The sequence below is a fragment of the Citrus sinensis genome, chromosome 9, assembly GCF_022201045.2.
Source record: "Citrus sinensis cultivar Valencia sweet orange chromosome 9, DVS_A1.0, whole genome shotgun sequence".
Classification (NCBI taxonomy): domain Eukaryota; kingdom Viridiplantae; phylum Streptophyta; class Magnoliopsida; order Sapindales; family Rutaceae; genus Citrus; species Citrus sinensis.
This window is the reverse complement of record NC_068564.1, coordinates 26,853,762-26,968,913: the sequence shown is the minus strand read 5'-3', so window position 1 is coordinate 26,968,913 and position 115,152 is coordinate 26,853,762. Positions and strand designations below refer to the sequence as shown.

At 37.0% G+C, this 115,152-nt stretch overlaps 16 protein-coding genes, 2 long non-coding RNA genes, 3 other non-coding genes and 3 pseudogenes across 30 annotated transcripts; 12 read left to right on the top strand and 12 right to left on the bottom strand.

The window, feature by feature from the left end:
• Nucleotides 1-5,706: 5,706 nt before the first annotated feature.
• On the top strand, nucleotides 5,707-8,121 carry LOC127899958 (uncharacterized). The gene is made up of 2 exons (XM_052434128.1): nucleotides 5,707-5,973; nucleotides 7,435-8,121. Exons 1-2 carry the CDS (start codon nucleotides 5,707-5,709, stop codon nucleotides 8,119-8,121), a joined length of 954 nt encoding a protein of 317 aa, XP_052290088.1.
• Nucleotides 8,122-15,390: 7,269 nt separating this feature from the next.
• Nucleotides 15,391-15,497, bottom strand: LOC112498031 (small nucleolar RNA R71). Its single transcript, XR_003065116.1, has one exon. It is a non-coding gene; the product is annotated as a small nucleolar RNA R71 (small nucleolar RNA).
• Nucleotides 15,498-24,475: 8,978 nt separating this feature from the next.
• LOC127900031 (uncharacterized) lies at nucleotides 24,476-26,309 on the bottom strand. The gene is made up of 3 exons (XR_008051998.1): nucleotides 26,161-26,309; nucleotides 25,356-25,399; nucleotides 24,476-24,801 (listed from the first exon to the last, which is right to left on the bottom strand). It is a non-coding gene; the product is annotated as an uncharacterized LOC127900031 (long non-coding RNA).
• Nucleotides 26,310-31,224: 4,915 nt separating this feature from the next.
• LOC102612355 (disease resistance protein RPP13-like) lies at nucleotides 31,225-46,429 on the top strand. Of its 7 annotated transcripts, none has more exons than XR_008051967.1 (5): nucleotides 31,225-31,661; nucleotides 31,756-32,781; nucleotides 32,975-33,043; nucleotides 44,369-45,166; nucleotides 45,930-46,429. XR_008051967.1 is itself a non-coding variant. In XM_052434306.1 (4 exons), exons 2-4 carry the CDS (start codon nucleotides 31,794-31,796, stop codon nucleotides 44,500-44,502), a joined length of 1,212 nt encoding a protein of 403 aa, XP_052290266.1. In that variant the 5' UTR covers nucleotides 31,225-31,661; nucleotides 31,756-31,793; the 3' UTR covers nucleotides 44,503-46,429. The 7 variants fall into 7 exon arrangements, 1 of the variants encoding a protein (XP_052290266.1); XR_008051964.1 differs by having other exon boundaries at nucleotides 32,954-33,043; XR_008051965.1 differs by having other exon boundaries at nucleotides 32,954-33,043; nucleotides 45,850-46,429.
• LOC107174273 (disease resistance protein RPP8-like) lies at nucleotides 33,050-34,967 on the top strand. Its single transcript, XM_052434308.1, has 2 exons — nucleotides 33,050-34,255; nucleotides 34,620-34,967. The coding sequence occupies exon 1, from the start codon at nucleotides 33,193-33,195 to the stop codon at nucleotides 34,252-34,254; it is 1,062 nt and encodes a 353-aa protein (XP_052290268.1). The 5' UTR covers nucleotides 33,050-33,192; the 3' UTR covers nucleotide 34,255; nucleotides 34,620-34,967.
• A 390-nt stretch (nucleotides 46,430-46,819) lies between the features above and the next one.
• Nucleotides 46,820-51,001, bottom strand: LOC102612053 (putative disease resistance protein At5g05400). The gene is made up of 2 exons (XM_006475094.4): nucleotides 47,291-51,001; nucleotides 46,820-47,119 (listed from the first exon to the last, which is right to left on the bottom strand). The coding sequence occupies exons 1-2, from the start codon at nucleotides 50,485-50,487 to the stop codon at nucleotides 47,092-47,094; spliced, it is 3,225 nt and encodes a 1,074-aa protein (XP_006475157.1). The 5' UTR covers nucleotides 50,488-51,001; the 3' UTR covers nucleotides 46,820-47,091.
• A 4,151-nt stretch (nucleotides 51,002-55,152) lies between these two features.
• Nucleotides 55,153-58,097, top strand: LOC102610884 (purple acid phosphatase 18). 2 transcript variants are annotated; one of them, XM_025097959.2, is made up of 5 exons: nucleotides 55,153-55,368; nucleotides 55,852-56,520; nucleotides 57,007-57,195; nucleotides 57,285-57,373; nucleotides 57,537-57,676. In XM_025097959.2, the coding sequence occupies exons 1-5, from the start codon at nucleotides 55,234-55,236 to the stop codon at nucleotides 57,553-57,555; spliced, it is 1,101 nt and encodes a 366-aa protein (XP_024953727.1). In that variant the 5' UTR covers nucleotides 55,153-55,233; the 3' UTR covers nucleotides 57,556-57,676. The 2 variants fall into 2 exon arrangements, with proteins under 2 accessions (XP_024953727.1, XP_006475153.1); XM_006475090.4 differs by having other exon boundaries at nucleotides 55,164-55,368; nucleotides 57,563-58,097.
• A 60-nt stretch (nucleotides 58,098-58,157) lies between these two features.
• On the bottom strand, nucleotides 58,158-61,451 carry LOC102611191 (CRS2-associated factor 2, mitochondrial). Of its 2 annotated transcripts, none has more exons than XM_006475091.4 (5): nucleotides 60,080-61,451; nucleotides 59,433-59,560; nucleotides 59,112-59,337; nucleotides 58,845-58,972; nucleotides 58,158-58,747 (listed from the first exon to the last, which is right to left on the bottom strand). In XM_006475091.4, the coding sequence occupies exons 1-5, from the start codon at nucleotides 60,564-60,566 to the stop codon at nucleotides 58,637-58,639; spliced, it is 1,080 nt and encodes a 359-aa protein (XP_006475154.1). In that variant the 5' UTR covers nucleotides 60,567-61,451; the 3' UTR covers nucleotides 58,158-58,636. The 2 variants fall into 2 exon arrangements, with proteins under 2 accessions (XP_006475154.1, XP_006475155.1); XM_006475092.4 differs by having other exon boundaries at nucleotides 58,859-58,972; nucleotides 60,080-60,783.
• A 402-nt stretch (nucleotides 61,452-61,853) lies between these two features.
• Nucleotides 61,854-68,302, top strand: LOC102611766 (serine/threonine-protein kinase rio2). Of its 2 annotated transcripts, none has more exons than XM_025097957.2 (14): nucleotides 61,854-62,307; nucleotides 63,198-63,283; nucleotides 63,389-63,435; nucleotides 63,539-63,609; nucleotides 63,712-63,825; nucleotides 63,922-64,097; nucleotides 64,202-64,290; nucleotides 64,623-64,740; nucleotides 64,965-65,038; nucleotides 65,198-65,245; nucleotides 65,624-65,792; nucleotides 66,336-66,455; nucleotides 67,088-67,207; nucleotides 67,749-68,302. In XM_025097957.2, the coding sequence occupies exons 2-14, from the start codon at nucleotides 63,200-63,202 to the stop codon at nucleotides 67,935-67,937; spliced, it is 1,419 nt and encodes a 472-aa protein (XP_024953725.1). In that variant the 5' UTR covers nucleotides 61,854-62,307; nucleotides 63,198-63,199; the 3' UTR covers nucleotides 67,938-68,302. The 2 variants fall into 2 exon arrangements, with proteins under 2 accessions (XP_024953725.1, XP_024953726.1); XM_025097958.2 differs by lacking the exon at nucleotides 61,854-62,307 and adding an exon at nucleotides 63,057-63,084.
• Nucleotides 68,303-68,451: 149 nt separating this feature from the next.
• On the bottom strand, nucleotides 68,452-70,832 carry LOC127899957 (MLO-like protein 1; annotated as a pseudogene).
• A 3,688-nt stretch (nucleotides 70,833-74,520) lies between these two features.
• Nucleotides 74,521-76,192, bottom strand: LOC102610575 (uncharacterized). Its single transcript, XM_006475089.4, has one exon. The coding sequence runs from the start codon at nucleotides 76,066-76,068 to the stop codon at nucleotides 74,776-74,778; it is 1,293 nt and encodes a 430-aa protein (XP_006475152.1). The 5' UTR covers nucleotides 76,069-76,192; the 3' UTR covers nucleotides 74,521-74,775.
• A 1,445-nt stretch (nucleotides 76,193-77,637) lies between these two features.
• LOC102609961 (protein FATTY ACID EXPORT 6-like) lies at nucleotides 77,638-79,998 on the top strand. The gene is made up of 3 exons (XM_006475087.4): nucleotides 77,638-77,955; nucleotides 78,469-78,556; nucleotides 79,457-79,998. The coding sequence occupies exons 1-3, from the start codon at nucleotides 77,757-77,759 to the stop codon at nucleotides 79,527-79,529; spliced, it is 360 nt and encodes a 119-aa protein (XP_006475150.1). The 5' UTR covers nucleotides 77,638-77,756; the 3' UTR covers nucleotides 79,530-79,998.
• Nucleotides 79,999-80,024: 26 nt separating this feature from the next.
• Nucleotides 80,025-81,906, bottom strand: LOC102610271 (agamous-like MADS-box protein AGL19). The gene is made up of 2 exons (XM_006475088.4): nucleotides 81,560-81,906; nucleotides 80,025-81,019 (listed from the first exon to the last, which is right to left on the bottom strand). Exon 2 carries the CDS (start codon nucleotides 81,008-81,010, stop codon nucleotides 80,225-80,227), a length of 786 nt encoding a protein of 261 aa, XP_006475151.1. The 5' UTR covers nucleotides 81,011-81,019; nucleotides 81,560-81,906; the 3' UTR covers nucleotides 80,025-80,224.
• Nucleotides 81,907-82,947: 1,041 nt separating this feature from the next.
• On the top strand, nucleotides 82,948-85,170 carry LOC102609654 (protein FATTY ACID EXPORT 6). Its single transcript, XM_006475086.4, has 3 exons — nucleotides 82,948-83,245; nucleotides 84,106-84,193; nucleotides 84,891-85,170. Exons 1-3 carry the CDS (start codon nucleotides 83,047-83,049, stop codon nucleotides 84,961-84,963), a joined length of 360 nt encoding a protein of 119 aa, XP_006475149.1. The 5' UTR covers nucleotides 82,948-83,046; the 3' UTR covers nucleotides 84,964-85,170.
• Nucleotides 85,171-86,266: 1,096 nt separating this feature from the next.
• LOC102609387 (cytochrome P450 716B1-like) lies at nucleotides 86,267-88,526 on the top strand (annotated as a pseudogene).
• Nucleotides 88,527-88,584: 58 nt separating this feature from the next.
• On the bottom strand, nucleotides 88,585-93,341 carry LOC102609098 (hypothetical protein). Its single transcript, XM_006475085.4, has 7 exons — nucleotides 92,799-93,341; nucleotides 91,768-91,908; nucleotides 91,300-91,665; nucleotides 90,657-90,902; nucleotides 90,129-90,221; nucleotides 89,468-89,668; nucleotides 88,585-89,068 (listed from the first exon to the last, which is right to left on the bottom strand). Exons 1-7 carry the CDS (start codon nucleotides 93,129-93,131, stop codon nucleotides 88,853-88,855), a joined length of 1,596 nt encoding a protein of 531 aa, XP_006475148.1. The 5' UTR covers nucleotides 93,132-93,341; the 3' UTR covers nucleotides 88,585-88,852.
• Nucleotides 93,342-94,346: 1,005 nt separating this feature from the next.
• Nucleotides 94,347-95,551, top strand: LOC102608519 (fatty acid desaturase 4, chloroplastic). The gene has a single exon (XM_006475083.4). The coding sequence runs from the start codon at nucleotides 94,461-94,463 to the stop codon at nucleotides 95,379-95,381; it is 921 nt and encodes a 306-aa protein (XP_006475146.1). The 5' UTR covers nucleotides 94,347-94,460; the 3' UTR covers nucleotides 95,382-95,551.
• A 409-nt stretch (nucleotides 95,552-95,960) lies between these two features.
• LOC102608807 (vacuolar protein sorting-associated protein 22 homolog 1) lies at nucleotides 95,961-98,406 on the bottom strand. Its single transcript, XM_006475084.4, has 7 exons — nucleotides 98,241-98,406; nucleotides 98,036-98,146; nucleotides 97,631-97,766; nucleotides 96,717-96,871; nucleotides 96,502-96,609; nucleotides 96,266-96,355; nucleotides 95,961-96,176 (listed from the first exon to the last, which is right to left on the bottom strand). Exons 1-7 carry the CDS (start codon nucleotides 98,289-98,291, stop codon nucleotides 96,075-96,077), a joined length of 753 nt encoding a protein of 250 aa, XP_006475147.1. The 5' UTR covers nucleotides 98,292-98,406; the 3' UTR covers nucleotides 95,961-96,074.
• A 54-nt stretch (nucleotides 98,407-98,460) lies between these two features.
• On the top strand, nucleotides 98,461-98,532 carry TRNAM-CAU (transfer RNA methionine (anticodon CAU)). Its single transcript has one exon. It is a non-coding gene; the product is annotated as a tRNA-Met (tRNA).
• A 169-nt stretch (nucleotides 98,533-98,701) lies between these two features.
• Nucleotides 98,702-102,161, bottom strand: LOC102608231 (probable folate-biopterin transporter 4). The gene is made up of 7 exons (XM_006475082.4): nucleotides 101,749-102,161; nucleotides 101,267-101,394; nucleotides 100,631-100,852; nucleotides 99,973-100,437; nucleotides 99,611-99,808; nucleotides 99,376-99,513; nucleotides 98,702-99,185 (listed from the first exon to the last, which is right to left on the bottom strand). Exons 1-7 carry the CDS (start codon nucleotides 101,815-101,817, stop codon nucleotides 98,924-98,926), a joined length of 1,482 nt encoding a protein of 493 aa, XP_006475145.1. The 5' UTR covers nucleotides 101,818-102,161; the 3' UTR covers nucleotides 98,702-98,923.
• Nucleotides 102,162-103,212: 1,051 nt separating this feature from the next.
• On the bottom strand, nucleotides 103,213-105,658 carry LOC102607937 (uncharacterized). The gene is made up of 2 exons (XM_006475081.3): nucleotides 105,428-105,658; nucleotides 103,213-103,709 (listed from the first exon to the last, which is right to left on the bottom strand). Exons 1-2 carry the CDS (start codon nucleotides 105,636-105,638, stop codon nucleotides 103,426-103,428), a joined length of 495 nt encoding a protein of 164 aa, XP_006475144.1. The 5' UTR covers nucleotides 105,639-105,658; the 3' UTR covers nucleotides 103,213-103,425.
• Nucleotides 105,659-105,830: 172 nt separating this feature from the next.
• On the top strand, nucleotides 105,831-107,101 carry LOC127900072 (uncharacterized). Its single transcript, XR_008052099.1, has 2 exons — nucleotides 105,831-105,925; nucleotides 106,744-107,101. It is a non-coding gene; the product is annotated as an uncharacterized LOC127900072 (long non-coding RNA).
• Nucleotides 106,553-106,626, top strand: LOC112498014 (small nucleolar RNA R21). The gene has a single exon (XR_003065098.1). It is a non-coding gene; the product is annotated as a small nucleolar RNA R21 (small nucleolar RNA).
• Nucleotides 107,102-107,107: 6 nt separating the features above from the next.
• LOC102623429 (uncharacterized) lies at nucleotides 107,108-109,998 on the bottom strand (annotated as a pseudogene).
• Between the last annotated feature and the right edge of the window lie 5,154 nt (nucleotides 109,999-115,152).

Here is a 115,152-nt window from a genome sequence, read left to right as displayed (position 1 = left end):
ATGGTCTTTCCTATAAACACATAACAACCTTTGTGCTTTTTCTTAAATCATATATGAATTCAGAACTTTCATAACTTATGTCTCATTGTACATACTGACATTACATGTATATTTACTTATAAACATAAGTAACATAAACGTGCTCAAAATGCAAGACATGCAGCAATGCGTCTCGTGGCCCAACCATAATTAACTAGAATTGATCTGCATGAAATCCTGCGGAATCCTGGGAGGAAATGGGTAAATAAGAAAATAGTGAGCTTGCGGCTTAGTGAGTGGATGTAATATTATATTAAAAATATTAACAGTAATAATTATAATAAAGTATTTGTACTAATGCTTATACATAATCATGTAACATAACTCTACACTGAATACCACACAACAACAAACATGGAATTCATACATATATACGTCACAAACTGTACCAAATAGTACCCAGGAGAAATAACTCTCAATACTCGTCGGGATCATCATCGCACGAGTAGAGCGGGGGAAAAACCTCTCAATACCTGGCGAAATTTAGCTACATCGCTCGAATAGAGTAACCTAACTCTCAATACACATGCGCAGAGCCTACGGGGAAGGGTACATATATGGTGACTCACAATCACATCTCATGACTCAATCAAACATAAATATGCATACATGTAATCATAACATGATATTAAATTATAATATCAAACGTAAATGCTTCACGGAATACATAATAGTAATAATAGTATCCACTCACAGATCCTGTTTCACTCTGGGGTTCGCTGGGGCTCTTATAGGTTCTTGGATTCTAGAGTTCCTCTTAAAATACAGGGTTCAAAAATTAATTGTTAGAACTAATATAAAAACTTATACGTATCATGCAAACTATAACATAACTGCTCAAGTTTTATAAATATATTGCCCACTGATCCAATGGATGTAATTCTAACTATCTAATTCTATTTTTTGTAACTTTTCTTTGCAATTTCACTCTTCCCCACTCTCGACTTATTCTTTTTCCTTTTTTCTTTTCTTTTTCTTTTCCTTATCTTTTCTCTCGATTTCTCTTCTTTTCTTCTCTTGGTCTTGCTTTGTTTTTGCTCTCAATTCTGCTCTCAATTATTTAGATGCATAAAATGAAAGCACTCTCAACATTTGTGCTTTATATAGCCACCGAGTTGAGCAAGATGACAAGGTAATTGGTTAAGCCGATTGGTGACTAAATTAATGAAGAAAATAGGTAAAGCATTCAGCTGGCTTTTGCTTTTGAAGATTGCCATGTTTGGCTTCTTTTTTTTTCTTTTTCCTCCAAGCGGTGCATGACAATTCCTCCCAACTTATAAAAATTTTGTCCCCGAAATTTACATACCTGACTGAAATAAATACGGATGATGTGTTCTCATCTGTTCCTCGCGCTCCCAAGTGGCTTCTTCTGCAGTGTCACTGGCAATGCTTAAAATTACAGAATTTATCCATTTCATTACTCGTGATCGAGAAACTGATTCACAGAAAACTACTAATCCATACCTCCAATCTTTGCTGAACCTCACCTTACAAGACAATGTTGGTGGTTGAAATTGTGGGAAATGGCAAATGTAGAGAAATACAACAATAATGGTGGAACTTTATCATGTAAAGTAATGTGTTTACAACTAATTCTGTATGTAGGAAGAAAAATAATAGTAATAAGTAAACTGCAGAAAAATTTGTGTACTTCAAGGCACGTTAAAAATGTCACTTTCCTTAGGACGTCACTTGCCCCCACTAATTGAGTGATGCACATGAGTTAAGCAAATATGCCTCCAGGATACAATGAAGCACTTATTTGTTTGCTTGCGTTGTGCATCGACAAAAGCAAACCAGAATACTTTTGAATGTTGCAAGTCTGCTAAGAAACAATATATTGTTCCTGCAGAAAACAATATATTGGATTTTAATGCACAAAAGAAATGAATATTTTGTGATGAAACTTGTTTTAGAAAAGAGGGGTGAGAAAAGAGTAGTGTAGGATTATTATTTTCATGTCTAAATGGCTTAAACATGACCCCTATTTATAGATATACTTGTATCCCTTTATTCAGGTCGTCATCTTTCATGATACCCCTTCATTCATGGCCATTAGATCTAGATTTAATTTTAATCAATGGTCCAAATTGAACCATCACCATTTCAAATGAAATGTCACCATGAAATGTCACCATGAAATGATGCATCTCTAAGTGAAATGCTACCATGAAAAGTTATATCATTTAGTAAAAAGATACATTTTCTATAAGACACAATTAAATGGACATGTTCTTACAACAAGACATCATTCAAATAGACATGTCTTTAGTGAAAGGTATATTTTTTATAAGGCATAATTAATTGGACATGTCTTTACCATAAGACACCATTTATTTTTGAAAATTTTCCAACAATCCCCCACTATTTTCAAAATAAATAAATTTTGAAACTTATCTCACACAGACTTGGAAAACTTATGCATAGATGAATGTGTCTTTTGGACTTGAACCTTCACTTAGTGACAACACATCAAAGTTAATTAAGGTGGCATGGCAGACAAGCTTTGAACCAACGACCTTATTCGACTAACCGGATATGTCTCAGACATAAGTTTTTAAATTCTCAAGTATTCTTTAGCCGACACGTGGATTGGCCATGTGTCTATATCCTATTTTCATGAGCGCTTTAGTAACCAGCCAAGTTACATAGGAAGCAGCACCACCTCCTACACTCACATAGGTAGACTTATCTAGAATGTCCTTGTAATTAAAATATTTATAAGTCTATTAAAATTTAAATAGCATAACATTTACCATATGTTACAGGTACCAAGCACTGACCTTTGGGACGCATTTAAAAATATTATAGTGCTTGCTATCACAACATATGATGTACTTTTGCTCATTGAACTCAAGATCTTGATATTTCAAGTGTTGGGTTGAGTTTCCATCATTGGTAATAAGATGATGCTGGCTTCAGTCCCATCCCCTTAGAAGTTTTTAATACAATATCCCTTGCAAGGCCTTTAGTTAAGGGGTCCGTCAAATTTTGGCATGATTTCACAAAGTCAATTGTGATTACTCCATCTGTAAGTAGTTGTCTGACATAACTATGTCTTACACTAATGTGCTTAGAATTTCCATTATAAATTTGACTATATGCCTTTGACAAAGTTGCCTCACTATTACAGTGAATTGATATATGAGGCATTGGTTTAGGCCAAATAGGAATTTCTATAAGAAAATTCCTTAACCATTTAGTTTCCTTGCAACATGAAGCCAAAGCTACAAATTCTGCAGCCATGGTGAAGTCTGCTATACAAGTTTGCTTATTTGAGCCCCATGAAATAGCTCCTCCATCAAGATTAAAAATTCAACCACTTGTGGATGTATGATCATCTCGATCAGTAATCCAACTAGCTTCCGAAAATCCTTCCAAAACTAAAGGATATCTAGTGTAGTATATACCATAATCCATTGTATGTTTTAAATATTTTAGAATTCTGTACACTACTTGCCAGTGTGTTTGGCTTGGATTACTAGTATATCTACTCAGCTTTCCAACAGCAAAAGCAATATCAGGCTTAGTACAAGTCATCGCATATATAAGACACCCAATAACACGTGCATAGTCTAATTGGGATATTGATATGCCAGTGTTAAGAGTACAATCTTATGTTTTAATCAAAAGGTGTTGACACATGCTTACAATTATAATATTTAAATTTCTTTAAAATTTTCTCAATATAATGTGATTGAGTCAATACTAGGCCATGCTCGTTTTTAAAAATTTTAATCCCCAAAATCACATCCGCAAGCCCCATGTCTTTCATATCAAAATTATATGACAATAATGATTTAGTGAGTTTAATACTCTCATTATCAGTACCAAAAATTAACATGTCATATACATATAAACAAATAGTCACATCTTTATTTCCATTGAATTTATCATATTCATGAATATTAAATCTATTTGAGACAATCACTATGTCAAACTTTTCGTGCCACTGCTTTGGAGCTTGTTTAAGACCATATAAAGACTTGACTAGTTTACAAACTTTATGTTCCTGTCCTGGCATAACAAACCCTTCTCGTTGTTTCATGTAAATTTCCTCATCTAATTCTCCATTTAAGAAAGCTGTTTTTATATCCATTTGATGGATTTCAAAATGACAAATTGAAGCCAAAGTAATCAAGACTCTAATAGTAGCAATTCTTGCAACAGGTGCATAAGTATCAAAATAATTGTTAAGTAAATAAAAGCACCAGGTCGGCCATGCTACTAATCTCCACCCCGGCATGGATCACCTCGGCCAAATAGTACGAGCAGAACATGGGGACAAGCATGAACCGATCATAGGCGATTACCAACCAGAGGTATATACCGAGCCGGTACCCGTCCCCTAAAAAAGCGGGAACACGATCCCACAGAATCGCGGTAGTTGCGCTGTTCCCAGAACCGTTGCGGGAGATGCGAGATCTCACATTTGCCCATAATGCAGCGGTTAGAGTTCCGGGAGGGGCTGCCACTACCCGAAAAAGGTGGGGTGAAGGGCAAATGGGAACGTGGGGACAGCGGCTATAAAAGAGGAAGAAATCGACGGAGAAAGGGATAGAAAAAAAGAGAGAGGGAAAACGCTGCCAAATTGCAACTAGGTCATTTCCTTATAAATTTTTAATAAACTCCTGGAATCCAAATTACACTGTTTTCCCGTAAACACCTTGTGCTAACTTAGGCATCGGAGGGTTTATGCCGGCAAAACCACCGGCGTCTCTGATCCATTTTTAGTGAGTTCAGGTCTATTGAGAGAAAGGAGGACGATTCCAATCCCAGTGAACGAGTAACAGTAGATAACACAAACGTTGGTGAAAGAATCTGGTCGGTCAAGAGGCAAGCAGATTTCAGCATCAACATTTTGGCGCCGTCTGTGGGGAGCTGGATAAAAAGCTACCACCGAATTAGTAGTTACCGGAGAAACATCGAACGATTAGACACGGATTTGTCAAGGAAGGACGCTTTGAGGGAGGATAACGAATCGGGGGAGACAATCACCCTTCGGGAAATTGCAAATGAAGCCCGAGAGAGGGTGATGCAAGATCGATTGGAGCGGATGGAGAAACAAATGGAGACTCTCACAGCCATATTGTTTGAGCTGAGGGATGAGCGGAGAAGGGATTGTGAAACCCCCGTGGGAAGAGACGAAGTTGGAGCAGAACTCAGCATCCGGGGGTGTAGAGTCGAGGAAATCCCTCTGCCCCCAGATCAACCTAATGGGGTGCATCCCCATAGAAGTACTGGTCGGGTCCCAGGGGAACACGTGGATGAAGGGAGAGACCAACCTCGCCCTAGACGGATATTGGGAATTAATGGCCGAGGGGCCAGTGTTGATGAAGGAGAGCTCAGACAGCGGTTGCAGAACGTCGAGCAGGAGCGAGATCAGATAGCTGCACGTGATCCTGATCGTGCTATAGAATTGGAGGGGAAGGTGCGCAGATTGGCGCAGGTGATAGAGGAGATGCAGGGCAAGAGAAAGCCCCCGAGCTGGAGGATAATGCTAGATGAAGAATCTCCGTTATCAACTGAGATCATGAGTACCATAATCCCAAGAGATTTCCGCTTCCCCGACCTCAAATACTCCGGGCGAAGTGACCCGTTGGTGCACATTAAGCGTTTCAACGACATGACGGGTGTGCAGGGCTGACACCAGCTCAGAGGTGTAGGATGTTCCCGTTGACACTAGAGGGACGAGCTCGAGAATGGTACCGCAAGCTGCCCCGAGGAAGTATAAAGGGGTATGAGCAGATGTGCCAGGAGTTGGCCGAGCAGTTCCGAGGGGCAGTGGCCCCAGAGGACGACATGATGGAATTGATGGGGATGAAGCAGGAGGAGCATGAATCCCTTCGGGATTTTGTAAAACGATACCACCGAGCCGTGCTGGATTTGGGAGCTTTTAATCACCCGCAGGCGTTGAGGGGATTAAAAGAAGGTGTAAGAATCGGCTGATTGTGGTATAACTTAAGAAGCCCCCTCGTACAGAATTACTCGTCGGGGTATGAGTGTTGAGTGTTAGAAAATGCATATTTATAAAGGAGAAAACCGTCATTTTACATTTTAAGTCTTACTAACAACCCTTACTTTTATATATTTAACCTTCTTGTGATTTAATTACATGTGTTTTATTTTAATTAAGTATTTTATGTATTTTAGGGGCATTATAGTCATTTCACAATAAAGGAGAGATCAGACGGCAAAACGGACATCACTTTTGAACTCAGGACGGTCGAAAACATTAGGAGGAGCATAAAAGGAAAAATGGCACTATTCACATGTACGGTACTATTCACGTGTACGGTACTGTATACGTTACTGTTCACGACACTGTTCACATAGACGGATGATGACGTGGCATTGACCGATGATGTGGCATTGACTGATGAGGTGTCACGATCCTGTTGGACTAAAATTCTTATGTACTGTTGATGGTGACGTGGCAGCATATCAGTGGACGAAAAATCTCGCGTACGGTGCATGCATCACACAGGATTATTTTCAACCAAACCGCGTTACTGTTCATCCGGGTCAAACCGCGTTACTGTTCAAAGTCGGGTCAAACCGTGTTACTGTTCATCCGCGTGGTCAAACCGTGGACTGTTGACTGATGACGTGGCGCAATCCTGAGCGTCCAAACTGTTTTTAATCCGATGGCCATGATTTACTCCATGTATCTATAAAAAGGGGGCCTCCCCCCCCTAATTTGATATCTCTGAATCCATTTTTGGGATCCATTTTCTGTAATTCCCTCTCCATCTTGTATTTTCTTCGTATTTTAATAAATTCCTATTTTGCCCCTAGTTCAACTATGAGTGGCTAATTTTCTTTCAAGCTTGGGTTGAAGGTGAAGTCTCAACATGTGTCATGGGCTTAATTTGGTAAATTTATTTTCTCTTCCCCTCTAATTTTTGTGGATGTTTTGACTTCTCGTCGACAAATAATAATAGTCTTGTCTAGATACCGCCTTGGTTACACCGGCTCTCTAGTATAAGGTTATTATTATTTGGCACGATAAGCCCTTAGCACCATATTGATTAGAGCGTGGTTCATGAGGTGTGGATTCCCCCCTCATGATTTAATTGGCATTAATACGGATTATTTAGCCCATGATGCATGTTGATACGGATCCAGATACCCAAGTACGTCATTTCAATAGAATTATCTTCAATTTATTCTCACCATTGCAATTCCAATTTTAGAATTTATTCTCGCCATTTTAATTTAAGTTTTAGCATATACCAAATCATTTCCATCATAAATCCAACAACCCATTTACAAAATTAATTCTACACAATTAAAATCCACCTCCTCGTGGGATCGACACTCGTCACCATAGATCTATACTACAATAGATTCGTGCGCTTGCGAGTACATTAAAATTTGCACAATAATGAGCAGGCGAGACGAGATATAGAAATCGAAGAGGAGAAATCAGCAAGAATTAAAAGTGAACAGCTGGAAGAGCTGAGGCGAAAGGAGCGGAGAGCCCCGAAAGGGAGCGGGTTGGGAAAGCGAACTGGAGAATCTTCAGGGATGGGCGGAATATCAGCTCGGTCCCGCCCTTACCCCATAGCTCCAAGAGCACAACAGTTCCAACACAGCCGGGCTCAACCTCAGCGCCCCCCGATCCCAGAGCGGCAGCGAGAATTCCAGCAGATGGCTGCCCACCCCTACCACAACACTCCCAGAGCATTACATGCAACCAATTCCAGGGCTAGTCGACCAGATCAGTTAGCAACTGAGACAGCCCGAGGTGACATTCATGATAGCCGAGCAGTTCAGCTGGTAGACCAGAGCTCGACCTATAGACAGTACACTCCATTAAAGATCTCTATGGAGGAATTATATGAGAGGATCGAGGGACGAGGCCTGCTATACCCTCCAGCCCCAATAACAAAACCGGCTCATCGACGGGATAAGGGCAGATTCTGTAAATTCCACGACACTCACGGTCACACTATTAGCCAATGTCGTGACCTAAAGATTCAGGTGGAAGATTTAGTAAGGAACCGATACTTGGATGAGTATGTAGACGGAGTGTCCCCTGTCATTGAGTCAGAGTACACACAGGATGAAGGAGTTTAGAGGGGTCTGGAACGAGAACAGTCGGCCATCCGTGTGATAGCAGGAGGGCCAACATTGGCCGGGGATTCAAACAGAGCACGGAAGAACTATGGGAGATACGCCATGACTGGCAAAGAGGTGCTTCTAAATTTGCCGACAGCCAAAAGAGCAAAAGTGCGGCAAGTTCCCATTATGTGGACGGAGGATGACGAAGAGGGTATTCTGTATCCTCATGAGGATGCCTTGGTGATTAAGGCAAAGGTGGCCGGTACAGAATTGCAGCGAATACTGGTGGACACGGGCAATTCAGTCGATATTCTGTTTAAGTCGGCCCTAGATGATATGGGGATTTCAGACTTAAAGCTGGAGCGGACGAATACATCCTTGAAGGGATTTGGAGGGGGACGACTAACTCCCATGGGGGTCATTGAACTCTCGATTACTGTGGGGACAAAGCCATTTGAAAGAACGATGGTCTTTGTCGTGGTAGAGGAAAGAAGTCCTTACCAGATGATATTGGGGAGACCGTTCATAAGGATAAGCCAATGTGTAATGTCCACGCATTATCTGGCGCTGAAGTACAGAATAAATGGAGTTGTGGGTGTAGTAAAAGGCGACCAAAGAATGGCGAGGAGCTGCTATGCTACAGCGGCCAAAGAAACGCTGCAGGTGACCTCTCTAGATAGCCGAGGGGATTTAAAAAATGGTCGCTAGGAACCTGTTGAGAAGCTGGAGGAGGTTGTTGTAAGCAGGAATGACCCTAGCAGAGTGGTTAAGGTCGGATCAGAATTGAGCGAAGCAATAAAAGGCGAGCTAGTGAAGTGTCTACGGTCCCATGCAGATATATTTGCCTGGTCTCATAAGGCAGGAATTGACCGCGGGGTAGCTTGCCACAGGTTGGCCATAAAGAAGGGGGCAAGGCCAGTGAGACAGAAGAGTCGATGCTTTAACCAGGAAAGGTACAAGGCCATAAACACCGAGGTGGAGAAGCTGTTGAAAGCAGGATTTATAAGGGAAGCCAGGTACCCAGAATGGATTTCAAATGTAGTCCTGGTAAAAAAGGCCAACGGGAAGTGGAGAATATGTGTGGACTTCACGGACCTCAATAAGGCATGCCCAAAGGACAGCTTTCCCCTACCCAAAATAGATCAGCTGGTGGACTCAACAGCAGGTCACGGTCTGCTCAGTTTCATGGATGCCTTTTTTGGATACAACCAGATACCCATGGACGAACAGGATGAGGAAAGCACTGCCTTTATAACTAACATGGGTTTTTTTTGCTACAGGGTAATGCCTTTCGGCCTAAAAAATGCAGGAGCCACCTATCAAAGGTTGGTAAACAAGATCTTCAAACCGTTGATTGGACACACTATGGAGGTATACGTGGATGATATGATTACAAAGTCCAAAGAGCCGAGGGATCATGTGAAGCATCTAGAAGAGACCTTTGAATTACTGAGAAAGTATGAGATGAAACTAAACCCGGAGAAATGTGCATTTGGGGTCAGCTCGGACAAATTCCTGGGATTCCTGGTAAGCCACCGAGGGATTGAGGCCAACCCCGAAAAAATACGAGCGGTTACAGAAATGAGATCTCCGCGGACAGTTAAGGAGGTGCAGAGCCTTACAGGAAAATTGGCAGCATTGAACCGATTCATCTCGCGGGCCACAGATAAATGCCACCCTTTCTTCCAAATCATAAAGAAATGGAGAAAGATGGAGTGGACATCAGAGTGCGAGGAAGCATTTGGGCAGCTGAAGGAGTATCTGGCCCGTGCACCGTTACTGTCAACTCCGAGAGAGGGTGACCAGCTGTTTCTGTACCTGGCAATCTCTGAATGGGCTACCAGCTCGGTTTTGGTCAGAGAAGAGGAAGGAAAGCAACACCCGATATACTACACGAGCAAGGCCCTGGTAGACGCAGAAACCATATATCCATTGATGGAGAGGTGGGTGCTGGCTCTAATAACGGCAGCCCGAAAACTCAGACCGTATTTTCAGGCCCACCAGATTGTTGTGATGACTGACCAGCCTCTTCGGCAAACACTTCAAAAACCAGATGCATCTGGTCGGTTAGTAAAATGGTCTGTGGAGCTAAGTGAATTTGACCTCTCCTATAAACCCCGAGGAGCAATCAAAGCCCAAGCACTGGCAGAATTTATGGTTGACCGAGCGGAGCCAGGGGAAGAAGTTCGGGAGGAGCAACCAATAGAGCAGGAGAAAACAGAGGGGGTGTGGTTGATAATGGTTGACGGATCATGTAGTGAGCAAGGATCCGGAGCATGAGTTGTAATACGGAGCCCAGAAGGGACCGAAATAACATATGCAATGAAGTTTGAATTTCAGCTCACAAACAACCAAGCTGAATATGAAGCCTTTATCACCGGGCTCGGACTTGCACACGCTTTAAGAGTAGAGAGGATAGAAATTCGAGCAGATTCCCAATTGGTATGTAATCAGCTCAACGATCAGTTCCAAGCAAGGGGAGAGAAGATGGGTCTTTATTTGAAAAAGGCAAGGCAGATGGTCGAGCTTTTCCAAGAAGTGGAGGTAAAGCAGATATCCCGAAATGAGAATTACCGAGCAGATATGTTGGCTAGGATGGCCGCAATTGCAGATCCGAAATTACCTAAGTCGGTCTCACTAGAGGTAAGGACCTCGCCGAGTATAGGAGAGGAAGTGGAGGTGATGAGAGTAAGCACTGGAGAATCCTGGATGGACCCGATTCGCGCATATATCCGCGACAGAGTTTTACCAGAGGACAAAAGGCAAGCAAGAAAGTTAAAATGCCGAGCAGCGAGGTACACGCTACTAGATGAAGTGCTGTATCACCGAGGATTCACCTTGCCCCTTTTGAGATGTGTGGATGAGGAGGAGGCAGATTATGTACTGAGGGAGATTCATGAAGGAATATGCGGCAATCATTCGGGGGCAAGAACTTTAGCTTTCAAGGCACTTCGGCAAGGATACTTTTGGCCAACCATGCACCAGGATGCGAAAAGGATGACAAAGAATTGTAAAACCTGCCAAAGCTTCTCTGAGGTTCCTGCACAACCCCCAGAAAAGCTGACCACTATGACATCCCCGTGGCCTTTCGCTCAGTGGGGAATTGACTTGATTGGTCTGTTACCTAAGGGCCGGGGAGCGGCGACACATGCAATTGTGGCAATAGACTACTTCACCAAGTGGGTGGAAGTGGGGGCCCTCAGCCAAATCACGGAGAGAAAGACAACTGATTTCATTTGAAAGAACATCATCTGCAGATACGAGATTCCCTATACCATCATTACAGACAATGGGAAGCAATTTGACAACGGCAACTTCAGGGAATTTTGCCAAAATTTGGGGGTGGATCTGAAGTTCTGCACCCCCGCTCACCCCCGGGTAAACGGACAGGTGGAAGCGGCCAACAAAGTGATAAAGAAGCTCCTGAAAACTAGGTTGGGAGAGAAGAAGGGAGCCTAGGTTGACGAGCTACCAGGAGTGTTATGGGTATACCGAACAACTCACAAAACTGCCACGGGGGAAACCCTGTTCGCTTTAGCTTTCGATCATGAGGCGGTAGTCCCAGCAGAAATTGGAGTGGGGACACATCGAACGGAATATTTCACTGAGAAGCAAAATGACGAGCAGATCTGCTTAAGCCTGGACATACTTGAGGAGAAAAGGGAAGGGGGCTAGTTAATGGTGGAGAAACGGATGAACAAAGCAACGAGGATTTCAACCTAGGGATTTGAAGTGGAAAGGGGAAAAATAAAAGCATTTAAGTGATGAGGATGCCAGCTCACTCACCACATATCGAGGGTGGATAGCCCGTCGTTTCAAATTTCAAGTACAAAGAGTCTGGTGATGCCACGTCACTAACCGTTACAAGAGGCCAGGATAGATGTAAGCCCAGATATGCAATGGATCTGTTCACTTAAGCCCATGCTCAGGTCGGAGTCTCCCCAGAAGAAAAATGGTACCTCAGGTCCGTCCCAGTTAACAAGAGGACCAGATGGGAAGCCCCCGGGTTGGCAAGACTCAAATATCAGTTTCCACTCTTAACTCATTTCACTCGCAAGACTAGAAACTGGGGGACTGGTGTTAAGTAAATAAAAGCACCAGGTCGGCCATGCTACTAATCTCCACCCCGGCATGGATCACCTCGGCCAAATAGTACGAGCAGAACACGGGGACAAGCATGAACCGATCATAGGCGATTACCAACCAGAGGTATATACCGAGCTGGTACCCGTCTCCCAAAAAAGCGGGAACACGATCCCACAGAATCGCGGTAGTTGCGCTGTTCTCAGAACCGTTGCGGGAGATGCGAGATCCCACATTTGCCCATAATGCAGCGGTTCGAGTTCCGGGAGGGGCTGCCACTACCCGAAAAAGGTGGGGTGAAGGGCAAATGGGAACGTGGGGACAGTGGCTATAAAAGAGGAAGAAATCGATGGAGAAAGGGATAGAAAAAAAGAGAGGGATAGAAAAAAAGAGAGAGGGAAAACGCTGCCAAATTGCAACCAGGCCATTTCCTTACAAATTTTTAATAAACTCCTGGAATCCAAATTACACTATTTTCCTGTAAACACCTTGTGCTAACTTAGGCATCAGATGGTTTACGCCGGCAAAACCACCGGCGTCTCTGATCCATTTTTAGTGAGTGCGGGTCTATTGAGAGAAAGGAGGACGATTCCAATCCCAGTGAACGAGCAACAGTAGATAACACAAAGGTTGGTGAAAGAATCTGGTCTGTCAAGAGGTGAGTAGATTTCAGCATCAACAATAATCAAGACCTTTTTTTTGTTTAAAGCCTTTCACTACTAGTCTTGCTTTAAATATTTTAATTGTTCCATCAACTTTTCTCTTCTTTTTGAAGATCCATTTACAACCTATATGATTAGAGTCAGGTGGTAAATCAACTAATTTCCAAGTCTTATTACCCGTAATAGAGTCCATTTCATCATTAATGGCTTCTTTCCAAAACTCGGCATCTTGAGACTTCATTGCCTCTTCATAGGTAAGGGGGTTAGAATCTATAGTAGGTGTGATCATGGTCTTTTTTTTTTTATTGTGAGTCTCTTGTCCCTTCAACTAAATAGACTATTGATAACTCTATGAAATGAGAGTTATTACAGCAATTCTAGACTTAAAATAAGATCACTTAGAGAAGGAATGAGGTGTTTTATTATATTTTGGTTACATTTTGCATAAACATTCATTTTAGTGAGTCTTAATAAGTTTTGCTTGAATTAAAGTAATCTGTGCTCAAAACAGGTGAATAATTGTAGGTTTTCAGAAGTTTATAATTCATGAAGGGATGTTGAGATATTAGACCAGCAAAAGGAGGAAAGAATATTGCCACAAAAGAAGTTAAGCACAGCCGAGAACAATGCAGTGTTCCAGCATTTGTCAGAGCAACCATTGCTGTAGCAATCCTAGAGCACTGAGGGAGAAAACTTAGCACGGGTCAGCTGCAGAATTGCTATCTGCAGTTTCCTAATTTAACTTATGCACGCTCGATGCTTTTGTTTACCCTAGTTTTTAGTTATAACAAGAGGCACGCACCATATAAAAAGGCGGAAGAAATTATCATAAAACACTTTAGAGAGAAAAAGAAGAAGAAGATCAGAACTCAAGAAGACGGCTTCAGTAACATTGAAAAATCCTGCATAGTTATTTGGATTTACTTTTGGTCGTTCTCAACTTATATCTTTCTTCTTTCTTCTTTCTTCGTCTGATCTAATGTATCCCGTGAACAATATGTTGATGTTTGTTTTTATCTTTCAGAATATGAACTAAATTTGCTTATAGTTGAGTGACAAACAATCTAATGGGTTCTTGACTGTTCTTATGAGTTGTTATGTCATTGCTGTAGCATTTTACTCTAGTAGCCATTATTATAACTGTTATTTCGGTTCACCACCCATTTAATAGTACAAGTTAAGATAGAGCTGCAAAATGGTATGTCTTAGCAGATATTATTAGAGTAATACTTGATCTTAATTTAAGTTTTCTAAATTAAGTTTATCTTGAATCTCATAAGAGCTATACTTGATGTTAAGATTTGTGACACACTAGACATGGGTACTCACCTTGTAGGGCGGAGAGACTAAAGGGTCATAAGGTCATGCCATAGGTAGAATAGCAACTGGTCATTGCTAAAATACTTAAGTCTGTGAGAGTTCCAATACGCCACAGCTGAGGATGCAGATTAATTCTGCCCAGTGCTATAGCAATTGCTGTAACAACTGGTGTTAACTTGATGAAAAGCAGTCAACCCATAAAGAGAGTTTGATCATTCAACTACCATATTCCTAATTGAATCTTAGACACATTTAATTTAGTTTATTTCAATACTGCATTGTTTTATTTAATTCTTTCACAATTATCAATTTCGATAGGACCTACTTTACATTTGTTAATTTCGGACTTAAGTTAGATTGCACTATTGTGATTGCTGTAGCATTTCTAGTGGCATCAATCCCTGTGGAGACGATCTTGAATATTCATCACTTTATTACTTGTTGTGTACATTTGCACATTGGCATCAATAGTATTTGATTATAAAAATTTACCAACAAGATTTTGGCGCTGTTGCCGGAGATTGATTGTTTATTTTTGAAGTGTGAAGTAAATCTTGATAGTGCCAATTTAATTTGATTTATTCTATTTAATTGGAAAATCAACACTTGCATGCGCAAAGACAGATCTGTTGTATTCCAATTTGATCATGATATGGAAAAGACTGCTAGGAGATTGCGAAGAGAGCAAATGAATTAAAAAACTGTTTCAGGCATGAATAACTTACAGGATGTGGGAAATTTGGACCTTCACGGGCCCTTACAACCAGTCAACATTCAAGAAGAGCAGAATGAACATGCTACCTAGAGACAGCTAGATAACAACAACATTATTTACATGGCTGATGATAGGGACAGAGCCATTAGAGATTATACTGTGTTAACTCCTTAAGTTGTACACCCTGGGATAATCAGACTTGAAGTAGAAGCTGCAAACTTTGAATTGAAGCCAGTGATGTTTCAGATGTTGCAAACAGTAGGTCAATTCAATGGATTACCAAATGAAGATCCTCACCTCCATCTTAAGTTGTTCTTAGAAGTGAGTGATACTTTCAAGATTGCTGGAGCAACCCAAGATGCTTTAAGACTAAGGCTTTTTTCTTACTCCTTAAGAGATCGAGCAAGAGCATGGTTAAATTCGTTACCATTTGATTCCATCGTTACATGGAATGAGTTGGTTGATAAATTCTTAATGAAATATTTCCCACCAACAAAAAATACAAAATTGCGGAATGAGATTACTTCTTTCCATCAACTTGAAGATGAGAGTTTGTATGAAGCTTGAGAAAGATTTAAAGAACTACTCAGAAGGTGCCCTCATCATGACATTCCTTGCTGCATACAATTAGAAACTTTCTATAATGGGTTGAATCCTAGTACAAGAATGATGGTAGATGCTTCTGCAAATGGAGCTTCGTTATCTAAATCTTACATTGAAGCTTATGAAATTCTGGAGAGAATTACCAACAATAATTATCAGTGGCCATCAACCAGGCAACCAGTAGCAAGAGGAGCAACAGGGGTACATAACATAGATGCAATTATTGCTTTATCAGCATAAGTAACCTCATTGACTAACATGGTAAAAGCCATGACATCTGCTCCAGCAGCAGTAAAGCAAGTTGCTGAACTTTCTTGCATATACTGTGGCGAAGAACATGACTTTGATAAATGTCTTGGAAATCCAGCATCAGTAAACTATGTGGGTAATTTCAATCGACAGCTTCAAAACAACCCATATTCAAATACTTATAACCCTGAATGGAAGCAACACCCAAATTTTTCATGGAGCAGTCAGAATCGAAATACTCCAGCATTGAATGGAAAAAATAGGAACATTCAACCACTTGGTTTTCATTAGCATAGTCAAGGGCAAAAACATATCAGTCAGGATCCAATCACTTCACTGGAAGCATTGATTAAGGAATACATTGCAAAGAATGAAGCAATTGTGCAGAGTCAAGCTGTATCCTTGAGGAACCTAGAGAACCAAATGGGACAACTTGCCATAACAATGAGTAACAGAACTCAAGGAAGCTTACCAAGCAACACAAAAGATCCCAGAAGAGAGGGCAAAGAACACTGCAAAGTAATTAACTTAAGATATGGAAAGAATGTTGGTATCCCTGTTGCTGTGACTAAAAAGGGGCTGGAACTTAATTCTTCACAAAAACCACCTCAAGATGGAAGCAAGTTACAACCCAGCCATCAAAACACTGGTGACAGAGACCAAGCTGCAGCAACTATGGAAGGAACTCAACCAATACATGCTGAAAAAGAAGATGCAACACCAGTAGCCACAATCTACAACAAACTAAACAAGAAGAGTTTGGCACCTCCTGAAGCTACCCAACAGTTTAGGCATCCACTCTCTTTCCCACAGAGATTCCAGAAGCAAAGATAAGACAAACAGTTCAGTAAATTTCTGGAAGTGCTGAAACAATTATACATCAACATACCTTTTGTGGAAGCTTTGGAGCAAATGCCTAATTATGTGAAATTTATAAAAGACATCTTGGCACAAAAGAAAAGGTTGGAAGAATTTGAAACTGTTGCTCTAACACAGGAAAGCAGCCATACGCTCCAAAGTAAGATTCCTACAAAATTGAAGGATCCATGAAGTTTTACAATATCATGTTCCATTAGAACTAGATACACTGGCAGAGCACTTTGTGACTTGGGAGCTAGTATTAATCTGATGCCATCATCTGTATTTAAGCAGTTGGGAGTAGGGGAATGCAGGCCAACCACAGTCACCTTGCAATTAGCTGACAGATCTCATGCATATCTTGAAGGAAAAATTGAGGATGTACTGGTGAAGGTTGACAAATTCATCTTCCCAGTAGACTTCATTGTACTAGACTTTGAGGCTGATAAAGAGGTACATATTATACTTGGAAGACCTTTTTTAGGGAAGTATGTGTGACAAATGAATTCTTTATTGACAATTGAGGTTGTATTGTAACAGAGTACATAGGCAAGCCACGTGTCAGAGGCTATTGGAGTGGAGCATGTAACCGTTGCTAGAGCAAATAATTGGATGCTGTAGCAACCAATATTACCATTACAGTAACTTAAAAATTGAAGCCTATCACTTACCGTTAGAGATAAATCATTACAGATGGATGCATGGATTTGGATAGAAATTGAGGAAGAAAAAAATCTCTGAAATTAATGCATTAATTTCTCTTGCCTATTTTTTTAGGATATACTCATTATATTCAAAATATTTTCTTCCCTAATTTATATTTCTTTACCAGATTTATCTTCATTTAAATTCAACTATAAAAAGGAATTACTGTGCGTAGTGACTTACGGCACTATTTTCCCTCTCCTTCGCAAAGCACGACTCCAATAATTCTTACCACTATCTTCTCATTTTACTCTCAGGCATATTACCTTTGAATTGTTACTGCTATAACAATGTCAAGGTATAAGAGAACAGTCAGCCGACTCAAAGATCCTTCGCGCTTCCAGAGTTACCACGCGGGAAAAAAATATGAAGAATTCATTGAGCCACACAAGATTCTGGAAGAAAAAGGGTTTCAATTTCCAGAGTCATTCACTAGAATTGTGCAAACAGTACATAATAATGCAGCAAAGCGTGGGTGGCTAGAGTTTTGCAACCACCCTCGAGATCTTGTGCTACCAGTAGTCAAAGAATTTTACGCCAATTTAGTAAGCCCTGGTCAGCACAACATTTGGTATCAAGTGTTCGTCTTGATGCAAAGGATGAGCATGTCAAGAATGATGGTGCCCTTACTGCACGTACCATTGAAAGAATTGCTGGTGAAAGTGCTGGAGTAACAACTGAACCAGCTGTTGTAACAGGAGCGAGACGAGCTATTGGTTTAGAACAGACAATCTAGGCGCTGAGCACCAGTATCACTCAATGTGCTAAGGCTCAGTAGAGGGAAAACGATCGGTTTTGGAGCTATTTACAGTACCTGGACAGCCACCTATACTAATTTGCTCTTTACATGAAAAACACCCACCAAAATTTTCCTGATTTACTGCTCCAGCAGTACAATCTTGACACCAACACCATAGATGCTCCAGCATAAGTCAGTGAAGACACCACTGATACAGATGAACCAGAAGCAAAAGCTGCAGTAGACCCACAAACAGAGGCTGAATCAGAAGATGTTGAACCATCTGATCAACCTAAGGAAGAATGTGACAAGTCTGCCACTGACAGCTCACCCACAGAGGCAAAAGAAGATTCTAAGAAAGAACGTGAGGAACCCCCAGTCAGGACCTCTCCCAAAACCAGGAAAAGGCACATCATTCAAGAAGAGGAAGAGAATGAACCTGAATAGGAGCCCCCCATTCTAGTCCTTTCAAGAAAGAGCAAGGAAAAAATAGCAACTCATTCTGCCTCCGAAGATGCAGCTGAGCAAGTCAATGCAGAGCTGGAAGTTGCAGCAACCAGAGTCATGCGTACAACCACCGAAGCCCAGCAGGTACTTGACATCATTGCCGCAATCACAGCTAAGGGACAGGCAACTAATGCACCAACCCCAGCTCCCCCATAGGCCACTCCCAGCAAACTTGTTCGTGCTAGTGTGAGAGGAGCCAGCAAAAGAAAGGGCAGCACTTCTGGAGGCACTACTACAGCAGCCTCGACATAACCCAAAAGGACCAGATCGGTGGCAACCAAGCAAGTTACCCCAGCCGCAACACCTCCCACCAGCCCAGTGAAGAAAAAGACAAAGACGTTGTCAGCTACCTCCCCGCAAGCTTCCTCAAATGATAAGCTGCACAATGCATCCAAGAATACCTGATGTCCTCCCATCATGTTGCGGCAATACCCAAACCACAGAGGAGTATCCCTTTCTTGCTAGTCAATTTATTTAATTCTGCAAAACTTTTCTTTCATTATGTTTTCAATTTGTGTGGTCTTTTCTAAATGTCCTCCTCCTTGTCCTTGTCAAATTGTGTGACTTTTTTGTTGCGTGCTTGTGAGGACACAACACCTTTTCAGTTTGGGGGGGATATATATCTGGGTGTTTTGCATATGTGTTTATATATGTATTGTGTGAAGCTCTGATATCTAATATTTGTGTATGGATTTGAAATCCTAATGAAGATAAATTGAGTGTTAATGGGTGATTATAAGAATGCCAAGTAAAGACAGTAATCGATGGAGAGTGAAATTATGTCCTTACACTTAAACTTTGGTGGAGTTTTATGAGACTGTTGTAGCAGAGCCAAAAGAATAGAAAAGATCTTAAGTTTGGGGGGGAAAAAGTTCGATTGACTGTGTTGGCTATGAAATAAATTCTGCTCCAATGGCTCAAGTTGCTGAGTAACCCGAGCTGAGTATCTATCTCATATGCAGAGTTGCGTTCAAAGGCAACAAGAGTTATGAGCAGTGTTGTAGCAATTGTTCTTATGAAAAAAAAAGAGAGAAAAGTGAGACAATAATACAAGGAAGTCATCTATTTAAGATATTGAGTAGCCATGTCTGTTCATGAGCCCCATGTTCAGCCTTGAGTAAAAGATATGTCTAGATAAGATTATGTTACAGATATTGCTACAGCAACTCTGATCTGTGCATGGTTTGAGTAATTGGACGTCATCATTACAATTGATTGGCATTCACATGAAAAATAAATATTGCAGTGAGGAGGTTGAATACTCTCAAATTTTCATTCTTAAAATCAGTACAGTTTGAGTATGTGAGATTTATGTTACCCCATATATAAATAAAATTATGTTACTGCTGAATTACATGCAATCTCTTGGTAATGTTGTAGCACCTCTGGAATTCAATCAAAGTAACGCACACACACACACACACTGTGGAAAAAAGGAAGCTTAAGTCTAGAACTGATTTACTATGGTAATTTTGCATGATTAGGATTGTGATCTGAAGGTGGAAGAATCTTTGCAAATTTGATAAAAAAGCTAAAGTTGTGTTGCATGCTTGTTTGCGTGAATTGTTGGTATGTTGTCATTACTTGAGGACAAGTAAAGGTTTAAGTTTGGGGGTGTGATAACTCTATAAAATAGGAGTTATTACAGCAATTCTAGACTTAAAACAATATCACTTAAAGAGTAAATGAGGTGTTTTTATTATATTTTGGTTATATTTTGCATAAACATTCATTTTAGTGAATCTTAATAAGTTTTGCTTGAATTAGAGTAATTTGTGCTCAAAACATGTGTATAATTGTAGGTTTTCAGAAGTTTATAATTCATGAAGGGATGCTGAGATATTAGCCAGCAAGAGGAGGAAAGAATATTGCCACAAAAGAAGTTAAGCACAACCGAGAACAGTGCAGTGTTCCAGCCGTTGTTAGAGCAACCATTGTTGTAGTAATCCTGGAGCATTGAGGGAGAAAACATAACGTGGGTCAGTTGTAGAATTGCGATCTGCAGTTTCCTAATTTAACTCATGCACGCCCGAGACTTTTGTTTACCCTAGTTTTTAGTTATAAAAGGAGGCGCGCACTACATAAAAAGTCGGAAGAAATTATCATAAAACACTTTAGAGAGAAAAAGAAAAAGAAGATCAGAACTCAAGAAGACGGCTTCAGTAACATTGAAAAATCCTGCAGAGTTTTTTGGATTTACTTTTGGCCGTTCTCAACTTATATCTTTCTTCTTCTTCTTTCTTCGTCTGATCTAATGTATCTCGTGAACAATATATTGATGTTTGTTTTTCTCTTTCAGAATATGAACTAAATTTGCTTGTAGTTGAGTGACGAACAATCTAATGGGTTCTTGACTGTTCATATGAGTTGTTATGTCATTGCTGTAGCATTTTACTCTAGTAGCCATTATTATAACTGTTATTTCGGTTGACCACTCATTTAATAGTTCAAGTTAAGATAGAGCCGCAAAAGGGCATGTCTTAGCAGATATTATTAGAGTAATACTTGATCTTAATTTAAGTTTTCTAAATTAAGTTTATCTTGAATCTCATAAGAGCTATACTTGATGTTAAGATTTGTGACACACTAGACATGGGTACTCACCTTGTAGGGCGGAGAGACTAAAGGGTTATAAGGCCATGTCATAGGTGGAATAGCAACTGATCATTGCTAAAATACTTAAGGGTGTGAGAGTTCCAATACGCCACAGTTGAGGATGCAGATTAATTCTGCCCAGTGCTGTAACAATTGCTGTAACAACTGGTGTTAACTTGATGAAAAGCAGTCAGCCCATAAAAAGAGTTTGATCATTCAACTACCATATTTCCAATTGAATCTTAGACACATTTAATTTAGTTTATTTCAATACTGCATTGTTTTATTTAATTATTTCACAATTATCAATTTTGATAGGGCCTACTTTACATTTGTTAACTTCAGACTTAAGTTAGATTGCACTATTGTGATTGCTGTAGCATTTCCAGTGGCATCAATCCATGTGGAGACGATCTTGAACAGTCATCACTTTATTACTTGTTGTGTACACTTGCACATTGTTATCAATAGTATTTGATTATAAAAATTTACTAGCAACTATAAAATCTGGTCCAAAGGATTTTATAGTCTTTATTCTTTTACTTCTTCTCAAATGACATGCTTTTGACCAATTTCTATTTGTTTGTCATTTTCTTCAGAATCAATACTTTTTGGTGTAGTGAAAAATCTATTTTCATATAATATTGCATCTCTAGATTCCACTATAGTATTGATTTCAACAAAGCTATTGGGTTCTATTATAAGAAACTTATAAGCTTTACTATGCTTAGCATATCCCAAGAATATGCATTCAATGTCCCTTTCTCCTAATTTCTTTATCTTAGGTTCATGTAGTCTTACAATGGGTCGACAACCCTAAACTCTTATATAAGAAAGATTATGTTTTCTCTTTTTTCATAATTCATATGGGGTCACCTAGGGATGGCAATTGTACCCGCAAACCCGCTCAAACCCACCTGCTAAAACCCGCACGTTGCGGGTAATTTTACCCGTTGCGGGCGGGTTTAGTATTATAAATTTAAACCCGCACATGGATGCGGGTGGGTTTGGTATTAACCTTATATCCGGTGGATACCCGCATGGATATCCACCAAACCCGCAATATTTTTTTCAAATATTTTTAATTTAATTTTAATCTAAAAATGTATAAAGAAAATAAGGTCATTAATTAAATTACCAAATAGCCAAAGGCTCAAAGTTGTGTATGTGTGTATGTGGCCTATATCCTATTCTAAAGTCATAATCTAAAGAAAACTAAAGGCATTTTCCTTCGAATTAGTATTTGAAAATATTAATCTTAATTATTATTATAGGCATTGTGTTGGATGGGTGCTTATGGTGGTGAATGAAATGAATATCTTCTCTTGGAGCTTGTTTTAAATGATAATATGAAATGTAATTATTATTTTTAGATACTAGTTTGTGTTTTTTAAATGGATTTGTGTAATTTATACTTAAATTTGAGAATTTGTGTTAAATTGATGTGGAAATTTTAATTTTTCATTTACATTATTTAAATATAAAATTGAGTATGTTATATGGAATTTGAGGTTATTATTATAAATTTATATATTAAACATTTGTGATTTTAAATATGAAAACCCGCAAAAAATCCGCCGGATACCATTGCGGGTTTGGTAATTGTTAAAACCCGCTGCGGGTGGGTTTTTGTAAAAAAATTAAAACCCGCTGCGGGTTGCGGGTGGGTTTGGTAATTTAAATTTTGTGCGGGTTTGGGTTTGGTAATGGCAAACCCGCTGCGGGCGGTGCCCATTGCCATCCCTAGGGTCACCTTTGTTTTCTTATTAGGCACTTTATTTGAGATATGACATGCAATTAAAATAGTTTCACCCCAAAAACCTTTACCAAGCTCAGCATTAAAAAGCATAGCATTAACCATTTCTATTAATGTCTTATTTTTCCTTTCAGCTACGTCATTTTGTTGTGGAGTATATGCAGTGCTAGTTTCATGTACAATGCCAACAGATTCACAAAATTCAGAAAAAGCATATTCACCTCCTTTATCACTTCTAAGGCATTTAATTTTAGTGTCACAAAAATTCTCAACTTCATTTTTATAAGTTTTAAATTTCTCTAACACTTGATAGTTAGAATGTAATAAATACACATAGCAATATTTTGAAAAACCATCAATAAATATTACAAAATATTTTTTTACCACCTTTAGTAGGATTACTATGCATATCACACACATCACTATGAATTAAATGCAATAAAGAAGATGTTTTTTCAATTTTTGGAAAATGAAATCTTGTGATTTTAGTTTGTACACATACTTTACATTTTTCATGCATATCATTTTCATGCTTAGGAATTAACTCTAAATTAGTTATATCTTGCAATATTCTAATATTCAAATGTCCTATTATGCCACAAAGATAATGAATCAACCATATAAGCAGAAGAAACATTCATATTATTGATATTGAGTTTAAACATTCCTTCATACATGTATCATTTCCCAACAAAGGTACCACCCTTAGATAATATATATTTGTTTGACTCAAAAACAAGTTTAAAGCCAAACTTATTAAGAAGGCTACCAGATACAAGGTTTTTCCTAACTTCAGGAACATGATAAATATTAATAAGAGTTAAAGTTTTTCCAGAAGTAAACTCTAGTTATACATTGCCTTTTCCTTTAACTATTGCAGTGGAGGAATTTCTCATGTAAAGAACAATTCTATCATCCATTGCTTTATAAGATTTGAAAAGGCTATGATCTTTGCATACATGCTTGGTTGCACCAGGATCTATCCACCATGCATTATCATCTTCAAGAACATTAATCTCAGATATCATGGCCACAAAATTTATGTATGAAATTTCCTTTTGTTTCTTCATAAGTCGACAATCTCTTTTAAAGTGGCCAGGTTTTCCGCAGTGGTGGCATGTACCCTTCTTTTTCTTCTTATTGTTTTTATTCTCTTTAGAATCAAACTTTCTCTTTTGGTTATTCTTAGGTTGATTAGAATGCTTAAACTCATTCCTCTCCTCCACAACATTAATTTTAAAGGACATAGCAACCTGGTCCTCAAGACTATTAAGCTTGAGTTCCTCTTCAATACGAAGAATTTGGCCTAAGCCATCCAGACTAATTTCCTCTTTGCTATGTTTAAGACTTTTCTTATAGTCTTTCCAAGAGGGAGGAAGTTTATCAATAACTGAATAGACAATAATAGATTCATCCATTTTCATGTTGTGTTGGTTGAATTGATCAAGAATATGCAAAATCTCATTATATTGTTCAACCACAAGTCTATTATCAACCATTCTATAACAGCCAAAGGATTTAATCTCTCCTTTTCCTCAGTTAATTGCCTGTGCAGGTGAAATCACAATGGGGAAGAATCTTACTAGATTTAAAGGGAAAAGGCACATTGTTTCATAAGACATGGATGGAGATCAACATAAAACGAGTAAAGTTGTGGAAGGGAAGATTTGTATTGATTCTTCACTATAAGACACGGGTACTTTTGTAACACCCTAGCCCGAACTCCGCTGGCAAATCTGACCACAACTCACATATGAATTTAAATAACTCTTTACAACCGATAAAATTCAAGCCTCAAATACAAAAGCCAATGGAATAACTTAAAAATTTAGCCAAACTATCTACCATCCTCAATTCAAATCCATCTTCTCACTCATCACGAGTTAATCCTGACTTCTGAAAACTGAATCACAATAAACTATAATGAGTACAAAACACAGTAAGCAAACTAGTTTTTCTTATACCAAAATACATACATACTTATACATAATATAAATGGATGATATGCCATAATTTTTGGAAATACTGTAAACAGATTCATAAAAATCTCTTTCTGTCGCTTTCAAACTTTCTCATTTTTTTTCAATGAAATACATATTCTGCAATTGTAGCACTTTGCGTTGTGCGTGGCACTTTGCAGCGCTCTAGCCCTCAAGAGCTGGCCCCCACACAACTTCAAGAGGTGGCCCCCAATGCAAAATCTCATAAAACAGAAATCCCATTTGCTAAAATTCACTTTCTCATTCATAGAAAACTCAATGCATTTCCGTGCTCATGCTAATGAACCATCACACATACATATGCCCATGTACATAATCACACCCAATACATAACAACACATCACATAAACATATGAGACACATAAATCCATATTCGTACATATCAAAATAGACTTTTCGCACAAGTAAAACATATATATTGTTTATTGTGATTCATTTAAAAGCCTAGTTTACTTACCTCTTGGCATCCTCATGTAACGAATGCGTACTGATATCCTCAACCTAAAATCATCAATAAACTTCTCATAAGATATAATTGAGTCTCAATCATAAACTCTAATGTCCTCAAATATCTCAATTTAAACATCTCCTAAGCTCAACCTCAATGTTCTCAATAATTGGCCCTCAAAACAGAACAGTCTATATTCTCTGATTTGTTTTTTAATAAATTATTCCCTCATTGGAAAAATCTCAAATTTTACATACCATATGCTGACACATTGAAAGTTCATTGATAAAAATTTCAGAACATAATTCCTTCAAAAACTATTGAAAATAATTAATATTTCAGACATCATCAATACTGTCAAACAATTTTCTGTTTTGAACACACTTGCTTTAAAAATACGAAACAATTTATTGCTTCATCATAAAATCATGAAAATTTACAGAATTATACTGGACATATATAAAACTCATTGGTTCAAATTTAATAATTTTTTAAGAAGTCTAGCTATGGTAAAAATAATTTCGTAATACACGTTATTCACTGAAATCATAAATTTCCAAGTTTTCAGACTTGACTTTGAAAAATCATAATTAATTGAAATCTTATCCGATTAACTTGAAACAAGTTTTAAAACATTCTAGATGATGTCTAGTTTAACATACCCAAAAATAGAATCAAAATCAATTTGTACAAATTACTATGATTTTCATAATAATTCACTGTCAGCATATTTCTGCAAAATCTTAGGTTGCTACTTCTATTGCAATCATGTTTCTCTACAACAATTTAATAAAAACCAATAATTAAAACTTACCTCCAAAACTTCTCCCACCAATAACAACTTGATCTCATGTATTGACTATGGCAAAACTAAGAAGAAAAAAAAAACTCTTTTTTTTTCTGTCTTTTCTCTCCATCTCTCTCTCTTTTTCTTTTCATTTCTGTTGTTTTTTTTTTCAAAGATCTCTCTTTTCCTCTCTCTCTTAAATCGAAAAGACATCTTATTCTATTTATAATAGGGTAAAAAAGATCACTAAAAACTAAAAAGACTTAAATACTCTTGGAAGAATTGGGGTATTACAACTTTATTATCCGAATTGTCTACAAAGTATCTTCATTTTATTAAATTTTATCTCAAGAATGGTGCTTGATTCTGTAAAGTGTGGTTGCGAATCCAATCTGGGTTTCAGAAACGACAGCGTTTTGAAGCCTAATCTTGTTTAAGATTTCACGTGCTGCTCATGTGCTCCTATAACAGAAAACCGAATCAACCAAAACGGCACACCCTGGTGCGTTTTGGTTAAATCTTAAGTGACTCACGTGAGACACAAGCGCAGGGGTTAAAAGAAAGTTAAGTTTGTTAGCCACGCGTCGTGTATCTGTGCAATCTGGATTTAGAGTTTGTTGCAGGTGCTGTTATATAAGCAGAATTAGCAAAAGTACCTGCTAAATGGCAAGGGCAAATACTTGATGCATAGATATGATTCGGCCTCCCGGGGGATTCAAGTGGGGCAAGTGTAAAAAAAGAAATTTCCTCGTATTTGCTTTCCAAACCCTAATGGGTGCCCAAAAATGCTTATAAGAATCCGAAAGAAGTTAGATGATTATTGTTATGCCATAGCAAGTAACAATCATCTGTGTGAATGGGCGATGCAATAGAGGATCTTCTCATTCTTTCTTTTTGATTAACCTTTTGTTTTACCCATTGACTTGCTTGAACCCCAGTGGAAATGTCAACAGTCTATGCTGATGAGAAGCAAGCCATGGAAGCTAGCTTTGGTCCAAGACTTTTAATATTAAAAAAAAAAAAAATCTCTGTGACTAGCAGTAGGCCTTCATTAATTTAAGATTAAATATCACTATGATTAGCAGTAGGTCTTTGTTTAAGATTAATTTTGAAGAAAAAGTTGGTTAGTTCAGCATCATGGTACTATTACTAACAACTCCGACCTTGTCAGTTACTTTACTTCCCTTGGAAACTCTAGTGCTTCTTCCTTAGCATTCATCTCGAGGCAACACAGTCAACGATTCCATTCCTCGCGCTCTCGTGAACACTGCCTAATGCTACTTGATAGCTAGGTTAGCATTTTATTAACTGCAAGTGGTAGCATATTATTAATTTGCACCAACCGAAAGTTCATTAAAATTTACTTGAGAAGTGGATTAACATTTGTTTTTAATTTCTCCATGAAGTCAGCATACTCCATATTAAATAAGTACTAGCAATACATATCCACTGCTTAATTAAAAGAAGACAAACTGACAGAGTATATATTTACATACTCCAATTTGTTTTCTTTAATTGCAAGTGGTTTCATTACTTATGTTCTTTGTCAATCATACATCATTTTTTAATTCTTGATACTATATCAACCCTCCATTTTCTTCTCCAAATCTGCTTTCTTATTATTGTAAATCAACATCATCTAACCACCTTAATTTCTCAGTAAGTTCTCATATGTGTGTCTAAAGAATATTCAATATTAACATATTAAATATTGGGAAATCATCCGCCATCCACTAAAAAATAATTTTATTTTTAAGTTTATTTAAAGAATGTTCAAACGTCTTGTAGTCATCACTTATCTTCATCTTACTATTTCCATCTTGCAGTCGTTTTTCTTTTCTTGAACCAAGTTACTTGTCTTTACTTTTTTATTTTTTCATTTATAATTATTCGCCTTTACTTACAAGTAAAGTTTGAATGGCTTTTTCCCTTTTCTATTAAAATTGTTTTCTTTTACATGCATTCAGTTGTACGAAAATCTCCCATTTATCTATACCCAATTTGAAAAAAAAAAATTCAACATTATTTTTCTGTTCCCTCCAAGTAATAGTTTGATCGTGGTGCTCTCAATTACAATAAGCTATCGTCGGGATATTGAAGTTTAAGATTACTCAAAATAGGTACTTTATTATCAGAATTATCTACAAAATAACTTCATTCAATTGAATTTTTATTAACTGAATTTTGGATGCTGTTTATGATTCATTCTTATTTGTAAGTTATGTTCGCTCTCATTTTTCATACAATCACACCAGATAAAAAGGAAAAAAAAAATGGACTGCAAGTTAGCTTCGTGGTAGCAATTACATTAGCATCTATCCATGTTATTTTATGTACAATCTCAATCTAGCTCATTTCGTGGACCAACTTTCTTACATTCCATTAGATATACATTGACCAATGGCTTGTTGGTTTAAAAACCTCACGGCGTCAAGGTTGAATTATATAGCTTTAATCTTTTGCAATTTTCTTCTGATATGGAATAATGATTTTTAGAAAGTACTTTAATTGAGTTGGAAGTTAACTACTCATACTTAACAACCAGGTAGATTTTGCCATTTTGGAGCACACAATCCGTCATAATTTTGTTATTAAATTGTGCACCCCAGGATATGTAATACTTAGTTAAGAGAGTCTGTGATTTATATATCATTATAGAAACTCAGTTACTAGTGATGTGAGATATTATGCTCTTCTTCCTTAAAAAATATTGCGTCATCACGTGGATTATCAGAAACAAAAATTGAACAAAATCATATTATTAATTTAATATATCATTTCTCACATCAAGTCGTGAATTGGCTATGATATCAAAGTACTAATTGCAGCAGCTTGACCCACTAACAGAATAGATATGGTCTACTTTAGGCAAACAATCATCACAATTTTTTTTTAAGGTTTTTGCCTTTTGAATTCAAAATACATCTACTGAATTAGAAAAGCTTAGGAATAGCCGTGTAGCATCTAAAATTTAAGATTCAAGGATATATAAAGATAAAGACAAAGCACTTTAAACATCAAAACCGACAAGCTACGTTCTTAAACTCAAGCAAAGACACAGCCTTCATGCTTCATGCTTCATGCTTCATACATGCATCAGCACTACTTTGCACAATGTTTGGGCATACTTGGGTATGCAGGCTGTGTGTCTTCGTCGTGGCCCTTGGATTTTAAATAAACTAGAAATCTAAAAGTGATTTTAACAAACGACAAATAAAGGCGTTTGTTACATGTGTAGTAAGATTAGTAGTACCCTATAAACAAAGGTTATCCGGTGCGAACACCCGCAATTTTCGCAAAATGCAAGATGGGCATGTTTGAGTCGTTGGATGCAACGAAAGGCCAGATCAGTTTAAACTAGTCAAACCAGAAAGAAATTTGGGTAATTATCAGAAACCTCCCCTGTGGTTTGGCGTATTCTCAGTTTGGTAGATTGTATTTTATAACATTAGTATACCATTTAGTTGACCGTTTGTTACTTGACAAAATGACCAAAATACCCTTGTGTTGAAAAAAAATACTTCATTCACACAAATCAAAGAATTGTTGGCCAGTCATATCCGTTTTAGCGCCAAGAGCTGTGATTACATTGTAAATACCAAATAAAACATTGTAACCAAAATACCATCTTGAAATATCTCATCTCACATATTAGAGATATAATAATAAACTTTATCTCACCAACCAAATATTTCAAAATACAATGTCGAGAACATAATTTGAAACCAAACTAAATAATCACCAGCCCATTATCAAAATCTTCAGGGAAAGTAACAAGAGCAGTAGGAGCTATGTGCCTTGACTTGGAGAGCCTTTCACTCTCGATGGTAGTTAGAACCTCTTGGCTACAAAACAGAAAGACAAACTGAAATCAAAAGGAGACTATATTCCTTTATCATTTGATGCTGGACAAATAAAGACATCTAAATGCAGTGAAGTAGAGCCATAGTCAAAGAGAAGAAAAGAATTAAAACCACTAAACTCACTGCTCCAGTGTGAGAGAATGCAGCAAATCATGACATTTTTTCAACGAAGACATGTACATATCGTGATAAAAAGAAAAAAAAAACAAAATCAAGTATCCTCAAAATATTAATATTGCGGCACAAGGAATCTCCAACACTTAATTACATTTATAATTTAATAAAAACTAGCATGAATCCAAACAATCAGTGGCAATAGTTTAAACAATTAAAAAAATTTGCATACCCATCTTCAATCATTCACAAAACAGCATAATGTAGCTGAAGCCATCTTCAATCAAAATCAGGTGAACATGCATTTACAACAATCATTAACCTGCAACTAACCCAATCAATTAAAAACAATGGAAACAACAGAGATGCTCTCAAAAAATTGTCGAGACCCATTACTCATTTTTACCAAATTGATTAATTCCATCTAATAAAACTGACATACACAGTAATAAGCATTTTCATACCTCATTCGCGGCTCGAACAAACTGAGGTTGTCTGTGAGTCAACATGGAAACTCACTGGTCGGCATTCTTCCACCTGGCGGTCGTGATTCGGTCGTCCCTGCTATCGGCGTCTTTGAGTTCGTCGTCATGGTCTCCCGATCGTGGCACCTTTTTTCTATTAAAGTATAGTAGAGATGAAAGGGGAGTTGTTCTTGGTAGTTCTTGTCTGAACGGAGAAGAAGATGCCATTTTCCTTTCTCATTTTTTTGTTATAATATTGTCTGTTGATTAAAAGTATGTTTTTGTTTTTACCCATTGGAATATTAACAAAATTCAAATCAATTTCAGAATCCAATTTGATATTTTTAAGTTTGTTTGAATTTTTTATTATTAATGAGTTCTATTACTATCTTGCCCTCAGTCACTAAACTTATACTAAATGGTGTACTAACTTAAGGGGAGGTTGCTGAGAATACGCGAATACAATCTATAAAATTGATAATACGTCAAACCTCAGGGGAGGTTTGTGATAATTACCCAAAGAAATTTTGACACTCCAACTTATTTGTCAGGGGCCCGCGTCTTTTCTCTTTTTTTTTTAATTGGGTACAATAAAGAAAAACTGATATATTTTAAGAAATAATCTTTTCTTTCGCTTTCATCTTGTCAATATTTGCAAAAACCAAAAACGAAAAAGTAAAACGAATTGAAAGGCTTATTGCCTGTAACATCTCTTTCCTCTCTCGCTAACTTCAAACTCGTCCGAGTTAAAATCATCCGCCATTAAAACCTGGTTCAGACCCTTGAAAAATCTAATAGACAAAATTTAAGAAACTTCTTGACTTGCTGAGTCTCAACTCATTCCATTTTACGAGATGCTGGCTTGATCAAATGCGAAATCCTGGAGTGGGTTGAGTGGGAATCGAGAAACTTCCCAAAAGCTTTGAAAGATTCGGGTAACAACGCGGACAAGTTGATGAAGTTACTGACTCAGTTCAAGGACTATGATTCACAAGTGTTTCAATCGCAAATTACAAGATTTGGTGCTAAAATTAAAGCTCTTTTCTCTTTAGTCTATACTTGAAAACTCAAACTATTTGAAGAGAATGTAAGCTGCTCAATTTGATCTGACAAAGTTGTTTTCAATTCTTCCTTTTCTCTTATAATTCTCAGAACGATTTTAAATTTTCTTTGAGTGCTAGGATTACTGCGCACTGAGAGAAGAAAAAGTTAAAAGATAATGGACATCCAATTCAGGCTATTTTCCGAGAGGCTGAGAAGGCTGTTGTCGGGTGAAGAAGTAACGTTGCCCGATGCTGCAAAACAACTTGCTCAGAACCTTCACACTGAGATTGAAATTGTTACATCTCTGCTCAGGGACTATGAATGCGAAATAGCTGGCCATCTGGTGAACATCATTGTAGAAGAAGAAGAAAGTAATTCCCCAGATCTTCATGCCATCATGGAAGAAATCAATTCTTTTGCCTATGAATCTGAGAAGGTCGTCGACACATTCATCGTCAGCATCGCTCAGCAAAAGAGTCAGAGCAGTTCCAAGGAGATGTGTGATGCGCTGGTGGAATTCCGAAGCAAAATCATTGATATCCAACAACGGCTGCAACAAGTTCAACACATCGACACCGGTATCGTTGAGCAGATCAAATTCATTCAAGCTGATACTGGTAACTCTTCTGTATCTCCAATGTTTACGAAGAGGGACACGGTGGGTCTAGATGATAGAATGGAGGAGTTGTTAGATTTATTGATAGAGGGTCCACCTCGACTCTCGTTGGTTGCCGTACTTGATAGCATTGGGTTGGACAGGACTGCTTTCGTTGCAGAGGCTTACAACAGCAGCTTTGCGAAGCATTACTTTGATTGTCTTGTTTGGGTTCCACAGTCTTTTCCCTATAATTTTAACCACATATTGGATGACCTTATTAAGTTTGTGATGCCTTCATCTAGGCCGAGCGAAATTCTGGATAAAAATTCTGAAATGAAAAAAATTATTCTTCGCGAATATCTAATGAACAAGAGGTATTTTGTTGTGCTTGCTGATGTGTGGAGCATTGATGTGTGGGACAACATTCGAGAAATTCTTCCAGATAATCAGAATGGAAGCAGAGTAGTAATAACGGTGCTGGATAGTGAAATCCTCACCTATTTTCAATTGGAAAATGGTGAGGATATTCGGCTTGATTTAGTGCCTGATGGAAGACCATTGAGAGGTACGTACCAAGGTTGGCCTTTCCACATCTTATACCATGGAAGTTTGTCATTTGAAGAAAATGAAAAGGAAACAAAGGAAAAACCACTCAGGTTACAACTTATCAGATATTCCTCGTTACCTTTTTACTTGAAACTTTGTTGTATCTACTTGTATGTCTTTCCTCTTTATAGTGATATATCAGTTGTGGATAGCTGAAGGTTTCATTCCAGACAATAATGAGGGAACTGCTGAGAAGTACTTAGAACATCTAATCAATAGAGGCTTTGTTGAAGCAAAGAAGATAAAAGTTGGAAGCAGAATCAACACATGTTCTATTCCTAATCGTTGGTGGCCCGCGTTGATTCAAGTGGCTTTAGCAGGGGAATTTATCTATTCCTCGGTTATAGACCAGGAAAGTGATTCACGGAAAATGATAAAACGGCTCACTGCTAATGTAAATCTGAGTGAGCTGGATTCTTTAGAGGATTTTAACTTGTACCTCCATTCTTTGTTGTGCCTCTCTTCAGAAAGCCACCACCTCGACCCCCTAGATTGCGAGAAAATTTGTAAAATGTTCAAATTTCTCAGAGTCCTGGACCTGGGATCTCTTGTTCTCAGCCAACTTCCATCGGGGATTGAAAATTTATTTTTTCTGAGATATTTGAAGTTGAATATCCCTTCCCTCAAAAGCCTTCCTTCATCATTTTTAAGCAGTATTTCGAACCTGTACACACTAGACATGCCCTTTAGCTACATACATCATACAGCAGATGTTTTTTGGGAGATGAACAAACTCAGACATCTAAATTTTGGCTTATTCACACTTCCTGCATATCCAAGAAATGATTGCGGCTCTCTGGAAAATCTCAATTTCATTTCAGCCTTACATCCTCGTTGTTGTACTCCGGACATATTGGGTAGACTGCCTAATCTTCGAAAACTCCGCATACATGGAGATTTAAGTAACAACCAATCTTTGTTGTCCAAAAGTCTTTACAAACTGAGCAGCCTTGAATCCTTGAAGTTGGTGAATGAAAGCAAGATGCCACGACTCTCAAAAATTGTCCTTGACGAATACCAATTTCCTCCGAGTCTGACCCACTTGAGTTTTTCTAATACTGAACTAATGGAGGATCCCATGCCCACTCTAGAAAAGCTGCCACTTCTTCAAGTGCTCAAACTGAAGAAAAATTCATATTTAGGTAGAAAGCTGACTTGTGGCTCTCATGGCTTCCCAAAGCTCAAGGTATTGCACCTGAAATCAATGCTATGGCTAGAGGAGTGGACAATGGGAACTGGAGCCATGCCGAAGCTAGAATGCTTGATTATCGATCCATGTGCTTACTTGAAAAGGCTACCCAAACAGCTCTGGTCCGTGAAGAGATTCAAGAAATTGGAGTTGTGGCGGCCTCAGCCAGAGCTGAGACAAAAGCTACGGGACTTTAAGGATAAGGAGCAGTACAACATTCAACTATATCCTTATGGAATTTGATGTAAGCCTTTTTTTATTTTCCCGCTTAATCCAATATCTTCAATCTTTGATTATTTATCTAATTTCATATGCTTTATCTTCCTTCTCTTCAATAGATTTATTTTTCCTTTCCTCCCGTTCAATAGACTCGATAGTTAATAGCTGCCAAAAATATAATGGTTATATAAAGAGTTTTCTAGTCGTGGTTTCTTCTAATTTGTGTCTCCACATGCACTTAAGCCCTCCCTGCAGAAGGGTAAGGCCCTTGCTCCGTTGCTCATATTCAAATATGAGCCTGCTCGACATAGGCGCTCATTATTGAATAGTTGAGAAAGTTGTGAAATAGAATATTTGTGTTTTCACGATTACTTCAATTACTTGTGTAGGTGAAACAAAGTGGCAACTGGCAAGCATCATAAACTGCTGTACGAGTTTCAATTTCAACCAGAATCCAGCCTTAATCCGGTCGGTCTTTGCTTCTGCTGGGTACACTTTTATAAGTCCTAATGAGCCACGCTGGACATTGTTTGGTTTCTTTGCTTTCAAGGATTTTCTTAAGAGTAAAATTCTCATGTTTGCATTAATATTGTGTTCAGACTGGATTAATTATTTTACTTTCTTGTTTCGTATGGGCTTGTGTTTATTGTGTCTCGTGAAATTCCTGCTAAGTCTATGCTTGTATGGTTTGGTTGTACCAAATTAGATAGATATAACGTCAGAATTGCTTGACATTATATCTTTACTAGTCATTATCATCATCATCATCATCATCATCATCATCATCATCATCATCATCATCATCATCATTCTTATTATTACTATTGTAACAGATAATAATACTAAGGACAATTATTAACTCAAGATATTTTGGTAACTTGTAGCAGTTCATTCCAATGTTTAGACAAAGTAAACACACTCATGAGGATACATCTTATTCTAATTTTGATTCTTAGTTTCCTACAACTCAAGTAAACTCATTCTCCATTTTAATTTCAGTCTATTCTTATTATAGTCCATTTCAATTACTAATTGATAATCGCACTACTGAGTTGTGCAATGAAATAAATTAGTTAAAAGGCAATTCGGAAGTTGTAATTACAACGATTTCATTTAATCTAGCGCTAGTTTAAAAACAGTGGGAAAATGGGATGCAGACAGCAGACTTGTGGGGTTTTATGCCTAAAACTAAAACAAAAGCTGAACGAAATCATATTATTAGCATATTATTTCACATGTTGAGTTGTGAGTTGGTTATGATACCAAATTACTAATTGTAACATCTTGAACCCAATAATCGAGTAGAAATAGTCCACTTTAAACATACTACGATCACAATTTTATTTTTAGGCTTTTGAATCCAAAGTACGTCTACTTAGGGTCCGTTTGGGATTGAGGTGCTGTAGCTTTTAAGCTACAGCTGCTGTGAAAAAAAAGCTGTAATTATGAAACAAAAGTTAATAATATATAGTAAATATAAATTTTAAATAATAATTTTGATAAAATTATTAAAGATATAATAGATTTTGTATTATATAAGTGAAAAATCATATCAATATAGCTTAAAAGCTACAGCAGTTAGTGTTTACCAAACACTTTAGTGCTGTAGCTTTTAAGCTACAGCTGCCCAACCTCAATCCCAAACGCACCCTTAATTAGAAAAGCTTGCAAATAGCCGCGTAGCATCTAAAATTTAAGATTCAAGGATATATAAAGATAAAGAAAAAGCACTTCAAACATCAAGACCAACAAGCTACGTTCTTGAACTCAAGCAAACACACAGCCTTCATGCTTCATTTATGCATTACCAACACTAAGCGTCATGATTGGGCACACATGGGTTTGCAAGCTGTGTGTCTTCGTCGTGGCCCTTGGATTTTAATAAACTATAAATCTAAAGGTGATTAACAAACAACAAATAAAGGCGTTCGTTACCTGTGCAGTAAGACAGTCGTATACTCGTATTAGTACCCTATAAACGATAGGGTATATTTGGGAGATGAACAAACTCAGACATCTAAATTTTGGCTTAATCACACTTCCTACAGATCCAAGAAATTATCGTTGCTATCTGGAAAATCTCAATTTCATTTCGGCCTTGCATCCTTGCTGCTGTAGTCCGGGTATATTGGATAGACTGCCTAATCTTCGACAACTTCGAATATGTGGAAATTTAAGTTATTACCAATTTTCGTTGTCCAAAAGTCTTTACAAACTGATGTTGCAGACCACCCAAGTTGTTAGTCCAATTGTCCACCAAGAGCCCAAGACAAGGCCAAGAGTGCTAGTTTGGCTCAATTTCAGAAACTTCTAGGCAACTCTAGCACATTTGAACTTGTAAATACTCTAGAATATTCCATACATTTCCAGCACATGTAAATATTTAAAATTCTAGGCATGTGGTAGAATTCTTTAAAATCTCTAGAGCTTGGCAAGCTTCCCTTATAAATAGGGCATGACATTTAGCATTTGTGCAACAAGCTTAGAGCAAGCAACTCAAACATTCTTGTAAGCTCTCTTATAAACACTCTTTGAGTAATACAATTTCTCTTATTCGGCTCCATTGCTCTCTTCTCTCTAGCTCTTCGAAAACCTCTAAGCTTAGCTAGTCGAGAAGCTCAAGGCTTACTTAGCAACATTCGACAAAGTTGTCTAAGTACCGCACGGGTTTGCTGCGCAAAACACTCATCTCGTGACACTGAGCTGCCTTGAATCATTGAAGTTGGTAAACAAAAGCAAGATGCCACGACTCTCGAAAATTGTCCTCGGTGAACACCAATTTCCTCCTAGTGTGATCCACTTGAGTTTTTCTGATACTGAACTAATAGAGGATCCCATGCTCATATTCGAAAAGCTGCCGCATCTCCAAGTGCTCAAAATGAAACAAAACTCATATTCAGGTAGAAAGCTGACTTGTGGGTTTGATGGTTTCCCAAAGCTCAAGGTGTTGCACCTGAAATCAATGTTATGGCTGGAGGAATGGACTATGGGAATTGGAGCCATGCCGAAACTAGAATGCTTGATTGTCAACTCATGTGCTTACTTGAAAAGGCTTCCTGAACAGCTCTTGTTCAAGAAGGGATTCAGCAAATTAGAGTTGTGGTGGCCTCAGCCGAAGCTAAGACAAAAGCTACGGGACTTCGAGGACAAGGAGCAGAATGGCATGCAACTATATCCTTATGGAATTTGATTATGGATGCAAGTTTTTCTTTTGTACAATACCTCCAACCCTCAATTATTTTCCTTTCATGTTCAATAGACTCGGATAGTACATAGCCGCCTAAAAATATTAAGGATATATAAAGTATTTTCTAGTTGCAGTTTCTTTTAATTTGTGTCTCAACATAACTTAAGTCCTTCCTTGCAGCAGAGGAAGACTCTGTCACATTCAAATATAAGCCTGGTAGACGTTGGCGTTCTTTGTTTGGTAATTAATGAAGTTGTAAAATAAAATCAAATATATATTTTCCACAAGTACTGGTGTCGGTGAAATCAAAGTGGAAAGTATCCTAAGCTGTAGTCGAATTTTCAATTTCAACTAGAATCCACCCTTAAGCCTTTCGATCTTCACTTCTGTTGTGTACACATGGATTGGTCCTGACGATCCATGCAGGACATTGTTTGGTTTCTTTGTTTTCCAGGATTCTTCAAGGTAAAATTCTCATGCTCGGATCAATATTGTGTTCAGACCGAATTTTAATTATTTTACTTTCCAGTTTCAGATAGGGTGGTGCGTATTGTCACGAGATGAGTGTTTTGCGCAGCAAACCCATGCAGCACTTAGACAACTTTGTTGAATGTTGCTAAGTAAGCCTTGAGCTTCTCAACTAGTTAAGCCAAGAGGTTTTCGAAGAGCTAAAGAGAAGAGAGCTATAGAGCCGAATGGGGAAAATTGTATTACTCTAATGAAAGATTACAAGAGAGTTTACAAGTGTTTGAATTGCTTGCTCTAAGCTTGTTGCTCAAATGCTAAATGCCATACCCTATTTATAGGGGAGACTTGCCAAGCTCTAGAGATTCTAGAGAATTCTACATGTCTAGAATTCTAGATATTTACATGTGCTGGAAATGTGTGGAGTATTCTAGAATATTTACAAGCTCAAATGTGCTAGAGTTGCCTAGAAGTTTCCGGAATTGGGCCAAGCTAGCACTATTGGTCTTGTCTTGGGCTCTTGGTGGGCAAATTGGGCTAGCAACTTGGGCGGTCCGTAACATTCTCCCCCACCTAAGCTCACGGCGTCCTCGTCAAATTGCCACAAATCATCCTCACATTCCCATGTGGCTTCGCTCTCGAGGAGGTTTTTCCAGTTCACCAAGTACTCGTGGTATGATGGCACGCCTCTCCTCGAAACCACGCGATCCGCAATGATGTAGTCCACATCTTTGTCGAATGCGGTGACAACGGCGGTTGGCGGGCGTCTTAATTCTCTGCGACTTGGGTCTTCCACATCTTTGTGATATGGCTTGAGAAAGCTCACATGGAAGACCGGATGGATCTTGAGTCTTGGCGAAAGTTAGAGTTGATACGAGACATTGCCCACACGTTGTACAATTCGGAAGGGTCCCTCATAGCGTCTCACTAACCCCTTGTGAACTTTCCGCAAAGTCTTGAATTGTTGGGGTAGGAGCTTGATCATGACTTGATCACCTTCCTTGTACTCAACATGCCATCTCCTTATATCCGCCCACTTTTTCATCTTTCTCGCAGCTTTGTCGAGGTAGGCTTGCGTGATGTCCGCTTCCACATGCCATTCGCAGGTGAGCTTGTGTACCGATGGGCTTTTCCCTCCGTAAGTTAAGGCTATGGCGTTGGGGGTCATAGGCTGAAATCCCATGATAATCTCGAACAGACTTTTACCCGTAGCCTCACTTCGCTGCTAAATATAAGAAAATTAAGCGATGTCGAGTAGCTTCACCCAATCCCGCTTTTGAGCGCTCACATAGTGTCTCAAATACATCTTGAGGAGGCCATTGATGCGCTCGATCTGCCCATCCGTTTGGGGGTGAAAACTTGTCGAGAACTTGAGACCGGTCCTCAATATTTTGAAGAGCTCCGTCCAAAAACGCCTAGTGAACCGAGGGTTTTGGTCGCTCACAATGCTCTTCGAAACTCCTCAAAGCTTCACAATGTGTTTGACGAATAGGCGGGCTGCCTCATCTGCTTTGCAACCGGTTGGTGCGACAATGAAAGTGGCGTACTTGCTGTAACAGTCAACAACGACCACGATGCTACCGTACCCTTCGAACTTGGGCAGCGACGTGATGAAGTATATGGAGACACTTTCCCATGGCCTTGTTACGAGTGGTAGTGGCTCCAATAATCCCGCTGGGAGTTGGTGATCCACCTTGTCTTGTTGACACACAAGACAAGTTCGCACATATGTCTCAATGTCATCCCTCATATGCGGCCAAAAATACGAGCCTTGGACTAGTGCGGTGGTGCGCTCAATTCCTAGGTGACCAGCCCACTTAAAGTCGTGGCACTCCTTGATAACTTCCTTCCACAAATTTCCCCATCTAAGCACAAACAGTCGATCTCCTTTGGTAAGGAGGATGCCTTCCTCTTGCCAAAAGCGCCTTGTCTTTCCCTCGAGCATCTTCTCCAGCAAGTCCTTTACTAGCGGATCTTATTGGAGGCATTCCTTGATGCGTGAGACAAGGTCAGACTTCGATGGCTAATGCTAAGTGTTGCTAATTTCGCTTTGCGGCTTAGAGCGTTCACAACGACATTGGCTTTACTCAAGTTAATAGTCGTATTCCGCAAGGAAATCTTGCCACCATGCTTACTTCGGACTCAACTTCTTTTGTGTTTGAAAGTAGCTCATCGCCACGTTGTCCATCATAATCGTGAAGTGTAAGCCAAGCAAGTAGTGTCTCCACACCCGCAAGCAATGTATGATTGGGGTTATCTCTTTCTCTTGCACCGTGTAGAGGCGTTCCGTATCGTTTAGCTTTCGACTCTCGAACGTTATGGGGTGGCCTTCTTGCATAAGGACTCCACCTATGGCGAAGTTAGAGGCATCCGTTTGGACATCGAAAATCTTGGTGTGGTCCGGAAGGGCGAGGATGGGTTCCTCCGAAATTGCTCTTTTTAACTCCTCGAATGCGCGTTAGCACTCTTCAGACCAATGCCACATTCTGTTTTTCTTGAGCATATCTTTTAAGGGTGGCCCCTTGGCTAAGTAGCCCTTGATAAAGCGGCGGTAGTAATTCACCAGCCCAAGAAATGAGCGAAGCTCAGACACTTTCCTGGGAAGTTCCCACTCGAGAATGGCCTTCACCTTGGCATTCTCCATCATGAGTTTCCCGCCCGCAATCTTGTGGCCAAGGAACTCCACTTCTTGTTGGGCAAACGAGCACTTCTCCATCTTGATGAAGAGCTCGTTATCTCGAAGTATTTAGAGGACTTGTCACAAATGTTGGGCTTGCTCTTCAATCATGGTGCTATACACCACAATGTCGTCCAAGTACATGACCACAAAGCGGTCGAGGAATGGTTAGAGCACCTTATTCATAAGTGTGCAAAATGTGGCGGGTGCATTAGTAAGGCCAAAAGGCACCACAAGGAATTCGAAAGACCCGTACCTTGTTGTGCACGCCGTCTTCGGTTCGTCTCCCTTGGCGATGCGCACTTGATAGTACCCAGAGCGCAAGTTGAGTTTGGTGAAGTACCGCCCTTTGCCAAGCTGGTCAAACAAGTCCGCGATCAATGGAATCATATATTTGTTCTTGATTGTGATCTTGTTGAGCGCTCTATAGTCGATGCACATCCATAGCGATCCATACTTTTGCTTTTGGAAGAGCACGGGTGCACTGAATGGGGCCTTTGAGGGGCGAATATAGCCTGCGTCCATCAAGTCTTTGAGTTGTCTCTGCAACTCTTCAAGTTCGGGTGGCGCTATGCAGTAGGGCGCCAAGGCTGGTGGCTTCACGCCTTATTTCAGTTCGATCGCATGATCTACCTCTCGTTAAAGTGGGAGCTTCTTCGGAAGTTCAGGAGGCATCACATCCTTGAACTCATTGAGGACGGCTTGTATTCGCGGAGGGACTTGGCTTGGCGAGGTTCCGCTATTTCACTCCTCGTTTAGTTCCCGAATGGAGACCAAGAAGCTTGGGTCCTTCTCGAAAGCCCTTTAGAATTGCATGACCAAGAGTGTCTTCTCTTCGGACTTGCCACGCTCGGTGGGAACCATGCATGCCTTGCTCCCGTCGAGGATGCTTAGGGAGTTCGTAGCGAGCAGCGGGAAGGCATGGACTTGGTCGAAGAATTCCATGCCGAGGACCATCTTGAAGCCATCTGTGGGTATGATGGAGAAGTCAAACTTTCTGCTCCATGTACCGAGTGTCATGTGCATGCCTTGTGTAATACCCGCAATTGGCTTGGCGGGTGAGTTCACCGCCTTCATCGTGCCTCCTTCCTTGGTGGCCTTGAGGCCTAAGCGCTTGGCCTTATCTACGGACACAAAGTTGTGCGTCGCTCCCATGTCTAGCAGAGCGCGAACGGACTGGCCGTTTATCTTCACGCTCATGCATAAGCCCTTTCTTCGTGAGTGCTAGCTATTGGCGATTGAGTGCACCGAGGCGTTGGAGAGAACCCATGCTGAGTTGCCGCGCTTGCCTTGGGCACGATCTCCCTCATGACCGCGGCTTGGTTTTTGCGGAACATCCACAGCAACAACGCCCTCTTGTGCTGGATTCGAAGGGTTGGCAATTACTTGTGAGCTAACTTGCGTGGGTGCAAACCTTAGCTCTGATACCAATTGTCACGGGATGAGTGTTTTGCGCAGCAAACCCGTGCGGCACTTAGACAACTTTGCCGAATGTTGCTAAGTAAGTCTTGAGTTTCTCGACTAGCTAAGCCAAGAGGTTTTCGAAGAGGTAGAGAGAAGAGAGCAATGGAGTCGAATGGGGAAAATTGTATTACTCGAATGAAAGATTACAAGAGAATTTACAAGTGTTTGAGTTGCTTACTCTAAGCTTGTTGCTCAAATGCTAAATGACATGCCCTATTTATAGGGGAGGCTTGCCAAGCTCTAGAGATTTTAGAGAATTCTACCACATGCCTAGAATTCTAAATATTTACATGTGCTGGAAATGTGTGGAGTATTCTAGAGTATTTACAAGCTCAAATGTGCTAAAGTTGCCTAGAAGTTTCTGGAATTGGGCCAAGCTAGCACTCTTGACCTTGTCTTGGGCTCTTGGTGGGCAAATTGGGCTAGCAACTTGGGCGGTCTGTAACAGTATGGTGTGTCTTTAAAATTCCAGCCAAGACGAGACTTGCATGGTTTGAAGTGGAACTTACACATACCAAGATCGACAAGGTCAGATGATATTAAGCTTTGTGATAGATTTCTTGTTCGAGGTGGTACACAACCTTTTTCTAGTGTTGTGCAGGTAAAATCAGAGGAATGGACAATGTGGACATGTGAAATCTGAATGCTATGGCTAGGAAAAATGGACAATGTGGACAAGAGACATGTTGAAGCTCAACTGCTCAACTTTCAATCCTTGTGAGCTTTCCTTAAGAAGGCATCCTGAAGAGTTGTGCCGCATAAAAGCGTAGTGTTTGTGTAAACCAGGGTTATTGTGGTCTCCGCTACATCTTCAGACAATGTCTCGGGAAGACACGCCACTATTTCATTGCTAGAGTCTCAAAGAACTCCTACCGTTTCTTTTCATTCTTTATTGCAGCTGTCGTCCAAGTGCAGCTTTGTGATGGGAATGTCGTTATTGTTATTTGTTTGATTCAATTTGTTGTCTTAATATTATATGTTTGGTTATTTGGTTTTTTTTCGTGTATTAAACCATCTGGTATCCAAATATAAAATCACTAGGGCGGCAAAGCTCTTCAAATAAGTATTTAATGCAGCTGCATTCTCAAGTCTCGAACCGAGAACCTTAGTTAAGCTAGAACAACCTCATACTAGTTGATCTACGCGCTCGTTGGTAAATTAAAAGGCTTGGTTATTCGGTTTTCATATAAAAGAATTGAGATTCAGTATTGAGCTGACCTTTTTGTTATTTTTTTTTAAAGATACGATAGGTATTAGATTAGAATATAAAATTAATTAAATCTTGACTAAATATTGTTATACATGCAAGTTGAATACAGTTTCAGCACCGAATTCAAATTCTATACAAAAAGCTCAGACAGACATGATCGTATCTGATTCGGTCATCTTTGATTTGTACGATTTTTCGTCCCTCATAATATTAATACATTTAAATTGTGCAGCTGAAATAAGTTTGTTAAAGAGGCCATCTGGAAGTTACAACGACTCTCATATAAACAAGGGAAAGTGGGGACTTCTCTGTCCGTACGCACATTTGTTGGCTACTCGGCTTATTTGGGCCTAAATATAACAAAGAACTAATCCCTAAGCTGTGATTTCTTGTTGGGCCCAAGCCCAATAGACTGCTCACCGTCGGATGAAAAGATGATCGCCTCCCACATAAGTAAACCTAACTACTGACACATTGTCGCTCGAGAGATCTTGAAGACTCTGATTTCTCTTGGGAGCGCGAGGTATTTAACTTTTTTTTTTAATTTTTAATGAATTTGTATCTTACTTTTTTTTTTGAATTGTTTCACGAAATAACTTAATTCCGTTAAGCTTTTTGTCTTCTATTCGTTTGTAGCTAGTGGTCAGATCTTATTTGTATGTAACCTGAAAAAATGCACAGGAAATTTTTTTTTTTTAAATATACTCGTAATTTTATTGAAATGTTGACAACATTTCGATGATTGGTATCAGTTATTGACTGTCTATGCTATCACAATCTGATTTTATTTCATGGGCCTGACTCTCTTATGGTCTGTTTCTGCTGCTGAACACATGAATCTGCAACAACTTTGATATTTCCTGTGCCTGATTTTGTTCCAATTTTTTAGCAGCTGTAACGTGGATAAAAGATATGTCTAGTATGATGGGAACCAAATCTTCTCCCCATCCATGTGAGCGGATTTGAACCAATAAAGAACCACTTTCACTCTTTTTGTTGCATGATGCTGATAATGAATGTAGGTCATTGATACTTTTCACTACCCGCATCATGCAACAAAAGAGTTGAAGTGGTTCGACGGAGCCATGTGATGCTGCGGGAGTACTTGGAACAGCTAATCAATAGAGGGCTAGAGGCTTTGTTGAAATGAAGAAGGGAGGAGCTGGAGGCTCAATCAAAGCATGCTTTATTTCTTGTATTAGAGTGTTTACGGCATGGGCAGTGGCTGAAACAGACAGAGTGCATCACTTTTCTTTGCTGAAGCTCTAGAAGGTGAATCATTGGAAAATGTTAAACTGCCTTCCGTTTGTGCAGACATGATTAAGTTTTGGTTTCTTCAAAACATTCTTTGCTGGACCTTTATCCTTTGCTGCACTTCATTCCAACAACCCAGATATCAACCCTCTGTGAAATCTCAACCTCATCACAGCCTACCCTGCTGCTGTACCCCAGATATATTGGGCAGACTGTCTAGTCTTCAAAGTCTCTAAATATGTGGAGATTTAAGTTATTATCAATCTATGCTTTGGAAAAGCCGTTGCAAACTGAACCGCCTTGAATCTTTCGAGCTCATGAATGAAAGCAAGATGCCTCAGCTCTTGCAATCTGTCCTAGCTGAATACCAATTTCCGCCAAGTTTGACTGACCTGAGCTTGTCTAATACCGAACTAAAACATGATCCATGCCAACGCTGGGAAGGCTATCACATCTTCAATTCCTTAAATCTGAAGCACAACTTGTATCTTGGCTGAAAGTTTGTCTGCGGTTCGGGTGGTTTTCCATGACTTAAAGTGTGCATCTAAAATTAAATGCAATGGCTAGAGGTGTGGACATTGGGGACTGGTGCCATGCCAAATCTTGAAACCTTTTTATCCATCCTTTTGTTAGGACTGTGACTAGCAGAGATCATGTTCGGTATTCATTGACTTTTGGAGTAAGGTTTTCTCTCTTGTTACCTAGAATCACTGCTTATCTAAATTCTTCCCCCCCCCCCCCCCCCCCCCTCATTATATTTGGTTATTAGCTGCCTAAAATTTTATTCAAAAGGTTTATCTTAAGAAAACCCCGTGAAATATTCATATGAAGGTTCCATCATGATACTGATGAGTTGTTCAATGTTTTAGGAATTTATATCCTTGGTATAAATTATTTACTTGTTGGGCTCACATACAAGCAACGATACAGACTTCCTTGAAGATTTTATTCTTCAATTATCTGAATGATGTCAGTAATATCCTGGCCGCTTTTGGAGCTTTAAGAATTCATATTGTAATGCGTAGCTTTGTCCCAATTTGCTATTGCTTTTCATGTAGCTAGTAGCCAACGATTTTTTCATGTTATTGAGTAGTAATCTGTTTGCACCAGCATCTATAAATAGCAATATTTTGCATTGGTGCATATCCTCAACTTGAATGGCAAAAGCCACCCAAGTTGTGACATTCACAGTTGCTGACTGTCACACCAATAGCTAAGCCACTCCTTGCGCAGAGCAGAACCTTCATTATTTAATTTAGAGCATAGTAACCAAGCATTGAGTTTCATTATTCATTAATGAATGTTTGAAGAATTAAATCCTGATTCTTGGTATTCTCCTTACTTGTGTGGGTAAAATTGGAGAAAGGGAGACGTCAAAAACTGTAGTCAGTCTTGCAATTTCAATTGAAATCTAAATTTGTTCCGGTTTGGTCTTCATTCAGCATTCACCATGCTCCTAGTGATGCAAAGTGGTGCAGCAACAGTCCAGCTTACTTCCTGAATATGAGTTCTGCTCCAATTTGAGCACTTAAAGATGTGGAAGCTTTTCCAGAGTTGGCATAGGATCATCCTTTAGTTCAGTATTAGACAAGCTCAAGCGGGTTGGACTTGGAGGAAATTGGTTTGCAAACTAGGACAACTTGTGAGAGCTGTGGCATCTCTCTTTTCATTCACGAGCTTCAACGGTTCAAGCAGAGTTTGGAGAGAGTTTTGGACAAATCAGATTGATAATAACTTAAATCTTCATATATTTGGAAACTTTGAAGATAAGGCAGTCTTTTCAATACATTCAGATTTTTTTTTTTAAATGTCCAATACATTGCGGTGGTGCCTTAGTGGGATTACTGTGTTTAATTACTATTTTATTACTTTTCCAGCATTGGATTCACTGGTATTTCCCGTAATCCTGTCTCAATACATGTTGCTTGTGAGTTATTAAAGATATTTTTTTGGTCCTTTTTCCGTGGATAACCAACATCAGCGTTTTGAAAGCTACATGTTAATCGTAAATAATAAAGAACCCCCCACCCAACAAAAAAAAAAAGTGGGACAGAAACTTCATACGAGGAAACCACCAAGAACGACCAGCCGTTTGCATTCTGTCGAGCAGAAAGGAAATCAAGACATGATGCATTCATCTGGGTTGAGAGAAATTATGAAAGAGGTTTTGTCAACTCAGTAAAACTTGCTACTGCATGTTCGTGATTTGTCATGGAACGAAAGGTACATTTGTTGCGTTTGAATATGCATATGAGTCAGTTTTTTATCTCATCAACATGGGAATGTACTTGTTCCCTAATAACTTATTTTATCATGTGTTACTGCAGTGTGATTGTGAAGACAACTGCAATCTTTATTTCGTTGATAAAATTACATAGAATTCAGAAAATCATGATCACACCGTTTTATGTAATACATCACAAAGTAATCAAACACAATACAAAGAAAGCAAGGCCATAGGCAAACATATAGATGCTTAAAGTTCAGTAGCAATGCAACGAAATGATTCAAAAACACACACTCACAAGCTTACATAGACAAGGAAAAGAAGACAAGTTCATGGAATCCTTGTTAAATAATATCGTGTCCATTCTTCCAGACACTTTATCGCCTCATCTCTTCATCTTTGAAGCTGCATAGTTAAAAAGGTAAAATATCTTAGCTGACAAACATTTATAACTAACCATAGGTAATATGAATTACTAGAAGGGAACCATGCTTTAAAGATGTCATGAAAATCATGGCAATAGATGTAATTCAACGGAAAAAGAAAAAAAAAAAAACTCCGAATTTTTATGCTTACTTTTCATTTAGGAGTGGCTGCAGGCGTAGCTTCGAGTAACCTTCATTCCACTGTAACTTTTCAAACCATGCTGAATGTGCTTTAAATGTTTCCAACTTTGGTGCGCTACGAGTATCCAGAGGAAGTTTCATGAGTTTTGGACAGTCCCAAACTTTCAATTCTTCCAGGGAAGGCCACCTCAAAGCCGCTATTTCGCCATTGTAGACACTATCAAGTTCTGGGAGATCTTCCAGCGCTAGGATCTTCAGTTTTGGAAGAACGTTTTTGTTCTCTGCAGCTTTTTCTTCATCAGATACAGTAATGATTCTCTCCATGTGATTGCAACTAGCCACAGTGAGTTCTTCAAGCTGCTTTAGATTGTGGGCATTTGTCAGTGATAACACTCTCTTCATTTTGTTGCATTTACCAATCAGAAGCTTTTTCAGGTTCGGAAAGAACATAGGTTGCGGGGCACTAGACACATTTCTTTCCTGTGCAGCTCCTTGTTCCACCTCTGCTTCATCAACCGAAACGATTTCTTCCATGAGATCACACTTCAGGATGGAAAGATCCTCCAAGTTACCAAGTCCCTCGGCCAAAGTCCTGGAGAAGAGGTATCTCAGCTTCCCACAATCCTTCACTTTCATCAACTTGAGGGTCTTGAGGTATACAACTGAATGGTTCCCTTTCCATATGGTAAGAACTTTAGGTAATCCCACCAAAACAAGTTCCCGCAATCTTTTGAGCCCAGCTTGTTCACCCTCAATATCCTCCAAGCAAAATACTTCCTTCAGTGAGTAACAGTACTCAACATGGAGCTCTTCCAGAATCTGCACTGTTGGATAAAAATTAGAATGGAAAATCCGTTGCATGCTGCAGGCTCGGAGATGCATACACATCAATCCTGTGAAGCCTTGAACATCTATTTCCCCAATATCTTGAAGATTGCTGGAACGAGTAAGAGTTAGGTATTCTGTCTTTTCAAGCAAAAGCTTCACCCAGCTGGCAATAGAGTTTGATAAATTCTTCAGGTGCATACTCCTTTTGGGTGCTATCTCCCAGTAATCATCATTGACACAAACACGGAATCTTTTGAGATTTGTCCAAGGACCATCAAAATCTACTGATAGAACTTTAGTATTCGATACATGGATGTAAAGAACAGTCAAGCGAGTCAACGACGCCACTTCAGAGAATCTAGCATTCTGACCATTTGCTGTTTCTTCGACCTCCCAATCACCAAAGCTATTCCCAACGTACAGTTCCTCTAATTGAGATAGCTTTGATATCACATTTGGTGGAATCACTTGGAGGAACAGATTGTTTGACAAATCTAAGAGCTTCAAATTGCTCACTGTTCCAATTCCATTCGGCAGCTCCACAATTCTTGACCCTTTAAGGATAAGAACCTCTAGTTCACCAAATTCTCTGATCAAAGATGCATCATTCAGATGAGTATTCTCCAAATGCAGTGAACGCAATTTCTCCAAGCATGGAAGTGACGGTGCAAGTGATGAGATGTTAGTGCTGCTCAAATCTAAATTTTTGATTTCCCTCGTATGCTCAAAGAAAGCGTTTGGAATATCTGCAAATGGATTATTTTGCAGAAACAAGGTGGTTAGCCGGGGGCATTTAGGTTGATCAGGTAGTGCAGTAACATTGCCGTCCATCAACGACAACTTCTCACAGTTTTGCAAGTCTTCTCTTGGCCAGCCTTTTTTCATACCTGGCTCAGCAATAAAATGGTCCCCTTCTCTAGCTGCAATGTATTTGACGACTTTCCGTGTGTCATCGTGAATTCTAAAACAGCTTTCTCTATCCCCCTCCAACAAAAGGCTAGAAGATATGAGCCTGAGAACTACCGGATGCACTCTATTCCCAACCTCCCCCAAAAGGCCAACCTGGGGAAACAGCCTATCCACCAATCCATGTATGACAAACTCTTCCATGGAGACACTGTAATATGGAGGAAACAGGCAACTGAATTGTAAGCAACTTTTGGCCACCGTTTCTAATTGATCATAACCAAGAGCTACACATAAAACCACTTCCTCTGGAATTCCTTCAACATTAATTGGAGTGGATGCTTTCTTTCTCTTAATAGCTTCATTCCACTCACGGACAGGCTTGTGACGCAGTGCTGTCCCAATGATCACAATTGCATTGGGTAGTTTTCCACACTGTCTTACAACCTCTTCAGCCGCCCTGTCAAAAGCCTTAGTACCCTCGGGAAGTCCTGCTTTTTTCTTGAACAGAATCAGCCTATCCTCATCGGTGAGTTCTTCAACCTGTACATAATTGGTTGATTCCATTTCATCACACACCTCTTTAAATCGACTAGTTAAAATAATTTTACAACCCTTGTGCTCTTCGCCATAAGGGATTCCCACGACTGCCAAATCCAATTTCCCCCATAGATCGTCCAAGATTATGAGCACCCTCTTTTGCCTCTTCAATCTCTCTGACAAAAAAGCTGCTCTTAACACTTCAACATCTCCTTCCAATTCAGTGTTCAGAAATCTAGCAATTTCATCCTGAACTCTTTTCACATCGGGAGTTTGAGTAACCCTAACAAATATAACTTTATCAAATGGAATTTCTTGTTTCATCACTTGTTTCATCAATGTCGTTTTACCTATTCCTCCACTGCCATAAACCCCAATTATGTTGATGCTGATGCTGTTATCCTTCAGCAGTTTCATAACGGACTTTATTACCTCCAATGCAGACTTCAGAGGAACAAATTCAGGTGTGGGAATGGACCTTACATCCGCAGAGCGCGCAGGGAAGGATATGCTCTCGAAGTTGCTCAGACGTATGTGCTCAATAATTTCAACAGTCTTCTTCGTTGCAACTCTACTTAACTGATGACGTTTGCGCCAATCTAGATGCCATGTGTGGCAACGGCCTTCGCTCTTCTGGATTTTTTCTTCCAGCAACTCCACATCCATTTCATACTGAATGGTTTGAACTTGCCAGTTCCGCACTTCAGCTTTGATCTCTTCTCCTCTATCCTCGGCATCTTTCACAAACCGCAAAACATCTGTTTTCTTAGCTTCCAGGTCTCTGGCTCGCTCCCTGAAGGCGCCTATGTTGCTTCCATATCGTACAAGGTAAATAATCTGCCTCTCGACTGGATTCCATAGTCGTTCTAGGATGCATGATAATCCTGAACCAGCAGTATTAGAAAGAGTCGACAGAACCCAACCACAAGGCATCTATCCAAACAGAAGAATTGAAGGAAGATTCAAGCAAAACAAGAATAAGAAGACAGCGAAGAGAAATGATTAGTCACTGTAGACCTCATCAAGATCTGTCAAGAGAGTAATGGTATTGGGAAAGACAGCATAAGATAGAATCAAACATGGAAGAGAGTGTACGTGGAAATTTCCAAAGATTAATTGACAACGCATACCCCTTTACTTTTTCTTTAGAATAGAGTATGACTTCGCATCGTTTTGTGTCCAATGAAAACTTAATTACTTAATGCTGATGTAGAATCATTCTTTTCTTTGGAGTACCAATTGAGACTCGAATACTTGATTGGCCACTTGCTTTCTCTTTTGCCCTTTGTCTTATTCTTTTGAAACATTGACCAGACCAGATGGATAGTTTCTCTAACCTCATATAACGCATAGATAGCAAGGTTGAATCATCAGTTATCAGTTTAATCATCTGCAATTTTCTGCATGCATGCGACATCTGAAACCAAAAAAAAAAAATTCCCCTTCTTCTTCCTGCTTTTTTTTTTCTTTTTTTTTTCAAGTACAATAATGATTTTCAATTTTCGGGAAGCCAGCTCTTCTAACCAGAAAACACTTTTGTTTAGCTGCCCAGTAGGCCCGGCAGTGTTTTTAAGTCAAGATTTGAAGATATTAGTAGGGACACAAGTGTTTCCATCTACCAATTTCACAGGAAAAAGTTTTCTTACTAGTGAACAAAATGCACTCATGAAAGCATATTTATTTATTTATTTGTATTAATAAAATTCTTGAGATATTTTATTATATAAATATTTTAATTAAGACCAGTATAATCATATTATTTGTATTTATATGATCACTATCTGAATTCATAAAAAATATAAATACAAGTTCTTATGATTGTTTGCAGTTGATAAATAACATTGACGTATTATTTATATTTAAAATGTAATAAAATTATTGAATGATTTGTTTTAATCATATATGAATTTATTGATATTGTTTAACTACATTGAACTGAATCATGTATGAAATTTAATTTTAAAATGACTGTTAAATTTATTAAATCTTATAGGCATTGATTTTATTGCAATCTCAATCTTAAATTGATTATAGTTTCGTGATTATGATTGTTATTCTATTTGAGTTACCAATACAAGTGACATATATTTATAGTCAAAATAACCTAGTATCTTAGTGGAAGCAATTATGAGTAGTGAAATTATAAAATAACAATATAGAATTTGTACAACACATCTCTTGATGGGTTTTCGGTACTTGATCATATAATTTTCTGGCTAAAATATGTCAACATAATTGATATGTTGAAAATAATCATTAGAAAAAGGGAAATTTTTAACCTACCCCTAAATAAATTGACATTTTGCACCGCGCACCGAAAAAAATGATGTGGTGCACCGCGCTCCTAATTCCGTTAATTTTTCAATTATTTATAACGGTTCCGTCTAACTTTTAATTGAATGACAAAAATGCCCCTCTATGAAAAAAATACAAAATTTTTAGTTCATTTAATTTTTTAAAGGTTTTTATTTCAATTGCAATAAAAAAATTTCTTGTTACGTGTACATTGTCACCACTATTATTTTTCCTTTAATTTTTTAAAGATTTTTATTTCAATTGCAATAAAAAAATTTCTTGTTACATGTATATTTGTCACCACTATTATTTTTCCTTTAATTTTTTTAAGATTTTTATTTCAATTGCAATAAAGAGAATTCCCATTAAAATTAATTTAAGGAATGAACTTTCAATTTTACCCCTCCACCGTTAAACTTAAATGAGAAAATAACGGAATTGGGGGTGCAGTGCAACAAGTCAAATTTTTTGGGGACGCGGTGTAAAATGTCAATTTATTTGGGGATAGGTTAAAAATTTTCCTTAGAAAAAACTAATAAGTGCCAATGAACAAGATGTAATTAAGTTAATTAGACATTAAAATATTAATTTAATTCACGTTGGTACAAAAAAAATTGATAGTAAAAAAATCTATGTGGTATAGGTCGAATTATTATTCGAAAATACTATTCTAAATAACATACAATTATGGAGATTAGTTCTAATGTTTTAATGGAGTGGATCTTGAATGAAATAATCAAACTAATTTAATTATAAGCCTTATTATTATAGTTATTATTGTATATACCCAAATGATTCCAGAGTTAACTCAAATTGACTACACCATTACCACATTGATAAACAAGATAAATAATTATTTAGGTTAAAAAGCCTAAATATATTATTTATAGGAGACTTCATTTAATATTATTGTGTATAAGAGATTTTGTGTTACTTTACAATATAGCCCCTATAACAAGCATAATGATGCGCCATTTTTTGTTTTATCTTATCTTTTAATTTAAATCAAATAAAAAGCCTAGGGTTTTGGTAAAAAAAAAAATTTATTTTTCTACAATAAAACAAAGAAGCCACAACATACAAAAAAAGAAGAAAGAATATTTTTCTCTCTAATTTTGAGAGAATTTTTTTTTATTGGTAGTTGATTTTAGTAGTGATAAAGGCATGCGGTAAATTGCAAATGGAATTTGAGTCATAACTTGAAAGATCGATTCGATCTAATAAGATTAGTGGTGACGAATCGTGACTTGGAGCCTAAATGACTACTACAAAAAAAAATGTACGAACATAAGATTATGATAATTTTATATATTGTATGAGAACTACAATTCAAATATTTTCGCTCCAAAAACATTTTATAACCAACAATGTATGTACCATACCGTTACTAACACAGATTCCTTTTTAATTCTCTCTAGGCCGATACCATTAATTCGAACTTTACCAATACCATTTGATTAATAGAAGTCTATATTATATTTACGGGCAAAACTATGCTGCCATGGGATAAGTAGCCCTTCTTGGGTCAATTACAGCGCAATTACTATTGTTTGTTGTAAAATATTAAAAAAAAAAGGAAATTTTTAAATTTTGACATAATATTACCTGTTGTTTTAATTTTTTTTTTTCAAGGCTTATTTAGATTATCGACCGCAAGTTGAGTCATAAATGTGCATATTTATTGCTGAGTCGTGATATTAAATGTCTGAACCCATTTAAAAGGAAAAAAAAATCTCTTTTAACGTATTTTTTTTAAAAATAATTTATAATTAATTTTTTTCCCTCTTCCTAAATCCCCCCTTCACCCAATCACCACTTTGTCAACACATTTTCATCAAAAAATCATTCACAAAATCGTTCAATTTCACAAAAAAAAAAAAAAAAAAGACCCAGAATAACATAAATTAAATATGAAACTCACGGTAGCTACCTTTGTGCATTGTTAATCTGCACACAGCGTGATTGTTCTTGTCTTGGACCTATAATTTGATTTTGGTACGGTGGGGTGTCAGGAATTCACTTAATGCATCTATTGTGTATATGTAATTTATTTCATTCACAATCATTCATGATAATAATTCCAATTTGTCCATAGATGGATTACAGCCAGAGTAGAACATTACGTGGCTTGTTATACCAAAGAGAAGGAAAGACAAAATGGACGCTCGGTTCTGTTAAGAGTAAATTTGTACGTGGCTTGTTATATCAGTAGTGTAAATTGATCTAGTCTTCATTTGGATTGACCATCAGAATATAAGTCGCTGGTTTCCCGCTTATATATAGAGTATGTCCTAAAAAAAGTTTTATGAAAATTGCGGAGACTGCTTTGTCAAAAACTGGTTTTTCAAAATTCATTTAACTGCTTTTGAAAACATGCAAGTCAAAAACACCTTCAACTCATGTTCAACGCCCTAAAACGCCTTCTCAACACATCAACAGCTAAACGAGCCAACAGAGACCGTGTTTAAAAAGAATCTTTCAAAAAATCAGCAGAAATTTTTATTAAATTCTTATTACTTTTGTCAAAAACAAAAACCATAATTTTCATTAAAAACTTTCCCTCTAAAAACTCATTACTTCTGAATGATAACAACGACCGCCTTTTGTTAATGCTTTAAATATAATTTATACTTTTGTTAACTTGGTTAGACTTCTAAACCAAAGAAAAGGAAAGAGAAGACGGGAGCTAGGTTCTGTCCAGAAAAAATTTGTATGTGGCTTGTTATACCAACAGTGCAAATTAATCTAGTCCCCATTCGAGTTGACTATTAAAATACACGTCATTGATTTCCCGCCTATATACAGAATATTTCCCAAAAAATTTTTTATGAAAATTACGGAAGTTGCTTTGCCAAAAACTTGCCTTTCAAAATTTATTTAACTGCTTCTGAAAACATACAGGTCAAAAACTTTTGAAACTATCGACTTTATTGATTTTGCAGCAAACTACAGGGACTGTAGTATTAAATAACCTAATGAATGCATCTAAGCCGTTAAAAGCATTCGTCGGTTAGATCTAACGGTGAACTAAGAAAAAGACAAGAAATGGGTTATGCAAGCACATGGGTAACATAGCTGGACCTTGTATTTACATGAATGATTACGTATTTAATGATTAAACGGGCATTCTCAGCGTTTACATTGATCCTACTAAGAGAGTCCAAAAGTTGGGCATAAGATTTCACACCAGGCGTAGAAAAGGCCAAATCTAAGTCAACTTGAGAGTGTTACCAATCACCCACCCTTTGTATTATGAGTCTAACGAGGACAAAGTAGTCAATTCGTCACGAAAACTCTCCAGGGATAAAAGCCAATTGATCCTGTACTTCTTACAATTAATGCCAAAATCAGAAATCTTTTCACCCTTTACTGTTTATCCATTAAATGGAACTAAAATTTGTCTTAACAGCCTTTGTGTTCATCTCAGCAACTGTAACGACTGCCGAATACATCAGGCCTCAGCCTCGTCGAACACTTGAGTTTCCATGGGACCCCAAACCATCTTCTCATCCTCAGCAGGTAATCTCAAATCACTTTCACTTCATTATTCTTTTTCGAAAAAATATTGTTGGTGATCTCCTCTGGGTTTGGTTTTATTTTATTATTTTTTTCCGGTTTTAGCAGTTGGGTGCTTTTTGTTAATCAAGTGGTGAGTTCTGGAGAGGGCGTGTATTTGGTCTTAATTCATTATATTGATGTGTTATCAATTAGATGTTAGCTTGTGTATATAAGCTTCAAACTAACTTCTTTTTTATCATAATCTTTGCTTATTTTACTGCTGGATTATTGGATTGACTATTCTGATTTGTTTAGCCTTGGGATGTGAATTGACAATCTGGAATCTTTCTTGTCATAGCAGTTGTTGATATTGTCTTGACTGGATTTCATTTGATTCTCTTCCGCACAGATGGGATCTGGTGTTTTATGAGCTTATAATTATTTTCCTCAAATCCATTTGTGGCTGATGTTTGAAATAAGTTGCTGTGCAATTGTCACTTGCAGGTTCACATCTCTCTGGCAGGAGACAGCCACATGCGAGTGACATGGATCACCGATGATGAATCCTCTCCTTCTGTTGTTGAATATGGAACATCACCTGGGGGGTACAATTGTGGAGCTGAAGGAGAGAGCACATCTTATAGATACCTATTTTATAGGTCGGGAAAGATACACCACACTGTCATTGGGCCTCTGGAGCATGACACTGTTTACTTTTACCGCTGTGGTCGACAAGGTCCTGAGTTTGAGTTCAAGACCCCTCCTGCACAGTTTCCAATTACTTTTGCTGTGGCAGGGGATTTGGGTCAAACTGGCTGGACTAAATCAACACTGGACCATATTGGCCAATGCAAATATGATGTACATCTGCTGCCAGGAGACCTTTCTTATGCTGATTATATGCAGCACAGGTGGGATACCTTTGGTGAGCTGGTGCAGCCACTTGCAAGTGCAAGGCCATGGATGGTAACTCAAGGGAACCATGAAAAGGAGAGCATACCACTAATTATGGATGCATTTCAGTCCTACAATGCCAGGTGGAAGATGCCATTTGAGGAGAGTGGATCCAACTCAAATCTTTATTATTCTTTCGACGTTGCAGGGGCTCATTTAATAATGCTTGGTTCGTATGCAGATTATGATGAGTACTCAGATCAATACAGATGGTTGAAGGTTAGTTTTATTCATTGACTACTACTATAGATTGCAGCAGCTGATCAATTTGAGATTGAATAGATGAACAAGCCTTGCAGATTTTGATCTATGTTTCATGGCTTTTATCAGTAATTATGGTCCAGTTATACCAAATCTATTGTAGAGGGAAATTCCTGGTTGAAAGCAGCATTTTTACTTAGTTTAAGATAAATTGGCAACAGGGGTTGTTATGATCTTTTTAGCATCTTGTATGGTACCGTTTGAGAAAATTTTGAATACGTTTTATGAGAATTTCTTGTCTGCAGCAGTCTTTCTCATGTTGATTAGGAAGCTTAAGGCTTAGTCATTTTCAAATTTGTTATTTGTTTGTTGTCGGACCCCAACGAAAAGATAAAAAAGAATCGAATTGTACTATTTAATGGTGCTTTTAAATTGTTCTTACAATTATTGGTTTTAGTTTATATATCTATGACAGAAAGTTTTTTTGTCTTACTTGATTAATAGGATGATCTTTCAAAAGTGGACCGCAAAAAGACTCCCTGGCTACTTGTTCTGTTACATGTGCCATGGTATAACAGTAATGAAGCACATCAAGGTGAAGGAGATGGGATGATGGCCATCATGGAGCCATTGGTCTATGCTGCTAGCGTGGATTTAGTGCTTGCTGGCCATGTGCATGCTTATGAAAGATCGGTACGGTGATCCTGGTCTATTTTTCTTCTTAATTCATATTATGGAACATAGTTTACGCTGCAGGTTATCTGTTGTCATCTGTTTTACAGATACGTGTTAACAATGGAAAACCAGATCCTTGTGGTGCGGTCTACATAACTATTGGAGATGGAGGGAACAAAGAAGGTTTAGCACAAAAGTATGTCCTCACTTACAGAAACATATTTGAATTGTCAAATTCTAACAAGAAATAATTAAACAGACAGATAACAACAAATATGTGCTAGATAGAAGATTTGGTATTTTGTTTTACTAACTATGTTCAATTGAGGATCATGCATCCTGTCCTAATTTGCCAAAAGCATCTGTTTCATGAATTGATTGACAGGTACAAAAACCCACAGCCTGACTGGTCAGTATTCCGTGAAGCAAGCTTTGGTCATGGGGAGCTCAAGATAGTGAATTCAACTCATGCATTCTGGAGCTGGCACAGGAATGATGATGATGAGCCTGTAAGGTCTGATCAGCTGTGGATAACCTCTTTGGTAAGTTCAGGCTGTGTTGCTGAGAAGAGTCGTGAACTAAGAAAAATACTCATGTCACCATAGCTTCATTGAACCCTGGTGACCAATGCTATACATCTCGATGTGGTTGTACTAAAGAAGTTGTATGTAAATATATCATGCAACAGTATATAATGGTTCTGCAGATGCTGAACTTGCTGTATTGAATATGTAAGTGTTTGTTTGTTTATTTCTCGGTGAGCCCTAGAGAATTTGTGTTGTAGGTCTGTTGCATTTGTATTAAATGATAACACCTTGTTCAAAGTGAGTAGCAGCAACAAGGCTTGCTTGTACTTTAGTTTTGTATTCCACAAGATTTTCTTTTAAGGGCTTTCAAGACCTGTGAGAGCTTGCTCACTACTTCAGCATCCAACTGATGACAAAACCCCTATATATTCATGCAACAATAGCGATGGTAAGTATTTCAGCATGGATTCAACCATCCATTAGCATAACTATGTAATTATCCATTATTTCTCATACAAGAATTACGTACAATTAATATATAACGGAATCATTAAAAAGTAAAATGTTAACTGCTCCTATTATCATCTCAACCTGATCATGATAGTGTAAGCCAGTTCATGGAGGGATGACCCTGAGTCCTTGAGTGACTTACTGTCGCGTAAGACCAACAAGCAAAACACCAGGCACCATATAATTCCTCCTGGAAAGAAACATTGATTTTTGAACACAAATTGTGAACTCATGAATTTAGAGGGTCGAACAGTGACGACAACTTTCCTGTGGCTTGCTTCAGTCCAGCAATTGGATCAATACAGCAATTCAATCAACAAGAGCAAAGGGCACTGCCCCAACTGGTCATCAGTAGCCCATCGTTTGTGATGGTTGAGATATTTCAAAATCTAAATCCAGCATTGAAGACCTGATTAAAACACCTAAGGATTTGTTGGATCTATCAAGGGATCAGAGTCCATTGCCTGTTCCTTCCCTCTCCACAATATAATCTGCTCATCCTTGAACAAGATAGGGACACAAGGGACTAAATCCTGAAAAATGAACCACAGCCATGAGTTAGGAGTCAAAAGCCAAAACTTACTCCTACCATACCGAAACTTGGAAGCTAATTTCACCAATGCATCATACCCTTAGCTTCACACCTATCTTTTTACAATCATTTGTCCCCACATGTGAGCAATCCAGTCTCACCACTTCTTCAGTCTTGAAGGCCTCCCTCACTTTTGCCACCACATTCACATACACACCATTCCTCGCTGCACAACACAGTGCTAATCAGTACCCATTCTAGTGCCAAAAAGACACGTGCCAATAAAAAGTTACTTTCAGTAAATATCATGGCAAAGGAGGAAAAAGGAAATACATCTGAAGCCTCCTAAATTCAAGTTCACTCACTCAATTTCATCAGAGGAGGTGAATGAAGTCCCCTATTTCTCATTTCCTTTGTTTCTTCAAATGTCAGGCCATCAGCGACATTCTTCACAACCTTCGGATATATGGGTGCATACGGTCTCCACAACATGAGAGGAATAACTGGTCGGTCCTTGGGATCATAGTTTCGACCCCGGTACAAAAGAAGTATATTAATGTTTCGGTAAATAATCTTCCCACCAGATTTTTCCTACAGAGAAACTATGACCTAAATGAGCAAAAAATTTCAGAAGACATGAAAAGAGGGAACAGGTAATCGAATTCATGGACACCGTGTCTAATAACCTCAAGGTGGAAGCAGACATTGTCCATATCAAGAGTCGGCACTCCCAAGCACTTGATCCTCACAGCTTCAGCCCTCTTCCAATGATTGTGTAGGTCATCTAACATGTTATGTGTGACTCCCCACTTCCCTGAAAAAAAACATAAACCATTATAACTCCATTTCATATAACCATGGAAAAGCTTCCTGCTGCTGATCAAATGCAAAAACACTTCTGACAACTTCACACGAGCTAACAAATTATGAGATGTATATTTGTGCAGCATAAGAGCACCTTCGAACCTAACCAGTAAATATACTCAGTTAAGAGTAAGGGGATGAATGAGCTGTGAATTTCAATCTAAAGCTGCTGCGGATTGGAATTGCTAGCCGTCATAGTATATGAAAACTGATTCAAAGACACTTTACCTCCTATTTGTTTCAAAACTGCAAACAAGCATCATTGACAGACATACATCAAGTATCAAGCTAAAAACCTGTTTACGATTACTTTTGATATCAAAAGCGATCTTATTTAATAATTTTAAATTCTCAGAAAGTTCATTAACCTTAACCTTTTTTAAAAGCACCCAAATGGATGTGATTACCAATACCAATAACAAATCAAAATTATCTTTGAAGCCAAGACACTACATTAAAGACAACCTACCCAGGTTAATTTGCCTGGCACAATCGCTATGCCTGTACCGCTCAACAAGCTCCGCAATTTCTTCCTCCGTAAGCGGGTCCCCCAGAACCCGGTTCCTCTCTTCCTCGAACCGAACCCGATCCACTTCTTTCGGAGCCAATGCAGTCGTACCCGTCCATTTTCTGTCGAGGCGGCCTGGACCAAATGGAGAGAACCGCTTCGGTTCCCGGAACCCAATGGGCTCAACTGCCGGGTTGTTTTCCGAGTATGAGTATTTGAAGTCAAACGGAAGGTCCGATTTTAGTGGGAGCTTGTTCGTATTTGAACTCGGCACGGGTGGATTCTGTTGTGTTCTGGGGTTTTGGGGTTTCTGGCGCTTTGGAGAAAATGGAGGGTCGTCGTCTATGTATTCCGAAGAAGAATGAATCTGTGTAAAAAGAAGCAAATTTTGCTTTTTTACTGGAATTAGGTTTAGGGTTTTAAGGGTTTTGGGGAGCTTTGCTAACATTTGAAAGAATCAGTTTTGTTTATACCAGGTTCTGAGGCCTGACCAGAGAAGAAGGTGGCTCATGAGTCCCACGAGACACGAGTCACGGTCATGGGTTATTTTGGTAATGCACAAGTACCATATTTCGGATGATGCCTTGTACTTTTCTATATTTCCATCTATATCCCCAGGTTCTTTATTCGATATCTTGATTAGAATTCTTTTGCTGCATCCAAACTAACACCAATCCAAAACTTCGTTCTTCTCTTCATAGATTGATCTTGCACAAAACTAATTACTTCCTTTACATTGTTATACAAGCAGGAACTAGTATATCAAAATCATGCCAAATGGTTGAAGAAATGAATGTTAAAATGAAGAATTTCAGTCGTTCAGTAAGCAATACAAGACAGGAATATTGCTTTACAAGAGATCACTTTCAATCAAAGAAGTGCGATCTAATAAAAACAAGTATCCGTCTAACTTGAATTGGAGAAACTTAACTAGACTGTTGATGGTATGGATTTCAGTTTAGGATTCAGGGGTTGCAGGATGCAGCAGAGTTTCAAAACTGTATTCGCAGACTTGACAAAATTGAGTTAGAAGTCTATGGGGAGACTTTGCTCAACCTCACCTCACTATACAAGCTTATCTTATCCAAATCCAACATCAGATGTGGCAAAAGCTTGAACCAAGGATTCTCTTTGTACAGTCGCTTTGCCTTGTCCCAAGTTCCATCCAAAACAATCAACTTCTTCACTTCAAAATTCATGGCTTTAAGGTCATCAACACCAATTGCACTCTCACTAGGGAATAAAAGCACTGACCCTGGAGAAACCTCGAGTTCGAACTCTTCATATTCTTCAGATTCCATGTTTCCATCCAACTCTCGCTTTCCCATCCTTTTTACAACAAATCCTTTTTCCAAAGCATCCAAAGCCACCTGAGAGCCAACAATCTGATCAAAATTTGGCTTTTGCCAATCAGTTAGCACCCAATTGCAGACAAGACCACTAATGACACCATACTTGCTAATGGTCACGGCTATACCTGGATCCCCATAACCTCCATAAGAGAATGCTTTATGACCAAAATAAGATTTCCTAAATAGGCTTGGCTAGACCCATTTTTCGTTTTACGATGGTCCGGTAGCCCAATACCTCAGTCCTAAAAAATTTCTCTCCTTTGTCACCTTCATTGCATCCACTGTGTAATAAAATTAAACCCCTTTCTCCTTTCTTTACATCGCGGTGGAAGCTTTCTCTAACAGACTCTAATAGGGTGAACAGAAACAAACCGAAATAAAAAAAAAAAAAAATCAGATGGGTTCGTCTTTTTGGGTTTTCGGTTCGGTATTTTTTGAATTAAAAACCGAATCAATAAAAACCGAACCGACCTAATAATGGCATTTTTAGGTTCGGTTCAGTTTTCGGTTCAAAAGTTATAAAATCCGAAACGAACCGCAATAATGGCATTTTTGTAATTTCACTTAACACATATAAAAAATCATCCCTCTCCCTCACGCCATAACCCCGGCCTAGGTTGAAAACGAAACCAAAACCCCACATCGCTGACGAGCTTCGCTGCGACTCTGCCGACCTTTGCTGCCTTCTTTGCTTCTCGCTTTCACTAATCGCTGCCGCGGCAGCCTTTCGGTTTCGGTTCACTGCCGACCTTTGCTTTTTTGCTTCTCGCCGTCTCCACTCTCCTGTCCACTGCCGCTGCCGTTGCTGCTTCCTTCCGTCGCCAGCCAGCCAACCAGGTAATTTCACGTCTCTGATTTCTTTTTCTTTTTTTGAAATGGTCTTTTTTTTTTTTTGAACGGCTTGTGGCTCACTTTCCTTTTGAATTGATACATTTTCAACTGCCGAAACTAAATCTTGATATGGAATGTGAGAGATTAGTTGGTAACTTGGTACGAGACATTTGAATTAATACATTTAATAATTTTATTTTGAGCACTAGTGAGTTTATATTGAATGTGGGCACTGGGCAGCTGATATTCATTCCTTATTACTGGTTCTCGATTAAATGTTTTGCTTGACACTACAAGATTTTTTAATAAGTAAAAGTTTGTTGAGAAAAATATTTAATTCAAACTCTTTTTTTTTTCATTTTTCAGCTTCCTTTTTCTTTTGTTAAATAATAGGTATCATTTATACGAATTTGATATATTATTTTAATAGTTACATTTATGTTTACATTACTTATTTTAATTTTATTTACGTAGATTTAAATTAGAAAGTGTGTGGATGTTGGAAGTTATTAAAGTTGCAGAAGTTGGTGAGAAAGGGGAGCAAATAATGGTGTTTCTTATGGTTTTTTTAATTTTATGTTGTAATAGTTTCTTATGGTTATGGATGTTAAGTGAACCGTTACCAAAAGACCAAAACCGAACTGAACCGAACTTTCGGTTTCAGTTCGGTTTTTATTTTCAAAAAATGTCTTTCGGTTTTTTAATTTCCCAATCCGAACTGAATCAAAAATTTCGGTTTGTCCCAAAACCGAACCGAACAGATGCCCACCCCTAGACTCTAAGGTGAGGAACCTCCTTTTTTTAAAAATTAATTTAATTTTCTTTCAAGTGTTAAATAGGTAAAATAGTTATCGCGTTTCGGTGTTTTAACTAAATTTTTGTATGTTTTTTGACAGGGATGAAGCTTGATGTTGATGTGTTACGTTATCTCTCAAAGGATGATTTCAGGGTTCTCACTGCCGTTGAAATGGGCATGAGAAATGTTGGTTCTTTAATTTTATACTTATGTTTTGATTTTTTGGAATCATCATCATCATCATCTTCTATATTCTTTTTGACACATTTTTTTTTCTCTTTTAACTTTCAGCATGAAATTGTACCTTCGGAACTCGTGCACCGAATTGCTTCTCTGAAGTACTTACTTTACTTCTCAATATTAAACTTACCCTTTTGTTATTTATTTCTTATTCAATTTTTTTTGAATAATTTTCATAACCATATGCATATGTGTGTATAGGCATGGAGGCACCTACAAGGTTTTGAAGAATTTGCTTAGGTACAAGTTGTTGCACCATGACTCTTCCAAATGTGAGTTTTGATTTTATCTTATGGAATCATATCAAATGCACATTTTAATCTACTGTATTTTGTTCTTCTAGGTGTTTCTGATTTCCCTTTTTATGTGTTTAGATGATGGGTTTAGGCTTACGTACCTTGGTTATGATTTTCTTGCGATTAAGACCTTGGTAAATCGTGGGGTGTTTACAGCTGTAGGACGTCAACTTGGGGTTGGAAAAGAATCTGGTAAAGTGTATGCATTTATTTAACTACACACAAGTTCTTCATGGATAGATTGCAAGTTTTTATTATGACAATTTTCTGTCATTTGGTTGGTTCAAGATATCTTTGAGGTTGCACGGGAAGATGGTACCGTTTTAGCGATGAAGTTGCATAGGCTTGGGAGAACTTCTTTTAGGGCTGTCAAATCTAAGCGTGATTACTTGAGGCATCGTAATAGTTACAATTGGCTTTATTTGTCCCGACTTGCTGCTCTCAAAGAATTCGCCTTTATGAAGGTATTTTTGCTGGTTTCTTACACATTTTCATTATATTTTACTTTTCCATGGTGCTTTGCCATCTCATTTCATGTTGGGGTGAAACTTATTCTATGCTTGAGCAGGCTTTGGAAGATCATGGTTTCCCTGTTCCAAATGCCGTGGACTGTAATAGGCATTGTGTTATTATGTCTCTAGTCCAAGGCTATCCACTGTAAGGCTTCCCTTTTTGCTTCTAAATATGTTTGCTTTTCATACCTCAATTTGCAATTTGCATACAGCTTTTATCTTCTTTCTGTGTCTACTTTAAAAGGTCTAGTAATTTATTTATTATATTACTTTGGATTTAGCTTCTGTTAGACAAATATGAAGAATTGAAAAAAAATAGTTACAGAGATGGCTGTTTATCATTAGGAACTGGCAAGGCACAATTATAATTCTGAAGAAAATTATTCAGCTAGATATGGAAAATGACTGTTCTTTCTTTCTTTTTCTTTTTTTAGCGAAAAATTTGGTAATTATATCAGCTCTATCTGCTCATTGCAGTGTGCAAGTGAATCAATTACAAAATCCAGACTCTGTTTTTGAAACTATCATTGGTCTTGTTGTTCGATTGGCAGAACATGGTCTTATTCACTGTGACTTCAACGAATTCAACATTATGGTATGTACTTCAGGCTTGGTCTCAGTCTTCTACTTTTAGTTTTGCAGCGCGTTTGTCATTACTGATGAATTGGGTTTCTGTTTTCTACTCTGTTGTTTTTTTCAATTATCCTATTGGGTTTTGTGCATCCACTGGAATATGTTGTAATATTTAAATGCCTTATGCTTGCTCTTTTAGCTTATTGGTAAGGATCTCACTCATCTTTTTATATTTTTTCTTTTTAGATTGATGATGATGAGAAGGTAACGATGATTGATTTCCCACAAATGGTGTCCGTATCACATCAGAATGCTCAGATGTAAGGAATACTATCTGTTTATTAGCATCTTGGATTTTACTCATATCTATCCAATTTCTACTCATTGATGGTTATCTTGATCAAATTGGTTAAGTCTGAATTTTACTATTCATGTGTATCATATCTTGTATACATTCCTGATAAGTTTATATTTTTCAGGTACTTTGACCGTGATGTTGAATGCATCTTTAAGTTTTTCAGAAAGAGGTCAGTATTTTTTTTTTTTTTTGACTTGATGGAATTCTGATTCTAATGGGCTAATATGTGATTTGCTTAGACCCGTAAGATAAAGAAAATTGTTGAACTGCTATTCCATGTTATTCTCTTTAAGATTTGAATAGGGAGGATAGTTTGTCAGGGTTACACTCTTTAAGTTCTCAGTCCTCGTGTGAGGCACACTTAGGAACATGAGATGGACTATATTTAGCTTGGAAAATGTCCCTGAATGTACCTTACAAGCCATGATTTGAATTTAGCAGATTTTATCCTGGACTTCTGACTTTTAGTTGGCTGCTGCAAAATTTCAGCTATGCTAGTTTGTTCGTTATTGAATAGTTTATATAATATATTCATTTCTTTCCCCAGGTTCCACCTAAATTTTCAAGAAACCACAGATGGTGATGATGGCTCAGATATAGACACAGATGAAGGTAGTAGGCTTTCCTTTGCTTCAATATCTAAAACTGCCGGCTTTCTAGACAAGGAACTTGCTGCCAGTGGGTTTACCAGAAAGGATCAGGTTGTCATTCAGAAGGTAATGTGAAACATATCTTATCACATTCATATGAATGCTCATGCATCTGAATGAAGATAGATCGTGTGTGTGCTTGAGCACATAGGTATGTACAGAGAAGGGGATAGATGACTAGATGGTAATCTTATTTTAGGATGCTTCATAGCTGGATTGCATTGCTGATTTGCTACATCAGATTCCTTTTGATAGTATAGAGTCCCGAGACTTCTTGTTTTAGCTGAGTTGTGTGTTGGACAATAACCTGGAATGCAATGTGCTCATTTCACCAATGGCCATCACGAATAGATAGGGAGCATTAAAAAATATGTCTAGCTTTTTCCGTAAGAGCACAGTGATTGGCATGTTTAACCACAATGCATTGTGTTGGTATTTATAATCTCTTGTTTGGTGCGGCTATTGTCATTTATTTATTCCATGTTGTATGTTCTTTTATTTTTCTGGATTATTGGTTTGCCCTGTTTCTGCTGTTTTCTTATATTATGTACCTTGAAAAATGTTTGCAAATGTAAATGAGAGCATTACATTATACTACTATATATGCAGTTCATAGGAGGAAGTATTGAGGAGTCAGGTTCTGATGATGAAGGAAGTGATGACGGAAATGAATCTGAGACGAATGAAACAAATGTAGATGGTCTTGATTCTTTACACTTGGCGGAACAGGTATGATTCTTATGAGCACTGGGTTTAAATATTTAAGAGATATAATTTAACCCTGGTGTAGTCTATGAGTGAGATATTTTCCTTCTGTATTCAACTCTCTAATTTGTAAAAAGTTTTCCTTGATGTGGTGATGGATTGTTTTGACTTTTCATAGTGGGCAAATTGGTGATCTACAAATTTATAGAGGACAGTGACTATTGTTATTATATTTGAATGGTTGAGGTAATGGAAATAAATGCACTATAACATACGATATAGACTAGACAGATTGAACTTTTAGGATGTGTTGTTTGAAATGATCAAAATGGTGGAGAATTACGGATGAGTCAATAGAAATTAGCAGTCCAAAAGAGCAGTTTTCAGGATGACGGTCACAGTGGTCCTGCTTGAGGATTCAAAGTAGATGAACGATCTAATGAACTGCTTGAGTATTCAAATTAGTTGGACGATCTAATGAAGAGATTAAAAAACTCTGTTGAAGTATAATTCATGGAGTTGCACTATAGTTCAAAAAGTAATGTGACTCGTGCTAAGACCATATCGTTTTGTCTTTTATTTTTTGCAGTCTGATTTGCTTTCTTTTGTAAATGAATTTTAGTGGGATATGTTTCATATTGTAAGTTCTAATGCAGGATGTGATTCACAAAAATCCAGATTTAAATAGCAAAAAGGAAGGTGTAAGTGAGGAGAATCAACAGAACTCTGAAGCAGGCCAAGGCAGTGAACATGATAGGCATAATGCTAGTGACAAGGTATTACACTCGAGATATTACCCTTTCACACATGGTCTGAAATATGCATTTAAGTGTGCACTTTGTCTGGATCTTTTATACTTGATTTGCCTATGGCCATGCGGTAGTCTCTAGGTATCTCCATGTCAAAATATGATGTGATGCTGATGATGAACCTCCAAAGGGATCTTATATAAATGAAAGAAAAATGGAAATTCACGATTAAGTCGTTAGGGTCCTTAGCATTAGGGTTCAAACTTGTCAGTTTGTATTTTTAATTTGGTCTTCTTTCAATTAGGGGTCTCTTAAAGAATTTATGTAGTCTTGGAATTTGTTTGTCTTGTGGGTTTGTGTGATGAGGTTTGGGTCTGTAGGTACTTGCCGATTAGTTAAATTAGGAAGTCAATTAACTTTGGGGTTATTGGTTGTATCTTTTCTTCTCTTTCTTAATAAATTCTATATTATAGAACTATATATGTCTTTTTTGATTGCCAAAATTGGGAGCAACTATATTTTGTGAATATTTGAAATAGATTTGTTAGTTTATTTTTGTTCTTTTCAGGAAGATGACAATGAGACTGTGAATGAAAATGATGCTGAACTCATGAAGCGCATTGAGAAGCAGAGAAGACGTGCAGTATCAGCTGTCCGTGGGGGACGAAAGTCTCTTGCCTCAAGAAATTCCTACAAGGATAAGGGTGGCAAATCCTCCAACAATTCCAAAATCCAAAAGCAATTGAATAACTGGTGAAATATATGAAGCATCACCATGTAATCTAAGGCGTAGAATCATACACAACCGAAAAAGTGATGTTATACATACAAGCTATAACAGTTTACTCTCGCTGCATACTAAGTCTTACATGACATGGCACCGAAATGGTGATGCAAAGCTGGAGTTGGAAACCTAATCATGGGGAGGCATGAGTTTGTGTTTTTGGTTCCTTAGAGTTGAATATGGGTCACTACAATTTTGTTATGCTCTAGTATATAAATATTGTTGTTCGAGGTAACATGTATGTTAATAGTCTAGGTAAAATTCATGGATAACATAAAGCTTTGATGAGAATATTTACTTGCACTAGTTTTGACCAAATGGAAAAAGCTTTTGTTTCATGTCATTTTCTTATTGTTGCCTACTGCAATCTGAATGCTTAATAACTGTAGAAAAGTACTTCTGCTGAGAAAGTGCATCTGCTAAGTGACCAAAGGGCTTGGGGGGACCGATCTAGGCAGAACAACTCAAAAAGATAAAGAAGCGTTAATTTCTTCATGCTCGTTCCAAGTTCAAAGTACCATCTTCCAATCTTTGTATGAAAACGAAAGCAGACCTATTAAAAAATGGAGACTACCGGAATTGAAAATTGAAAAAAGCTGCAGGAAAAAACACTATCAACAATATAGGTTTAGTTTTCAGAAGTTTCAAGACCATAAAGTTTTCATTTTTGGCTTTGGGGGATGGACATCTCTTCTTTTTCAATTGAATATTTGCTTGTTGCTTAGCTTTTGCAGTTGAATTACTGAAGGAGATTCCTCCTTGTGACCCACTTTGCTTGAGCCATCAGCTGCATTTTTTTTGTATTTTTCTTTTTAGCCATTCTAGCCCAACCAAAAAGTCCATCTCGAATGTGTTCATCAAATATTGCCTTCTTGAATGAACTTCCCATCTTCATTTTCACAAATAGAAGTTAAAAAAGATAAAAATTTGCCAGCTCTGATTTTCTAACAGCCACAAATTTTAGAAAGATGTAATGTCCTACTTGCAACGATGATCAATAAGGCTATACGACAATGATATCATGTCAGAGTTTCGGAAAATGAAGGTGATTACTAATGATCTCACCTGAGTGACAACACGGTACTGTAGCTGCAGAGGAACTGAATGAAACATCTAAAAAATTTCACACTCAAATGTAAGAATAGAAGGCATTGTGAATCAATACAGAAACTTGAGGAGGAAGTAAAGAAGTTTTAATTTTTACCCTATAACCAGTCTTGGGATGATAATATCGAACTTGTCCCATTGTGCAAGAATCAAAACCATATTGAACCCGAAACAAATTAATGGTCATTATTTGAATTTTAGAATTTTTTAAATAAAAGTGTCACCATTATTTGTAGGCTATTTGATGATCATTTTCTTACCCAAATCCCAAAGAAAAATGCAAGTTCAAAAGAATTTTGGAAGAGAATAATATGAATGAGTATTAAAACCATCCGGGGTCTGTTAAACCAGAAGTGATCATCTGAAGGTTGAACTACTAAATCCCCTTCAATGGCTATATGTTTCTCAGCAATCTCAGTGCTAATTGTGATATTATGTGCTCTAGCTTAGCGCCCACGGCAAGTAGAAGCTGCATTAAAAAGAAAAAAAGGAAAAAAAAAGTAACAAATAAATTCCAAGGCATGACTATCAAAGCAAGTATTGATAAAGTACATTATAGAATACACAAACATGTATAATTGCAAATAGAGATACTTAAATAGCATTGTGTGTTTGGTTTACTTATAATGAAGGGCACAAATTCTATCCAGAAATATGTGTGTCAACCTGCAGAAGAAAATTGGTGTTGCATAATTAATGGACACTATGCTATGGCATGGGTTTAAAATGTTAAATAAGTAATTGGATGAATGACACTTTCAATCTCTTATATAAATTTTTAATTGCTAATTTTCTCCCCCGTTTTAAAACATTACCAAGAAAAATTAATTGGTGAAAGCTAAATGTGATATTTTAACATATAAATTGATTACTGGACGTATATAATTAAAAATTATCTTATTTCTATAATAAAATGTTACATGTTTTTCGACAGTTTTTTTCAGGTAAGCAGTTTGGCACCGGTAATTTTACTAAAGGACTCGAGGTGTAAAATCAAATTTTGTATGAGGAATGAAAGTGTCATTCTCCCTTAATATATAAATTATATAAATATAGCTTACCCTCGACATTGATCAGCAAGAAAATTGTGAATCCCTCAACCAGACGAATAGATTAATGAAAATGTTTGCATGCAAAACTATAAACAAAATGGAAATTTATTTGTGACCAATAATTATACTTTATTCCAACAACTTTCTTAAAATCAGCTTCAAGGGTACGCATCAAATACTTGTGAGAATAAAACTTGGGGTTTCCCCTGCAATGAATCTAAACAAGAAATGAATTAAGGCAACAAATTACCATAAAAGGATCCAAATGGTAACAAAAAACACACTAGATAAATTACCATAATGAAACCAAGCCGCAATGTGGTGTAATCTGATTTCGTGACAGAGCCATGGAATTGCTTGAAAAATGAATACTGCACTGAAGAGGCAACAAAAGGAATTAAAGGAAGGGGAAAAAAATAAAAAAGAGATGGACATTTTGTGAGTTTATTATTGAACTTACCAAACAACCCATCAAAACATAGCTTTTTCCAAGACCCTGAAAGCGGTTATTGATGAAATCATGATCTTGAACTTGAATGTATCTTCTATTTGAACTGCAGAAAGGTTACTTGCATTGGAAGCAATGCAACATGAAAATTAAGAACCTGTAAACATATGTATATATTTCAATCTACGATATTATATCAGAAATTTGTAATGCTAATGCAGCCCCAGATATCTGGCCAAAATGAGTCGAATTTGCTTCCATAAGATATTCAAAAAAACATACACACGAGAGGACTTGAACTCTTCCTAACATAACTATCTGTTTTCCAATTATGCTCACTAGCTACGGGAACTTGAACTCAAGTGATTTACCTCGGTGGTTCGCTAATAGATGACTATTAATACACATTAGAAAAATTGCTTAACTCAAGAGCTTAGAGAAACCACATGGCCAAAAAGCTTAAGCTAATAGTTAAGAGCGCAACAATAATTTTTAGGACTAGTGTTAACAATCCCCTCCCACGTCAAATATGGACTAAGATATAAGATAGAAACTCGAAAATAGGTCGAAAGATAGGAACTCAAAAGTGAGTCAGGAAATTAAATATAAATAATTAAAAGAGATTGCATGTAGAGGAATCAAACTTAAGGGCTTGGCTCTTATGTCATATTAAAAACATCACTTAACTCAAAAGTCTAGGTTGATAGGTAAGACCTTATTCATTTGGAAATGAAAAATTCAGTTTGTTTGATGATTCAAAATTGGTCAATTCCTATTCTTTGTCAGGCAATGATATTATTTATTTAATTGATATGATTGCTTCATTTACTGAATCATTGTAATTCAGTACATGAGGTACAAACAGAAAATCGTTATAACACAAAAGATTAACTCATATCTCCAGACGGAGAATAGAGAGACTTATGACGAATAAAATTCTCGACCTCTTAGATTTTATAGATTTTTATATTTGTGTTAACCGTGTCAAGGAGAAACAAACTAATAAAAGGAGATTTGAAGCTAACATGACTTTGGACGTCTTAGAACTCATACATATAGATATTTGTGGGCCATTCCCAATGGCTACTCGGAATGGTCAATAATATTTTATGACATTCATAAACGATTTTTCTAGATATGCTTATATATCTCCTCTATGAAGAGTCATAGTCCTTGGATATGTTAAAAAATTTAAAACTGGAGTTGAGAATCAACTCAGCAAAAGCATAAAAAAAAGTCAGATCTGACTATGATGGTGAATACTACAGTAGGTATGATGGTTCATATGAACAATGTCCAAGACCGTTTGCTAAGTTCATTAAGGAATGCGGTATCATTCCACAATACATTATACCGAGTTCATCTACTATGAATGATGTTGCTGAAAAATGAAACATGATATTTAAGGACATGGTAAAGAGTATGATTTTTCATTCTACTTTACTTGAATCACTCTGGGCAGAAGTGCTTAATATTGTAGCATATATCCTTAATAGGATTACAACTAAAGCGACTGTTAAAACCCGTTACGAACTTTGGACGGGCAAGGAGTCTAGTTTAAAACACTTGTATGTTTGGGAATTTTTAGCTGAGACAAGGCCTTACAGACCTAATGAGAAGAAACTAGACTTAAAGACAATGAGTTGTTTTTTTATTAGATACTTAGAAAGATCCGGGAGGTACAAGTTTTATGATCCATGACTAAGTTGATTTTCAAGTCTAGAAATGTGCGGTTCTTCAGGATGTCAAGTTTGGGGCAGGGGGGATACAGTGAGAGACTTTGTCTTTGAAGAGGAATATGTTGAGATTCCCATAGATGTAATTGACATTAATCAAGGTCTCATTCCTACCTTTGTTTAAGACACAATTGATCAAGACAATATTACAGAATCCTATACGTTTGTACTCAACTTCTTTAAGAAATTACACAACTGTTACTTGACTTCTCAAAAAAACTTACTCCACTTGTTTTAAAAATTACTCAACTCTTACTCGACTTTATACTCGACTTACTCATCTCTCTTCACTTCTTACTTGACTAAATACTCAACTTACCTGACTTTATACTTGACTTCTTCTTAGACTGATTTTTTAATCACTTATAACTTAAATTGAGTTCTTAAATCTCTACATTTTGTGCAATAGTGTTTGTGCAATCATAAAAATGAATAATGTACTATTAAAACCCATAAATCATTAGCAAATATACTTATAATGAAATCAAATCCAACCTTAAGCTTTATATTAGAGGTAAGAGATGAAACTTATCCTTATCCACCATATCATAATGCACTTTTTAAGGAGTTTATGTTTATCAAAAAGCTTTGTATTGGAGGTATGAGATTAATGATGATGGAGGAGGAAACCAAAAGATGAAGAAATGGTGAGAAATGAAAGTGTGAGGTGAGAGGAAGAAATGATGTATATTCCTGGTCTTTTAAGGATATTTTTGACTTTTTCCACATTCATGAGGCATATGGATGTGATGGGGTATAAATTTGGCAAATAAAATATATTTAAATAAAAACCCCTAGAGAAGAAGGTGGCTCATGAGTCACGAGTCATGAGTGATGGGTTATTTTGGTAATGCACACAACACATGTATCATATTTCAGCTATGGGTGTTCGTGGATCAGATTTTGGAGTTTAGACATCAATTCATATCTGTCCATGATTTTGCAGATTATATATTTTCAACTCAATCCAATCCACATATTAGTGAAATTCAATCCAAATTCAATCTATACTCTGCGGATCGAATACAGATTTGACTCAATTCATATATAATCCATCATTTTACTGATTAAAATTTTTTAATTCTGTCCAATCCATGAATTAATGAAATAAAAAATCTAATATAAAAATAATTTTACTACTAATCAAATTCAAAATTGAATAAGATTTAAATAAATAATTTGTTTAAATAAAGGTGGAATAATACATTCAAAGTTTCAAAATATAACACACCGAAAAGAAAAATCTCATTTGTTTAGATCAATATATGAAAATTAATTGTAATTATAAATTACTTCATGCAAAAGTTGAAACTTGAGAGCTTAGATGCTATCAAAATGTCCAAACATAATTGAAATAATAGCAAATATAAATATTCTATTTAATAAAAAAAGTTAATAAATATTTATCCTTACTTACTATCCTATCTAATGCTATCAAGCTTCATCAAATATGTTATTGTCAGCTCCCAAAATCTATGTCCATATAAGACAAAAGAAAAATGTCAATATTTTAAAAATAAAATAACAACATAAAATTATATAATAATCAATAAATACAATTAAAGTTAAGCTGCTACATTTATCTGTCTCATTATGTTCAATCTCATCTACTGCTTCATCAAGGATTATCAAAGTTGAACATAACTAATTTCGTGTGCAAATTAGTGCTTCTATCATCCTTATAGATAGTGAGCACCGATGTTGATAAAAAACGCGACCACTAATATTAAATGTTTGGCTTAATGTTCTTTATTACTGTTTAGGAAGCTATATTTGTTTATTTAATTATTCAATTATTTAATTATTTTTATTTTATATTATTGTTGGATAAGATATATAATATGGTGTTAATGTAACTAGATTTTAACATATTTACTAGTAAATAGTAATTCCACATTTACATGTTTCATTTTTTATTAATAAATATTTTTATTTTTTTCGAATTCGCAGATTTTTATATATTTAAAGAAGTAAATCCATATCCAATCTAATTTACGGATCAAATTTTTTCAAATCAAATTTTTACAGATCAGACGGATTAAGCAGATCAAATCATATTCTGAACACCTCTAATTTCAGTTGATCCCTTCGTACTTTTCTATATTTCCATCAATGTGCACAAAACTGATTTCTTTCTTTACATTTTATACAAGATGAAACCAATGTATCAAAATCAAGCAAATGTTGCAGAAATGGATGTTGAAATGAAGACATAAAATGAAGAATTTCAGTCGTCAAGTATAGGGTAAATAAAATCAACCAATATCAGTAAGCTATACAAAATAAGAATATTGCTTTACAAGAGAATCCCCTTCAATCAAAGAAGAGTGATCTGCTAAAAACAAATGTCCATCTAACTTGAATTAGAGGAGCTAACTAGAATGTTGATGCTAGGGATTTCAGTTTAGGATTCAGTGGTTGCAGGATGCAGCAGAGTTTCAAAACTGTATTCGCAGAGTTGGCAAAATTTAGTTATAAGTCTCACAATGGGAGACTTTGCTCAACCTCTCATCTTTACATCGCCTTTGATCTCCAACCATGGACTCAAAAACATCTAAGAGATTGTTCAACCTCTCAGTATTGTCTCCCAATGCCATAAGCGTATACACGGTGCTTTCAATGGTGGACAAATATCCAGCCTTCGGCTGATGCCTCACTTCACTATACAAGCTCATCTTATCCAAATCTAACTTCAGATGTGGCAAAAGCTTCAACCAAGGATTCTCTTTGTACATTCGCTTTGCCTTGGACCAAGTTCCATCCAAAACAATCAAATTCTTCACTTCAAAATTCATGGCTTTAAGGTCATCAACACCAACAGCATTCTCACTGGGGAATAAAAGCACTGACCCTGGAGAAACCTCGAGTTTGTACTCTTCATACTCTTCAGATTCCAAGTTTCCATCCAACTCTCGCTTTCCCATCTTTTTTACAACAAATCCTTTTTCCAAAGCATCCAAAGCCACCTGAGAGCCTACAATCTGATCAAAATTTGGCTTTTGGCAATCAGTTAGCACCCAATTGCAGACAAGACCACTAATAACACCATATTTGCTAATGGTCACAGCTATAGTTGGATCACCATATCCTCCGTAAGAGATTGCTTTATGACCTAAATAATATTTCCTAAACAGGCTGCAACAATGAGTCTCTGAGGCGAATGTACCGTTTTCACCATTGCCCTCAGTTTCTTGCACTGAAACTAAGCCATCAAAATCGTTCACAACATTTGAACCTTTCAAATAACTATTAGCATCTAACGTGCCACTCATATCATTCCCCAAACAACAATCTTTATTGACATCAATCAAACTGCTATCTTCCTCTCCGAAGCCCTTCTTAAATTTCTTACACTTTAAACCAATCACATTTTCTCCCTTCAATCCAAAGCCATCATCAACTGACTCCTGACACGATTCAGTCAACCTAATATCAAACCGTGCCTCAAAATTAACATCGAAGACGGTGGCTACAGTGACATTCTTGAGCCCTAGTTTCGCAATTCTAGTAGAATTAAGAGGGTGGTTTCTCTCTAAACTGTGCTGAAGGATGGTGACACTCACTGAATTTTCGAGGCCCGGATCCTGAATCCGGTTGCACAGGCAGAGACGGGTCGGTTTGGAACAAGACGGGCAAATGGATCGTTTAGATTTGGCATCAGTCGCTGCCATTTTTAGGGTTTTTGCAAAGTTGAGTCTTTGGTGGTTGCGGCAATTGAGGATTTTCGGTAATCGGATACGGGTTCCAAAATGGACCAACATTTGAGTAAATTAATCATCGCATTGACTGAATTTCTGGGTTTTATTTTCTAGTAAATAGAATTTGGAATTTTGGATTTATTTGCATCAGTGAAGAAAAACCCTAGCTGCTTGAAATGCTGTCATTTCTATTTGTTCAACTGACTGTTACTGCAGTAAAAAAGAAAAAAAAACTGACTGTTACTGCCAAAACGATGTCGTCGTAATACAAAATGTTTTTTATTTCGACCAATTTAAAACAAGCATTAAACAATTTGTATTTCATGTGCTATTTCTAAGGTCCAGTGGGGCTATTTTTAATTTTTAATTTTTAATCTAAGTTTTTTTTCAAGATTTTGCTACAAATTTTAAATTTTGTGGCTATACGCTAGTAACTGATAGATTCTATTATTTTTCTTGATTAAGCTATTAAATACATCGTATGCAAAATGTTAAAAGTATCTAAACCTCATGTAAAATATTTAAAAGTATCTAAACCTCATGTAAAATATTAACAAGAAAAAGACACTTGGGCCTTTAAGAGATTAGTTTCAATAAATAATTAGATTCCAGCTCTTCTAAAAATAGACAACTAAATATTTAAACATGATTTTCATATATTTGGACGAAGACAAAGACATCAATATATTAAAATACATACCAAAATTAAAGTATTGTAATATTCACTAAAACTTTTTAAAAATAAATAGAAGTTTAAGATCAATGGATTATAAAACTTTTTTTATTAAATAAATAGAATTTACATGTTCATTTATAAAATTCTAGCATTTATAAAATTCTAGAGACTTCATAGATCTGTTTATAACTGAAACATGAAGTCTAACTATTTATTTATTTATTTATTTTTTAATACTGATTACAGATTAAATTATTGAATTACATTAGATATTTACCACTGCTATTACATCAGACACTATATTGATATTTACAATCAGACATATAACCGAGACTTACAATATTATATTAAATACTAGACATTATATTGATATTTATAATCAGACATATAACTGTGACTTACAATATTATATTAAATGCTATAGAATACTTGCCCAAACAAATAACTCTCACAAATTAGAGATATCTCTACTCTACTCGCATTTCACAAAAAGAGAACGACTTGTAAATAACTCCACACAATTATGCATAATGTTTTATCGAGGGAGTTTAAGTTTGTGGGAATTCGAATCTCTAACCTTACAATTATGCTTAACTGTGAGAACAGAACTTTACCGCTGGACCAAAGGCCTATTGATAAGTCTAATTATTTATTTGAGCAAGCTTTGAGATGGTGTAATTTAAATCAGGAATTTACGTTATTTCTATTTTCTCTTTGGACCGGAAAAAGAAAGTTCATTTCTGTTTTTGCTTCTTAATCAAAATACAAAGATCAGATTATCCAAGTAGTCAAGTAAACTGTCTTTACCATAATTAACGAGACAGTTAACATTGGGATCGGGATGACTAGCTCTGAAACATTGGGGCCAATTATAATTAATTGTAAAATAAGGGGTTGGTGATTTTAACCCAAAAATATTCGTGCCAACCACACTTTTGAGGTTAATGGTAAGTTACGTAACTTAGGGGGATCCCACTTTTGACCAAAGAATGCCACACGCCATTGGCAGATTTCATAGAAACTTTCCATTTCTGACACAAAATTTTCCCAAGAAACAACCACCCAGTTGGAGAAAATGCACGACTTTTGCTTCACGATCCCGTACGGTCTGATCCTTATCGGAGGAGGCATTGTTGGGTTTGCTAAGAAAGGGAGCACAGCATCCTTAGCTGGGGGTGTTGGCACTGGATTGCTCCTCGTGTCGGCTGGTTACTTGAGCCTCAAAGCCTTTGAGAAGAAGAAAAACTCTTACTTTGCTATAGTTATCGAGACTGGTAATTTTTGTTTTTTTTTTTTTGGGTTTTCTTTTTTGACTTTTTTGATTTAGCTTCTTTTTGCGTTAAGCTTTCTTTCTGCAGATCCAGGGTAGTAACTTCGTTAGAGAGTTGCTCAGTTTTGATCTTATTGAAGTTCTTTGCTAATGTGTGTGGTTGTGAAGGTTAAAATTTTTTTTCCTGTGGGAAATTGTTGCTTGATTTGACAATTCAATAGTTGGATGAGAAACAAGCTAATGACTGCTTAGCAACTTAGCATCAAGACTATGTTTTCAACCACATAAACTGAAAAGAGATCCTTCATAATCTATGGATTTGAGAAAAGTTATGATTAAGGTCAAGCATGCACATTGGAGTAGATTTAAGTGATTTATAAGTAAATGAGTGAAATTGTGAACATTAGAGGTCGGAAAATTTGATGTAGTGACTAATTTTTTTTGGTTGTCTTTCTTTCTTTTGATGCAATAATGCAAGAGTTTTGATTTGGTCCTGAGTTTTATGCTGTTGATACAGTTTGTGCAGCTGTACTGACTGCGGTCATGGCACAGCGATATATGGAAACCTCTAAGATTATGCCAGCTGGTATAGTTGCTGGGATCAGGTAAATGGAAGATGCATCTGGCTTCTTTGTTCTTACTTCTCATACACAGGATATTCCCAATCCTGATTATGATTGCCATTCTCTAATTGCAAGCAATATTATGCATAACATGAAAAATTGCATAGGTGGAACTTTCGAAAAAAATTAGTTGTTATTCAGTGGAACTTTTGAAAAAAATTAGTTATTCATTCTTTTAAACTCTCAACCTCTTTCCTACCTCTTCCTTCACATTGATATTATTTTTGATGTTCCACTTAGCCATACAATATCTGCAGTTGTATTTTGGATAAGTGATGATACTGCCACAAACTCTTGTACAAACTTATTTTGTACAAACTGATGTGACATTAATTCATTGGTTGAATGAAAATACAAAATAATGAAAATAAATCATGTGGGCCAAGAGATATTTAATTTAACCAATTTTATCATGCCACATCAGTTTATACAAAATAAGTTTGTACAAGAGTTTGTGGCTATATCATTACTCATTTTGGATATGTAGATTCTTGTATCGGGTGCTTGGCAAAAGGGATCTTAGAAAAATCTTTTATCATTTTGTATACTTGTTCTGTTATGACAGCTTGTGGCATCTTCAGTTCATGCTCTCTGAATGCACTCATGCTGCTATACTACCAATCATTTGTTAGTGCCGAAAAGAAGTTTGACCCCTGCTGATTTATTAAATTTCTTGGTGATTATTTCATAATCTAATTCCACTCCGTGCACGTGCTGCTTTAAATATTGAAAAATCAGACCTTTACTGGTGCTATTAGAAACTTTTAAATTAGCTGCTTCGTTAATTATTTCTTAACAGCTGCATAGTTATTTTGTTTACACCTGGTTAAACATTGATTTTGATGTTTAAGAGCTCAACTCTAGCAATCTGTTATCTTGCAGTGCCCTTATGACCGGGTTTTATCTGTACAAAATTGCAACTGGTGGCAACCAGATTCCAACCAAGGCTGAGTGATTTGATCTGAGGATCTTTTATAAGACTACTACCAAAAGATATGTTTTAGATTACAGAAATGCAGATTCTTCTGTTGTAAGACTTTACTTGAAAAAAATGTATTAGTATATATACCTTAGTGGTTGTGGAAGAGAAAAAATATTACTCGTCTTTGATGATGAAAAACAGTTTTGGCGTGGCTGGAGGAATCGGATATGGTGGCTGTCTTGAGCTGGTTTTTGGAGCTGGCATGAGTTGCAACGTCAATTTCGGGTTCGGGAACGGACGAGGACTTGGCTATGGTATTGGTTTGGATGCTAACAAGTCTAAAACTACTATTTCAGATTCTCAAAGAAGGTTTGCAATTGATTATTAGAGTATGATTTTTGCATTTTGTCACTTATGTACTATCGTTGCTTTGTAATTTTGTTGGCAATGTGAAACTGATATGAGAACAGCTAACAAATTTATCACAATGTCATTTTCAATACGGATGTGAGACAGAGTGGTGGAATGTATTCATGAATATACTACTCTATAGATGTATCATAAATCTATAATGGAAGTCATAAATTCAGAAACTGGGTAAAACTAAAAAATCACTGAACAGCCCCTAACTGAAATCAAAAGAATAGTAGTAAAAGTACTTTTTTAACATTGTCCAATCTCTAAAGCTGTCCTATTGTTTGAGAAACCCCACCTGTGAAGAAGCCTTTTCATTCTTCTTGGCTGGATTGATCTTTGAGAATATCATTCGATTTCTTTGCTTGGGCAGCACTGCCATCATAAATGCCTGATGACGTGGGAGACATGGTCAGTGAGGAATTCCAATTTATTTGTCCTTGAAGTGGGGTGAATGGAATCGTACTACCAGATCCCCCGCCGCATTGAATCTCCATGAAACTTGAATCAGATGGTAGCTTTTGACTAACCTGATAAGCAGGCTGCAAATTGACAAGTGATTTTGCATCATTTGAATGGTCATGCTCTAACTTTCTTGATGTGGCCTTATTCACAACGTTCTGATCTCTTTTGATCGTGTTTAGTTTCCTGTCCACATCTTTGAGCTTATCATCCATTGTGCTGAGAATCATCTTCAGTTGATCCTCTGATAAACTGTCCATACCTTGATCCCATGTAGTAAAATCTCCTACACAAATTTTCTTGCAAGCCCTTGTAGCTGCATCATCAACTTGCCTCATCTTACTTTCGTCGAATTTAGACAAGGATAATGTTCTATGTTGACCATGATCAACTGCACTAATTTTCTTCTCGTACTTTCTGATAATACTGGTCAATTCACCTTCCTTTGAGGTCCAGGTCTCTGGCTTCAAAGAGTGGCCTTTGACTTTTGGACCACAGATGATGATGCATACTTCAACATCGCACAGAGTTGTAAACTCATAAGCCTTCTTCATCAAACTGTTCTTTCTCTTTTTAAAGGTTGCCAAGCAAGCCTTCTCTTGCTTTGTTGGTTCCAATTTAAGTGCTTGACAAGCCATCACCAATCCCTGACAAAATGGAAATATATCTCAGAAATATTCAGAAAAATTACTTGGGTAATCACATTGCTTTTCCAGATTGATTTAATCATTAAGGTGTAAGCTATATTTTTTTAATTCATTTCAGCACTATAATTTTTGTTGCCTCTAGGTAGATTGATTCAATTCATTTGAACCCTGTAACAGCACCATAGTTTTTTCATTTGAAATCTGTAAAAGCAGAAGCATTCTTCCATAATTCAATTTACAGCACAGAAATTACCAAAAGGAAAATATCCATAAGTAATATCAATTCTAAGAACAGCAGTACAGCACCATAAATGCACTAACAGCTGCAGAAATTTTTCCCTAAATACACTAATAGCTCAGATCATTTGAAGTAATGGTGGATTAAGAAAGCAGAGTCAAGACAATTTGAAAAAAAAAAAGCTGCTGCAAAATTAAATTATTATCTATTAAATTAAAGTACGAATCACAATTCAAACAATTTAATTAAGGAAAAAAATTAATGAACTATTATAAAAAAAAAAAACGAAGTCAACAACTCACAGTCTCCGGCGGCCGGCGCGATGGTAACGGTTGAACGAGGCTGCGACGAAGTGGATGAATGGCGATCACTGCCGCGAGCTAGTGAGACTGTGAATCACGATCACGATCTGCCGCGAGCTGATAAAAAAAATTGAATCAAGATTGCCGGCGGTGGATGGTGCGTAAGTGACGGCAGTGGGACTGAGAGAGTGAGACGGTGAGACCGTGCGAGTGAGAGTGAGAGTGAGCGGGAGAGAGAGAGGCGCCGGGCGCGGGCAGTTAGAGAATTAGGGTACCATTTATTTATTTTTTTAAATTTTAGCCGATTAGGATTTTTTATTTTATTTCAAAATTAAATTGCATGAACCGATCGTACATTACCGAACCGAATGAAGTAATTTCAGTTTGATTCATTTCGATTCCACAAAAATAATATCCACTTTTAGCTTTATGTAAAATATTAATATGAAAATACACTTAGGTCTCTAAGATTTGTCTCAATAGAAAATTAAAATATTTTAGTGTGGACTAACATCAATTCATTGTAACACTTTCTTTTTTATTTAAATAAATAGAATCTACATGTTTATCTAAGAAATTATAAAGTTCGTAGTTCATAACTTAAACATAAGATGTAATTATTTATTGGAACAAATTAGGAATTCACTTCATTTCTATTTTCTTAAAAAAAAAAAACTTCATCTCTATTTTTACTTCTTAACACTTAGTCAAAAATTCAAAATACAAAGATCAGATTATCTAAGTAATCAAAGTCAATTGTTGAGAAGTCGGTTAACCATGGGATTGGGACTAGGGATGGCAGTGCACATTGCCCGCAGTAGATTTGTTATTATCAAACGTGCACTCGTACAAAATTTAAATTATTAAACTCACACTCGCATTTACTGTGGGTTTTAACAATTACAAAATCTATAATGATACCTGACAAATTTTTTTACGGATTCTTATATTTAAAATTATAAATATTCAATATGTAAATTTATATTGAACATGCTAAAATTTCACATAACATACTTAATTCTAAGTTTAATAAATATAAATAAAAAATTAAAATTTTAATATCAATCCAACACATATTCTCAAATTTAAATATGAAAATATAAATCCATAAAAAATAACCACGAGTGCCATGAAAAATTCACGGGTGTGCAGTTGTAACTCATGGGTGAAAGGCAAATGGGTGTGTGCGGCTGCTACTCATGGGTGAAAAGAAAATAATTTTGAAGGTCAAGTTTTGCGACTGCTGCTCGTACGTGAAAAGAAGATAGCTTGGGTTTCCTTTAGCTCGAGTTATGAGTTAATTCTGAAACATTGGGTCCAATTATAATTAATTGCAATATGAGGGGTTGCTTGCGATTTTAACCCAAAATAATTCGTGCCAACCACACTATTGACCAAAGAATGCCACACGCCATTAGCAGATTTCATAGAAACTCTCCATTTCTGACACAAAATTTTCGCGAGAAACAAACACCCAGTTGGAGAAAATGCATGACTTTTGCTTCACGATCCCGTACGGTCTGATCCTTATCGGTGGAGGCATTGTCGGGTTTGCGAAGAAAGGGAGCACAGCATCCTTAGCTGGGGGTGTTGGCACTGGATTGCTCCTCGTTTTGGCTGGTTACTTGAGCCTCAAAGCCTTTGAGAAGAAGAAAAACTCTTACTTTGCTATAGTTATTGAGACTGGTAACTTTCGTTTTTTTTTTTTTTGGTCTTCTTTTTTGACTTTTTTTATTTAGCTTCTTTTTGCGTTGAGCTTTCTTTCTGCAGATCCAGGGTGGTAACTTTGTTAGAGAGTCTTTCAGTTTTGATCTTTATTGAAGTTCTTTACTAATGTGTGTGTGTGAGAGTTAAAAAATTTTTCCTGTGGAAAATTGTTGCTTGATTTGGCAATCCAATAGTTGGATGAGAAACAAGCAAATGAATGCTTGGCAACTTAGCATCAAGACTATGTTTTCAACCATATAAACTGAAAAGAGATCCTTTATAATCTATGGTGATATTTTTGCTTCTCTTGGGAGGTTTTAGTTTATGTCCCCGCTTTATGTTTTTCATTGATTGATTTATATTACAGGTGGTCGTCCGGCTTAACCTCACCATCTTGGTGTTTTGAAAAAAGAAAAAGAGAAATCTATGGGTTTGAGAAAAATTATGATTAAGGTCAAGTATGCACATAAAAATAGATTTAAGTGATTCATCAGTAAATGAGTGAAATTGTGAACATTAGAGGTCAGAAATTTTGATATATTGACTAATTTTTTGTTTCTTTTCTTTTTTTTTGGGTTGTCTTTCTTTCTTTTGATGCAATAATGTAAGAATTTTGATTTAGTGCTGAGTTTTATGCTGTTGTTACAGTTTGCGCGTAAAAGTAGATTTCAGTGATTCATAAGTAAATGAGTGAAATTTTGAACATTAGAGGTCAGAAAATTTGATATTTTGGCTAATTTTTTTGTTTCACAATTTTTTTCTTTTTGGCTGTCTTTCTTCTTTTGGTGCAATAATGCAAGAATTTCGATTTCGTGCTGAGTTTTATGCTGTTGATACAGTTTGCGCAGCTGTACTGACTGTGGTCATGGCACAGCGATATATGGAAACCTCTAAGGTTATGCCAGCTGGTATTGTTGCTGGGATCAGGTAAATTGAAGATGTGTCTGGCTTCTTCTTTGTTCTTAATTCTCATACGGAGGATATTCCCAATCCTGGTTATACATTAAATGATGATTGCCATATTCTAGTTGCGAGCAATACTATACATAACATGACGGATTGACAGTATCTTTTAACCCATTCGAAACACTGCATAACTGAAGGCTACTTTAGCATTAACTGGCCATAGTGGAACTTGGAAAGAAAATTAGTTTTTATTCATTCGTTTAACTTCTCAACCTTCACATTGATGTTAATTTTGATGTTCCTGTGAGCCATACAATATCTGCAGTTGTATTTTGGATATGTAGATTCTTGTATCGTGTGCTTGGCAAAAAGGATTTTAGACAAAAAGGACTTTATGAGAGCTTGTGGCATCTTAAGTTCATGCTCTCTGAATGCACTCATGCTGCTATACTACCAATCATTTGTTAGGACCGAAAAGAAGTTTGACCCCTGCTGCTTTATTAAAGTTTTTCAGTGATTATGAAATAACCAATTCCACTCCATGCATGTGCTTCTTTAAATATTAAAAGATCAGACCTTTATTGGTGCTATTAGAAATCTTTTAAATTAGCTATTTCATCAATTATTTCTTAATAGCTGCATGTTATTTAGTTTAATCCCGGGTTAAACATTGATTTTGATGTTTAATAGCTAAACTCTAGCATCTGTTTTCTTGCAGTGCCCTCATGACCGGGTTCTATCTGTACAAAATTGCGACCGGTGGCAACCATATTCCAGCCAAGGCTGAGTGATTTGATCTGAGGATCTTTTATAAGACTAATACGAAAAGATGTGATGAGATTACAGAAATGCAGATTCATCTGTTGTAAGATTTTACTTTCTTGAACAAAAAATGTATTAGAATATATTCCTTAGCTTTGTGCATGAGAAACAATATGGCTTGTCTTTGAGGATGAAACAAAAACAGTTTCTCAGCAAGATTGGTTTTGTTCTGATAACTTTGTTGCACGTTCTCATTTTCTTTTATTTTTGGTTCTGCAAACAAACGCCTACATGAGAAAATATAGAATCTATGAGGAAAGTTTTTGGGTTGGATTGTAATTCCCTCTTTGAAATGTTCATCATCATATCCTATGTCATACCTATCATAGTTGACCTAGCAAAATTAAAATATTCTATAATATTCGAATAATCAAGTTGACTCTACCATTCAGATACGTGACATCTTACAAAACAGACATAAACGGCAACAACAATAATAATAATTTAATAATTTTCCAATATCTTCTTATATGAATCCCTTGTAGTTAAATAAAATCTTGAAGCCACTGGGACAGGCCCGTCGAAGACAATTGTTGAGGCCACCATGGTGTGTGTGTATGTATAGAGGGGCAAGTTGAGGAGGCACAATTTTTGACCACTAGATTATTGGATAATGAATGATTAAGATTTATTATAAGGGAAGACTTTTAATTCATTTAATTTTTTTTTTCTCCCCCTTATCAATTGCTAACTGTTTTATATATCTCTCTCTTTGTTTAAACTACATCTCATAGTAAAATTTACTTTTTAAATAGTTTTGTAATCTTTTAATCTTGTAATTGCTGAATAGTGTTTAGGATAAAATGAATAACCTTAATAAGGAACATGTCTGTTAAATTTTTCATAAACACACATTAAATTTCACCTAAAAACGAAAAGTTTTAGTTTTGGAGAAGCCTACAAAGTAATTATAAACTAAATAAAACACTTGTATAGTCTCGAAATTCTACTTCATTAGAAGTTGGATTGTGCCTGAATCCAACTTTAAGAGTCATTCATATGAATTCAAATTCATTTTCAATAATATCGGATTGTCTTTTGTCAATCTCAATAAAATTAATGTAAAATATACCTTGAGTGACTATCTTTAATTTTGAGGGAAGAAGAAAGAGAAAATGAGAGCATGTTAAATATATCTTAAGTGGCTAGAAAGAAGAAGAGAAGATGCTAGTAATAAAAAAAGAGAAGTAGATGAAGACGATGACCAGAGAAGAAATTTTTTTTTTGGGTAAATAATGCTGGAGAGAAAATATGAATACATAAGAAAGTGTAGTAACTTCCTTTCTCAAATTTTATTCGAGGTACTATATCAGCCATATAATAAACAAATGATACTATTACATGTGTGCATTTATTTTGAAAAACCATCATAAATGTGGTGGTTATATTAAATTTAACTACACATGTCATGTATCCATCAATTAATTGTAATATATCAGAGATATTCTATAATTTCTCAGCGGAAAGAGTCTGCAATATGTTACAAATAATTGGTAGTCTGCTGGCGGAACACATTTTCAAAAACCTTTCAAAGGCATCTCGAATCTAAAAGGGAGGAGAATCCCAACTGAGATAAAAGCAAAAGGGACTGAAGTAATTATATCTGAATTATTGATTCTAGACTTCTAGATAGCCTGTCATCTGTTGAATGACCATCTATTAAGCCTCTCGCGCTTAATAGTTAATCTTTCCCCATCTCTTACACCTACAGAACATGATTGCCTTGTTGATCATCTTCCTTCTGGTCTTTCCTATTTTCCTTCTCCTGACCAGGAGAAGATCGTCAGCAAAAGGGCTCCCTCCAGGTTCACTAGGAATACCCATAATAGGCCAGAGCCTCGCCTTTCTCCACGCCATTCGATCCAACACTGCAGAACAATGGCTAGAGCTAAGAGCAAGAAAGTACGACCCCATATCAAAGCTAAACCTCTTCGGGAAACCAACAATATTCATTCATGGGCAGGCTGCAAACAAGCTGGTCTTCAGTAGTGACAGCAATAGTATAAGTAACCAACAAACACAGGCAATCACACTGATTTTGGGTGATCGGAGCTTGCTTAACCTAACCGGACAAGATCACAGGCGTGTTAGAGATGCACTTTTGTCGTTCTTGAAACCAGAATCGCTGAAGAAGTATGTGGGGAAGATTGATGGAGAAATCAGGCAGCACATTGAGTTTCACCGGCAAGGGAAGGAACAGGTCACGGTAATGTTGGTGGCTTTATGCTTCCCAAAAGTTTGTTTTCCGCAGGAAATGAAGCACTGAAATTGTTCTAATCACTAAGATAAACATCATATGAGCTAGACTTTTGTTGTTAATAGGTGTTGCCCCTGATGAAGACTCTCACATTCAACATAATATGTTCATTTCTATTCGGACTTGAGAGGGGAAAGCAAAGAGATCAATTTCTTGGAGGACTTCAAGACATGATAAAAGGAGCTTGGGCGGTCCCAGTTAACTTGCCGTTTAAAACGAGGAGAATGAAGTATTGATTTCCGATGATGAAATTGTGCACAATGTGATGCTTGTTATGGTTGCAGGGCATGACACTTCAGCTATCTTAATTACTTTCCTGATGCGTCTTTTTGCTAATGACCCTGCCGTTTACGCAGCTGTACTTCAGGGTATTTTACACTAAACTCACCTCTTTTAACCCTCCCTTAACCTTAAGATTCTATATTAAATGCTGATGTCATCTTATTGTAAATGATTCTAATCATTCTTCTTTGGAGACTTAGGTCCAAGGCGAGCAAAGGTTAACAAATTGTTCTGCAGCTTAACCATTAGATCATTCAGTGCATAGCTAAAGAGAAAAATGTGATAAAAGTAAAACAAAGGATGCTTGTTTGTTTGATTTTTCAGAACAGGAAGAGATAGCAAAAGGCAAGCAGAGGGGTGAGTTCCTAACATGGGAAGATCTTGCCAAGATGTTTCCTCCAATCTTTGGTGGCTTCAGGAAAGCTTTGAAAGATATCGAGTATGGGAGATACGTTATTCCTGAAGGATGGCAAGTAAGTGAAAACCTTGAACCTTCATTTTTCTCTGCAATTTTATCATCTTTGCCATTGCTTCTATTTATACCTTCAACTGATACTCTGCTGATTCCTGTTTAGATTTTCTGGGTTGCGAGCGTGACTCACATGGATGATACCATATTCCCAGAACCATCAAAGTTTGATCCCAGCATATTTGAGAATCAAGCATCAATCCCACCCTACTGCTACGTTCCATTTGGAGCAGGACCTCGGATATGTCCAGGATATGAGTTTGCCAGGATCGAAACCCTTGTTGCGATTCATTATCTAATTACTCATTTCAAATGGAAGCTACTTTGTTCAGACAATTTTTTCAGCAGAAATCCAACGTCTTTCCCATCTAAAGGGCTGCCCGTCCAAATTACGCCAAAGAAGATACTGTGAGATTCTAGCTACTAAGATAGAACCGAGCTTATGTAATTGGAGGTAGACCACGGTCGCGTGGCTAGTTTATATTTCACTCAATAAAGATGGAGGATAGACTATTTAAGATCAATGCCGAAGGTTGTTCTAATGTATTGTTCTGTGATAACAACACTGGTTCATCGTTTCCGTTCTCATTTCAACATAAAACTCTATTTCTAAAGAGAATGGCAAATAATTTTGGTACATTCACCTACTATTATTTACATTATACAACAATTTGATAGGTGACGGGGGTTGAATTCTACAGTCTAATCACCATATTTACATCCGGCATCAACCAATTTTTCCTTTAGCAGATCCCAAACCATTGTACCTCACAAAACATGAAAACATCACAAAACCCTGGTACGGAAACTATGGTGATTTCAGAGATTCCAGTAGAAGAATTGGTGCTGTTCAGCAGTTAGCTGTCCTGGAGTATTTCGGGGGCATAGATGGACACCTTTCATTCATGTGGGGATATGGGTCCAAGACATTATAACCAGGTAACTCCATTCGATACTTTCCCCGGATCTGGCAGTAAGGAAGCTTCACAGTGTCTGCATCATTGCACCACTTAGGTAGGCGGCTTGAATTGTTCTCAAAAAACCTGAGTGAGTAGGCATCTTTAATCTGCATTTTCAACAAAAAATGGATTAGCCAAAATTATCCACAATATCACAATATGAATAGATTTGTACCTTTACAGTATTTGTTCATTTTCAATTTCTTTAATGCATGTTAAACAGAAATCATCCATCTCACTTGGAATGTTTTCTTAGCCGAAGACAATGCTTTAATTAAAAAATTCTGACCATTTAAGTTGTGGATTATACATTTACATTCTCTACTAGGCAAACAATTCAACATCTCCACTCTTGCTTTAGGTGGAATGGGTGGGTACATAGATCCTAGGTGTATTATTGTGATAGAAATATATAAATAATATTGTAATCTGACAAAGTAGCCCGAAAATGCAATGCAGAGACTTCATTAAATGAAGCAGAGATGAATTACTCTTGACAAACTCACCGTAAACTCAGTGACTTGAATAGAGCTACCAATTGGATCAAATAATCCTGCCTCCTTGTACATTTCAAGAACAAAGGCAACACATGATGTCGACTTCCCATCACTGTAAATCCAATCATCCTGCTCAGGAATTGTGAGCAGTTCATCAAACGGTGTTCCACGCCTTTCAGTTTCTACTAATATATCAGGAAGATCAAGACCCTGCGTCAAACAAAACTACATTAGCTACTCAATAGTATTGATAACAAATTATATATCTATAATGATTTTGCTTACTTAACATTATTTCCAATGACAAAAACACTATAATAGTCCAAAGATTCTCTAGGCTATAGCTTTCTAATTGTAATACCAGAGCCAGGTGGATAACATTAAGCCATATCGTCCACGATTGTCTCATGAGGTATACTTGGTGCGACTCATGAACGGCCAGGTGATAAATTTTTCATAAGGTCAGATGAAACACTTCAGTCCCCAGATTCAAACAGAGGAAAGCATATGATCAATGCAGATACTATTTCATCAATCAGATACAAGGATCACAAACTGAATAGCATTGTTTTCAATCTTCTATGCAAGGAAACACCATGATAACCATATTCAATAAACTATACCTCGAGAAGCATTAAATGAAAAATGGTGAAACATATCTTTATAGTACCTCCGTTCCAAGTCGCTTGTTTAAGGCTTCATTCCACATGTTAGCAGCATATGCAGGCTGTATGTGGTTCCACATTGTCATACCAGAAGCAACCTGGAAGGACCAGAAAGGTATCGATCAGAACCTAAAACCTTAGCAACCTTCTTCACTGCATCAAAAACAACTGAACTCACGCAGGGAACACACAGCAAAACCAAAATTATAGGCACCATCATACCGGTCAAGTGCAACATTTAGAAATTCAGGGTGTAAAAAACGGGGTTGCATGGTGCATTTTTCTAATTTTATACCAATCAAGTATTTCATAGCATCAAAATTTGGGTAGTACTAAATACTACCCAAATTTTGAAGAAAGAAACAAAAGGCTCTAGCTTGACCAATTTTGGAGCACCACCCAGGAAAGAAAAATCAAATGCTAAATTTTTTTGAAAAAAACAATTGAAATAAAAAGATTTGCAATAATATCACAACAACAATATTGTGGAAAACTTAGGGAAAATTATAGATAGCTCCAGAGATAATAACTACCAGATGAGCATCCAAAGGGGGTGGATAGTTGCCACTTCTGGTGTCTATCCAGCTAAATATCATGTTATGATATCCGTATGGTTTTCCATCCATGCTTAATGCATACTCCCAAGCAGCAGTCTCATTAAATTTAGCTCGCATATCTGGGTGCAAAGGAAGCAATGCAATATGGGGGTTGGAATCATCCTTGTTCACCTCAAAATCCCACCACTCATCCCATGGTAATATAGCAATAATATCTTGTCCCTGCCAAGCCAAAAAGTAAAACAACAAATAAATTGAAACAGACAAATTGAAGCACAATTTCTGCCTTAATAAGCTCCTCTGATTTACTTGCACAGAACAACAATTCCAATCATGGTTTACTTGCACAGAACTACAGAACTGGCCCTGTGCTAGATTAATAAGCTCCTCTGATTTCAAATAATCCCAAAACATCTAGTACACTAAAACTTTCTAAAAACAATACTTAAATCCTACTTATACTTTAGAATAGGCTGTCCAAGAGTGAAATAATAGTTTCCGATGACAAGAAAATAAGAAAAAGATTTGCTATATTTGTTGTCTCCTAAAAAATTAATAGAAATCTCTGGACTATCAGCTCCATACTATCACAACAAGTTAGCAAGTCAGTGAGCTTCACCTCATCATTTTCATGTCCTGATTCACCAACCCATAGCTTCCCCTCAGAATCCCTTAAGCAAACAGCAGTATGACCAGCATAAGCTCCCGTCACCCACTTCTCCAATGTCTCAAAACCACCCCAACGTCCACGGATTTTTGATACTGCCAGGAAATCTCCAGAATGAATTTCTTCAACAGTGACATTAGTAAACCAGGGCTCAGGACGTTGTTCGAAGGAAGCTCCCATGTGCTTCTTGAGAAACCCGATATTGGAGTTCTCACCCCATCCAGTATTAGTAAATAGAGGAAATACATCCCACAGTGCTTCAAGGGTTCCTAGCATCCCAGCTTGCATGAGGAAAATGGAAACTCCCTTGTTTTTGACCTGAAAAAATAAAAATAAAAAATACAAACAGAAAATAATGTATGCTTCGATAGCATCTAATACCTAAGGTAAGTCCTGAAATTAAGGAAAGTGGCTACTTACATATTCATACTCAAGTTTCCCTTCCCACTCATTGAATTCCAATGTATGCTCCCGGGACAAAAAATAATAATCCCACGTCACGCGGTATGGAGTTGCAAAAACATAAAGATCCATGCATGTCCAACTATGAGCATCACTAACCTGGATATGAACGGAAAGAACTCTTTTACAAACTTCAGAGTACCAAAAATTGTAACAACCAATTGTCCAGCTCATCACATAGGAAACTGTAGTAGTAAAATTATTGAACTTCCATATAGCATAAATATGAGAAAAGAAGTTTGATAGTAGCTTTAAACGTACACCCCTTAAAGATGATGCCTATGTCTTGATATTATGAATCGATCATGACAGGAACCATCAGTACGACATAAATCAAAATTCTCAAGAAAAATTGCTAGTCACAAGCAAAAATTCACGTATTTGATTTTGTTTAGGAAGGAAAAGAAGTATCCACATTTTCCTTAACAGGGCAAAATATCTGTTCAAACATCATCTAACCTATCGCAATCCCTTCAAAAATCCTTCAATACTAGCTCCAGAAGTCACCATCTACAAAGCTACCCAACAGTCCTAAACTTCCTCAATAAAGAAACAGCTCAAATTCAAAAATGAAATTAACTTTTCAATAACCAATGTTCCGGACTTCCGTTAGACCAGACAGAATCGTCAGAAAACCACCCACAACTACACAGTTTTTAAATAAAAAATGATCATTAACCCAAAAATTGAACTAAACCAAATCCCACTCTCCCAAATATCCTCAAAATAATCAGATAACTACAGAAAGAACAAATTTTTAAAAGTAAAATAAAAAACCCACATGCCAAATTTCCAAGAAATGAACCTCAAAATTCAAATTTTCATCCTTAGAACAAAATATGAATGGCAAAACAGCTCAAGTTAAGCAATAAACTTCAAAAGAACACAAAAGAAAAAAGGAAACTAAAAGGCACTCAGCAACGAAGAAGTTCTCAAATAAGCATAAAAGCAATTATATGAAAAAGATGTTTAATAATTAAAAAAAGGACCTTGATATGAAGGGTGCCACCACCAAACTCGCTCCCAGACTTGTTATGGAACTCCATCCAAGCTTGGTTCTGGTAAAAACAGGCGCCTTTCCATTCCACGGTGCCGGTTTGGTCCGAGGCAGAGCCCACGAATGCCGGAAGCAAGTCTGCTGCGCCGTTGAGAGCGTTCAAAATTGGCCATGACACCTGCCGAGGCAACACAGGCAGAATGTCCCGAGGGTGAAATGGGTATTTCAGTGCATTCGATGGGCTCGTTAGTAATAGTGTGCAGATTAAGAGTAGTAGCGTTAGAGAATTAGAAAGCGAAGATAATGACGATGACGCTGGAAGCATAATTGAGATTGAATTTTTGAAGGTGGGAGAAACAAACAGATCACTCCAGTTTCGTAATCTTTCTTCTTTTGTCTTGCTTAATTATTGGACTCATTGACATTAACTTTTTCTTTCGATTTGTTTTATGTCAAAGAGCGGGGAAGAAATGAAAAAAAGGGAAAAAACGTCGTCGTTCTAGGATGATTCAATTCCCATGTACTCCACAGCCACTTTTTCCACCCTGCATTCTCTATTTAGAACTCTTTGAATGAATGATTAACATTAATTACATATTAAAATGAAGGTTAAGGATTCCCTGTTACTGTTAGTCTTTTTTCTCTCTTAATTTCTCTGTTAAAATAAATTTTAAATTTTAATATTAACAAGTAAATTAATTTTTTTAGCTAAGTAAGTAACTTTTGAAAGGATGATCCCAAGGTCTCTTCCTAGCTAAGTAACTTTTGAAAGGTTGATCCCAAGGTCTCTTCCTAGTATCTTTTCTTATCACATATTGGTATTGATTTGTGGCCCGGAAACAAAACCTTTTTCTTTTTTTTTTCCAATTTTTTTCTCCAATAAAACACGATTGATCAATCATCATATTATGTGGCAGATTTTAAATGGCATGGATTGCTTGCTGGCACCCAAAGGGATAATGCTTCAGGACTTGAATATTCCAATGCCCCCACGATTCTTGCTTACGAAAATGCGTCAAAATCACCCGAATATCACTAGAATTTTCACATGCTCATGCACTCCAGACAAGACAAACAAGAGAAGGAAATTTAATTTTGTCACAATCTTCTAAGCTCTACCATGCGGCTTTATCCTTGCTCCTCAACCATCATCCAACCACAATCTTCGATCTATTTGATTTTTCATCCACAATTCCTCCAAAAAAAAAAAAAAACCATCCAAGGGCTCAAATGGCTGCCACATAATCAAAGATATAACAAAAGTGAATAGTCTTGAAAAAGCTTTATTTAAGTTGTTATGTGATGGTGGTTGGAATTTTTATGGTTGTGTGTTTTGTTATTTGTGAAGGGAAATTTGTCGTTATTTAGGTAGAAAAATTGACATAATGCCACCAAAAGTTTTAAGAAATTTGAAACGCAAGCTCACCACAACAAGGGCAAAATGCCACATATGTGTAGGCACTAGCGATTTCTATCACCCCACGCACTTTCTCTGCACACCACAATATTTTCTCCGTATTTTTCACTCCATCCACAAAACCCATTTCTGTTTTCAGCCACTCTTTCATTTTTTAAACATTTATTTATATATACATTCTATCAATGCAATTTCATATTGGTTTCTCTCCGAGAGTAGAGACACCCTTCAACTTCAATGGCTGTCCTTTCCCATCAACATTACCCATTGAAGTCCTTATTACACCCAGTTCCCACATGCCAACATCAGCACCGGAGCCACAGCGTCCGTGTGACAACATGTTCTGCCACTAGTAGCACCAATCTCAAGCCCGGGTCCAACCCTAACCAACTAGTGATTGAACCAAGGCTAGCTCTTTCATCAACCACTAGTACCACTACTGCTGCTAAAAGTTCTCCTCCTTTGCTTAATGACCCAGCTTTGCAATCAACATGGGCGCATCGAGCCTGGGTGGCAACTGGGTGCAGTACTGTGCTCGTTTCACTAGCCAAATCCATAGCGGCGGCAGCCAGTTCCCATATTTGGCTCGAGCCCATGTTGGCAGGCTACATTGGTTACGTTTTAGCTGACCTGGGATCCGGTGTTTATCACTGGGGAATTGATAACTATGGTGATGAGTCAACACCAATTTTCGGGTCACAAATTGAAGCATTCCAGGGTCATCACAGATGGCCCCGGACAATCACCAGGCGTCAGTTTGCTAACAATTTACACGCATTGGCTCGTGTCATTGCGTTTACAGTGCTGCCTTTTGACCTCCTTTGTAATGATTCAACCATTCATGGGTTTGTTTGTATGTTAGCGGGCTGCATTATGTTTAGCCAGCAGTTTCATGCATGGGCTCATAGCACAAAGAGCAAGCTGCCGCCATTAGTAGTGGCGTTACAGGATGCTGGAGTGCTTGTGTCGCGGTCGCAACACGCTGCTCATCACAGGCCGCCTTATAACAACAATTATTGCATAGTGAGTGGTGTATGGAACGAGTTTCTGGATAAACAGAAGGTTTTTGAAGCATTGGAGATGATCTTGTTCTTTAAACTTGGTGTTCGACCTCGATCCTGGAGTGAACCTAGCTCTAAATGGATTGAAGAAGCTTGAGAGTCCAAGATCTAAACTTTTAGTCCACTGATTTTTTTTTTTTTAATTTTCTGATGGCACTATTATTTTTCCTTAAAAAATCTGCTCCATATTCATGTTCTATTTGATTGCTAGGTGGAGTAGGAAAACAATGTTAAACAAAAGTTTATAATACAATTCTTCTGGATACAGATTGTGGGGTGACCTAATTTTAGAACACCTTAAAAGGATCATTAAACAGGCAGAGCCGCAGAGCTTTCCTTAGAAAAGAATGCTATTCAAGGTGTCCATTAGGAAAAAAACTTGAACCAGCATGCGGTTCACAGTGAACAGCCTCCTTCTGCTCATTTTCAGAGATCCTTTTGTTCTTTATAAATAAATTCGAGTTGGTATTTAGCCACCGTCATGTCGTTTATTTTTCAATGATAGTGGGCAGTTTGTTTTCTTGTTCTTGACATTCAACAACAGTTATCCTCTCCAACACATCCATGAACAAAATCCCTTCGTTTTTTTCAGAGTTCTTTTTCTACAAGTTAAATAAGGAAATGACAAATTTCAAGCAAGAAATATCTAGAAACATTTTCAAAGACGAAATGAAAATATTTGAACCAACATATTCTATTTGCAAGCAAAGAACCTTTTACAATGCCAGAATTCCAAGTGCCGTAGGGGAAAGGATACAAAGAAGACATGTTACTGAATGAGAAAATATTGTTAAGAATCGGCCCCCAACGACGATGAAATGGAAGATACACAAGGGAACCAATACCGGCGTTTTCTATCTCTATGGCCATCATCTACCATTGCAAGACCTTCCTGCATTGACCAATATAGAATTTTTGAGCCCCAAGGATCTAACTATGATGAATTAATAATAATTTAGGCCAGCGGCAGCAACAGCTTACCTCTAATAAAATATCAAGGACATCAATAGCACGACCAGATGTCCAGGAAAGATGTCTCTCTACCTCGTCAACAGTTACAAAACCTTGAGCCTGATAGAACCAAAAGTGCAATGGCATCAGAATTTTTTTTTTTTTTCAATTTATAAGTATTTAAATAGCAGAAAGTTCATAGCAAAAACAAACAACCCGAAAGAAATATGAGGAAAAGGAAAACATTGATAGAGAATGGATGTAACCTGTGCCAACTCTAATATTTGATTATGGTCTTTGTTCAACTCAGTAGGAACAGAACGAACAAGCTTTTTCTTTCCAACAGAAATCACCTCATAACCATTACCCAGTACCTAAAAAAAATCAATAGACTTCATGTTAATAAAGCACCAGCATTCCTGTATCTGAAAACTTATTATTATCAAATGGCATATATCCAGAAAGGCCGTCACTGAAATACCTTCAGCTTGCTTATAGCACGCAAGCAATCATCCTCAGACACAGCTTCACGATTGCTTTTCCGTCGCTGACGAAGGAGATTGCACAGTTCCTGGAGGTTGATAAGACCTCCATTATGGGGTCTTGTTGCCAAGCAAATCTCAACAATTTGCACCCCTGTCTAGCCAAACTCTTTTTATTTCAGTGTTAACTTATAACATTATGAAAAACACTCTATAACATAGTGAATCTACGTCTATAAATAACTAGACAACAGTCAACAGATTAGTTTACAAGTCATAAATTAAGATTTCATGCCACATGTATACTTGTTGCAGCAATGTTGCAAAGTTTGTTCTTAAGAATTATAGTTGTAAATTCAAATCTGATATAGAGGCCTCTCTAAGTTTTGCCATCTGCGGTCCAGGAGTCAAAAGAGATCAAGTTAATATCCTAGTTGCAAAGCATGAATTAAGCCAAATGCAGGAAGTTAAAAGTATAAGTGCACTAATCCAACTCTTTCAGATATGCAAGAAGAACCGGCTTCAAATTATTATTTAGTATTATATAGAGGACAACACAAGCCTTTAGTATGAATGATCTCACAAATTCGCGTATTATGTGCATACAGAGAATCCTCCTCACCCTTACCTTGAACACAAAATCTCAACTAAAATATCAGCATTTACATGTAAAGAATTCTGGGATATTTATATCTTAGTGGGCAAATTTCATACAAAAAAGATTCATATTCTTCATTTATCTACAATGTGGCTAACTAAAGGTTAAATGTGCAAATGTTTCCCTTGCTGAGACTGTGTGTTTATAAATACATTTGAAATTCTTCTACCAACAATGAATACAACATGACACCTCAAACACAAATGAATTGACTCATGAGAGATGCAGCACAACTCACGCAGACGATACACTCACCAAGTTCATAATAAAAGTCACCGATCCCTAACAGCTCTGCCCAAAAGCCCTTATTTGATGCCAACGGATCCACTCCCACTTTAGCACACATCTCATGAAACTGAGATCTAAAAGTGGGGTTCTTGCGTATATCATTCTGCATCGACCCATTTCAACTCTCAGCTCAGTTTCATATTTTTCCAACAAAAAGAACAACATTTCAACCGAATTCAACAAGTTCTCATACAAACCATCCACTCGTTCAACAATTTCAATGTGTAAATAACTTAAACTTCACCATACAGTCATTAATTTAATCAAATTAAACACATATTCAGCAATTACGCAGATTCCCATATCAATTAACAAAATTTAGCCGAACCCATGAAATTTAAACACGAAAAAGAAAAAAGAAGAAAATTTGACCTTGTGCTTGCGGGCAAAGTCTTCAAGCTGAGAGCGAAAGGTGGCAAGCTGTTCTTTCATGAGATCGGTTCGTAATTTTGCTACATTTTCTCCCAGTAACCGATATTGATCCTGTATAATATATAAATTATGTAACACTCATTTTTTTTTTTAATTAACAATAATTGATATTGATTCTCTTGAAAGATGGGAAAAAAAAAAAAACCCTTGCAACAGCTGCACTCTGTAAACCGCCAATTCCGGGTCTTCTTCTCATTCTTCTGTGTTTTCTTCTTCTTTTTTTTTTAAAGAAATAATTCGTTTGTTTTTTGAGTTTCAGAAGTCTCAACTCTCAAGGATAAACACTTTCTGGTAACCCGGATGCCGCAAATGAAATAAAGAGAATACTTTGGATAAATAAAATATATCTGGGCTTGTAATCAACAATCAGAGTGGCGCAGCGGAAGCGTGGTGGGCCCATAACCCACAGGTCCCAGGATCGAAACCTGGCTCTGATATGAGAGTGGCTTCCGTGGTTGTTATTTTTTATTTTTTTAAATGCTCAGTCTATATTGTGAAGTTTCACATCCATTCAATAACAACTTAACTTTGGAGTGTCTCTCAAAAAAAAAAAAAAAAAAAAAAAAAGCTTTGGACTATTGGAGGGGATGAAAAAGAATGAGAAGATAAAAGTTAAATTTGTATTTCATATTAATCAGCTTCTTAAAACTGTTTATGTATACACATACATGCCAGAATCTATCTATGTAATTCAGAAGAAGCTATTACTGCGAATTTGTCAAAACTCGAAAGTGATTGCTAACAAAAATTCGAAAGGATATATTCCTATTTATCTCAGTTGCTAGGCAATTCTGTGTTGTACAAAAATAACCTCGAGCTGACTAGTGACTACGCTGGTACTCCTGTAGCTCCCTTTGGTATCAAAAATAGAAAGGCAATTGGAATGAAAGTGCAGAGGGCTTGAATAATAATGCCCAGGAGAAGGTTGTCAAAAGATCCTGAGGATATGCTCAAACTTGAGGCCAATCCGGCACCGAAAAATGATCCCACTGTGGATCCAAAGTTGCTGATGGACATGAAAAGGGCAAAGAGAGTTCCTTCGATTCCTGGTGGGCAAAGCTGTCCTGATAATATCAAGAATGGCATGAACCTGCAGTTACATCAGGAAACACAGTAAGAGCACAATTAGAAAAGTTCGATCATTCTGGTGCATAGAAGGATAGGAGGATGAAAGCATAAATGTAACTAAAATTTATGCATGAATCATTCGTCCAGATTACTCATCTTGAGCTTAAGGTGAGTTAACAAAGCAGAATACAAGCAGCCCTAAATGCACATACTTGAATTGGTTGACTGCATCAACGAGAGCAGATCCATATAGCACCATGGTCTTGTCGGATATCCCAACGGTGAGATTCATCCGAGACACTAGAACAATATCAAGGAAACTCAAGATTGACAAACCAACTTGAGTCAACCTGCATTTCTCTTGTGCGTCAGGGACAAGCAGGGTAAGCAATTTAAATGACAGAACAAATTTACCAAAGATATGTAACCAGAGCACTACTTGCTTACAATAAAATTCTTCGTAGCTTCAATCTCTTTAGGTAACCGTTGTAAGTATAGGTTCCAAGCATGAGGCCCACCCATCCAACAACACGAGCAGTTCCCAGAAAGGAGGCTTCCAAATTCAAGATCTCAGTTTGGTAGTAGAACATGACAGTTGATAGGTTTGGAACAGCCACGTGAGCTAAGAAAAACCAAGCCATTGGCCTATATTCAAGAGCAAGGAAAAATCAATTCTAGCCATAATCAGTATGATATACTAATCTGTAGAACAGCTACAGGCAAAACCTGTGGAAAGGGATGCTTCATTTGTGACCTTCAATTGCCAAAACATAGACTGACATCACATCATAAAAGCGTTTACTAATTACCTCAAAATCTCTGGCTGCCTAAATGCAGAATAAAGACTGTAAATGGCTGCTTTCAGAGAGTGGAACCACTGGATGACTAAGGGATTGCTTTTTTCAGGAATCTGGGATTTTCGAATCTTAAACACCCTCTTCTTCTGGTTCTTTTTATTCTTCTTTCTTTTTTTTGTGCTGATATTGTTTTTCTCTTCTGAAAAACCATCTTCATCATCCAGAATACTCTCGTTCCCATTCACCTGATGATAGCCATTTGAACTCGAAAACTCTTTCAAAACTTTAGTGCTCACTCGATTCTCCTTCACCAAGCCACACGATAATAGTTGTATGGCTGGTAATACAGTAAAAAGAAGAAAAATTCTATCTATCTCTATGTTTGTTAAAGCGTATCCTCCTAACAAACTCCCACATATGCCACCGAAAGCCATTGCCAACCAGGATAGAGATTGGAGGTCTCCAGCAAATGCGGCCCTGATCAAGTGCAGTGGTAAGGAACAATATAACTTCTCAATAACATAAACAAAACAACTAACTTCACCAAGAAATAAACAGCAAACATAAAAGAGCAGTTCAGTCAAGCAAAATAATCCACACACGAAACAGTAGACAAAAACAACATGTTGGGCAAGAGGAGTCAAATGTTGCTCGTCATCAGTTGACATACCGCTCAGATTTTGCTGCCTCGGCAATCATTGCATCAACTACGACATCTGCCATGGCTGAGCCCAGATTTTGTGCTGTCAACAACACTATTAGATGCCATGTAGAACTCCTAAAGAATGCGTTTAGCCCTAGAATTAGCCATGGCACCAGGGAGAGCACAGTTGAAATCACTAGGTATGGAATCCGTTTTCTTCCTTTAATTGGAATACAATCGGACAAAATCCTGCACATAAAATAGCAAATAAATCCAAATGAAGAGTACAAAAAACACAACTACCTCGGCACAGTGGGCACCACATACGACAATGCATCAGGTAATAGTGTCAACTAAATTTATATTATCACGTGCTACTAAACAAAATTGTATGTGAGAATCTGCTCTCTCTCTCTCTCTCTCTCTCTCTCTATATATATATATATATATATAAATATTTACTGAACATAAGAACCTTCTTATAAATCCTAGTTATATCTTACATAGCATTTTCATAGACTCTATGAGAAACCAAATTGTATGTATATACATAATTTTTTTTCATAGTTAATGATAATTCAATTTTATTCAAAATTACAATTTTTTTTTTCTAAAATGATTAATTCCAAAGGCCAGTCGATAAAATTGCTAAGAAATTCATACCCGTATAAAGGTTTTATGCTCCATGGGAAAAATGCTACCGCGGCCACAAATTGAGAAGCTGAAGGGGACAACTTAAGCTTGTCTTTCAACTGATAGGAAACCGCCGTCCACACAAATGATCTGAAACCCTGCATTGACATAAACCATGACAGGAGAGAAAAAAAAAAAAAAAACTAATTAGTCTCATTGAGATGAAAAATAAAACAAACAAACCAGAAGTATCACAAACACCAGCAGCTAGATTTTCAATTTTCAAATCAATCAATTCATCACATAAAACACCCAAAAATCACCAATATCATACAAATAACCCAGATACCAAAATCAACAAGCTCACCGACCAAAATATCCCACCAGGGCCGGATATTAAAAAATATTCAAAAAATAAAATAAAGTAAACCCCCATTGATCAAAACCATAAACCCGAAAGATTTAATTCATCAAGATCGAACTTTTTGCAAGAGAGATTGTCGAAATGAAACCTGGGTGAAGTAAATCAGGCAAATTAGCCAAAGAAATGAAACGCCAAATGCATTTTTCAACTGTTTCATCTTTCTTTTTCAACGATTTGACTTCGGAAGCGCTCTCTCTTTCCCTGTGTTTTGCTTGTCTTAAGGAATTTCAAATCTTTGTTTCATCCTCATTCTAAATCTCTGTTCTGTTAATCTGTCTCCCTTTTTTCCCTCCTACATTATAACGTCACACTTTTGTGTCTGTCCCGTCATCTGTTTGGCAACTTTCGAATTGCGGTTGATTTTTATGGACGTTTACACCCCTGATGGGCGGAGGCTTGAAGATTGACCAGGCTCTGTTCGTAGGGGTGAGTTAGTCATTTAAGCTGGATTCGGTACTTGCATGAACACGTCCAATGCCCCTATGAATACTCGCCATATCAGCATATCGGCCCACATGAAATGACAGTAACCAAGGGCTTTGGTCGTAGCCACGTGTATTGTCTGATTTAGTCTCCATCAGGAGTGGTGTCTCCACTCGCCGCCACCTTTATTAACAGATCCAACGGTTCTCCATAATTAATCAAAATTAAGTTAAATTTTAAGAAAACTATCATTAGACCATTTTTTTTTTTATCTTATATTCATCCAATCACTATAAAATTTTATAATTAATTACGTTTTTATTTTATAATAATTAAGATAAAAGAGTCTAAAAGTAATATATATTTTTTTTACATATTAATAATTCAGCAAAACACAACTCTTTTAATTGAGACTCAACAAAAAATAAATCTAATTACTTATACTTTGTATTGCAAAATTATAAATCAATTAGAGAAGACATATATTCATTCTTATATATCATTGCATTAATGCATTTACAATAAATAAAAATAAAAATATGGTGTTTAAAGAATAAATGTAATTAGTTATACTTTGTACTGCAAAATTCATACAGCACCTAGTAGCTTAATCTTCTCCATCCTTAGTAATCAATCATCAGTCATTTTATTTATCAGATTTACAAGTTATTGTCTCTATGCCACCACCTCACCATTTCGAATGGAAATGATGGGATATCCTATTGACAAAGGTCGGATTATAATAAATGGACGATCAGCAAATTTTGTAGTCGTGATTGCAACTTTCACAGAACAAAAGAGAAATAACATCGTTGATACTCGATTCCATTGTCCGTCCTTGCTTAAAGTTCTTTGAATGATTTTATTATTTGCAGATGTTGAATAATTTTTTTTTTTTTTTGGATAGAAAATAAATTTTGATTTTAACACCCAAGATTAATAATCTACTTGTACTCAAAACAAACCTCCAAATTGATTCTGGAAATTCAAATCAGTGAAAAGAATCCACATCATGCGTGTACCTATTTATCAATCTTTACCAGTAACATACCTCAAACTGAGAAAACTGCTCCGGTCTGAAATTAACCTTCAAGTTCCATTTATTTTTCAACTGTAGCAAGTATGACGATTCTAAAAGAACTTTGATTTCTTGTATTACTTTTGCGGAAATGTAAATACTTATGACAGTGACAATGAGGTGCTCACTAGTAATACCACGGCGAACATGAATACATGGTTAAACATGACGAAACATTCTTTCTGTATTACCTTATACTTAGAACAAGCATAAATTTTGATATCTTATACATATTAGCATGTACACACCAACACTCTGAATTTTTTAAATGCAGTAGGTTGGCACACTAGCATGACGATAGACAAAAGGTTTCACGGTGTGAAAATAACCTGATGGATGATTGTAAGTGAACTTGACCCCAGCACTGCCTTCTCCTAGATGGCTGCAGTGATCATGGAAACTGCTGATAGGCCGTGCCAGACAAGCATCCCAGCGATCACTCTCAGGCATTGTCTCTGCTACTGTGTACATTCCCTTAGCATTTGTAAATGCTTGATAGTTTAAGACTTCCCCAGATTTTGTTATGCAAAGAACAGCAACCTCAGCACCTATTTGACCAGAGGAACATGCATCAACAACAAAATTTTATTGAAGCTCCATAAATTTCAATCCCCATCCCTATAGATGACCGAAGATTATAAAAATCCACAACTTTATAATGTTAAATGGTCCATCCTACCTTCTTCTCTTTGGTACTTGGGAGGGCAGAATCTAGCCTAAAGGGTGGATCTTAGTGAACAGAACTTCAGTTATAACAAAAGGGTTAATTCGATTATTAAGTGTCATTTTAAGTTAAGACAAATAAAATAGAATTATAAATTTTGCAGGGTTTCCAATTTCTTCCCAAGGGTTTATACTTGATTTACAATATGTGCAACTTTGCAATGACAAGCACAACCAGAGGACGAGATAAAATGAATCCGTGGAATATTGTCTTTTACTTGCACAATACTTAAAAGTCATTTAGAGTTTCCAGAGATATCACTAGAGACACGCACCAACAATAAGGTAAGGGCAGGAAAAAAAATCAATTTTGTTCTCAAAATTTACAGGACACTATTCGCAGCTAAATTAAGTATGTTAACATTGTTTAGTCCTTGTACTACAAAATCCTCTCTTTTTTTCAATAATACCCAAAAATTTGTGTACTTATTTAAAATCTAAAATAAATAAGGCAGAGAAGCTAGAATTTTGACTTCCCAACAACTAAGGAAAAGAATGGTAGCAAAGAAGTCTCATCATAATAAGATGGTTTAATACACCTTAGCAGTCTCCCTATGCGCCTTGAAGAATTTAAGACACCTAAGTTTAAGAGTGCTGGCATGATGACTATCACAGTCACACGAGAGAAACTCCACGAGTAGATGACAAGCATCGCCAATCTCTAGATCAGTCTAAACTTTCAACAAAACCAATTATGAAAACTGAGCTAAAACATTCATTGTAAAATAGCACTCAAGTGAAGTAACTATACTGAACCAGCAAATAAACACAACACTGGAAGGATAACATATGACTATATTTGATGTCAATTTTTAGCACCCGAGTCTTAGCAATTAAAGAATGCATTATATGTTACAATTGCATTCAGCTGATTTATGCGCTCTCATTTCCTAGAATATTTGTCTATGAGAGAAAAATGCCTAACATCATAAATTACAACTGCTAGCTACCGGATAAGCATTTGTTTTCTTGAATCCAGAGGAAACCAATTTTGGCAGATAATAGGAGTCTCTTACAGGATAAACCAATAAAGGCGTATTTAGAATTCCTTCCAAGCAGAATTGGTATGAGAGACAGAAGCAAACTAGCAAGAAAGAAGAAATCATAACATATAAACAACACCAACCAATGTGTTCAGCATCTTGTTTTCCCACAAGTTTAAGCAGCAATCAAATCAATTCTTAGCAAACCCAATAACTTCAGATCCCCATTTTGCAAATTATAGACAGCCATTACAGTGTATAAAATTCAGAGAAACAGAATAATAGCAAATTTGAGTACAATTTCATCATTCTCCAACTCATTATCCCAATGCATTGAAATATAAATATTGCCTGATTACAATCTTTGATAAGCTCAAAGCAAATTAACACCCACTAACTACTCAAAAGGCAGAAGCTTTATCACAATCTGTAAATTAAAGTCAGCAACCCATTAAATATCACAAGCCAGAGTCAACATAGAGCAGAAAAACATAACCAAACAGCAAAAAATACAGCCAAAAAAACAAAATTTACCAAATAAAAGAGAGAGAGATAGTGACCTTCAAGAACATGGTCTTCAGGTCCAATGGAGGAATCACCACAGACATCACAGACAACTCTTCCGTGAATCTCACCAGTCCAAGCTTCAACATTTGATGCAAAAAATATTATTGTTAACAGAAAACCAAAGAAACCCATCACCAATTTTTTCTTCTGTGATTCCATAATTATTGATTTTTTGAAGAAACCCTTGCTCGAAATCTTCAACATTCAGCTACTTCAAAATTCAGCTACACAACAAAAAAGTGTAAAATCAGTCCAACTGGGTCCACAATTTCTTTAAATTACTGAAAAGTCCCTATACTTGTTTTATATCCAAGAATGGGTTTAGTTTAATTATGTTATATCACAAGGACTACAAATGCAAAATTACCTTTTTATTCTATCCATGATAAATCCAAACAAAAAGCCGGCATCAAGTCATCCACTGTATTAGCTGTTCTTCTCTTTTGTAGGAAGTCGGAGATGAAGAGGAGAAACTAACTCTTAAATCCATTGTCTGATAAAATTTCTTTTTTTCATCACCAATCTGAATTTTTTTTTTTGTTATCTCATTTTCCATGTTGCGGGTTGATTGAGTTTTATTTGCTGTTCAGTTGTGTTTATGACTTTTATCTGCTTTTTGGTTTGCATTTTCTGTTGCTAAAGAATTTGACTTTTTAAGTCCCTATGAAGAATGATTTTGAAATTAAAAGTAGTGGTGAGCAATGTGCTTAACGTTTCAATGTTTTGTGAACATAGATAGCCTCTTTGTGATCTGCTGATATTTGGCTGGTTAGATTCATTGCATCCCGATGATGAGTAGTAAGCAAATTAAAAGTATTGGACTGATTGTTGGTTACTGATGAAATATTAATCCCAAAGGATGGGCTTCTTTAGTTTCGATTGTGTTTGAAACTTATCAACTCATATATCAGTTGCTTTTTCAGAATCCTTGAATTAATTTTGTGTGGACATATGTGTCTTTCTCTGTTGAAACTTGGCTGTTGCTTCTATCTTTCTATGGAAGTTTGTTTTGCTTTTTCATGGGAAGATTTATAAGTTTAAAAGCACTGAATTATTGTACCATAAATCTGTACTGAGTGTAGTGTTCTTTGTAAGCTATATATGTATCATAGTTTCCACATCCCTATGATGAATGCTATGCAATCTAAAAGTAGTGGCCTGATCTTTGATGATTCAGTGATTCTGAGGGATGTGAATCTTTTTTCCAACTATAAATGAATGCAATGCTTTGTTTTGTTTTGTTGCAATATTATCAAGTCATGACCATGTTATATTTGTTTGGATTGTGGTGGCTGATGGGATGTGATAGATTATCAAGATGGATATAGAAGTTGGAAGCACAGCCAAATATGGCTCTGAAGCTGGAGAATATGTTGCAAAGGGTTGATAATTCATCTTCTCAATACACTGCCGACATTTTCATTGCATGTGTGGCAACTACCACAAACCAGTTTGGTTTTCCTGAAGCCTTGTGAGCATTTCATTTCAAGTCAATGATGTCATACAGGTTGCTAGGTTGTTAGTTCGAAATGCTGGGACCAAGTTCATTCCTCTAAGAAATGACCCTGTACTAGTTTATATCCCCAAACCATTCAGAAATAAATGTTTAAACCTTTGTTGCTTAGTTTGATGCATTTGATGTTAATTGATATTTCTTTTCCCCGCCAGTTTATTCTTGACTGTATTTTTCCAAGCCAAGCTCAGACTACTAATGCTCCTCAAACTATTAATGAACTGAAATAGTGAAAAGCCTTTTGAGTTGAAGTCTCATCCACAAGAGGCTTCAGAATTTATTTTCTGCAGAAACAATCTTGTAATAACTCCGAAACTTTCAAAGAAATTACAAGTTTACTGCTGGTTGTGATAACTCCATGTGAAAGAGACCAATCTTTCTGAAGCAGAAATCAAAATGAAGAAAAGGCATCATATCTTCAGATAATGGTTTTTAAGTACAACTTTTGGTTTTGCAAAGACCAAAACTAACCCATGCTAAATGGGTAAGAGCTTAATCTAATATACCTAGCTGAAGTGCTAGAACTACAACAATCTCATTTATCATCTTAAACATGATTTCAATCATTCGGATGCTATGACTGGCCTTTTAGGACCAAATCTCTCTGCCTTTAGCTCTGCAACAATCTTCTCAAGCCCACTAACCCAGGCTTCGAGTTCCTCCGGTACTTAACAACCATAATTCTTCCCATCTTCATCACTGCCCTGGTTCCTCACCAGGATATCTTGAACAACACAACTTGCTGCACTCTCTGTTGCATCTTCTATTGGTGTCTCTGGTCCACCATCTGCCAACTTACTCAGTGGCTCAAAATTTTTATCATCCTCATTATCTGAAATTAAAGGGGAAAAAGTTTTAGATTGATGTAACAAACATCATTCTGCTTTTTGCTGGATTTCAAAGTGTCTTTATTTGCCAGATTATCTTTCTTAGTTGAATCCCTTGCTGGGACTAAATGAAATTTGGGAGGAAAACCAGGAGAAATGGGGGAATTGTCAGCTTCCATCATTGCTATTAGATCCAGTGGTAGCTTTTTTGGAAGTGATTCAGCAGAAGCATATGCATCACTAACTTCCTTCTCTTTGTTTGAAATCTGCACCAATGCTTTTGCTCTCTTCAGAATAGAACCAAGAGCAACGGAAGCTTTGGCATAACTCCTCTTCTGTTTTGAAGTCCCCAATGAATTTTTCTTACCTGCCAGAGAGATGTAGGGCCTACTCGAGGCACAAACCAATTCGGTTGTTCTGTCCAATTTCCTTGGCATTGTGTTAATCCTTGATGTGAAGTTCCTTTTCTTCGTTCTTTTTGATCTTTTTGATGTTAGCCTGGACCATGAGACACTAACACTTGATTTGATTTCACTTGCCTTCCCTGGCTTCCCATCAAAACTGTTGAAACCTCTTTTTTTCCTGCCTTTTGATCTGTTTGGTGCTAACTCAGAACTGATGAGAATTCTTTTCTTTGGCAAAGCACCATCACTTGCACCATGCAAACATGATAGCGATTGCTTCCACCACTCCAAGTATCGGGTGGTACCATCAGCCTCAAAGAAACGAGATGAAATATACAATGTGGCATTAGTGATCGGCTTACTGTAATACTTCCATGTAATCCAACAACTCTCATTTACCCGAGCAACATGAGCTGGAAGGTCTTGGTCCATTCCGAACTGCATTGCTACATGATGAGGAAGGTACTGCTCTATACAATCAAGACCAAGCAGCTTCGAATCCTCAAGCACCGAGCAAATAACAGAATTTCCTCTGTCACATCAGCATCAATAGACACCCACATATCGATAAAACATGGGCAAATCCCAGTTTTTCAAGGTTCTAACATAGGGGTGCCAATGAAAACTGTCTTTGGCTGAATCCAAAACTGTTCTCACATTCTCAACTCCCGTCCTTATCTTGTGCCATCGAGCAAATCTTGGCTCACCTTTTTTTGTTGGATTAGGCGTTGGTCTCAATTCTATAAACCTTTCGCATGCCCAACATTGTACTAACTGAAACGGTGAAAGTATAATAGTTGCAGATTCACAAACTTCACCCTCGCAACTGACTAACTCAAAGAAAGCAACAATCTTTTCTTTCAACAAACTCAACTCAAACCTCTGTAAATGCTGGCAAGAACAGCAGGTGCAAGCACAATTCTAGTCCCTCTAGCTAAATGTAAAGCGATAGGGAAAACAGATTTGGAAACTGTTCTAAAGGAAAATGGAAAAACAAACCTTGACAACCACAGTGCAAGAAATGCTTCATGCTCAATTTCACTCCCTCTATCCATAAATCTTTTCAGCCATATAGAATGTCTGGCCTTTTGAGAAGCACTGTTTTGAAGTTCCATTCTGACTTGGTTCAACTCCTCTTCTACTGCCTTCATTTCATCTGCTACAAGAGGGCTAAATACAGGGGAACCCAACACTGAGCACCCTGAAATCATCATATCTTCTAGTGTAATTGTAGCCTCTCCCCAAGAAAAAATGAAGCTTTTTGTCTCTGGACACTGTTTCTCTGCAAGGCCAAGAACCAAATCATCGTTTCTTCCGATTTCATACGTGGAATTGAAGATTGCTTAACGAATACCAGCTTTCTTCCAAGTAGATTCATGCAAAGCAGCCATCTTTTCAACCCATTTCTTCCAATCATGTTGCGGCAACCTCCATCCGTGAAATTTTAACTTTAAAGGCCAGTTTTTTGGCTCAGAAGTAACAGGTATTGAAGAAAGACATTGCGCTGGAAGCTCAAAAACTTGGCCTTTAATGGAGTTTACGCAAGGTTTGGGAAAATGGGCTAGTCTCCTTGTCGGGTTTTCACAGCCCGTCAGTGAAACCATCATCTTTTCTCTCACTTCAAGTCTTCCACACCAACTTCTTCTGATGATTCCTCCTGTAAACCTAGAAATAGAACATTGACGCCTTAGGAGTGGTCAGCCAAAATGGGTTTCTGGGCAACCAGAAAAGGAGCTTCAGCAGTGGGAAAAGTTTCGAACTTCTGTTACATTTTATGACATAAATACACGTGTTAGCAGTTGATGTTGTGTTTTTTTTCCTTTTTATTTTAAAAAAAAATGAAATAGTGTTTCAGTTGTTAAATTGTTCCTTAGCAATTAATTAATTAAATGGAAAACTTGCACCTCAAGCTTTAACAGTACGGTTCTTTAGAGCTGCTAAATTACTCAAATGCCCATCTATTTGTTTTATATTCAGGAAGGGGTCTAATGCAAAATCACCTTTCTATACCTCCTCTTGTCCTGGTGCATTCTGAAGCACAAGGATTCACTGCCCGATGATTGTTAGGATGAAAAAAATAAAAATAAGAAATAAATCCTCTACCATTGATTCAGCGCATCCTATACACTAAAACCTTATCAATTTGTGATTGTATTATCACTTGATTTTCTTATGGAAAATGAAATCGGTTGCTATGAGCTGATCAATAGATGGAGTTTTGTCAGCAATGTGCTTAATCCTTTTCAGTTATGTGATTAATTTATCAATGCTCATTCAAAACAGTGGACTGGCTGTTAAAATTGTTGTCAAATTATAAATCAAATCCTGAGGGATGCACTTATTTGTCTTCTCTTCTAATAACTTTGTAGATTTATTGCAGAGAACAAGGCAGAAAATTATAACAATAAAAGAAAAATATTTGAAAGTAACTAAAGGAAGAGAGATTTTTTAGTGGAATACAATTGTTATTCACTGCAATACTCTTTTATACAGAGTTAGAAAACATAACAGAAAACAAAATATCTTCCTAACATCAAGCCACATCTAACCAAATATTCCTAAAGACTTGGTTTGTTGACCAATTATTCAGCAAATATGTTACTGAAGCAACAAAGACACGTTTCCAACACTTCTCCTTGTCTTAGTAGCTGCAGAGGCCTAATTTGTTTCTTAACATTTCAAATATATCTTTTGGCAGAGCCTTGGTAAAGATGTCTGCAACTTGTTTCTCAGTCTTGCAATAAAGCAATTTAATTTCGCCACCCTTTTGTACTTCTCTCAAGTGATACAACTTGATCTTGAAATGCTTAGTCTTGCCATGAAAAACAGGATCATTTGAGATTGCAATTGCAGCTTGGTTATCTACATGAATTTGCATTGGCTCATTTTGGTCTATATGTAAATCTGCAAGTATTTTTCTAGTCCAAATTCCTTGATTTACCATAGCATTTGCTGCTACATATTCAGCCTCTGTTGTACTTTAAGCTATTACATCTTGCTTCTTTGAAGACCATGAAAAAATTCCTGAAACAAAAATTTGTTGTACTTCTCATGTCATCAACAGAGCCTGCCCAATCACTATCAGAAAAACCATGAAACTTAAAATTCTGACAATAAGAATATTTAATGCCATAATTTGTTGTGCCCTCAATATATCTTACAATCCTTTTGGCTGCTTGAAAATGCACTTCACTGGCGCAATGCCTGAATCTTGATAGCAAGCTTACCGTAAACATCATGTCTGGTCTGGTGGCTATAAGATACATCAAACAACCAATCAGGCTTCTATATTTGCTTTCTTCAACTTTTTCTGCTCCATCATCTTTGTTAAATTTCTCGTTCTGATTCATTGGCGTGCTGATACTTTTACAATCTTCCATGTGAAGTTTTTTTAGTATTTCCTTTACATACTTCTTTTGGCTTATGAAGACTCCATCATGATCTTACGTCACCTCCATTCCCAAGAAATAGGACATCAAGCCAAGGTCTGTCATTTCAAATACTTTGAGCATTTCAGCTTTTAACTCCTGTACCAGCTTCTCATTACTTCATGTAACAAGGAGATCATCAACATAAACAAAAACTATAATTGAGTTAGCATTTGTTCCTTTTACATATAATGTAGCTTCACTTTGACTTTTAATGAATCCAAGACTTTGGAAGTATTCATTAATCTTGTTGTACCAAGCTCTAGGAGCCTGTTTAAGACCATATAAGGCCTTCTTCAACAAGTAGACTTTCTCCTCTTGTCCCTTGACTTGGAATCTTTTAGACTGCTCTACATAAATCTCCTCTTGAAGATAACCATTTAAAAAAGCAGATTTTAGATCTAACTGATAAGTCTTCCATCCTTTTTGTGCTGCCAAAGCAAGTAACATCCTAATTGTATCCAAGTGTGCCACCGGAGCAAAAGTTTTTGAGAAATCTACCCCAAACACTTGACTATACCCCTTCACCACTAATATGACTTTGTATTTATTTACAGAACTATCTGCATTAAGTTTGGTCCTGTAAACTCATTTGACTCTAATAATCTTTTTGTGTTGAGGCTTATTCACCATCTCCCATGTGTCATTTTTTTCATTCATTTTGAGCTCCTCTTTCATTGCTTCAATCCACTTGCTGTCCTTATTTGCTTCTTTAAATTATGTAGGCTCAAAAATAGCAACATTACTTCTTTCATAAACATCATATAAGGGCCTTGTACCTCTAACTGGGACATCATCTATGTCGTTATCAACATATTGCGGTGTCTCTATCAACTACTTTTTTATACCCTGCTCCCAATTCCATTATTTATCCTCTATAAACTTGACGTCTCTGCTTACAAGAATTTTTCCATTTTGTGGTTGAAAAATACTGTAAGCCTTTGAAGAATCGTTATATCCAATAAAAACTCATGGTCTGCCTTCTTATCAAGTTTGTCTTGCTTTACCTATGGTACATGAGAGAAACAAAGACAACCAAAAGTTTTTAGGTTCTACAAATTCGGTTTGTAACCAAACCACACTTCAAATGGAGGATTTTTTTTCTGCAAAACCCTTGTTGGCAGCCTATTCAGAAAACAAACTACAGTATTTGCAGCCTTCGGCCACAACTTCTTTGGCATTTCCTTTTCATACAGCATACACCTTGTCATTTCCATAATCGTTCGATTTTTTCTCTCACTTACACCATTTTGTCGTGGTGTGTAATGAGTTGTGAGTTGGTGTTCAATACCAGCTTCTTCGCAGAACTTGTCAAAAGTGTCATTTGTGTATTCTTTCCCATTATCAGACCTTATCTTTTGCATCCTACAACCACTTTGATTCTCCACTAAAGCTTTATATTTCCAGCAAAATCTGGTATATTCATCAATAAATACAACATAATATTTACTACCATTTAAAAATGATGTTTTCTGAGGTCCTCCAACATTTGTGTGTACAAGTTGCAGCTTGTGTGTTGATTTCCATGTTGTTTGAGGGAAAGGTTTTCTAGTTTGCTTGCTATATTGACAAGCCACACAATCTGCTAGCTTGTCCTCCAGCAAAGGAACACCTTTCACCAAATTATGTCTCTGCATATATAGAAGTCCATCATGGTGGAAATGCCCGAACCTTCTATGCCACAATACTGCATTGGATACAGTGCTTGAAAATGCTATTTGCTCCTCCTCCTCCAATAGATTTAAAGCAAAGCTTTTTTCTTTCATCTTCAACTTGAATACACCTCTACCTTCCACGTATTTGATCAAGCACCATTTGTCTTCAAATATAACTTTGAAGCCTTTTTTAATCAGTTGGCCAACACTAAGCAGGTTCTGGTCAATATTAGGCACATATAGAACATCAGTAATATACTTCAAACCTGTTAAGCTTTCTAAAGCCACTGTTCATTTCCCTTTGGCTGAAATAAATTCACTATTTCCAATTTTTACTTTGGAAATGATTGTTTTATCAAGTTTTTTGAAGAGCTCTTGGTCATTAGTCATGTGGTTTGTGCAGCCACTGTCAATCAACTAGGACTTATAAGAGCTGTTGCTTGTCGCGAAGCATGTTGGGATAAAAAGTTGCTCTTTTTCACGTTGCTCCGAAGAAGTATTTGCCTCTTCAGGTTGTTGAAACTTGCAAATCTGCTCCATGTGTCCAATCTTACCACATTTTTTGCACTTGACACGGGCCTCCACCAACACTTCCTTTGTAAATGGTTTGTCTTTTTGCAGTGTGGGCATGCTGGATAGGTCTCATCCTTGTTCCTGTTGTTGTTGTTGCCAGCCTTTTTCTTCTTTTTGTTGTTCCTGTCTTTACCTGCTCTTGAACTTTCTGCCTTTGCTTGAAGAGCTCCCTCCATCGTTTCTTCTTTTCTCATCATTCTCCGTTGCTTTGGTGCCTGTAATGCATTTACCAATTCTGCCAAGAATATTCTTGACAAATCCTTAGATTCTTCTAGTGAAGAAATTTTAGACTCATATATTTCAGGCACAGTAACAAGAATTTTTTGTTCATTAGAGAAGTTCTTACCAAGCAACCTCACTTTATTTACTATACTCTGCAGCTTGTCAGAGTAGTCTTTGATGGTTTATGTTTCCTTCATTTTCAGCATTTCAAACTCCCTAATCAAGTTGAGTGCCTGCATATTTTTAGTTCTTTCATTACCCAGGTATTCCTTATTGAGGTAGTCCCATATACTCTTCGTTGACTCCAAATTCGTAATTCTTGTAAAGATAATGCTTGAAACAACAGTGAATAGGCAAGCTTTAGCTTTTGACTTCCTGGTCTTCCTCTCTTTGTGGGTCTTAAGTTGAGCCATTGTAGGATTTGAAGGCAATGGTGGCACATCATAATCTTCCTCTATAGCTTCCCAAAGATCTAATGCTTCCAGATAGACTGTCATTTTAACATACCAGACTTAATAGTTATCACCATAAAAAATTGGTGGTGTAATATGGGAGAAATCGGTTTCAATTTCCATTCTTGAAGGTAATTATATTTGTGGTTTTTTGGTTATTGTGTTTTTGCTTCATGTTTAGACTCACACAACTCACAGGTCCTTCAAGAAAAAAAAATGCTCTGACACCAATATGTAGATTTATTGCTGAGAATAAGGCAAAAAATTTATAACAATAAAAGAAAAATATTTGAAAGTAACTAAAGGAAGAGAGATTTTTTAGTGGAATACAACTATTATTCACTGCAATACTTTTTTATACAGAGCTGGAAAATATATCAGAAAACAAAATATCTTCCTAATATCAAGTCACATCTAACCAAATATTCTTAAAGACTTGGTCTGTTGACAAATTATTGAGCAAATTTGTTACTGAAGCAACTAAGACATGTTTCCAACAAACTTGTTTGTATTATCATACTATCATACTATATTTTTAAGTTCCTTGAACAGAGTTGTATGCAGACACATATATCTTTCTGTGTTCAAGCTCCAGTTTTGTTTGAGGCACTAAAGTTGGGAATTTATTTCATTACCAAACAATA

Excerpts from the sequence above, each read along its gene's own strand:
- LOC102610884 (XM_006475090.4), top strand. The coding sequence starts at position 55,234 with ATGGAACTAAAATTTGTCTTAACAGCCTTTGTGTTCATCTCAGCAACT. Across the intron at positions 56,521-57,006 it reads ATCAATACAGATGGTTGAAG|GATGATCTTTCAAAAGTGGA; the intron begins GTTAGTTTTATT and ends CTTGATTAATAG. Across the intron at positions 57,196-57,284 it reads TGCATGCTTATGAAAGATCG|ATACGTGTTAACAATGGAAA; the intron begins GTACGGTGATCC and ends TCTGTTTTACAG.
- LOC102608807 (XM_006475084.4), bottom strand. The coding sequence starts at position 98,291 with ATGAGAAGAAGACCCGGAATTGGCGGTTTACAGAGTGCAGCTGTTGCA. Across the intron at positions 96,610-96,716 it reads GTGCTATAAGCAAGCTGAAG|GTACTGGGTAATGGTTATGA; the intron begins GTATTTCAGTGA and ends GATTTTTTTTAG. Across the intron at positions 96,177-96,265 it reads TCCTTGATATTTTATTAGAG|GAAGGTCTTGCAATGGTAGA; the intron begins GTAAGCTGTTGC and ends TGGTCAATGCAG.
- LOC102612053 (XM_006475094.4), bottom strand. The coding sequence starts at position 50,487 with ATGCCTTGTGGTTGGGTTCTGTCGACTCTTTCTAATACTGCTGGTTCA. Across the intron at positions 47,120-47,290 it reads CAGCCACTCCTAAATGAAAA|CTTCAAAGATGAAGAGATGA; the intron begins GTAAGCATAAAA and ends TTAACTATGCAG.
- LOC102610271 (XM_006475088.4), bottom strand. The coding sequence starts at position 81,010 with ATGGCTTGTCAAGCACTTAAATTGGAACCAACAAAGCAAGAGAAGGCT.
- LOC102609961 (XM_006475087.4), top strand. The coding sequence starts at position 77,757 with ATGCACGACTTTTGCTTCACGATCCCGTACGGTCTGATCCTTATCGGA. Across the intron at positions 77,956-78,468 it reads TGCTATAGTTATCGAGACTG|TTTGTGCAGCTGTACTGACT; the intron begins GTAATTTTTGTT and ends CTGTTGATACAG. Across the intron at positions 78,557-79,456 it reads GGTATAGTTGCTGGGATCAG|TGCCCTTATGACCGGGTTTT; the intron begins GTAAATGGAAGA and ends GTTATCTTGCAG.
- LOC102607937 (XM_006475081.3), bottom strand. The coding sequence starts at position 105,638 with ATGTTGAAGATTTCGAGCAAGGGTTTCTTCAAAAAATCAATAATTATG. Across the intron at positions 103,710-105,427 it reads TGAAGACCATGTTCTTGAAG|GTGCTGAGGTTGCTGTTCTT; the intron begins GTCACTATCTCT and ends CTGGTCAAATAG.
- LOC102610575 (XM_006475089.4), bottom strand. The coding sequence starts at position 76,068 with ATGTTGGTCCATTTTGGAACCCGTATCCGATTACCGAAAATCCTCAAT.
- LOC102608519 (XM_006475083.4), top strand. The coding sequence starts at position 94,461 with ATGGCTGTCCTTTCCCATCAACATTACCCATTGAAGTCCTTATTACAC.
- LOC102612355 (XM_052434306.1), top strand. The coding sequence starts at position 31,794 with ATGGACATCCAATTCAGGCTATTTTCCGAGAGGCTGAGAAGGCTGTTG. Across the intron at positions 32,782-32,953 it reads TGATGGAAGACCATTGAGAG|TGATATATCAGTTGTGGATA; the intron begins GTACGTACCAAG and ends TCCTCTTTATAG. Across the intron at positions 33,044-44,368 it reads AGAACATCTAATCAATAGAG|GCTTTGTTGAAATGAAGAAG; the intron begins GCTTTGTTGAAG and ends AGAGGGCTAGAG.
- LOC127899958 (XM_052434128.1), top strand. The coding sequence starts at position 5,707 with ATGTTCCCGTTGACACTAGAGGGACGAGCTCGAGAATGGTACCGCAAG. Across the intron at positions 5,974-7,434 it reads TGAGGGGATTAAAAGAAGGT|GCGAGACGAGATATAGAAAT; the intron begins GTAAGAATCGGC and ends AATAATGAGCAG.
- LOC102609098 (XM_006475085.4), bottom strand. The coding sequence starts at position 93,131 with ATGCTTCCAGCGTCATCGTCATTATCTTCGCTTTCTAATTCTCTAACG. Across the intron at positions 89,669-90,128 it reads ACAAGCGACTTGGAACGGAG|GGTCTTGATCTTCCTGATAT; the intron begins GTACTATAAAGA and ends TGTTTGACGCAG. Across the intron at positions 89,069-89,467 it reads TTCAAGTCACTGAGTTTACG|ATTAAAGATGCCTACTCACT; the intron begins GTGAGTTTGTCA and ends TTGAAAATGCAG.
- LOC102609654 (XM_006475086.4), top strand. The coding sequence starts at position 83,047 with ATGCATGACTTTTGCTTCACGATCCCGTACGGTCTGATCCTTATCGGT. Across the intron at positions 83,246-84,105 it reads TGCTATAGTTATTGAGACTG|TTTGCGCAGCTGTACTGACT; the intron begins GTAACTTTCGTT and ends CTGTTGATACAG. Across the intron at positions 84,194-84,890 it reads GGTATTGTTGCTGGGATCAG|TGCCCTCATGACCGGGTTCT; the intron begins GTAAATTGAAGA and ends GTTTTCTTGCAG.
- LOC102611766 (XM_025097957.2), top strand. The coding sequence starts at position 63,200 with ATGAAGCTTGATGTTGATGTGTTACGTTATCTCTCAAAGGATGATTTC. Across the intron at positions 63,826-63,921 it reads TGGGGTTGGAAAAGAATCTG|ATATCTTTGAGGTTGCACGG; the intron begins GTAAAGTGTATG and ends GGTTGGTTCAAG. Across the intron at positions 65,793-66,335 it reads ATCAGGTTGTCATTCAGAAG|TTCATAGGAGGAAGTATTGA; the intron begins GTAATGTGAAAC and ends CTATATATGCAG.
- LOC102611191 (XM_006475091.4), bottom strand. The coding sequence starts at position 60,566 with ATGTTAGCAAAGCTCCCCAAAACCCTTAAAACCCTAAACCTAATTCCA. Across the intron at positions 59,561-60,079 it reads TGCCAGGCAAATTAACCTGG|GGAAGTGGGGAGTCACACAT; the intron begins GTAGGTTGTCTT and ends GTTTTTTTTCAG. Across the intron at positions 59,338-59,432 it reads ATGTCTGCTTCCACCTTGAG|GAAAAATCTGGTGGGAAGAT; the intron begins GTTATTAGACAC and ends GTTTCTCTGTAG.
- LOC107174273 (XM_052434308.1), top strand. The coding sequence starts at position 33,193 with ATGATAAAACGGCTCACTGCTAATGTAAATCTGAGTGAGCTGGATTCT.
- LOC102608231 (XM_006475082.4), bottom strand. The coding sequence starts at position 101,817 with ATGAAACAGTTGAAAAATGCATTTGGCGTTTCATTTCTTTGGCTAATT. Across the intron at positions 101,395-101,748 it reads GCCTGATTTACTTCACCCAG|GGTTTCAGATCATTTGTGTG; the intron begins GTTTCATTTCGA and ends ATGTCAATGCAG. Across the intron at positions 100,438-100,630 it reads GAGGCAGCAAAATCTGAGCG|GGCCGCATTTGCTGGAGACC; the intron begins GTATGTCAACTG and ends GCACTTGATCAG.